Raw genomic sequence first — 123,506 nt, forward strand, 5'->3', positions numbered from 1 at the left:
CCGAAAAGAGACGTACCTGGCGGAGGTGAGAATGGGCAGCAGCGGTTTAAATTTGTCGGGGAGGGACCGTGTGTGGTTTAAATTTGTCCCCACCCGCGTGATTGTCTCAGAAGGTTGTTATCAAATAGTAGAGCTCGCCTTTGGTCTTCCCCCTGAGAGTCTTCAGGACGTCCTTGGGACAGAGGCGAGTCTAGGCATCGCCAGGAAGGGCAAGAGCGACTTGGAGTCCCCTCCCTGTGCTGGGTGACGATCTTGACCAACGCTGAGCAGCTAGTCAAAGCTTCCATCCTAGAGCACGGTCGGAGGCGTTTGCGCAGAGGCTCCAGCGACCGTGAGCCTGGGACCTGGAGGCTTGCAGGGTTTCCTAGTCTTGATCTGAGTTGTTCCCTTGTGCACACATTCCCTTTCCAAGAAAAATAGCTTAAAGAGTAAAATCCGACTCCCTCAAAGCCCGTCCCAGAGGTGAGCCTTGTTCCGCATCCAGGTTCCAGAGGGGTCCACAGGAGGCTGGAGGCCAGCAGCCTGGGGTCCAGGAGTCCACAGAGGGGTCCAAAGGAAGCCAGAGGCCAGCAGCCTTGGACATGAGAAATGTTAGGGGTCCCCAGTCTGACTTCCTCTGAACCCACTACATTTCATTCAGAAACCTGCACGGTGTTGCACGCCTGTAATTCCCGTGGCTCAGGAAGCTGAGGCAAGAGGATCCGGAGTTCAAAGCCAGCCTGAAGAAAAGCAAGGCACTAAACAACTCAGTGAGACCCTGTTTCTAAATAAAATACAAAATAGAGCCGGGGAGGTGGCTCAGTGGTGGAGTGCCCCTGACTTCAATCCCTGGTACCTACCCCCCAAAAGAAAAAGAAATGAAAGCCAGAATCCACCTGTGGAAAGCAAAGCCTTGACCCAGAATCCACTCAGCCCAGGAAACTAGGGGGGGTGGGGTGGGGGGGCAGTTACCTCATGCAAGACCTGAGCATCCTGCTATCTGTGGTTAATTTGGAAAAACAAGGGGGGGGGGGGGCTGTATCAAAGCTGATCGCCAGTGAGGGACTCCTGGGAGGCAGATGGACTAAATGGGCATGTGGTGGCGTGAAAACCTCTGTGTGTCCAGTTCCCTTATTTTCTAGATAAAACCCAGGACCAGAAAGCTGTGACTCAAGGGGAGGGGGGCATCACACAGGAGTGAATTGTCCCTGTGCCCAACCCTCATCCTCCAACCAAGGGGCCAGACACAGGGTGAACCAGCTGATTTACCAGTGTGACCACAGCTACCCCACTGGAGCTGGGGAGGGATTTCCACTCCCTTGCCTGAGTCCCCATCATCCCCACCCACTCCACCCCCCTGCACCCACACCTTTCACCCAGTACAGAATAAACTGCACTTTCCAGAACATGCCTTCCTGCTCAAATTCTCCATGCCTTTACTCCAGCTCTTCCCACTGCCAGAAATGCCCTTCCTCCCCTCATGTGACCTGTGTGACCTAATGAAACAGAGTGTCATCTGAGGGACCTTGGTTCACATCCTACTCTGGGTCTGAATTCTATGACTCTGAGAACAGCAGGTAGTTTCACCAGGAAAATGGCAGTAACTGTCCATCTCCTGGAGTGACCGGCCTAAGGCCAGCACTCAGGCACCGTTTGCTCAGGGCTCCTTCCAGTCTCATCTGGCACTCCCCCCTTCCACCCTCACATCCCTGCCCAGTGCCCTTTCCTCTGTCTCTCACCTGCAGCCACCCTATGTGGCTGTTACTGCCCTAGTTCGTCACCCCATCCCTGGGGTAGTGGCTCACTCCTGCTGGTCTCTGAACATCCCAATACCAGCACAGGGCCGTGACACAGCCTACCCTTTAGAAAGTATCGGTTGAGGTGAGGCCACCCCTGTGAAGGAGAACAACCTGGAAGGGACGTTTGCCATGGACAAGAGTAAGTACAAGACATACATGGGCCTCCTAGAGAGTAGGCCTCATACTAGAGAAGGAAGACAGCATCACCCCAGCACTGAGAGCCATACTGGGGGCTTCAGAAGGAGGAGTGGAGGACCACATGGTACCCAAGAGGCAGAACTTGCAATGCCCAAGGGCAGAGACTCTTCACAACATCATCTCCCAGTTGTGAGTACACCTTACCCCTCGTGCTCTTACAGGTCACTAAGTAAACAAGCAACTTAACAGAGGGTCTGAGTCCATTTTCCATTGCTATAACAAAAAACCTGAGGCTAGGTCATGAAGAAAGAAGAACTCACCATTGTGGTGGCTGAAAGCCCAAAATCAGTTCAGCCTTTGGTGAAGCCTTTCTGGTGTATCACAAGTTGGCAGATGGCATCATGATGGGAGTGAATGTACACAAGAGGTAGAGGTCACATGGGAAACAGAAATAAGAGGGATCCAGGGGCCAAGCTTGCTCTTGTTAACAACTTACTCTCTTGGGAACTCACTGGGGTCCCTTGAGTACTGCATTACTTTCTCCCAACGATGCTCCAAGAACACAGTCACTTCCCCCAAGGCCCCATCTCTTAAGGGTCCACCACCTCCCAGCATCACCAAGCTGGGGACCAAGCTTCCAGTACATGAGCTTTTGGGGGACACACTCAAGCCACATTCAAACCATAGCTGGCCCCAACAAATCCTTCAACCCTGAGAGAAATAAAGTCCTGCTGGAAGGATTAGCCCTAAATAGTCCACACAGGAGAGTGCTGTACATGTGCCTGTGTGTCTGTGTGTGCGTTTCCACGCACGTGACCATTGTGTGCATGTGGGAAGGAAAGAGAAAAACCCAGCATCACAAGCCCATCCCCGGTCTTCGTGGTGTCCTCAAGCCTCCTCCTCTGCTGGCTGTGCTTTTCATCTGCAAGCGTTGCTCCTTCTCCTTCAGATTCTTCCCCACCTGCTCCCATTTATAAAGGTGATTTCTTAAAACATGCATTTTTTGATGCATCATGAAAATTCGTTTCTCACCCACAAAGTCTTGGCACCAATTCCTAGAGAGGATAGTGCTGAAGGCAAACCGGCAAGTTCCCTGCCATCCTCTCTGCAGCCCTAATTTACAGCATTTGCGCTTTACTTTTGAACAGAGGAGTCCATTCATGAATAATGAATGACGAAGCGCACCACGGCCAAAGCCTTGATCGGGAAATGAGGCTCCTGAGTTGGAACCCAGTGCCCTGGTTGCTGCCCAGCAGAGGAAGGATCTGTCACCCAAGGCCTCTGTTCTCTCAAATGTCCCAAAGACCCAGAATGGTCGGAGGCTCAGATTGCCTGTCCTACTTCACAGAACCTAAAACCCAAGGCACTGTATTCATGATTCTGACTCTTCTTATAACCTTACACTCCCCAACTCCCTGATTTCCAGGGGCTCTAGCCCCAGAGAGATGAAGTCCAAGCTGACTTCCCAAGTCCTCCACAGTGTCACCCAGAGTGGCACTCAAGGCAGGTTGTTCAATGGGCCCAGGGCAGCAGGCATCTTTCCCCAGCCATCCATTTTCCCATAGTGACAGAAGCCTGGCTGATTCTGACAACAGGTGGCTTCTAAGCTGGTAGGGCTCCCTTTCCTGAGTGCCAGGCACACTCGCATGTCCATTCTGCAGCTTATGTGGCCCAGGCCCTTTGCTCAATGCTGGAGAGCCAGGCTTGCATGAGCTGGGTGCCTGGGGAGCTGAGGCCCAGCATTTTCTGCAGTTCTGTGCCTGTGCTCCCAAGAGGGTAGCTACTAGCTACAAGTGACCACTGGGCATTTGAAGTGTGGCAAGTGAAAACAAGGACCTGAATTTTTATTTCTACCTAATTTTAATTAATTTAAATGTAAATGGCCACATGAGTGCACCCCATGAATCACCTAAGACCTTTGGCCCCACAGAGAAGGGGCTCAGAAAACAACTGCAGTGTGACAAGGGGGAATCCCACCCTGAAAAGGGTCAGGATATTAAGAGGAGATGGCTAAGCTAAGGGAGCCAGGGATAGCTGCCTCTTCTCACTCATGTGCGGAAGCTAAAAAGCCATCTCATAGAAGAGAGTGGAGTAGTGGCCTCTAGAGACTGGAAAGGTAGGGTCGAGAGGAGATGGTCAGAGGTTAGGCGTGAGCATCCTAACACAGTTAACCAGGAGGGACTGGTTCTGGTGTTCCACATCAGTCAGGTAACCACAGCCTACAGCAATCTATGACATATTTAAAAATAACTAGAAAAGTTGGGCACAGTGGCGCACATCTATACTCCCAGTATCTCGGGAGGCTGAGGCAGGATGATAGCGAGTTCAAAGCCAGCCTCATCAGCACCCGTGTCTGGCAACTTCTGAGCTGGTTAGGACTCCCTTGCTTAGGTGCTAAGCAACTCAGTGAGACCCTATCTCTAAATAAAATACAAAATAGGGCTGGAGATGTGGCTCAGTGGCCAAGTGCCCCTGAGTTCAATCCCTGGTATCGCCCTCCAAAATAATAATAACTAGAAGAGTCTAAAGGATCTCAACATTTGGAAGTGATCAGTGTTTGAGGAGGTGCAAATGGTATTTACCCTGATTTTACTATTACACATTTTATTTATATGTGTGTATCTTAGATCATCATACAGCACCCTATAAATCCATAAAATATTATATGTCAGTTAAAAACATTTCAATTTTTTTTTTTTGGTACCGGGGAGTGAACTCAGGGTTACTCGACCACTGAGCCACATCCCCAGCCCTATTTTTGAATTTTATTTCGAGACAGGGTCTGACTGAGTAGCTTAGCGCCTCACTGTTGCTGAAGCTGGCTTTGAACTCAGGATTCTCCTGTCTCAGCCTCCAAAGCCGCTGTGATTGCAGGCGTTTGCCACCACACCCGGCTACAATTTCTTTCTTTCTTTCCTTCTTTCTTTCTTTTTTTTTTTTTTTTAAAGAAAATGGAACTACATCTTGAGGGATGGGGACGATTTGGGCAGGTAGACAGAAGAGGGGAAGGTCAGTATCATGAGTCCATCCAGGTGGGGAACCTGCAAGCTGTCCAGGATGGCTGCATACAGGAGTCCCCAGGACAGGAGAGGCAGCTGAAGGGAGGGTCCCCTGAGCCAGATGTGACAGGCTCTGGCTGTCCTCCTAAGGAACTTGGACTTGACACAGGTGCTGGTGAGAAGTTTGTCAGTTGTTAAGAGGTGTTTCATCTTGGAAAAAAAAAAATGATTCTGCAACACATTATTAAATATAGGTACATTATTATATTTTAGGCTGAGGAGCATTTTGAATTAAATTGAAGATGCAGTCAGTACAACCCAATAAGCTAAGAAGTAAATAAATTCCATTAGCTTTGTAACAATTCATTTCAGTATGAGCTCTTCAATGCAAACTTCTTCAAAAAACAACTCAAGGTGAAGATGTTTAATATATTTCTGAGACCTTCTAAAGCACTTTAGATGTGCTAATATCAAATCACAAAACCTTCTTGTCAATTAATTAAGACCCTAAACCCCGACCCCAGGCCTGGTTACAGTATTTCCCTTCAATTGTTTAAATTCTGTGTATTCTTTAAGATCCATAATTCAGATCTTTCATTAACTGAAACTAAATTAATGAGGGATTTGAACTAACCTTTCCCCTAAATCAATTGCTTAGACCAACATTCCACTTGTACATTAATTGCCTCCTTCCAACGTATTTGCTTTAGAAAATTAAAAGTGCATGGCAGGTGACCAAATTCTTTACTCGCAGTGATGAAGATCAGTCAGACGCAAATTCAAAAAGAACCACAGGCAGCTGCCAAAATGTAGTGAATGACAACTTGCGATTTTCTGTTATTTGGGAACAGCATATAAAGCTGAGCAAGGTCAAGTTTAGGACACACCGCCTTTGGGGCAAAATTGTTTTACTTTGAATGAAGGAAGGAAATCATGAGCCAGAATTTTAAATGTGCGTGTAACAAGAAATTTTTAAAGGGGTGCTGGGGAATTTGAAACTTTTGAGCTATTTTATTATCTTAATTATATAGACTCTACAGTAGGGACGAAGGCCCAAAATTCTATAAGCATGAAGAAGCATCCACCAGGCTTTTTCAGCAACATTTCAACATTTTTAACCCACTTGAGCAAGAAGGCTCACATTCTTTCCCTACAAACTTGCATTATTATTTTCTTACATACAGCCAAGTGTTTTCCCAACTCCTAAATGAATGGGAGCCATGAACATGTGGGGCTGGGAGAATCCAGAAACAGCGATGCTACACTGAGCCCCAGGGGAGCCGTCGCCCACAGCCGAGTTTCACGTTTCCTTTGGGTAACTCCAGACCCAGTCCACTGCTTGAGGGACTGCTCTGGGCTTTGGGTTCTTGCTTACCCAGTTCTACCCTCTTACCTAGTGTGCTTTTGTTTCCTTGGTCTGGCACATAGTAGGTGCACTGGGAACACTGATATTCCCCACCCAACTTGCTGGCTCTAGGGAACACTACGTGGAGCTCCTTGATACACAGCAGGGTGCAGGGACCTGTCCTGCCTGGGCATCCCTGCAGCCATGCCAAGCTAGAGGTCCTCAAACAGCACCTGCATCAGACACCCGCAGGGCTGCGTGAAGTACAGATGGCTGGGCTCCACCCCCTGAGTTTCCAGCTCCTTGGGTCTGCACCCAAGCCTGAGAGTGAGCATTCCAACTAGTTTCCAATGACACTGATGCTGCTGGCCCAGGGACCTCACTCTGGTTATAAATCACAAAACTGAATCACCTGTGTCCCCCTTCTGTCCCTGTCTACCTCAGGTTCACTCTAGTTGATATAATGGGAGAGAAGCAAGTGGACCCTACCTGAAGCCTCTGAGGTTCTCCCTAGAGACTCCAGAGTGGGGAGTCTTGAAGAGTGAGGCGGGGAGGGGTCAATATCGATGTATTAAGAAAAAACCCAGGAGGGACCGAGCTTCCATAGCCTCTGTAATGTGGCCAGGCGCAGGGGCGCAGGGGGGGCTTGGGAGGCTGAGACAGGAGGATCCCAGTTCAAAGCCAGCCTCAGCAAAAGCGAGGCACTGAGCAATTCAGTGAGACCCTGTAGAGGAAGGGCAGATTGGGGACAACCTGCTGCCTGCCATTTATTAAATCCAGGAGAACACAGGTTTCAATCAGGAAGAGGATGCAGTCAGAGTCCTGTGTTAGAAAGACCATCGGGGCCCAGTCGAAGCCGGTCTGAGGGATGGGAGCAAGGAGGGGAGCCCAGAGGAGATTCCAGGAGAGAGGAGGGACTGTGAGGTGTGGATTTGGCAGCTGGGATTACGGAAGGCAACAGAGACGAGGTGCCTCTCTGCCCTCGCCAGCTGCCTCTCCTCCCCTCAGTGGGAAGCACAGACCCTCCAAGGAGGAGATAAAGAATGCCCGTACTAGGGAGGCCAGCCTGGCCGTCCCGGGCCCCAGGAGCTCTCCCACCTCCCCCTCCTCACAGTTCTGCTCCTGGGGGGAGAAGGTGCAGCATGCCAGGGCCCTGGGCCCTCAGGCAGAGACAAGGGCGCTGTCCCCTTGCCAAGTTGGCTGGCCATCTTACTCAGCCAGGGACAAGATGCTTTTCCTAAGTCACACAAAGGTGTCCCATGGTTCAGGGCACCCTGAGAACTCTGCTCTAAATTGTGCAGGGTGACCTCAGAGAGGGCATCCTCCCCTCTGGCTCCCACAGTCCTCATCTGCCAGAGGAGGTGACAGAGGTTCCTGATGCTGGTCAGAATCTGTGGAATGTTTTAAAAGGGCCTATATCTGGGACTGGAACAAAGTTAAATTTGGTAGGTTATAGTGCTGAATCAATGTTGATTTTCTGGTTTTGATTATGTTACAACTGGTTGCATAAGAGAAAAATTTTTAAAGAAAAACCCACTGAGCTGGGCTGGCGCACTCCACTCTTATAATCCCTCCTGAGGCAGGAGGATCACAAGTTCAAGACCCTCCACAAGTTAGCATACCCTATTTCAGGGGGGAAAAAAAAGGCTAGGATTTTAGCTTAGTGGTAAAGCACCTTGGGGCTCAATCCCAGAGAGAGAGAGAGAGAGAGAGAGAGAGAGAGAGAGATGCCTTGAGCACGGAATCTACAAATACAGGAAGATGAGTAGGCTGCTTGGAGCTGATTGAGCAGAGATTTAGGGATAGAGTAGCTCAAGTTTCAGGGCTGATTTTTAAGAGAAAGAAAATGTTTTGAAATTGCAATAGTTGTGGATGTCTACGAATCTACCACAACCATTGATCTGTACACCTTCAATGGATGAATTATCTGTTATGTGAATTCTATATCAATAATGGTGTTTTAAGAAAAGACCCTGGAGGGACTGAGCATTCATAGTGTCTGTAATGTGGCCGGGCACAGTGGCACACGCCCGTAATCCTAGTGTCTCGGGAGGCTGAGACAGGAGGATCGTGAGTTCAAAGCCAGCCTCAGCAGAAGCGAGGCATTAAGCAACTCAGTGAGACCCTGTCTCTAAATAAAATACAAAATAGGGCTGGGGATGTGGCTCAGTGGTTGAGTGCCCCTGAGTTCAATTTCCCTGTACCCAAAAACAAAAACAAGAGAAGCCCCATCTACCCCGGGGCTCCAACTAGGAGCAGTGCTGAGAACTACAGACAGGCCATTTCTAGGCACTAATACCATGTGAATGCACCTTTAAGCCATTTCACTTACTCTATAGCCACAGCAATGACCTTAGAGGTCTGAAATTCCATGACACTAGCAATTTTGTTTAACTCTTAACCCTTATTCAGCCCATCTATGTCCAGATGGGTCACCACATTGTCCCCCCACTGCTGGCTGGACAAGCCACCTCTGGTGGTGGCTCTGTTCTCTGTGCCTTCAGCCACAGCCAGGTATAGCACAGAAAGAGCACAGTTTTGTCTTGATTTTCATTTACTTTCTTAAACATGATTTCAGTTTTGATGTGACTTTCAGCTGTCCGCTGTCTGCACTCCCGATGGCGGGTGGCGTGGCACCAGCAGAGCACTCTCCTGATGAATCACAGTGAGGTACTTTTCCACTCAGCCAGCTCTCCCTTCTCCATCCTTCAGGAGAGTTCTGTCACCTTGCATGGTGGAGACTGTGTCTCTCACCCCCACCTCCAGGGGGCAGTTTGTAGACGCTCATGCTGAGTTCAGTACATGGCACCTAGTTATGAAATCAATTCTCTTTTTCTTTAGGAAGCACAGTCACCACTTTGGGAAATCAGGCTCAAAAATGCACCCGCTTCCTCTCAGGAAGACCTGCAGCTCAGAAGGAGGAGAGAGAGAAATAACCCAAGACCCTAAGCTTCAGAAGACCAAGTTCAGGAAATCCTCCCTAAGGCCGAACTTCCCTGGTTTGAGATGCAAAAGGAAATCGGATCCCCAGGGTAATGCTTCTACACTGAGCAAAAAATGCAGAATACACTACCATGTGCACTCTGCTCCTGATTATTTAAGAAAATGATATTCAGACGCAACCCTGGAAGGAGATGAGGTTAACTGTGACGCATTCTGGGGGGAGGGGCGGTGGGTTGTCTTTTCTGCTTTTTATTTTCAGTACCATCAATATTAGGGAGAGGGGCAATTTAAACCAGAAGGAAGAAAAGGTAAAGAAAGGCATCTGTGGTCATGCAAGACTGTCTTGAGCATGTCCTCCTTGAAGCAGAGCTTCTCCATGAGGGCACACCCAGAAGGGCCCGGCCACCGTGGCCTCTCCTCTGTCCTGGGGCACTTCAGACTCAACCTGCACCACCTCTAAGCTCAGCACCTGGGCTGCTTCTGCTGGTTACCAACTTCCTCCCTCCATCTCCACCCTCTGTCAGCCACTGAGCTGGGTGTGCCCCCAGGAGCCTAGCACCAGTGATGCTCTTTCCAAAACAATTGAAACCTCTGAGGGGCTGCAGTTGTAGCTCAGTGATAGAGGGCTTGCCTCATATGTGTGAGGGTTAGGGTTTGATTCCTAGCACCACATATAAATAAGCAAATAAAATAAAGATCCATCAACAACTAAACAATATTTTTAAAAAAATAAGCAGGGTGAGATAGACAGTTATTTTCTAACATTTTTAAATGAGGATGTCTTTTCACGACCTTTAACACCTATACATCACAAATAAAAGAAAGTTTAAGTCTTCAGAAAAACTCTTTCGGTATCTGGACACTTGTATGTTGTACTTCCCCAATTCCACCTTTCCATTTCCTGGTACAAGGAAATAGCCTTAAACTCTCCATTGAGAGAGACAATTCCGAGAATACTTTTAAAGACAGTGTCTACTAGCTCTCACAACATAATTTGACAATAATGAGGGGAGTTCAGTATAGGCACACACATACACAAATAAGTCAATAGAATCAAAGGGAACCCAGACCAGACTGGTACATACCATGAGGCACCTGATTTAACAAAGGCATAGCTGTGATTCAATAGGGAAAGGAAAGTGGTGCTGGACCATCTGCTATTCATATGCAGAGACAGAACTTTGCTCCTGTACACACGGGACAGAAAAAGTAATTAAAAAGGGATCATAGATCCAAATTTGACAAACAAAAACAATAAAGGGAGGAGCTGGGGATGTGGCTCAGTGGCAGAGTGCTTGCCTAGCATGCACAAGGCCCTGGGTTCCATCCCCAACACTGCAGAAATAAATAAATAAATAGACAAGCGTGGTGGCACATGTGTGTAATCCCAGTGGCTCAAGAGGCTGAGACAGGAGGATCATAAGTTCAAAGCCGGCCTCAGCAACTCAGTGAGGCCCTGAGCAACTCATCAAGACCCTGTCTCTAAATAAAATACAAAAAAGGTCTGAGGAAGGCTGGGGCTATAGCTCAGTTGGTAGAGTGCTTGCCTAGCAAGAGTGAGGCACTGGGTTCGATCCTCAGCACCACACAAAAATGAAATAAAGGTATTGTGTCCATCTACTACAAAAAAAAAAATTAAAAAATGGGGGGTGGAGGGTGTGGTTCAGTGATTAAGCACCCCTGGGTTCAATCCCTGGTACATAAATAAATAGAGAAAAAAAGGCTCTGGACTTGACAGAAGAAGATATACAAATGGCCATTGACGTCAGAAAAATCCAAACTGAAGTAACCAGACACACCCACAAGAACAGCTACAATTGAAAAGACTGAGTCTGACAGTGATGGAATTCTAAGGGGCCTCTGAGATTTCTGCCCTCTGGTGGCCACGCCCCATACAGTTTCCCCCACACACACTGTGAGCAGGACCGGTGGCTCTGATGGATGTCACTTCTGAGACTCAATTACATTATATTCCAAAGATGGAGGGATTTTTGCAGATGCAATTAGGATCTCTAATCAGTTCAAGTTCATCAAAAGGGAAATATCCTGGGATGAAGAGAAGGAACTGCCCTGAGCTTAGAGAGATTTTCTGGCTGGCCTTGAAGAGGAAAATAGCCATGAATCTACAGATGTGCGGAAATGAATCTGGCCAACAATCCTATGAGCCCTAGCAAAAGTGCACCCCAAACTCCCTTGACCTCTCCATCCCCCACACCACCTGTCCTAAATCATCCACGGCTGATGATGGGGCAGGCACCAGATCAGGTCCCACAGACAGGCACCTTCTCTGCCAGTCCATGTCACTGCCTCTCTCAGCTCCCTGCACAGAGCCAGGCACAATATAAGAACTCAGCACATTTTACATTAATTGACTGAGACATGAGCGTTGAAGCTGGAATCCAAAACAAGGGTCCCTAAATCCAATTAAAGGCTCAGGTGACACTCTTGGGCTTTTACTCCCCCTCTCCATACATGGAGGGGTTTAGTTGCATGTGGCTATCTCAAGTGAAAGGATTTGTAAACTAAAGTTTTCTGTATATCCTCATCTGAATTTAAAGGAAACCTTGCTACTATTGATATTTTGCAATTTTGCTAGTGTCACCACGGAGTAGATTGCAGATATTCGTTGCCTGCCCTATAGGGCAGGATTCTATCAGGTTAAGCCATGTACAGTGGAGATTGTTTGTTCCTTCTTGACTTAATAAAATGCCAATTTCCTATGGTTCACCATACTACTCTCCTGATCCTTTGATGTCTAGCTTGACCATTTTCTCTGGCCAATGAAATGTGAGCTTTAGAGGCACTTCTGAGCAGTTTAAGAGTGACGGCATGTTGACCAGTGGACATTCATCCTCTGCCAGGATGACCAGACAATTCCCAGACAGAGGCTGCTTAATGTGTGTGGGTCCCAGGGTGAAAATGACAAAGGACAGAGCTATTGACAACCTACAATGAACATACAGCATGCAGGACCAACAAACCTCTGAGGTTTCTGTGGCGGCAGCACAATCCAGCCTGTTCCATCAATAGGCTGTCTTTTAGGTGTCCTGCAGTAGGCGTAACGTGAGTGCGCCTCACTTACTTTTTATATCCTAGACTCCAGCACAATTTTTTTGTCCATAGGAAGCCCTTGGAAAAAAAATATTGATTGGATTTAATTACGCACTGTGTTTTCTACTGGGCAAGAATCTGGCTGAGCACAACCACAGATGTTTGTGGCATTTATTAGTATCTGTTCTACCTTTAAGCTTAAGGACAAGAAGCAGCCGCAAGCCAAAGCTGAGTTATGTCAGCAAAAATCCCCAACAATTAAGCCACCCTGGAGTTGTTTCCACAACCATCAGAGTGAGGGAGTGAGCGCTAGCTCCCCTTCTTGGAGACCCTTTTGTCACTCTAAGCAGGACAAGGACACCAAACACAAGCCAGAGTAAGTTGGAGGTACCTAGAACTAGGTCATGAAGGGCCTTCATAGACCACGAGACTCGAAGCTATTGCTGAAAACTCTCAGAAGTGTCTGCGCAGGGGAGAGACAGAGCTGGTATTTTAAACATGGTGAGACCTTGTCGGCTAAAATTTAGGAAAAGGAGAAATAGATGGGATAGAAACTTTCTCAAAAATAATAAATTGCCAATCCCAACTAAAGACAAAACCTTAAACAAACCACTATCGATGGAGAAAAAGAAATATTGTCAACAAAACAAGAACCTCCTCTGGAAAAAATTCTTGAAGCCAAATAATTTCATGATTAAAGTCTTTGAAACTTCATGTGAACGGATAATGTTATGTTCTTTCAGCTGATATGGAGTATGGAAAAAACTTTTTTTAAAAAAACTTTCCAATTTATTTTACAAAGCAAGTTCATCCCAATATTAAAATCTGTCAGAGCTAGCATGCATCTCTCCTGCAAAAAAAGACCTACCAGCCCAAATCGTACATGGGTACAGGCACAGAACTACCCCAGAAAATATATACAGATCCATCCAGCTTTATGTTAGAGAATAAATATAAATGAAAGAATGGCATACTATTATAAGAGGTACTGATATATCTTATCTCATAAATTGCCAAGATGACTCTAAATAAAATTTCACATCCATCTCTGAGGGGAACTTTTGTTTTTGTGAACTAAAAAAATAAAGAACTTCCTTAACATAGTAAAGAATATCTCAAGTCAACAGCCAGCTCAAATAAAATATAAAACATAAAGAGACATTCCCGTAATTTCCAGAGTAAAGCAAGGATGCTCAGCACTGGGAGTTCTGACCAATTCTGTGAGAAATAACACAAATAAAAATTGGGAAGAAGGAGGTAAAAGGTTCATTTACTGTAGATGATACTATCATATTACTAAAATCATGTGGGAATCAACTGAAAAAGACTAGTAATTTTCTTTCTTTCTTCCTTCCTTCCTTCCTTCCTTCCTTTCTTTCTTTCTTTCGTGGTGTTGGGGATTGAACCCAGGGCCTTGTGCACACGAGGCAAGCACTCTATCATCTGAGCTATATCCCCAGCCCAAGACTAGTAATTTTTTAGTTTATGAATTTTTAGTTTAGGTGGTTAATTTGAAAAGTTACTTTATATAAGCATTAGCTTCCCTATAGACTAGCAATAAGTGGTTTTAAAAGAATCCAGTTAATGGAACTAAAAATATAAATTAGATATATAAAAATAAATAGAAAAAATATAAATATAAAGAATTAAATATAATAAAATGTAAATAAATATAACAAAAAATATTTTGTTAAAGAGGAATGAAACTACCTGGAAACTTAATAACAAAAACATAGAGGAGCTCTATGAATACAGTTACTGGAGGATCTAAAGACAGTGAGAAGACATAAAGATTCCAAGGTGGGAAAAATATTATATGTGTGGAACTTTTCAGTCCCTTGGTCTGAAGTTACGCACATTTGACTGCTCGCAGGCCCATCCTTGAAGACTGCAGGGCCTGACTCCAGCTCACAAGGGGTAGTGTTTGATGATCCCCAAGGGATTTCTGGCTCAGAAATGCTCCGCCCTTCCTCTGCAGCACAGACACCAGCTAAGCAATTCCTGGGGGTAGGGGGCTCACCCTGCCCAGGGCCAGTGGTCTGTCTGGAGGGGGACAGCTTCTTTCCCCAGGGCGCTGCCCCAATCCCTGCTCCCACTCCTCAGATTCACAGAACCCTTGAAGCAATGGTTGGCTGGTAAATATTCAGCAACCAGTCCTCAAAGGGGCAAAGGTTTATCATAATTTTTTCTGATATGAAGGATACTCAGCACGTGATTTACGAATGACAACATGTGGGTTAAGTCTGATCCCTCCCCGGTTTTGGACAACATGCAATGAAAAACATGGTTTTTTACATTTTTGATTGGTGGAAAAAGGAAGAACTGTATTTTATGACATGTAAAAATCATACGAAATTCCAATTTCAGTACCCACAAAGTTATGTTACACTACAGCCTGTTGTCCCTTTGTGCGTCGATGGTTGCTTTCGCTCAGTCATAGCAGAAACAATACTTGTGACAGAGACTGTGTGGCCTTTTACAGAAAATGTTTGCCAACCTTTCATCTAATCATCAAAACAAGCAATAAATATGCATGCCCTGGTTTGGAATCCTAATTTGTTTGGAATCGTGCATGCCCTGGTTTGGAATCCTAATATCCTAATGTGGTAGCACTCAGGCGGTAGCATTTGTCAATTTGCATGGCAAACTTTCACTGTGCCAATGTGTGACGTCATTGAATATGCAGTCAGGAAGAGAGGCACAGTAGCAGAAATGATAGATGCAGACAACCTCAAGAGCACACGAGGTAGCTCTGGGGATGTGGCTCAGAGGCAGAACAATGGCCTAGCATGCACATGGCCCAAGTTCAAACCCTAGCACTGCAAAAAGAAAGAAAACAAAGGGCACAGGAAATGATGGACTTGAGGATTTGTTACTGAGTCAGGAAATGGATAGGCAGGTAGAATTGGGGTCCCACCACCCCCGGTTAAACCCTGGGCTAGAGCTTGTTTGTTCTTGGCAGCCTGACCAGAGCCCCACTCATCTCAGATGCCCACAATCTGCAGTTGCCCCAGGCTTCCTGCACTACCCTAACAGGAGTCAACCCCAAAGAGCTGATATGAATTCAAGGAATCCTTATTTTAAAAAAAAGTACAGGAAAAAACTCACGTTAACAAATATATTAAACCATCCCATTATGGGAATAAGAAATCAAAATTGTACACCTTCAAATGAGTCCAAAAAAAGAGAACAAGAGAGACTTTCCAAGAAAGGTCAGTTTCTCTTATCAAAACAGCATAAAGGGGCTGGGGATGTGGCTCTGAAAGACCCACCGATTCCCTGTCCAAGAAAGACGCACGAGGCACTGGCTGCAAACGCAAGAGGTGATTTATTGATACACAGGCGCCTGCGGGTGCCCAGCGAAACCTCAGCCGGAGCTTTGGTGAACTGGCACACCGGGCTTTGGGGTACAGGATTTTTTATAGGGTCAAGGAGCAGGTTTCGCGCGTGCGGTAAGCAACAGGTTTCTTATTGGTTATTTTGAACCCAACATACAGGTTACCTAAAGGGTAAAGTTATTTTTCATTTTATGTTCCTGGAATTACACCATATGACAGTTACATATGAACATTCTGTTTTTTTTTCTATTCCTGCTTATTAGCCCCTGTTTAGTCAGGCATGCCCTGGAATCTATTCTTCTGCTCTTTCCCAACCATCCTGTTTTTCCCTTTTAATCGGTTACACTTAACTGATTTTCTGAAAAATACATCTGACGTCTGTGCAGGTGCGGAAGCAAGCCCTGGTGATTTATTACTGGGCCTAAAGTTATTGGGCTGGGGTCTTTCATTCCCCCCTTTTTCTTTATCATGGATAGAATCTTATATCCATTGTTCTGCTTGCTCAGGTTCTTGGATTAAGCTTGTGTGTGACCCTGTTTGTTGTTTAAGCAACTGGTACTGTTGAGTTAGAACCATAGTTTGGATTATAGAAAGTCTCTCTCTCATGAATTGCACCAATCTATTGAGTATGCAGGGTCCAAACGTTAGGATTATTAGCAGAATAACTAAAGGTCCCGCTATGGTGGATAGCAAAGTAGTTAACCATGGGGATTTGTTAAACCAGTGTTCAAACCATCCTTGTTGAGCCTCAAATTTTTTTTTTTTTTTTTTGGCCAGCCTTTCAGTGACCTTTTTCATAGTTTCCCGGACTACCCCTGTATGGTCAGCGTAAAAACAACATTGTTTCTTTAAAACCACACAGAGACCACCTTTTCTAAGGAATAACAGATCTAATCCCCTTCTATTTTGTAGTACGACTTCTGCGAGGGAAGAGAGAGATTTCTCTAAGACAGTGATAGACTTGGTCACTTGATATTAGACCCCCGATTTATCTAACTACACTGACTACCTAACTTTAAATCTGGCTTCATTTTTTTTTTTTTTTTTTAATTTGGGAACTCCTTACTGCTGTGAGGAAGGGGGACGAAGAGAATCTTTCTGGCTTCTTCAGGCTGAAAAGGGACGGCGTGGGGCAAGCAGTTTGGAGTCCCCCTTAAAAATATCGGGTCTATCGAGTGGTCCATGATGAAAGTCTAATTGAGAAGTAATAGGCTGGAGGGCCATTTGAGTGATGGGTGGTCTATAAGAGAAACAAGAACTTATTAGTACTGGAACCATATTGATGCAGTAATAAATGCCACAGCACAGAAATATGCCAATGAGTATAATGGCCAAGACAAAGATTAACAATGTTTTTTATCAGGCAGTACCAGGAACTAGGAGCTAGGATATTATTTCCACGAAAAAGTTGCTGAGAACATGGCTTCCATCTGAGCAGGTAAATCTTTAAGGATATTTGTCACATTGTCAGAAATGTCAGGGATGTCAACACAACAACTAACATGTAGGGTTACAGATGTCTTTTTCTTTAAGATATAGTTTAATAATTTAATGCCATCTGATCCTGCAAAATCCTTTTATTAGTATAACCTCTGTGTCTAATAGAGAAATTTTTAATTTTGCTACTTAGGGCTGGATAACCATATTAGCAAACATCAAGCCTACCTGCGTTGGCTAGAAATAAAGGCCTTAGACTAAAACTATTCTAGCAGTCCCTTTGACAGTTATCAGGCATTTCTGTCTAAGAATCTCTTTTGTAGCCTCCAGTCTACTTATTTATGGAAGTTATATTTAACTATTATTATCATTTAAGATGTCCAGGAACAGCTGTGCTTTGGCTTTGACTGTCTTTGCTAAGTGTTTAAGATGAAGCAAGTCAAACTGACTTTTGTTTCTACCTATTGTTTACAGTCAGCTGAGTTTCCCTGGGAGTCCTCGGGAACTTCATAGCAGCTTTTCAGTTCTGCTAGTGCCATTTGCGCTAGGATGGGTCCAGGCCTTGCTTGACCATATGGCTTCCCTCAGAAGCATCAGGGATGTCTCCCTTTTCTAATGACCCTCCTCTTTACAGCAAATGCACCGATTGGCTTTCTGTCCTCCACCGGTCTCATTAATCTCCCTGCTCAGGAGGTTATGTGGCCTAGAGTTGCTGAGCCCTTTGGAGAAGTCCCCTATTCCCTGATTCAGACTGACTCAGAGGGCAAGAGCCGAATATTGGTTTTCTTGGCCCTTTTAATTTAACTAATTTTAAAAACTTGATCTTAAACATCCAGCAAATAAGTTAACAGCCTTATATTAAGAGCACTGGGCTTTAATGTCTATCTCTCTATCCTGTAGGTGATAACTCCTTATCTTATGTTGACCCAGGTTGTGTTCTTAAAGCAATACCTCTTTAAAACATTAACAGGCAATCCTTAAACCATCTATAAGCAAACTACAAAACAAAACTAACTAGGGTAAAAACATATTTAGCTTATATAATAGCTACCTTGAATTTTGGCAGGGTTATACATCATAATTTCCTGTTTGAGATCCTAGTAATCTTGGCAAAAACCTACTTTTGGACACAACTTTAACTGTACTGAAATCTGGCTTACTTTTTTCATAGCCACTTTCACATGTAGTGAGATGGGACAGAGCCTTATTTCAAGTAAGGCAGGGCTCTTTATAAATCTCAAGTACTATAGTTCTGAAGCTGATCATTTTACAAAGTTTACATAAATTGTTGTTCAAGTTTACATGAACATTAGCTAACACAACATAATATCACACCTAAAACATGAATTAAAGGCTGAAAGCTTTTAACCTCTTGTAGAAAAGTAGTAATGTACTTTTGTGTTTTGCAATAAAACCTTCACATAGATTAGGCTCTTATTAACTTAAAAATACATGAATTGTATCTCAGAGTAGAAAGTAACATGGAACCGTACATATCTTATTGATAACAAGTTCAGTTATAGAACACAAATGATATAATTGAATCTCCAACATGTTTTTTTTTTTTTAAGCCTAAAATTACCATACAACTTTAGAACACCAGCTTGATATAATGTTCTTTTGAAGCTTCTACCTTACAGACTTGTATACCTGGAAGATATGAACACATTAATAACACCATAATTACATAAACCTCCTTTTGTTCACATTTTGAAACAATACTTGTAAACTTTTAAATTTAAGCAGAGTTAACATTTTATTAGGGCCTTTTTGAACACCTAGAGAAACTTATAAGCTTAATTTTGAGGACATCTTTACTTTTATCTGTTTACCCAATCTAAATTGAACCGTTTGAATCACGTGAATTAAAGATATTTGGATCTATTTTTAATTTTTTTTTTTTTATGAGCGCTCCTCATCTGTCAATTGTTATATCACTGTAGGATATATGGACATACACACATACAGACATACCGACATACAACACATAACAAGAGTGTGCACACATAACAATAATAAAGGCCTCGTAGCTTTTTGCAGATGAAATCTCCATTGCAATGTTTTTTTGTTTTTTTTTTTAAAAAAACTTTACTGATCAGAAAATCATTAACCTAGGTCTGCAGGATCAGAATCACGAGCTCAAAAAAAAATACAGAATCTAAGAAAAAAAACAAGAATCCTAAAAAAAGATGACTGGCCAGTAGTTAGTAAATACCATACAATTTACTTCTTGGTTTGGTCTAGTTTGAGTTCAGGTAAAAAGACACTTTTACCTTTTTTTTTTCCTTGGGCCTGAGCTCCAAGCTGCTTCTGTTTGCATATCAGTTTAAGCCCTGACCAAGGTCTGGAAGGAGCAGGGAAAAAAACTGCTATTTTGAGCAGACACTTTAGGCCTAAGACATTTTAACCTTAAGTTATATTTCCAGGTTTAGATGTTGAAAATTATGATACAAATTTAAGAAGCAATTTCCAAAATTTAAAATTTTATATCTTTTTACACTAGAAAAACTTGTTCACATAGAACTGGAAATAGGATCTCTACCATCAGAAGAAATTTCTTTAGTACCTCTAAGCCACTTTGCTTGTTTTGAAGTTTCTAAAGTAGCATTGAGTTACATTAAATTTGCCCACACACTACCATATATATCTGAAATTAAGCTTTGAAAATTTTTAAGACTATTACTATTTAATTATTTAATGTCATTTTTATGAGCCAGACCAACGTTTTAATTTCTTTTCAGGCTACCCAGTTCAAAATTGAAACTCTTTAAATTTTTTTTTTTATCCCAAGTATTTAAGTTTTCTAGCATGAACTATCTGAAATCAAATTAAACAATTGCTTAAACCCAACTTTTAACTGCAAGATAGTGCAATGCTTTAGAAACCCATTCAGATACCAGATTGTTACAATAAAAATTATTATTATTATTTTTTTTAGACACACATTTAACCTAGATTATCCCTAAGAAACAATCAGACAACCAGATAAGAAAATATCTCTCCAGGTTTTGAACTTTCATTTAATTATGACTCCCATCAATGGCACCATAGACTTTCCCATGAGTGGACCAGATGTTTTCACGTAGGGGCAACTATAGGTGTAAAATCAAGGGTCCCAGTGTGACTGGCTTTACTGCATTCAGTGTCCCTTCTTTTTAAGTAAACAGAGGTGGCCTAATCCTTAAGATGTAGATAAGGACCCAGGGAACTCCCCAGAGCTAAATGGCTCTGGCAGCTGCTGGGAGTCCCTTAATCCTATCTTTCACCCATAGGATCAGTTCCTCCAGTTTGGTTTGACCTTAGGCATTAGGCATTTTTTTTTTTTTTTCTAACTTTTTAGTAGCCAGCTCCCAAAAAGTCCATCCTCTGCTTGCAGTTGTTTCGAGTGCTAGGCTTCCCCAAGAGAGCAGAGTGGGGACTCCTTAAAAGTCCCCTTGAGAGTGTTAAAATTTGTGACTGAAAATTTGGTTCCCATCTCTAAAGCCAATTAACACTAATTTAATAATGAGGACAGGGCTTTGAGAAAAGTCAAAGCGAGATGTTAAAGTTGTTATAGATTGTCCCATGTTAGTCTTAGATGGAGTGAGAAAGTGCAAAGGCAAGAAGACAGACACAAATATCAGACTGGACACAGAGAACGCTGCGCGGCTCGAGCACAAACCGAACGTACCTGACGGATTAGGGAGAGGAGGGATACCGTCACCTCCGTCACCCACGAGTACAGTGTACTCTACAGAACATTGGAGGCCCCCCAAGATGGGCCTCCCTGAGCCCCTGGGACGTCTCCCAGGGTGGCAGGGGAGAAGTCAGAGTTCGTCAACTCCTTCTCAAGCTGCCCAGAATACAGAGCGATTACGCGTAATCGTACAGACGCTGCGCATGAACAGATAACAAGATAACAACCAGACAGAGAGAGACACAAAATGACACGAACTGGCCAGCTTACCTCCCAGTGGTTATCGGGTGTTCCTCGGGCAGGGATCCGGACGGGGTTACAGGAGTTCTCCTGGCTGGCTCGCCAAATGAAAGACCCACCGATTCCCTGTCCAAGAAAGACGCACGAGGCACTGGCTGCAAACGCAAGAGGTGATTTATTGATACACAGGCGCCTGCGGGTGCCCAGCGAAACCTCAGCCGGAGCTTTGGTGAACTGGCACACCGGGCTTTGGGGTACAGGATTTTTTATAGGGTCAAGGAGCAGGTTTCGCGCGTGCGGTAAGCAACAGGTTTCTTATTGGTTATTTTGAACCCAACATACAGGTTACCTAAAGGGTAAAGTTATTTTTCATTTTATGTTCCTGGAATTACACCATATGACAGTTACATATGAACATTCTGTTTTTTTTTCTATTCCTGCTTATTAGCCCCTGTTTAGTCAGGCATGCCCTGGAATCTATTCTTCTGCTCTTTCCCAACCATCCTGTTTTTCCCTTTTAATCGGTTACACTTAACTGATTTTCTGAAAAATACATCTGACGTCTGTGCAGGTGCGGAAGCAAGCCCTGGTGATTTATTACTGGGCCTAAAGTTATTGGGCTGGGGTCTTTCAGCTCAAGCGGTAGCGTGCTCACCTGGCATGCGTGCGGCCCAGGTTCGATCCTCAGCACCACATACAAACAAAGATGTTGTGTCCGCTGAAAACTGAAAAATAAATATTAAAAAAAATTTAAAAAAAAAACAGCATAAAAACCCCTAGACAGAGAGCCCCCAACGCAACCATGCCAACCATGCAGTGGGGGCTTTTCTTGCTTGCTCCTGATAAATCTGGTACTGAGTCTCTCCTCTGTCCTCTGTGTACTTCATTTTTCTGATTTGTGAGGTGAGAACCCTCCAGCCTCACACGAACCTGTGTTACATCACCTTTGTTCTGTGTGTGTGCCCACTCTGCCACTGTGGTCCTGGGTCAGCAGCTCTTCTTAGCACCCTTCTTCAGAATACAGATGCAGGCTGGGGATGTAGCTCAGTGATAGAAGCACTTGCCAAACATGCAGGAGGCCCTGGGCTCCATCCCCAGTACCCCTCTCCACAAATAATAATAATAACGATATTATTATTAATGATGCAGATTTATTCACAGTTCAAAGCACCGACCCTCTTGACCCTCTCATTTCCTCCTGTGTGAACAAAGCCCCTTCCCCCAACTGCAAACAATCTCCTGAGAGATCCCTAGTTGGGAGAATCATCTGTCTATAGAGTAATCAAACACCTATGGCTGTGATCTGAATGTCAGTGTCCCCTGGTGAGAAATATAAAGTCTCAGGGGCTAGGGATATAGCTCAGTTGGCCACCCTAATTCTGAAACTAGCCAATCATGTAGATTGTACCCCTGAATCCTCCAATTAGGGTAAAGGGCAGCGCTATATTAGGTACATAAACAGGTGACCTGTCCATCTAGTCAGCTAGCGGGTGTTTGATTTGTAGCGCCACCTTGTCATTTCTAACACCCTCCAAATCCACTTGGAATCCTAATATCCTAATGTGGTAGCACTCAGGCGGGCCTCATGACTGAGATAAGGGCATTCAGAAGAGAGGGTGGGGTAGCTGCTGCGCCCCTTCCAGCCCCCTCCAGCTGAGAACACAATAGCTACCCTCTCTAACGCCAAGCACGAGGCCTTACCAGACACAAGTCTGATGGTGACTTCATCTTAGACTCCCCAGATCCAGAACTGTGAGCAACGGATTTCTGTTGCTTAAGAATTACCCCATCTAAGGTATTTTGTTACAGCAGCCCAATATTACCAAAAGGCTACAACAGAACAGGATGGCAGTATCCCAAATAGGTACATTTGGCTGTGTATAGGTGTAGCTAAGAACAGGGGTGGGGGGTCTGCTTTACTGTGTGTGAATGAGAATAGTCAGTGGTCAGCAATCTGAAGTGCTGGGCCCCAACAGAGGTCCTGGTTCAAATGCAGAAACCAAACTTGCAGGCTCACTGGGCACATGAATGAGCACCAGCAAGGCCCATTCAGATGTAGAAGACCCTGAGGCTCACCCTGGGAACCCTCCAGCCAATGGTTTTGTCCCAGAGGTAGAAAACAGGAAGACTGGGGTAAACCCAAATGGAAGCTACAGGAAGGCAACAGCCTCAATACTTTTTCAGTGCCTGTTTTCTGGATTTTGATCAATGATTTTGGTGCTGTTTGCAATGCCTGTTTCATATAGATTTTGCTCCATGCTCTACCCAGACCCATATATAAGCTCCAAAGCTAGTGAAAAACCAGCCTCTACCTCTGAACAAAGCCTGTCCAAGGAAGGGACATGACCTTTGTCCTTGAAAAGACCCACAGAGCACTCCTAGGCACATTCCCACCCAGCTAAGTTGTTTATCTACAAATAACAGGAGAGATCTGCTGCACTAGGTGTCCCTGACTCAGTCAGGCTAGGTGGGGACCCATAGCAACCCCCTAGCAGCCACCAATCAGCATGAGACAGGGAAATACCTGGGATGCCAGATGACCTGTCCCAGTAGTTTATGGTGGTTGATAACGTGTTGGGAAACCATGTAGTTCAGCAGAAACACCCCTCTTGGCTTAAACCAATCAGTTCAAATGAATACCCCTTTTGTAGTAACCAATCACCCCTACCCAACTTGTTCCCTCCAGGGAATGTGCTAATCATGTTTTAGAGTTGTTATTTGATTTTCCCGCGGTGTGTGATGATTTGCTAAGAGTTGCTATGATGTATTTGGGGGTCCCTGCCTTCTCCAAAGAATGTATAAAACTGCTGCAAACCCTGGGCTCGGGGCCTCTCAGCGTCACCAGTTGCTGTGTGTGCGCGGAGGACCGAGCTAGCTCGCAATAAACACCTCTTTGCTGCTTACATTGATCTTGGGTCTCTGGTGGTCTTTTGGGGGTCCCAAATTCGAGCATAACACTAGCACACCAAAATGGGCTTTTCTGCTATCAGCCACCCCCACCCCTCCCCCAACCCACTCCACTTCCTCCCCCCACCCCCTCCCCCCCCACACGGCAGGATTTCTCTCTCTCTTCTTGCTTAAATAAACCCTGCTCCATTAACTCTTCCCTTCTGTGGATTTTATTCTTCAAAATTTGCAAGACAGAACCCAGAGGAAATTTGTGAAGCAGGGAATCTAGTCTCATATCAAAACTCTATAGTTTCAGTGTGTGGCCTGTGATGTCTGGCTGGTTTACAAAGACTGTGGAACACCCGTACACATACACAAAGAGCTAAAAAGGCTTGGGAGGGTAATCACCGAAATGTCAGCACAGGCCATTTCTTGGTGGTAAGATGACAGGTTATTTTATTTCTTGTTGGATGCTTACGTGAATGTCCCACAATAATGTGTTCAGTTAAAAATCAGGAAAAACAGACTGTTCTTTTTCAAACCAAACAAACTCTTGGTGTTGCAAAGGAAGAAAGCAAACAAAATGTAGTACAGTAATGGTCACAGATGCTGTGGTTCCTGAGGGTGCAGGGTCCCCAGGGAAGGGAAAGTCAGCAAGAGCTGGTGGGTCGGCTGAAGACATGTCACCAGGTGTCTGAGTCAGGGGAGGCAAAGGGTGCTCCAGCCAGAGGGGACTCATTTCCTCAGACTCAGCTCAACAGATTGTTCCTGGTGCTACAGGGCAATATGGAAGACGAGGAACTTTCCATCCTCTACAAAAAACTGCCCAGGGCCTTGGTCCCAAGGTTACTCAGGTCACCTGCAGCAAAACAAGTTTCTGAACATTTAATACCTGGAACTTTCACTTCCCAAAAAGGTGCTAGGCGTCATCCTAACAAAGCCTAGTATAGAAGTCAGTGTTTTCGCTTCAGGAGGCTCAGGGTTAGATCAGTGTTTAAGCACTTTCCTCAATTCCTGATAAAATTCTGTCTATATATGAAACTTGCTGGGAACAAAGGTTCTGGTGTCCTACCACTGGTCAGTCCACTAGAGCTGGGGAGACAGAGGATGGTGAAGGAAAGCAGGTTTATTCAAAGCCGGCCTGGAGGAAGATAGAGGAGAGCTTTCTGAGTAAGGGTGCAAACAGCTTCAAGGAGAGGAAGAAGCGGGACAGTGGGACAAAAGGCAGGAAGTCTGCAGTAGCCTTGCTCCAAAAAGCATTGCCACCTCCTCTGCCTCCCTCTCCAAGCCTCCTGTGGCTGCGCATTACTTCAAGGGGAACCTGGGCCTCCTGGGGCCAGCATCTCTGGTATTTTCTTTTCAGATGGACATGTTACATGCTGAGCTGGGGAGAGGCCCAGTGGTGGCTTTCTTTGGAATTTAGAATGTCATGGGAAAGAGATGGGTTATTAAAGCAAGAGAGAAAGATTAGGGAAGAGCTTGGGAGTGCAGGAAGAGAAGGAAATAACATGTAAGAAAAACATCTTCCCAAGGGAACTGGGAAAAATGCCCGATCAAACAGCTCTGTTCCATTGAGACTGTTGGATAAGGAACACTCTTCATTCCACCTGTTTAACTTGGTCAGAGCAGGTTCATGCAGGTAGCATTTTTTCAGTGGGGGTCCTTGCTTGAAGTGACACAATGATTTGATGATCATCTTCTCAGCTCTCCTAAGGATGCTGTGTAATAGTGCCATTCTAGATGCACAGGGGAAAAGTTAACTTGTTACATGCAATGGACACTTTAGGGCAAAGATCTCATTCTTTAATGGTCAGAAGCACCTTGAAGGCTGCCTAAAACAGACTGCTGGCTCCTTCCCAGAGATAATTCCACAGGACTGGGATGGGACCAATAATTGCATTTCCAGCAAGTTCCCAGGTGATATTAGTATTGCTGGTCTCAGGGAGCACACCAGAGAACCACTGTACTGGGGAACCAGCATTTAGTTTCTCTCACTGCAGGCTTTGAGGCAGCCATGGGGTGATTGTGAACTCCCTGAAATTCAGTGTAAATTTGAATACACAGGTAGGAAAGGGCATGACCATCTGCTGCTGCCGCTATAGTCAATCTGACCTACACATTACCTCCAGGGTGTTTGAATTTTGTTTTCCATTTCACCTAATTTGCCTTTGGGCCAATCTAATCAACCAAGAGCTGACTTGGGCTGTTTCCATTTTCTAATCTCTTTCAAGTTTTGTAGTCGTTTGCTTTAAAAGGGACTGCAGTGGAGAGAAGAAAGCTATTTAGTCAGCACAGCGTTTAAGAGCAAAAGCTAAAGTGAATTCTGGCTCCAGCCTACTGAACCAAAGGCACACAAGGAAAGAGGAGGATCAGGTGTCTGCAGGGAAAATGAGAGGGATTTCAGTGCCACAAGGAGAAAGTTGGATTTTGCTGACAATTGGAAGATGGGTGGATTAACAGGCAAGGATTGTGAGGAAAGTGGCGTTCCAGGCAGTCGAAACGGTGAGAATAACGGCAGGAAGGTGGGAAATCCAGGAAACAGTACAGGTACAGCTGCAGTGGAGTTGAGGACACAAGTAGATGCACTCTGTGATGAGGAGGTGAACACAGAAGGGCCATAAGTACCAGCAAAGTTTACAGTGTTCTCCTGGCATCATATGAATTTTCTTTTCTTCTTTTTTTGTAGTGCTAGGGATTAAACCTAGGGTCTTGTGTATGCTGGACATGTGCCGTATCCCTGGTCCTTTTATTTTTTATTTTTAAAAAGATTTATTTTTTGTAGTATGACACAATAACTTTATTTATTTATTTTCATGTGGTGCTGAGAATCGAACCCAGGCCCTCGCTCGTGCTAGACAAGCGCTCTACCACTGAGCCACAACCCCAGCCCTCCCTGGTCCTTTTAAAATTTCATCTTGAGACATGGTCTCGCTAAATTGCTGAAGCTGGCCTTAACTTGCAATCCTCCTGACGCCAACCTCTGTCATTGGGATTAACAGTTGTGTCCCAACCCCCCCAAACCTGACTGATGTGTCTCTCTTTAAATAAGAACGGTAGGGCTGGAATAGGGCTCAGTGGGCGAGTACTTGCCAGGCCTGTCTGAGGTACTAAGAACAACAACAAAAAGAAGATCTGTATATTTTGCTCAGCTTCATGCAAACACAGTAAAAATTTAGATAAAAGGTATACTTTTCTTGGAGTATAATTTATCAAACTGACCCTAGAAGAGATGACCTCAAAGAAAGGTCGAGGGAGTTCCTGGAGAGAAGGGGGACCTTGACTCAGGACCAGGGGTATTCTTGGCATTGAAGATAGAAAATTTCAGCATGTGCCAATCAGAGGCATAGACAGAAGTTTATTTAGTAAAGTAGTATTCAAGGTGATACCGCAGGTTACTGGTGACGAGTTCTGCTCCCCACATGTTGAAGTTTGAACATTAGAGGAGCACACCAAGGCAAGCACATAAAGCAGGGTTTATTTAAAAAGGGGTCACATAGACTTCTCCCAGGAGGAAGAAGGGGGCCATAGCATGTATCCTGGTATCTGCTCTTTTTAGATGTCTTAGGCTTCCTTTGTTCTCCTCCCTGCTCACATGACTAGGCATTTGACATTTGACAGGCCTAGGAAATAAATGCTCCGTGGGATGGCCAAAAGGTGGGAAACAGGTGGGCTGAAGGGGGAAGGACACAGGGGCCATTCCTGGGATAGGTTATCTTAGCAACAGGCTGGAGCAGGGGGAGGTTCATGATGAGGGTGGAGGAAGGGCTCTGAAGGAATTAACATTTCAATCCCTCAGGTCACAGTGTCCAATTTGGCAGACTTACTCTAAACTGGCCTCTTAGATCTGACCTGACTCGAGATTTACCTATCTATACCGACTGACTGCCTAGTTCTGGCTTCAGAGGGAGAATGGGGGTAAAGCAAGAAATACACATTTAAGGCATTTAAGGGAGAATGGGAGAGATGTGCATTTGGGGCGTTCCCAACTCTTGGGTTAAAGGAAACTTGGTGAGGGAGGGTATGGAAATGCAGATAGGGAAGGTAACGGTCAAGACAGTTTCTGGTGGTCTGGTCAATCTCTGGACCCTCAGGCTGACGTGGTATTATCATGACCTGATTATTGATCAGATAATGAAAGTCCCCTACACTATAGGTTCCTCGGAAGGGATACCATCTCTTCCTTTGTAGGATCTATTTACTGGGGGTTAATTAGACTTACATATTTTCCAGGAATCTGAGAGTGACAGGCCTGGAAGGTAGTAAGGCGTAGGCAGTGAAAGGCCTGGGAAAATGTGTAACTTCTGAATGAAAATACTTTTTTCCTAGTCCTTCCTTTATGTCTCCTTTCTACCCATTTCTTATCCTACCTATTTCTTATTCCTTCTATCCTACCACAGAACAGAAGATCTCAGCACATCTGCTTTCACAGAGAAAACGAGGAAGTTGTCAGAGACATCTGAGCTCCAGGTCCAGAAAGTTTTATAAGAAAATTCCACCAACTTTTTTTTTTTTTTAATATTTTTAGCTGTAGATGGGGACAATACCTTTATTTTTTACTTATTTATATGTGGTGCTGAGAATCGAACCCATTGCCTCACACATGCTAGGCAAGTGCTCTACCACTGAGCTACAACCCCAGCCCCAAATCCCACCAACTTTAAAGAATGGTTATTTCCAGTTTTTTTAAAGCTGTTGTGGAACAGCTTAAAAGAACACCTCCCAGGACTGAAGTTGTGGCTCAGCGATAGAGCACTTGCCTCTCAAGTGTGAGGCACTGGGTTTGATTCTAGCACTACATAAAAACAAAGGCATTGAGTCCACACACAACTTAAAAAAAAAATTTAAAAAAAGAACACCTCCCAAGTGTTTCCCATGAGGCTAGTGTAACACCACAAAACTTACCAAAAGCCAGGCAGGCTGGTGCAGGCTGTAATCCCAGCAGCCTGGGAGGCTGAGGCAGGAGGATTGAGTTCAAAGTCAACTTCGGCAATTTAGTGAGACCCTGTCTCAAAATCAAATATAAAAAAGGGCTAGGGATGTAGCTCAGTGGTTAAGCACAAGTTGGTTCAATTCCTGGTACCAAAACCAAAAAAGAAAAACCTACAAAGACAGGCTGGTGGCCCACGCCTATAATCCCAGTGGCGGGGGAGGCTGAGGAAGGAGTCCAAAACCAAGCTCAGTAAAAGGGAGGCGCTGAGCAAATCGGTAAGACCTTGTCCTTAAATAAAATACATAATAGGGCTGGGATGTGGCTCAGTCACTGAGTGCCCTTGAGTTCAACTTCTGGTGCCCCCCCCCAAAAAAATAAACCCCCAAACCAAAAAAAAAAAAAAAAAAAAAAATCTACAAAGATTAGATTTATACAAAATAAAAATAGACACATACCACATATTCATGCAAAAATCACCAATAAATAGCAAAAAGAATCAGGCAGTATATTTAAAAAATAGTAAGTATCAGGGAGGTGACACCCCTCTGTGACTCCACAGCTACGTAGGAGGCAGATGGAGGAGGATCACAAGCTCAAGGCCAGCCTGAGCAACTTAATAAGACTCTCTCAGAATAAAATAAAAAGGGATGTGGGTGTAGCTCAGTGGTAGGGAGCTTGCCTAGTATTCTGAGGGTCTAGGTTCAATTGCCAGTACCCCTCACACACACCAAAACAAAACAAACCTGACCAAATGGGATTTAGTCAAAAATTAATGATAAATATTGGAAAATGGATTAATATTTTTCACCAAATTCAACCAAAGAAGGAAAGAAAATTACTTCCATAGATACTGAAGATAGGATGTTATGGTCTTTTGTGAACTGAGGCAGCACAGAGTCCCCCTTCATGCCAATTCTCGAAATCAGGCCAGACAATTTCAGATGTGTCAGAGAGTGAACTAGAAGGGATGGGAAATGGGGAAAGGGACACTGAGCAACTAGGATTACAGACCTTCGCCACCACACCTGACTCTTTTACCTTGTTAGCTCAGTTTCTAGTTTTCAAACCAAAACACTTTCCATTACCCTACTGCCTCACTTCCTGTCACTCCTCAGACCTGACCCACTAAGATTCTCCACCTTAAAAACATAAACAGACAAAGGAGAGTGGGAAGGAAGGACAGCCTAAGTGACAACATGACCTAAGACCATGAGTGTGAAGCATGCATGGTTACTAAGAGTGGATGTCACCAGGACCAACGGCCCTCTATTTGCAAAACGCAGTAAGTTTCCATGGGAAATATGTTATAATCATATCACGAAGTTACCAAAAACAGGCAGGGAAAAAAAAAAAGGCCTGATGTGGGCAAGTTTCCAAATCACGGCAAGTTCCCCACATTCCCTGCCTCACCCTCACCCTTCCTCCTTCAGAAGCCTAGCATGAAAGGGTTAAGTACAGCAGTTTGGGAGAAAGAGGCAAAAATCTTCTAGAAAATTATTTCAATTTTATGCACCAGTTTGAACCCAATATTTACAAACTGTCACATCACATGGCTGTTATAAAGAAATACTTTTTCTCTCTGGGACTTTCTAAAGGCCCTTTCCCCAAAGTCTCTTCTCTTACCCACACTATCCTTTGCCTATCATCAGTCTATGGGTGTGCAGTTTTCCATGCTAGATTTTATCACTTATTATACTTTTGTTTCTTCAGGCCAATTCCTGTGGACGGCTTCATCACCTTATGCCTCCTGAATGCTGTGTGTCATACACTGAGGACATGGATTTGAACTAGACTTCAATGGGTCAAAAGCTTTCTCACACAGAAAAACACCTCACCCTTGCCCACACCAAAGTGATTATCTTCATGATCCATCTCTATATCTACTTCCTGTACAAGAATTTGGCATTTCAATCCCCAGCCCTATTTTGTATTTAGAGACAGATCTAAGTTGCTTAGAACCTCACTTTTGCTGAGGCTGGCTTTGAACTCTTAATCCTCCTGTCTCAGCCTCCCAAACTTTTGGGATTATAGCGCCACTGTGCCTGGTGATCTTTATTAATTCATGTCAGCATGAAATCTTTTAGGAAGGTTATGATCAGGAAACTTATCTATTATTCTTAAAAGTTCACTTGAGCTGGGTATGGTGGTACACACCTGAAATCCTAGTATCTCAGAGGCTTGATGCAGGAAACGTGGCAAGTTTGAGGCCAGCTTCAGCAAATAAGTGCGACCCTCAACAATTTGGTGAGACCTTATCTCAAAATCCAAAATAAAAAAGTCCAGGCAATGTAGCTCAGTGATAAAAGCACCCTGGATTCAATTCCCAGTGTATTAAAAAAAAAAAAAAAAGTTAAAGGAATGTATAAAGACAACTGTCATTTGAAACACTGTTGTGGCTGGGTGTGGTGGCACAAGCCTATAATCCCAGCAGCTCAGGAGGCTGAGGCAGGAGGATTGCAAATTCAAAGCTAACCTCAGCAATTTAGTGAAACTTTATCTCAAAATAAAAATAAAAGGGACTAGGGGTATGGCTCAGTGGTTAAGCACCCCTGGATTCCACCTCGAGGGGGAGGGAGGAAGGGAGGAAGAGAGAAAGGAAGGAAGGAGAAAAAAGAGAGGGAGGGAGGAAGATGGATGATTGATTATGGTCTTGGAAAATGTTGAAAATAAGACCGAATAAAATTTCAACTCATTATTAGTAACCAGAAATAATATAAACAAAGCAGTTTTCAAGACTCCTACTGTGACAAGAGTATCATAGGGGTCAGAAGCCTAAACTTTGGTACTTAAAGATTGCATTTTAATCCTAGTGTGACTCTGGACAAATGACTAAGTCTGTTTCCAAACCATAAAATAGAGGCATGTGACTATAAAAGGGTCAGAATGAGGGAATTGTTCTGTATCTTGATGGCATCAGTCTCAATATCCTGGTTATAATACTGTATTATTTCAGTTGTGAAAAACTGAGTAAGGTTTCTAATATTTCTTATAACTACATGTAAAGCTACAAGTATTTTATACAAAAAGTTTAATCCAAAATTCATTTGTAGCTGGGTATGGTGGCACATGCCTGTAGCCTGTAATCCCAGCAGATGGGGAGGCTGAGGCAGGAGGATCATGAGTTCAAAGCCAGCCTCAGCAAAAGGCGAGGCGCTAAGTAACTGAGTGAGATCCTGTCTCCAAATAAAAATACAAAATAGGATTGGGGATGTGGCTCATTGGTCAAGTTCAATCCCTGGTACCAAAAAAAAAAAAAAAAAAAAAAAAAAATTCACTTGTAGCTGGACATGGTGGTACCTACATGTAACCCCAGTGACTCAGAAGGTTCAGACAAGAGGATCACAAGTTTGAGGCCAGCCTCAGCAATTTAGCAAGACCCTGTTTGAAAATAGGGTCTTGGGGATGTAGTTTAGAAGTGACCCTTGGTTCAATTCCCAATACCCCCTTCTCCCCAAAAAGTCATTTGTAAATAGTGGCTTAAATTTGATATTAACTTCAAAACTATCCTAAGCAACCATCTATCTTCTCTAATTTTCTGTTTTGGGTAAAGAAAGTGAAACAGGTACCAAATTACTTTTAATTTTAGCAATGGGATAACCAGAAGGTGGAGCTATTATCCATGAATACACAATAGTAAAACACTATTCACATTTTATTTATTTAGGTACCAGGGGTTGAACCAAGTGGCCCTGAACCATTAAGCCACATCCCCAGACACACACATCCCACCCCCAACTTTTTTTTTTTTTAAGACAGGGTCTCACTAAGTTGCGGAGGCTGGTATCAAACTCTGAATCCTCCTCAGTCTCCCGAGTTGCTTGGATTACCACACGAGGCTAAATCTTTGCATTTTTGATACAAATATTTCCTATCTCAACAACTATTAGCGGGTTTATGTAGTTTCTTTTTAAATTTATTTTTTAGTTGTAGTTGGACACAGTGTCTTTATTTATTTATTTTATGTGGTGCTGAGGATCGAACCCAGGGCCTTGCAGGTGCTGGGCAAGCACTCTACTGCTGAGCCACAACCTCAGCTCTTCTTTATTTTTTCTAAGAGACAGGGTCTTGCTACCTTGTCCAGGCTGGTCTTGATCTCCTGGGCTCAAGTGATCCTCCTGCCCCAGCCTCCTGAGTAGCTAAGGTATGTATCACGGTGCCCAGGTGCCCAGCTGGTTGTAAATCCTTGAGCTGCAACCAAAAGTAAAAGGAAAGCTGAGGGAGGGCACTCCTTTCTGTCAAGGCAAAAAGGCTTAGCATTTTCCTTCTCATTTTGGGGTTTCTTTAAAAACATTTAAAATATTTTTTGAGGGAAGAAAATTAAGTTGCATGGGTTAATAAAATTACCAAGACAGATACAATTCTCTCGTTTTCTATAATGTAAAGGTGAGGTTTCAAAATACTTATACACTTGCCCAAGTGTGGCAGACCTGGAGCTGAATCCAGGCCCCAAGATTCCTAGTATAAGACAGCTGTTGTATGTAGACCAACAAGAGAAGTTCAGGTAAAAAGACACACTGAAGGCAAAAATGTAGTATTTTTGTTTTAACTGTGTATTGTTTGTTTGGGTACTGGAGACTGACTGAACTCAGGGGTGCTCTACTACTAAGTAAACCTACAGCCCTGCAAAATTGTTGAGGCTGATCTTGAATTTTAGATTCTCCTGTCTCCCGAGTCATTGGGATTACAGGCATGCACCACTTTGTTGGGCTGTTGGTTTAATTTTAATAGTCACATTAGTCTTAAGTAGATCTTTTTAAAAAATGGACAAACTATGTCTATGAATAAGCAAAATTATGTATTCAGCCAGGCACAGTGGCACACACCTGTTAATCCCAGTGGCTTGGGAAGCTGAGGCAGGAGGATTGCAAGTTCAAAGCCAGCCTTAGCAATTTAGTGAGATCTTGTTTCAATAAAAAAAAAAAGGAAAAACAGACTGGGGATGTGGCTCAGTGGTTAAGCACCTTGGGTTCAATCCCTGGTACCAAAAAGAAAAACAATAATAAAAAACTATCTGCAAGAGAGCTACTTATTACAGGAACATAAGAAGCATCAAGAAACCACAAACAAAAGGGTAAACATAAAGCATCTGTGATCCAGAGGGGAAAACAGCACCAGATGCTGGCAGGCCAGTAGCTTTCAATGAGGTGGCTTCCGAGATAAATGTGCTAGAAATTATTTTCAAGTTATAACTGTCTCTCATGGCTGGACATGAACAAGGGAACATGGGCTAAGCATGCAATGATACCTTTTAAAATATATATATTTTTAGTTGTAGATCAACACAATACCTTTATTTTATTTATTTTTATGTGATGCTGAGGATCAAATCCAGTGCCTCAAATGCACAAGGTAAGCGCTTTACCACTGAGCTACAACCCCAGCCTGCAATGGCACTTTGAATTAAAAAAAAAAAAAAAATCTTAATCTTTTAGAAAAATAAGTGTACAGATAGTTAATAAAAAAATCAAACTCAGATAAAGTCTTGGAAACAAAGCTTTCCCCAAATAGTATCAGTATTAAATATTCCCCTTTCTGAAAGCACTGAAAATGCTATGTATAGAGATGTCAAGTGGGTTTCTACCAAATGAAATATAGAAATGTCCATGGATTTCCAAAAAATGAAACACTGATCAAACCTCAAGTTCCTTGCATTCTAGGGCCAACGTGGTCCCAACGTGGGAAGGGCGAGTGGGAATGCACACTAAGCTACTCAGCAGCTGCTCAGTGGGTTTTTCACCAAATCATTTAAATAAATGAAGAGATCTGAGGGCCTATGAAGAAGAAAGCATTTCAGAGAACAAGTGGCCTTAGGAAAATGAGAGCGAGACCAAAGAGCAGAACACTAAATGAATCTGTCTGGAGAGGAGAGATGAACTCCTGGAGGGCACCAGGAGCCAACCCACATGACTCTAGCCAAGGTACAGATCCTAACAGTTCTTTGTCCCATGGGCAAATCCTCTCCTTCCTGGTGGCACAGGTTTGGACTGATTGATCTTTAAGATATAACTCAGCTTTTGTAAAAAAGAGCACACATCAAAATGTTTAATGCCTGCCCCGAGCAATGACAGGATGAGGGTGGTACAGAGGAGTCTAAGAGGACATGAATAGGTGAGAGGAGATACTGGCTCAAAGTCATTTTGGGCAGCATCTCGGAGGACAGGATTATGAAGATACAGGAGAAAAGCAGCAGAATTTAACAATGAACTAGACATAAAGAATAAAATAAAACATCTAAGATTATTGAAGGTTTCTTTATACAGAGAACATTCCAGAATTGCAAGTGAAGAATTTGTATTTTAAAGTACATAGTACTTTAAAGTGTACAGTTCAATACATTCTCTTCATGCCTTGTCCTCACTTATTGAAGGAGGACTTGAGCTTTACCTGTACATCACAAACCACACAGGGAGGGCTCTGGGTGCAGTGCTCACCACAGCTGTCAAGAAACATGTATTATCAAAAGGGAAAGCTTGGCCTGGCATAGTGGCACACACAACTCAGGAGGAGGAGAGTTAAAGCCAGCCTCAGCAACTTAGCAAGGCCCTAAGCAACTCAGTGAGACCCTGTCTCTAAATAAAATACAAAAAAGGGCTGGGGATGTGGTTCAGTGGTTGAGTGTCCGAGTTCAATCCCCAGTGCCCCAAACAAACAAACAAACAAAAAAAAAACAGGGAAAAGTTGCGAGAAGCAGCAGCCCATGGAGTTTTTTATGAGGGTACCTCAATGTCCCACCTGGGAATCAAAAGGCCTCTGCATCAAGCCTAGGCTCACACCATCTAACCAATAAGCAAGCATGATAAGCAACCCTGATTGTCTGATTCTATGCTTGCAAACTCCCCCACCCCCCAAAACCCTGACATCTTTCCTTGTATAACTTCACATGAAGCTATGCCTTTAAAATTCACAGACCTGAAGTTTCTTAATTTTTCAAAGATTAGCAAATAATTACTATCCTTAAATATGTAAATTTAAGTCGATTACCAAAAACATTTTGTACTTGCCCTGTTTACTTGTTCATAGGAGAGCTGAAGCAAATGGAATGAGAAATAAATTAGAATGAATTCTGAGCAGTTTATTCTCAAGTCATTACAGTGTTCAACCAGTTCAACATATAAAGATAAAAGACGTAACAGTAAACATTGGGAGGCACACATTCCCATTCTGAAAGAAGACAGGTTACACACACAGGAAAAAAAAAATGCAGCAAATATTAGGGTATTCAAAGTAATTTTTGGACACTTCAGATGTGACATATTTACAAGAAAAGTGTAAGTTTTAAAATAATTAAATAATTTCCATAGACTTATAAAAGAATTGAGATAAATACTAGGAGACCCTGACAATCACAAGAACATTTTCCTATGCTATTGAACAAGGGTAGTTCTATAAAAAGTCCCAAAATAGAGCTAATATTTGCCACCATTAAATATATCAAATTACCAATACCAAAATATGCTAAAAGGAACATGCAATGTGGAAGCTGTACCAAAGAAAACAGCATCAAGCTCTTGAATATTGCAAAGTTCTATACAAGTTTTCTTAGGTGCATCCATGAAACAAAACTTCTTTCAAAAGAGCCATTAAAATGGGTAGGTCAGCAGAAAAAGTGTAATTATTTAAAACCTTTTTATTCTATCCTTTTCAAATGTAGGTGCAAAAGAGAAAAATCTAAATATAACTTTAAAAAATATTAGCTTATGAATAAAAAAAGGTGAGTGGTGCATTCTTATGCATTTGGATTTTTTAAAAATATTTTTTCAAATTGCAGATGAACACAATACCTTTATTTATTTATTTGTTTTTATGTGGCACCGAGGATCAAACCCAGTGCCTCCCATGTGCTAGGCAAGCACTCTACCACTGAGCCACAACCTCAGCCCCTGCATTTGGATTTTTTAACTCATACTCTATTAATTCTAGTATTATGTATCTTAAGCTCTGGACCTTATCACACTAGTAGAAAATTTTCCTTCCTCTCAGACAAGAAGTCATCTTAGAAAATAAAAAGGAGAAATGGTGATATGTATGAATTCAAAACAAAACAGTACTGGAAAATGGTAAAATATAAAAATAGCAGCATGTGTAATTCAAGACTGTGTTCTTAAAGCAAATGTTTAAGACTGAACTGCAAAATGGCGCTTTCTCAAACTAGTCTATTGCAACAATAGAATTCTTTAGAGAGGTGCTGATATTTTTGACATCCCCATGATTAAGTGTATACTTAAAATTGTTTTTTAAAACATGTATATTGCACAGGTAAGTATAATACCAGCATTCTGGTATCTCTAACATAAAATGCTATATTATTTAACATATTAAGCTATGCTACTAAAAGTTTTATCTCAATGTTTAAAGCCAATCATGTAGGAATTTTGAGCATATTAATCTCAACATATTCTTAAACAAGATGGAAAAACACAGGCACTTGAATACAGGTTATTAGTAACAAAAAAGTAGAGGCCACAATTTCATGACTAAGGGCAGTTACGTTGTCACATATAAAGTTGAAGTCTTTCACCAATCCAAATATGGAGATGAGAAATATTTACAAAATTTTGTTAAGAAAATCAGGTATCTCCAATACTTCCAACCTAATGATCGTCACTGAACAAAAGCACTGACAGCTGCAAGTCCTAAGCTTTTTCAAACAAATATTTAAAATATAGTTTGAATTCTAATTCCCCCCCCTTTCTCCAGCCTAATACAACCCCCCATCCCCACCAAGGGTCTAAATCATATCTTCTGTGCAAAATTTAACACTCATCTCAAGATCCAGGGCATCAAAAATGGTTATGATTTCAAAATAGTCTACATTGCAGTATAAATTTTGCAGCACCACAGACATCATGAGCTTAAGAATCTTAGTCTGGCAATATTTCATTCAATAATATTAACCAATAATGATGTTTAAATATCAACATTTAATAGGAATCATAGTAGCATTTTTTAAATGACCAAAATCATTAATAAGCATTTTCAATGTTTATAAGTCGTTAAACATTTAAACTGTCAAAGTCACTAGGAAAAAAAATACCACACACACATTTTTACCACCCAAAGGAGAATACACAAAGCTTCAGATAGTTGATACGAAGACGATCAGGTTTTTTCCTTCTTTCTGAAAAAAATGACATTTCACTTGGCTACTCCCTAGATTCTTGGTTTACCAGCTTTCAAAGAGTACATCTAAGAGGCAGTATAATATATGCATTAAAACCCACTTCCCCCTTTATCATCTTTGGCTAGAAGCCTCATGAAGGACACTGAGGATGGATGGTGGTAGGCCCCTGCATGCTTCCATCTTACACATCACTGACTGGAAGGCTTGCATCATCCAAGTCCACGGGGTCACCATCTTTTTCCTGAGGGCCATTTTTACTTTGAGGTTTTAGCAGAGCTTGTTCAGTCACTTTGGAAGCTGGTTCTCTTGTAGAGATAGTCTGGACCTTGAAGTTCCCTGGCCTGACCTTGGCAAGAGATTCGTAAAATCCTCGCTTCTCCATGGTAAAGCTTGAGACCAGAGAGTTGCTGCGAGAGGCTGTGGAATGTGAGGTGGCTGCTGCTGCGGCACCGGCAGGACGGACAGTGTGTTTGGACTCTGAAGGACTGTGGGAATGCTCCTAGAAAGACGAGTAATGGTCAGACACCGTCAATCATTGACAATAAGGTTAGTAATTCAGCGTAAGACTCGATTCTCTGAAAAACACACATACACGCACACACAGCAGAAGCATAAGCCATGCAGGATAAATGCGCAAGTTCTTTCCCAAAGCAAATGCATTTTTAAAGGTGAGTTTAAAGCAATGACAGCCAACAACCATTTCTATTAAGAACCTAGTTCTGTCACCAAAGCTGAATTTGGCAGCTAATGACACTTTGAAGACTTAGCCAGCCTAAACCAGGATAGTGTTCCAACTGCAACTGAACTGTATTTAGAGGAAGCCTACCAGCTTTACCTTTTATTTAAGAGTATATTCTCAATTGACAATGGGAATTATCCCGTGTATTTTAAAAGATAAAAATACAAAGTCGTAAATTTCTCTGATAATCAGGAATCAAGATTTTTCAAATATTCTATCTTAACAATCTGATAAAATTTAGTTTGATTCCCTAAATTTCATTGCAACCAATAAGAACACGGTCTTTTTATCTAATTTCATGTATTTAGTTTTGAATGTTATATATTCATATGGTTTAAGATTTTAAAGGTAAGAAAGAGCATATAGTCATTTTTAAACTGGTGAAGTAATATCAATTATGAATTTTAAAATGCTTCTAACTAGATCAAATCAGAATATACCTTTAAACTTGACCATTCTAAGTGCATTGTGCCATATACTTCCTAGTATATTCTGTTCATTTATGATACCAGTGGCTTTGAAAACAAAGTACTACAAATTACAAAAACACAACAGAGTTCTATTACATGGCTGAATTTCACTAGATTTAAAATGCCATGCAAATTAGTTTATCCAATGTATATGCATGCAAGGCTTGTATATATTATTGGAACAAAGGTAAATTTCAAGTGCTGCAGTATAAAATATCTCAAAAAACATAAAATATAGAAATTCTTGTAGCAATTCAGTAAGTGAATTTTTAGAACCTAGCTTAATATCTCTTTACATTATTTAAGTTGTATTTTTTAAATCTTTTTAATAAATTATACATTCAGGGCTGGGGCTGTGGCTCAGAGGTAGAGCGCTTGCCCAGAATGCATGAGGCACTCACTGGGTTGGATCCTCAGCACCACATGAAAATAAAATAAAGATATTATGTCCACCTATAACTAAAAAATAAACATTTTTTAAAAATACACATTCAACCTGATGACTGCAGTGAAAGTTTGTGTTAGTGTTGACAAAGTCAGTCATGACAACTGCAAAAGGCAGTTTAGTGAACTCAACTTTCTAAGATCAGCTGTTAAGTAGTGAGTCAGGCCCTCCACTAAGAAGGCACGTTTGCGTGAGAGCCCACATACGTGCTGCATTCACCAGTTCTTGATGTATACCTCTGTATACAAGGGTTCGACAGCCTTCTGGCCTGCCGCATCTGGAACACAGTGCAAAGCTAAGATTAGAGTTAACCTATACGTGGGAGAGGGAGGAAAAGAGAAAGTTGTGCTGACAGTGACAGCTAGATAGTTCACCTGCCCCCACCACAAAGCACAAAACACAAGCACCCTTCTCCAGCTTCTCCTCTTCCCAACAGACATTGTTTTTGCAGAGAATCTCAGAGTTGACTACTGAAAAGGTCACATAAAATGAAGGTAGTTACAAAATTAACACCCACAAAAGTGACTTCTCAGACATTCCAAAAAGGATATAACTAGAATTTGCTGATCTGTAATTATCACCACCAGGACATTAAAAGACAACACTTCCAGGAAAAGTATTAAAAGTACAGATTACATATAATGAATCTAGATAATAAAAGCTATATATTACATACTAGACTACATTCTACCCTTGACAATGCAACACTTTAAGACACTACATTTTTTATTTCTCAGTAGAATTTGTATTTTCAGATGAGAGATCGGTGGCCAAAGTATTCCAAAGGAAAATACGTCTTATTATATAATTGAACAAGATATATAAAAGACATTACTACTTCTGAGTAGAATGTTTAGTTATTTCAATTTTATTATCATGCTACCACAAAGATAATTATGGTAGCTTTCTGAAGCAGGCTTTTATTTATTTATTTTTGGGGTACCAGGGATTGAACTCAGGGGCAATCGACCACTGAGCCACAACTCCAGCCCTATTTTGTATTTTATTAGAGAGAGGGTCTCACTGAGTTGCTTAGCACCTTGCCGTTGCTGAGGCTGGCTTTGAACTCATGATCCTCCTGTCTCAGCCTCCCAAGCCACTGAGGTTACAGGCATGCACCATTGCACGCAGCTTGAAGCAGGCTTTTAAATTAACCTGCTACAAAATAAACAAACATGAAATAGAAAATACTGAATGGGAGAACTAAACTATATTTAAGGTTCCAGCTTGGTCAGGAGTCTTATGGCATGCTAAGCCAAAAAATTAACCCCCAAAACAAAAAACCAAAAATGAAACAAAATGTTAACTGATATTAGAAAAGTAAAGAATAAATTGACTTTCACAAAACTGTGTAATGCCGGAACTAAAGGTGCCTTTCATGATTAGGCCACATTCCACACTAAGAGTCTTTCAAATTATACCAAATCTAGACCTAATGACAAGTTAAGAATTGCTAAAACAAAGCAAGGAAATGTCTATTCTTTCATTGCCCTGCTTGTGCATTTAACACAATACAATGCACAGAAAGTTAAGTATATGTAACACTACAAGGAAGCATTAAATTAGAAATGCATTATTCTTCGCAAGTCTAATTGGTCTAAAAGTTAACATGCAAATAAATCTAAAAAAAAAGAAAGAAAGAAACCAAAGGGATTAGGGGGAGAGGAAGGAAAACAATTCGACTGGGTGCGGGGACCTGTGGGACTGTCACCCCAGAGAGCAGGAAACCTACAGAAGATGCTGATCTGCCAGGTCCCCGCTGTGCTACAATGGCGCCAGAGACTGCTTTAATCCAACTGTGCATCTCTTCAGGGCTATCAGCCTAAAGGAAATAAAGGATTCGGTTAATTTTTCCTCAATATGTACCTTCTACTTCCATAAATCCAACATATTTATTTTGGTAACTTGTACTGCCACCTACAAAATCATTATCTAAGACAATGGTTTCCCAAAATTTTGGAAACAAACAAACAAAAAATATATATATATCTAATATATGTATGTTATAGGTGAACACAATACCTTTATTTTATTTATTTATTTTTATGTGTGCTGAGGATCAAACCCAGTGCCTCACACATGCTAGGCAAGGACTCTACCACTGAGCTGAGCTATAACGGGAGCCCTTGGAAACACTTTTTGGGTGGGGGGGCGGGTACTGGAGATTCAATCCATGGACACTTAACTAGAAGCCACATCCCCAGCCCTTTTTAATATTTTATTAGAGACAGGATCTTGCTGAGTTGCTTAAGTCCTTGCTAAGGCTGGTTTTGAACTCTCTCTTTTTTTTTTTTTTTTTTTTATAGAGTGAGAGAGGGAGGGAGGGAGAGAGAGAGAGAGAATTTTTTTTTTAATATTTATTTTTTAGTTCTCGGCGGACACAACATCTTTGTTTGTATGTGGTGCTGAGGATCGAACCCGGGCCGCACGCATGCCAGGCGAGCGCGCTACCGCTTGAGCCACATCCCCAGCCCTGGTTTTGAACTCTCAATCCTCCTGCCTCAGCCTCCCGAGCCACTGGGATTACAAGTATGTGTCACTGTGCCTGGCAGAAATACTTTTTTAAACCAGGTTTTGCTGGGTAAGTTACTATACCAAGACATAAGTTGAGAACTAATATTCTGAGATCAGACACATCTAAAAGGGTCCATAATGAATACTTCTGGAAATAAAATAATAAAAGGAAGAAGTCAAAGAAAGCCCTTCTTATTTTGTTCTTTCAATATGTACATAGCTGTCATTTAAAAAAAAATTTTGACATCATTTTACATATTATTTTTCTAGAAATAATTTTTAGTAGTACTATTTAGAAGTCATATTCCAAAATGCCATATTCCTTGATAAGTACTTAGCAGTCATATTCCAAAATGCCATATTCCTTGATAAGTACTTAGCTTACTTAAGTTGGCAACAGTGGCGCACAACTATAATTTCAATACTTTGAGATACCTGAAAAACACTTAGTTATTGGGATTATAGACATAGTACCACCACACCTGGCTAACAAATATTCTATTAAAAACCTTTCTATGGGTCTGGGGATGTGGCTCAAGCGGGTAGCGCGCTCGCCTGGCATGCGTGCGGCCGGGTTCGATCCTCAGCACCACATACAAACAAAGATGTTGTGTCCACCGAAAAACTAAAAAATAAATATTAACAACAAATTCTCTCTCTCTCTTTAAAAAAAACAAAACACCTTTCTAGGAGGCAGGCGTGGTTGCACACGCCTGTAATCCCAGTGGCTCGGGAGGCTGATAGAGGATTGCAAGTTCAAAGCCAGCCTCAGCAAAAAAAGTGAGGCACTAAGCAACTCAGTGAGACCCTGTCTTTAAATAAAACACAAAAAAGACTCGGGATGTGGCTCAGTGGTTAAGCACCCCTGGTACCAAAAAAAAAAAAAAAAACCTTCTAGGGCTAGAAGTATAGTGCTTGCCTAGCATGGAAGCCACTGGGTTCGATTCTCAGCACCACATATAAATAAATAAGTATATAAATAAATAAATAATCTATGATTTTCAAGTACCTTACCTGTACGTAGAAAGTTCGAGACGTTGTTACAATTTCAAACAGGTTGTCCCTCATCATTATATCACTGTTACCAAAAAAAAAAAAAAAAAAGTTGTATTTAAATAGCAGTTGTTGGGCAGTTTTGTTTTTTTTTTACCTGTTTATAATCTGTGCCAAGTATGTGTCAACAATTATATATCACAGGTAAAACTGATTTACAAAAATCAGTTTTTAATTCAAACCATTTATTTTGGGTATTTTTGCAAAAATTTTTACACATATAATTTTAATAAAGCATCTAACTATGAAGAAATGAATTTTTTTAATTATTTTTTTAGTCATACATGAAGAAATGAATTTAATATACCAATTTGTCAAATCTGATGGCATAATTATAAGTTGCTCATATTAATTTTTTCCTTTCTCATTAATAAGCTATTCCTGAACTTTTAGTTTTTAAAAAATAAACAAGATATTTCAATACTTTTGAGATTTTTTGTGGGGGAGGGGACCATTGATTGAACTCGGGGATGCTTGACCACTAAGCCACATCCCCAGCCCTATTTTGTATTTTATTTAGAAACAGGGTCTCACTGAGTTGCTAAGCACCTTATCTTTGCTGAGGGTGGCTTTAAATTTGTGATTTTCAGGCCTCAGCCTTCCAAACCGCTGGGATTGGAGCCACTGGGATTACAGGACTGGGCCACTCCAATACGCTGGAGAATTTCGAAAACTTTAGCAAATTCCAACTATAAAAAGTTAAAGATAAGCCAGGTGCAGTGGCACAAGCTTGTAATCCCAATGTGGGAAGCTGAGGCAGGAGGAACTCGCATTCACAACCAGCCTTAGAAATGGCAAGGCGCAGGCTGGGGTTGTGGCTCAGTTGTAGAGCGCTTGCCTAGCATGTGTGAGCCACTGGGTTCAATTCTCAGCACCACATACAAATAGCTGAATAAATAAAGGCCCATCAACAAGTTAAAACATATTTTTTAAAGAAAGAAATGGCAAGGTACTAAAGCAATTCAGTGAGACCCTATCTCTACTTGAGTAGATAAGGAAGGAGGACTGAAAATTCAAGGCAACTTGGGTAGAAAGAGACCATCGAAAATAGAAAATAAAAGGGCTGGGATATAATTATGTAGTACAGAGCCCTGGGTTCAATTCCAATCCTCCTCCCCCTGAGGGGGAAAAAAAAAAAAAAAGAACCCGCTAGAATAGAAATAAACATAACCTGCAAGCACGTCAATGAAGCCAAGGCAGTCCTCTGTCTTAATAAGCTATGCCAGTGTCAAGTCTGAGCACTTCCTTACCTTTGCTTACACTCTTGAACTTTATGAACCTCTTTAAGTGGTATTACGCGGAGAGGTTCCTTTTCCTGGCAAAAAAGCAAACAACAGGTGTATGACATTTATCTTTATCATCCCTCCGAGGCTTAGTTGTCTTATTTGGAGATTTGTTTATTTTCATGTGGAGATCTATGTGAAAATTATGGTTCTTTAAGCCCATCTAAGATATAACTATACCTTTTTAAACCACCGAGCATCAGAACAGCTCAAATTCTCTACCCTTCTATGTGTGTTGTTTGAAACAAAGCTTCCAGGCTTAATGAGTATCACTTATTAAAAGCCATGAACCAGCAGAGTTGGTCTTGGAAGGCCCACTGTGTATAGTAAGTGAAGCATGCTACCTCCTCTTTTGGAATGTCACTTTGACATATAAGGCACCTGAGCAGTGAACATTCAGTTTGATGTAAATCTATCATTTTACATATGTCACTTTTATATAAATACATTATTTTAATATGTACCATTTCTTGGAGTGCCAGGGCATCTACCAGACTTTTATATGTGTTACCTCACACTTTCCACAATCCTATATACACATGCTACTATTCACCTGAGAAAACTAAGGATTAGGCATGCTACTAAAACTAAATATAAAAATATAAATGTAAGATAACTGGTTTCTAGTAGGATAATATTGATACTATACATTCCATTAAAATACTATATCCATATTTCACTGAATATGCTACCATGAGATTAAGACATAACATTATTTTATGTAGCACCAAGAAATCAAATTTTCAAAGTTTTTTACAAAAGTTTTATTTTGAAATAATTTGAGACTACAGGAGACTTACAAAAATAGTACCAAGAATTTCTACATACCTTACACCTCATTTCTAAGATATTAATATTTTCCACTTGCTTCAACACTGTGCATGTGTGTATGAATACATATGTTGAGTATACTTTCCTGAAATGTTTGAAGTTATAGATATGATACACTTTTCTAAATACTTCAGTGTATTTTCTTTTTCTTTTTTGTATCTGGGACTGAACCCCTAGGCACACAACCCCTGAGCAATATCCCAGTCCTTTTATTTTGTTTTGGTTTTTTTGTTTGTTTCTTTTGGGTACGGGGGATTGAACTCAGGGGCACTCAAGTCACATCCCCAGCCCATTTTTTGTATTTTATTTAGAGACAGGGTCTTACTGAGTTGATTAGTGCCTTGCCATTGCTGAGGCTGGCTTTGAACTTGCAATACTCCTGCCTCAGCCTCCCGAGCTGCTGGGATTACAGGTATGTGCCACCGTGCCCAGCTGTCTCTGTTTAAACATTGAAGAAATCATGAATTTACACAAAAGTTGAAAAGCTAGCACACATACACAAAAAGTTTTTCCTAAGTCATTTCAGAGTTAGCTGCTGACTTGGCTTTCACACTACCTCTGAGTACTTTGGTGCTCATTTTCTATAAAGACATCTTCTTACATAATCACATTATAGCCAATAAGTCAGGACACTGTCCCAAAATGTATTTTTTTTTCCCCCGGTCCAGGGATTGAACTCAAGGGCACTGGACCATTGAGCCACCTCCTCAACCCTATTTTGTATTTTATTTAAAAACAGGATCTTACTGAGTTGTTTAGTACCTTGCTTTTGCTGAGGCTGGCTTTGAACTCTCCAGCCTCCTGCCTCAGCCTCCTAAGCCACTGGGATTACATATGTGTGTAATCACACCCAGCCTCAAATGTCTTTTATTAGAGCAAACGCACTCTATTCAGAATCAGACTACATCTGCGCCATCTCACTTTTCCTTCCCTTAGTATGAACAGTTCCTCCTCCTTTCCTTGACTTTTATAATCTTGACATTCGTAAAACTAAAAAGAGTTATTCTGTAGAATGTTCTTCATTTGGGTGTGTCTGGTGTTTTTTCATGATTAGATTCAAATTATGCATATTTGGCAAGAATATCATAGAAGTAAAGCTGGGTCCTTCTCATACCATCCTGTCGGATGATAAGTGATTTTAATTTTCTTATTTAAAAAGTTCATTTGAATCATTTACCTGTCTGATTAAAGGGTTTTCTGCCAGTTTTTTTCACCATAAATTTGTTCTTTTCCCATAAATAAGTATTCTGAAAATGTAAATATCACATTCCTTACTATACATACAAATCATTTACCATTCAACCATTTATTTATATATATATGGATTCCTACTTTATCCAGTGAGCTATAACCTGTTATCCTCATTATTCATTTTGATGCTCTCATTGTCCCAAATTTGGTGAGAAGGAATGTTTTCAAAGTGGCTCATGGGATGAGCACTGAATATATAATAGAAAGGACTAGGGATATGGCTCTGTGGTAGAATGCTCTGGTTTTTGGTTTCTTTCTTTCTTTATTTAAGGTGGGGGGGAAGGGAAGGAAGTGGCTTTTGGGTCTTTTTACCTGTCTTTATCATTCTACAAGTACTTCCTTTTTAGTTGTAAATGGACAGCATGACTTTATTTTGTTTATTTTTATGTGGTGCTAAGGATTGAGCCCAGGGCCTCACACTTGCTAAACAATGCTCTGTCAACCCTGAGCTACAGCCCCAGCCCCTGAGTACTTGCTTTCTGATACAAGACATTCCATGCTCACCTTCCATTTATTTCTCTTATCCCACTCTATAATCTGCTATTTCTCTTTGGAAACCATTTCTGAAATGATACTTTTCTTGGGACACAGAGCTAGGGAATGCATTACACACACACACACAATACATTTAAATCCACATCTATCTCAGTGTGCTAAGTTATGCCAGATTTATCCAATTCCAATCTAGGACCAAAATTTTGTCATTTTTCTTATTTGTCCTTCCTTGGTTTGACAGAAACTTGGCTTCCTTTATCTTTAATATATTTCCCCATTTTATCCTTTTATGTTTGTAACCATTCTCCCATCTCGGCCACCATCTTCTTCCCCATGAGGATGACACTTTCCTCTCCCTACTCCATGCTGGGCTATCCCTGAAAGAGGACAAACTCATCCTGTGTGATTGCTGACTGCCCACACCAAGCTATGCTGACTACTCCCTCTTTTCTACAGCCACAAAAGCTTCCTAGAAGAGCTGATAGCTGAGATGACACTTAAAATAGTCTCTTCCTACTTTCTAGAGCACCACTGCCATATATAGTAGTCACTAGTTTTGTGTAACTATGTCAATTTTAATTAATGAAAATGAAATAAATTCAGTTTTCATTTTAAAGTAAAATGAAGTCAATTCCTCAGCTCAGTAGGCACATTTCTAGCACACAAAAGCCACAGGCAGCCACTGGTATGGACAACACAGATATCAAACACTCCCAGCTGTGCAGAAGGTTCTACAGGAATAGTGCTTTTCTGGTGCCTTCATTCAAATAAAGAGCCTGGTTCCCCTCAACAAGAAGAGGTACAGAATTGCATTAATTTATGCAACCATCAATTGCAGGATTCAGGTCAGCTGACAACATTTTAAATAAGGATATCATTCAAACATGTGAGAAAGGGAATCTCAATTTCTGATTCTACCTTCAGATAGGAGAGAAACACCTTACATAAAACAACTTAAGAGTTGATCTGAAAAGATAAAGAAAATATCAGGAGAAGGCAGAAATACAAGGTGTTGTTAGCCTGCAGGGACAACCCTTCAGGAGGACATCTGTAGACAATTAAGTTTAGATCTTTCACGGTGGAAAATCTCTTTGATGATATGACATTTTCATTTAAGATGCATTTAAGAAATATACCATTGGGCCGGGGTTGTGGCTTAGTGGTAGACCACTCACCCCAGGCCCTGGGTTTGATCCTCAGCACCACATAAAATAGATAGATAGATAGATAGATAAAGGTGTTGTGTCCATGTACAACTAAAAAATTAATATTTAATAAAAAAGGGGGTCTGGAGTTGTGGCTCAGTGGTAGAGCGCTTGCCTGGTATGTGAGAGGCCCTGGGTTCAACCCTCAGCAACGCATATAAATAATAATAATTTTTTAAAAAGGTCCACTGACAACTAAAAAAGAAAAAAAGAAAGAAATATACCATTAACCAACAGTTTCACAGTAGAGTAAACTGAACTTTAGGTGCTTCTCAAAACTAGAAGCAGCTTATTCTAAAAATAGAGAACGCACAAAACCATACACCACCACACTGTAACACTTCTCAAGCATTTTTAGATGCAACATTTATGATGCAGCAACATACCAGTTCAGATTTAAAGTAGCCTATTGTGTTTTCATCCAATTGAAAGTATCTTCTCTTCCAGTTTTTCATCTACCAGAAATAAACACAGATATAAGATTTATTTCCAAGAATGTCAAATGTTAATCACTACTTACTCATTCCACTATAAACCCCCAATGAGAAATGCTAAGGAGTAAAACACCTCACTACCTTCCCCCAGTGAGGCAATATATGAAACACTGGCTCTCTTTTGCTACCCAGGACTTGAACTTCTGGTTCAACTTTTGGTGTCTAGATTTCAGCTTTTATTAATGATTTTATGATATTTTATATTTTTAATGCTCTAAAAGAGGCACTTTTATTTCCTCGTCATCCCCACAAAGTAAACAGCAAGCACAGGAAATGTTATTAAACCACTGGGTTTCTCTATCTATAAATAAACAAAGAAACCATCTATAAGTATTTTACATGTAGTAGCAAAGCAATAAATACTTAATTCATGAAATAGTTAATGATAAACACATATTTATATATATTTAAATACTTTTACAATTATTTTTATTAATGGGTATACTGAAATGTCTCTAAATGATATTTTGGACTTGGGCGTAAATCAAAAAGGAATCCCTCATTAACACACAACAGAGCATCACGGCCTGGTGACGATTCTGATTCTACCCCTAGACACTCTATAGGGAGAGACCTTCAATCATCACCTTCATTTCCCTGCACCTAGAGGAAGTCAAACAGAGCTGGAAGAACTTTCCCTGGGCTGACCTAGGGGAATCAGTGTTGCCAGAAAGGGATGAGCAATCAAACAGAATTGCCAAGAGAGTTGCTGGTTTGTTTTTTCCACCTCTTCTATTTTCAAATTGTAAAGTTTATTTTCTCATGCAATTCTGAAAATTTAGCCCACACAGAAAGAATAAATTAAAGAAAAGCATTTTGAATCCTTAGAAATACTGGTAAGTTTATACTTTCTACTTTCTATTGGCTGCCACTTTGCACTAGAGCTCTTTCCCTCACCCATTCTAGAGGATAGAGAGTATCAACAGAAAAACTTTGCAAAATAAATTTAAACTGTTAAAGGCTCATTTAAACTGAAGGTTAATGGTAATAGGCCTTAATTTACCCAACAACCCTTAGACCAAGGAAATACTACCATTACATTTCAAACATAGAACAACCCCTGCTCTAGGTCCTAATGCCCTTCCCAGTATGCTAGTCTCTACTTTCATAAAATAATGCAAACATTCTAAATGTTAACTTGCAAGTTTTCTAGTACATTCACATTTTCATAATCTCACACATTTTATTAAGTTACTCACCACTGCTCCTTGTTTTACACAATATCCAGCTTTGATAACGGCACTGTCAGGAGGTGGTTTTGGAGTAAAGCAAGGAAGATGGCTTTGTGATCGTTTCAAATTATTTCTGTCAACACTCTCGCCACATTCATTTACTTCTTCTTTCTAAAATGGAAGAAAAGAAACAAATTTTCTTGCATGTTTGACTTCAAAGCATACTTTCATTTCATATTGTTATCCTAGTAGAAAATCTTCGTATCTACTGTAATGCAGTAGGAACACAGATTTTGAAGAGAGGAATTTTCTAATTAACCCAGGATACCTAATCATATAATCATAATTTACCTTTTATTGATTAAAACACAAATTTCCACTTCTGTGAGTCTACAAAGTCTTACTAATGCTTCTTTGGGGGACAGGTAACTCATATATATATATATATATATATACACACACACATATACATATACATATATATACATATATATATACATATACATATATATACATATATATATATACATATATATATATATTTTTTAACTTGTTGATAGACCTTTATTTCATTCATTTATTTATATGTGGTGCTGAGAATAGAACCCAAAACCTCACACATGCTAGGCAAACACTCTACCACTGAGCTACAACCCAGCCCTATAATGTCTTATTTTGAAATAATTATACAAATTCTTGATAGGAAGTTTATCCCCCTCACCAAAAATGTACAAGACATCCTCTGACCCTACAACCAGATTCCCCCAATAAGAAAAGTGTATAACTATAGATTACATAACTAAAACCCAGAACAGACACTGGTACACCTATAAACCTTATTCAGAGCTTACCAGTTCCATAGGTACTCATTTGTCTGTGTGCACATATAGTTCTACTCAATTTGATCACATGTGTAGATCTGTGTAACCACACCACAATCAAGATAAAGAAGGCTTTACCCCTTTAGAGATCCCACCCCAATCCTTTCGTCATTTATCTGTTCTCTTTGTCTGTAATCTGACACTTTGAGAATATAAGTGAAATCAGGCAGAAGGTATTCTTTGAAATTGATTTTTTTTTCCACTCAGCATAATTCTCTGGAGATTCATCCAGGTCATTCCTTATATCAGTAGTTCAACTCTTTTTGCTGCTGCATTCTATAGTATAAATGTACTGTACCAGTTTTTTAACTTTTACCCATTTACCCATTAAATAGCATGTTCTCCTAGCTATTAGGAGAATTAGGAATAAAGGTACTATAAACATTTATGTAAAGCTTTTTATCTGAACATAATAATCCATATCTTTAGGATAAATGGTTAGGATTATGTTGTAGTTTGAATCTGCAATACTTTCCACCCCAAAGGCTCGTGTGTTGAAGGCTTGGTCCCCAACACAGCAGTATTCAGAGGCAGGACCTTCAGGAAGGTGATTGGATGATGAGGGTTCTAACCACTTCAGTGGACGAAGCCATGGAAAGATTCATAATCTGATGGCATTACTGGGAGGCGGTAGAAATTGCAAGAGGTGGGGCCTAGCTGGAGGAAGTGGGCCACTAAGGGCACTCCCTGGAAGGGTATATCTTGTCCTAGGTTCTTTCTTTGCTCTCTCTGCTACCCACCTCCCATGAGGTACGCAGCTCTGCCCCACCATGCCCTCTCTGCCATGATGCTCTGCCTCACTGCAGGCCCACAGCAACAGAGTTGGCTGACCATAGACTAAAATTTCTGAAACTGTGAGCCAAATTAAATCTTTCCTTCTTAAAGTTGTTTTTCCTAGATATTTTGTCACAATGACAAAAAGCTGACTAATACAGAGTACAAATGCTGGGTTGGAGAGCAACTGTTAATTTATTTGTATAGTAATAAAACAGCAAAATCTGCCAAACTCTTTTTTGAGAATGTCTGAACTATTTTACGTTCCCACCAAAAGTGGATGAAAGACTGTTTTTTTTTCCCTTCATCCTTGTTAGCATTTGTCTTGTCACCAGTTTATTTCAGTTACTCTGATAGGTATGATAGGTATGATATTGTGGTCTTACTATTTCCCTACTGACTATTGATGAACATCTTCAAGTGCTTATCATATGTGATTTCATCTTTTGGTGAAATGTCTGTCATGAATTTTGTCCACTTTCTAATTGGATTTTGTTGTTGTTGGGTTTAATTGCTGAGAGTTCTTCACATGTAGTTCTAGATACAAGCTCTTTACTGGCTATGTGGTTTGCAAATGTTTCCTCCCAGTCTGAGGCTTTTCCTTTCATCCTCTGAACAAGGTCTCTCACAGGGCAAATTATTTTTAATTTTGATGAGGTGCAATTTATCAATTTTTTCCTTCTGCAGATTATACTTTTGATGTCAAGTCTAAAAATTCTATTTAGTCCTAGATCTTGAAGATTTTCTACAATATTCTTTTTCTAAAAGTATAGTTTTATATGTAAGCCCAGTGTTTTTAACCTCTAACTATACCAGGATTTCATGTTTCTCAGAGCACTGGCTTCTTGTTTGTTTCAACATCTAACAATTTAAAATCCCACAAATAAGCCAAAGGTATATTCAAAAACTCCTAAAATTCAAGAAAAACCTACATCTAAATTGTATACGTACCTTAAGGCTTTTCAACCTGTTCTACATTTAGACAGGTGGACAATACTACTTATATACTTAACTCACTGCTTTCATAAAACTTATTGAATAAATTCATCATGCAAATGAGATTTAACATTTTCCTGATACTATATTACCTAAATGCTTTATAATGAGTAAATACTACTTTATTATTTTATAAACTATTGGTAAATACTAAAGCAATAAAATTCTTTATTATAGAGTGTTTAAAAAATGGCACCCCCCTCAGAACCCAAATTGAAACAGCCGGAGATACAAACTGCTACAATATCTAAATAAAACTAAAGAGAGTCTTGGCCCTACTGTCAGTGCAAGTCACAATACAGGTGAAAGCAGCTTAGTCTAGCTGTGTATTCACCAGAAGTTTAACAAGTTAAAATCATTACTTTTAGAAAAAAGTAAATACAGATGCAATCCTATTGTATCTTTTTATCCAACTTTGGTAAAAACTGTAAGCTTCTACTAGAACAAGGAGTTTTATTAATTAATATCCTTTGCCAAGTATAAAGAAAACATTGAACAGCTAATTAATTAATGGTATGATTTTTCTTTCCACTAATCACTGTCCCCTGCCAAAGATCTAAAAAATATGGTGTATAATATAATTTGATTTAAAAGGTTTATAAATGTTAGTTTAAGTTCAAGAGATATGAAGCTAATGAAAATGCACGAACACTGGCAATAATAATTACTTTAAAATTTCTGGTTTCTCAATTACTAGTAATTAAATTTGCATTATAAATTAATTCCCTAAATAGCAAAATAAGAAATATAAGCTCATAAAAAGTAATAATTTCATTAAAAAATGCCTACAAATTTATATTTTTCTTAGTACCCAAGTGAGGCTAGCATGTCAATTCTTTTGGGATACAATAAAATCAGTATTCAAGAACTCTCTTTAGTTCACTTAGTACAGGTTTTAGGAAAACAGGTTTTAAAAACTGTACATTTTTGCAAATTCTTTGAATCAGCAATTTTATTTCCAAGAACTTATCTTTTAGAAAATACCAATAATGTCTCTAAAGTTTAAGAATGTTCATCATGGCACTATATATAAAAGAAGAAAGAAAAGTGAAAAAGAACTCCATTTGTCCACAATAGAGTATTTGTAAAATTATGGTAAATTCATGGCAGAACTACTATGAGTCAATAAAAATGATATTGAAAGCTGGGCACAGTGGTGGGTTGCTTATAATCCCAGTGACTCAGGAGGCTGAGGTAAGAGGATAGCAAATTCAAGGTCAGCCTCAGCAACTTTACAAGACCTGGTCTCAAAATAAAATTTTGAAATAAAGGACTGAGGTTACAGCTCAGTGGTAGGGCACCCCTGGGTTCAATCACCAATACTGGGGGGAGGGGGGAGCAGAGTAACTGTAGATGATTTGGAACATGTTCATGATAAAACTGGAAAATATCTAATATATAATTCACATCTCCATTTATGGGGAGGAGTACACAGAAGGCTCAGAAAAAACATGAAATTTATGTATTTTAATCTGTGATTTCCATTTTTCTTAGTAATAAACATATACTTTGGAATTAAGAAACACAAAAATAAGAGTTTCCTACAGTATTGAGTATTGAATTCGTTTAGTAAAGATGCACACTGTTTTGGTTTTGATGACAATATAAAAATCAATAGAATAACAAGACCCTCATACAATAGAAGATTTATTTATTACCTGAGTTGGAGTAATGATGGGTACACCACCAACAATATCAGTTCTGTAAGACACTTGCTTCTTCCCACATTCACCCTGGCGACTTGGATTATCTGAATTAGGCTGTGAGTCTGATTGCTTTGGTACCTGAAACAAAGTTAGTTTGTAATCAGTGTTTTATATGAAACATTCAAAGAATTTCCAATTGTTCATTTATATATAATTGACAAATACATCTGAGTGTATAGGCACACACATGTGAGTACCAATCCCATAGGTTGTCACATTAATTTTCTGATCTAGTAATGCTTTACAATACAGCCATCAAATACTGAGTGCTAACTTGGCACAGGTACTGCTTGATCCATTTCTTCATACTCCTTCTGTGAACCCTATGCAAAGAAGCAGTATCTCCATTTGAGAAGTAAGAAACAGAGACCCAGAGGCATTAGGGAACAGGCTCAGACCCTGGTTGTATTAGATCTAGCCAAGTCTGTTTAACTCTCTTCCAAACCATCATGGACCCTGCTCAATAGAGAACTTTACATGGATTGTAGATCTTTGCCGCCACCCTCCCTTTCCTCCATTTCTACTTAGGATTCCCGCAAGGTCTGGGGGTTAGAGATCGTGGCACAGTCATCTTTAATGGCTTCAAGACACAATCTATTTCTAAACACATAAGTATTCAATAAAGGCTGAAAAACTGACTCAATAAACACATTTAAAATCAGCAGGAAAAAAGAACGAAATTCCTAAGATAGAAAAAAAACCAAGGTATTCAAAATAACACAACACTTATTAGGGATTTAAAGATGAGATTCCAATTCTGAAATCAATGATAAATCACTCATAGTATAAACAAATAATAACTGTGATAACAGGAGAATCTCATACATGTATGCCTAACTGATGTGGAATCATATTTAGCATATACTTTAGCTTTTATTTGTGGCCCAACTAGGGACCACAAATAAAATACTCAGCTAATCAATATTTTTGTCTATAGACTGTTAAACATGGTATGAACTTTTTTTTTTTTTTTCTGGGAATTGAACACTGGGCACCACATCCCCACCTTTAATCCTCCTGCTTCAGCCCTCTGGAAACTGCTGGGATTATATGTATACACCACCACGCCCAGCTTATGGTCTGAATTTGAATGATAAATTTTTAAGGCTATGAATAAAATGTAGTAAAACCTACAACATCAATTATGATACTTAACATAATGTAAAGGACATTTGGGGATCTTGCAGTCTTTTAGAAACATTATAATAAATACTACTGAAAATCACAAAACTAGTGGCATAAAAACATTTAAGATTAAATGTTACATAGTTAATCTCTTGGTCACATAGTTAATCTGTTAACAAAGTCCCAAGAGAACTAAAGGACACTCCATTCATGCTGTATCCAAAGTCCCTAATCATGCAGTAGTATGATCCCAAGGTAGGGTGGATTCTCACAAACTGAAATGTGCTCAAGGTATCACCCAGGAACATTATTGACAAATTCAGATCCTCAGGCTTTATATCCAGAAATTCTGATTTAAAAAAAAAATCTAGAGTGCAATCCCAAAAAAAATATATTGTAAGAGAAAACACTAAGTGTTTTTGAGGGATGTGTTTCACAAACCATAGTTCAAGAAAACACTGTTCCAAAACCTGTGTTCTTTTTATATGATGCCACTCTCATTAGGTTTATAGAAAAGCAGCTTTTTTGCAAAATAATTAGCAAACACAGACCATGCCTGTGAGAGAGGATGTTGAGCTGTAGCAGACCACACAAACTTGGACATAACTGTTTACGGATATAAATGATTTGTCTCATAGGTGACCTTTAAAACTCCTTCACCTCTCCCTTCCACCCTGCCTCCCTGGTGATGCTTCCACTCAGTCTTTGGGCCCAATCCTTCAGCTTCTGATGTGAACTTATATTACAATGCCAGTCACTGGCAGAAACAAAGGAGAAAAAGAGAAACAGTAAAGGAAGATCAGAAAGTGAATCCTGGATACCTCAAGTTCTATACATTTTAGACTGCTTAAAAGGCACCACAGGAGTACACAGAATTTTAGCTGCCAACGAAAAATAGAACATCATGCCCTAGAACAACCTGCTGAGGAAACATACACTTTTCTAATAAACAGCATCATGTATCTAAATGATTTTGACAGTGAAAACGTCGCCTTTCATCTTACTAAAAAACAAAAACACCATAAAGAGAATTTGAAACCAGAGAGAAAATGATCTCTTTAACTACATTAGATGAGATGTGCTGTCAAGAGGAGACTTATAAAAAAAGTAGTAGCTTCTCCTTTTTACAAGAAGTTGAGAGTTCAGCTGTATATGGTAATTTCCTAAGAAAAATCTTTAGTGTAACTCAAAAATCTACTGAAATTTATATTAGGTTTTCCATTTTTCTTCCAAAATTATAGTATATTAAAAATCCTCAGCTGGGCACAGTGGCACACACCTGTAATACAGCAGCTCAGGAGGCTGAGGCAAGAGGATCATTTGAGTTCAAAATCAGCCTCAGCAAAAGCAAGGCACTGAGGCAACTCAGTGAGACTTTGCCTCTAAATAAAATACAAAATATGGCTGGGGATATGGCTCAGTGGTTGAGTGCCCCTGAGTTCAATCCCTGGTACCCTCCCCACAAAATCCTTCCTTATGCTGTTAAACCAACTGCTTCCAATTTGTCCCTATAATAAAATCAAAAGTTAAACATAGCATAACTCCAATGTTCAAGTCTAATAATTAACTCAGAATTGCATTTTGTAACAAAAACTACCTAACTTATAGTTACCTTATTATCTTAAGAACAATACAAGCCAAATATCCATAAATATATGTAACTCCCTTAAAAATTATAGGTACTTAGGCTTTGGAAAGTGGCCCAGTAGTACTGTACTTGCCTTAAATACACAAAACCCTAGAATCAACCCTCAATGTATCTCTCTCTCTCTCTCTCACACACACACACACACAATTAATTAAATACATTTTCAATTAATTTTTTTTTTAATTTAGGTACTCTGAATGAAAAGTTAGTCTAAATTCAGCCATTAAGCTAAATTTTCAAGAACCCTAAGCCACAAGTTTCCAAATAAGTCAACTGTTAATGAGAATCAGAAACGTGGTCTCACAGGGGAGGGTGAGAGCAAGTGTCAGACACTAAGCAGGTCTGGTCCGACTATTGCGTTTCCCTGCTTTCTTTCTTTTTTTAAAAACATGATTGTTTTTCATGTGAGATTTGGATGCATTTTAGCATGTATTTCCTTATGAATCTAATGTTAAAAATTCCAATAGTAGGAAAAGAAAAGGTAAAAATAATTTGGGGCTGGGGATGTGGCTCAAGCAGTAGCGCGCTCGCCTGGCATGTGTGTGGCCCGGGTTCGATCCTCAGCACCGCATACAAACAAAGATGTTGTTGTGTCCTCCAACAACTAAAAAAACAATAAATATTAAAAAAAAAAAAAGAAAAGGTAAAAATAATTAGAGAGTAAAGAGATGAATAAAACAGACTTTGTTATTTATGACGGAAATAAATGGAAATGCTATTTATTTCTTAGAGTTAAAGGGAAGGTTGATGTTCAATTTACTAATTAAACAGTACTTGAAGCTAAAACCTGAAAGGTTCAGACACAAATTCCTGGACCTCCCCAGCCATATTTTGTATTTTATTTAGAGGCAGTGCTCTCCACCTGACATGCCAGTTAAAAATATTACTTTAAAACAGAAGGCCCAGCTAACACTCTTGGGCACATATACCGTTTTGTTAGAACCAAAGTCTTATACTCAGTTCACACTTCAACTTGCTCTCAGTGGCCATTAAAAAAAAAAAAAAAAAGTCAAATTTGAGTTTGTAACACAACCGAAAAGATTAATTTTTACATTAAAATTGACTTTTAAATTAAATCTATAGTAGAGCTGAGCATGGTGGCACACACCTGTACTCCCAGGTTTAGCTACTTGGGAGGCCAAGGAAGGCAGGAGGATCAAAATTTGCCTTGGCAACTTAACTCAGGAACGCTCAACTACTGAGCCACATCCCCAGCCATGTTTTGTGTTTTATTTAGAGACAGGGTCTCACTCAGCTGCTTAGCACCTTGCCACTGCTGAGGCTGACTGAACTTTCAGTCTTCCTGCCTCAGACTCCCAATCTGCTGGAATTATAGGTGTGTGCCACCTTACCCAGCTGAGTCAAGGATTTCTATATTTCCTAAATGTGAATCATAAAAACCATTACTAACAAATTTACCTCAAAAATTAAAAATTTTAGGGGATGTACCAAGGAATGAAATTGATCAAATTATGTTATGTACATGTACAAATGTTACAATGAATCTGAATATTATGCACAATTATAAAACATCAATAAAAAAACTAAAAATTTCAACATGAAATAAAGCTGCAAAACCACAAAAGCTAATTAAAAATCCACATTTTAAAACATTAAAAAGATGGATGCTTATTACTGTAAATTGTAAAAAAAATAATTCAGGAAAGATACCACATATTGTCTTTTTTTTTTTTTAGTTATAGGTGGACACAATATCTTTATTTAATTTTTATGTGGTGCCGAGGATCGAATCCAGTGTCCCATGCAGGCTAGGCAAGCACTCTCCTCTGAGCCACAACCCCAGCCCCTTGTCTTTATTTTTCAAGTAGAGAGTATCTACTGAGGTAAAAATGATCAATGAAAACTTTTTAAGAATATATACTTCTGGGACTGGGGTTGTTGCTCAGTGGTAGAGTGCTCGCCTAGAACTTGTGAGGCACTGGGTTCAAACCTCAGCACCACATAAAAATGAAATAAAGATATTGTGACCACATACAACTAAAAAATAAATATTTTAAAAATATATACATACTTTTGAATCAGTTCAAAATATTCCTTTCCTAAAACTGCAAACCCAAAATAACTTCATGTACAAATCAGATACGATATGTGGGCGTTTTCCATCATGTGGTAACCGACTGTTCTGAAGACAAAAAATTCAATCCACCTGTGAAAACAGCTTTAGCTACAGTAACTCCTTCTGCTGCAATGTAAATGTGGGATCATTCATTTTAGAAGGAAACTAACAAGTGACTAACAAGCTGACTTTTTGGATTTTTGTTCTTTAAGAGCAAGTTGTTTAGAGCCAGTAAATAACCTCACAATTAAAACACCCTTTAGGGGCTGAGGTTGTGGCTCAGCGGTAGAGCACTTGCTTGGCATGTGCAAGGCACTGGGTTCGATCCTCAGCACCACATAAAATAAATTAATAAAAGAAAGGTATTGTGTCCAACTACAACTTAAAAAAACAAACAAACAAAAAAACACTCTTCAGCTGACACAATCCTCACAGGAACTCCTTCCCAAGCCTTTCCAGGCAGCCTACAATGTGTTTCTCTGTTAGTGTAGAAGGTGCAGCAAGGCTCAGTCAGGAGTACACCCTATGCTCCTGCTCATCAGCATCAGTAGTAAAATAAAACATCAGGATAGGCTCTTGTTCAGTGCACTTCAGAGCTAGCTAAGCTCCAAAACCTGATAGACCATCCCCGGGCTCCCAGTCCCACAGTTCACCAGTTCTGAAACCTGTACAAGTCACTCAATCTTTCTAAGCCTCGGTTTTTAGGTAAAACCTTCAGTTCAACGCCTGTCATAGTATAAATAATCAATAAATATTAATGTTCAACAGAAAAAAAAAAAGCTCATGTCAGAAGCAAAGAGGGTGTAGGAGTAGAGGAAGGTCCAAAGAGTACCAAGCTCTGGAACTCAAGGAAAAGGCACAGGAGAGGTTAGAAAGCTAGTGCCTAAGGTCAACTCCTTAGGGCCACCTGGGCAGAACCATCCAGCTGCCACAATCTTCCCACCGGATCCCTATATTGTACCTCATTTCTTAGCCTTCATTTCCCTTTGTTTTGCTCCCATCTTCAACTCCTGCCCTATCAGGGCTTAGGCCTATTACCATCACCTGGGTACTTACCCGGCAGAAAGCCTCTTCTACTCTGGAAGAAAAAATAACATGCCCTCAAGATAGAACTCTACATGCTACATGTATTTCCCCCAGCAACATAAGAAGTGGTTAAAATCTCCAATAATATATATCCTTATTGGTACATAATGGGTGAAATGCATTTGTGGGCTGATGAAATGTCTGATGGTCACAGGTACAAGAGAACTATTTCACATTCTGAACATCTGTCTTTTAAACAAAGCTCAAGTATGTGACCTGACAGAAAGCTGGGGACATTTGGTAGGTACATTTTCAAAATGTTAAGATTACTTCCAGACACTCAAAATTGTTAAAAAAAAAAAAAAAATCCAAATACTTACTGTGATTTTTATAGCTTTGTTCAACACATTTACCCATTCTACTAGATCTTGCTGATCGTTGGCTTGTAGGAAATATTTTCTCATTCCTGCATTCATAACTGTTGGAAGGTAAAATAAACATAAAATATTGTACTTGTTACCTCTAAACTTGTTCACAGCAGCTAAAAAATCTTGCTAGATTCAACACTTTGAGACTTTCTTGGATTTGACAAAATATATTTGCCTATATAAAATAACCCAATTACATAGGGAAAATTCTTTGATGGGCACATTTTTCATTAAATGGATATACCACAATACAGTGCGTCAATCCCCCAGCAATAGACACTCAGGATATCTCCAATTTTTGAAATTAGATAAAATATCAAAACAAAACATCAGCACTAAAAAACACAAAATCATGGCATTTGCAGGGAAATGGATGGCATTAGAGCAGATTATGCTAAGTGAAGCTAGCCAATCCCTAAAAAACAAATGCAGAATGTCTTCTTTGATATAAGGGGGGGCGACTCAAAACACAGCAGGGAGGAAGAGCATGAGAAGAAGATTACCATTAAATAGGGATGAGAGGTGCGTGGGAATGGGAGAGAGAAGGGGAATTGCACGGAAGATGGTAGGAGACCTTCATTGTTATGCAAAATTACATATAAGATGGTGTGGGGGGGGAAGAAAAAAGAGAGAGAAACGTGTCACAGTAGATTGGGTAGAAAGAGGGGAGGGAAGGGGGGGATAGGAAGGGCAGCACAATACAATAGACACTATATGGCCCTATGTATAAACATAGCTGTATAACCAATGTGATCCTGTAATCTGTACACGTGGAAAAATAAGATTAAGATTACGTACCCCATTTGAATCAAATGTATGATATGTCAAGATCATTGTAATGTTTTGAGCAACTAATAAAAAAATTTTAAAAAAAACCCCATCATATCTTTCTCCGTATTTGGACTAGTATTTCTATGAGATTTCTTGACACAGACTTGCTGGTCACAGGGAATTCACTTAAATTTTTTAATAGGTATTAGTTATTGTCTTGTAAAAAGGCTGAATCCATTTATACTTACTTATTCCTTTCACTTATTCCTCCTCACCAGAACTGGTCATTAGTACCTGTGCTAGTTACAGACCTACTGTTTTCAGCCCCAGGGCTATGTAACATTAGGGCTGAAGTCTGCACAAAGTACTTCCTAGGCTTCCTTGCAAACTAGGGTCATGTTCTGCCCATGGGAGGTACTAGTAGAAGCCTGAAAGGTGTAGGGAGGAGGATGAGAGTGGATACTCTTGACTACTCTGCTCCTGACCTCCCACCAACAGCAGCATACAACTAGCTACTGTTCCAGGACCTTCTGGTGCTCCCTACACCATCCTGGCAGGGTGCCCTCAGGCACCTCAGGAGCCCTGGCAGCTCCCTAGTGGTTGCTTCTCCAAATCCTAGATGATAGTCTACCTTTTCATTTTTGTCTCTCTGGTCCTGGGGTAGACTGCTTCACACATTTTCTAATTTGTGGGTGACTTCAACATTCCCTTTATGTTCTTTCAACATTTAAGTAACCAATTACCTATAATAATTTAAATCCCCTGAGACTTATGTTTTCTTGACTGGACTTTGATAGAGAAATCTTTGAAACCTAATCAGTGGATAATTATACCTTGTTTATATTTGAATTTCTTTAATTATTGTGACAAATTACTTTGGCACATTTATTAGTCATCTGTACTTGTTCCATGAGTTTTACTCATATTTCTCCTGAGTTGTTTGTTTATCATCCACCCTTTCTGTTTCATGAAGTACTTCCCCTAGTCTGTCATTTTGACTTTTCACTTTGTTCATGGTATTTTTTGATCAAACAGAAATATTCTACCAATTTTTTCCTTTAATGCCTCTACATTTCATGTATTTAGAGAACTTCCCTTACTTAGAATTAGAAAAATAAAGACTGGGATCCAAATTAGAATAAGATATACTCCAAGTTTGCATAAATGTCAAAATAGTCTCTAGTGTCATGTATAACTAAAAAGAACAAATTAAAATTAAAATTAAAAAAAAAAAGATTAGAAAAATAAAGACCTTCATTTTTCAAGCCCTTAGGAGTTTTCTTTACATTTAAATTTTTCATATATTTGGAGCCTCTAATGCAATTTACATATACATAGGGACTGGGACTATTTATAAAGCAAAGCACATCTGCATATATAGCTGGCTACAAAGATAGTTTCTGAATTAAAGCTATTTATTATATAAAATGTGGATTTATATTTAAAAACATAAATATTATTACAGAAGCTAAAGCATGTGAATAGCTACACTGTTGCAATGTGTTACATTGCATGTGAATAGCTACACTGTTGTTAAAATATAAAAATAACTTTCAAAAGTCTGCACCAAAACTTGAAATGATGTACTAGCATCCAGCTGAATAAGACTAAGGAAGAAATGAAAACCCTCAAGGGAAAAAAAGTTACCAACACACAAGATTTTGAAATTGGGACTGGAACCAAATCAGAGCTTCCTTGATTAAGGTGAGGGTCTCAGAAAGGAAATAAAAATGTTCATGAAGTGCCACTGAACAACTAGTCTGGAAACTAAATATTAACACACTGTAAATTGTTTCTTTATATTCTTCTAAAGACTGGAGAAATGATAAATACCATAAAGAAAATTTTAAGATAAACTAGTGAGTTACATATGTTTAGCAAGAACATCATATATGTCAATATACAACTTGTGTTTTTTAACTCTCAGCTGTCAATACAGTATGCTTTCAGACTCTTTCACAGCTTGGGCTGAGACTCAGCCCTCACAATGGTTTCTCCCAGCTCAGTGTTGTTTGGGCATCCACTCAGAATACTGAGAGTTTGAAAATCTCAACAGTAATTAATATACTACACCTGGTACAATGTCAGTGTTTAATACACACATTTCTGAATGAATAACATTTCTAGAAAAACCTCTTCTAAGAGAAGGAAGGGAGGCTGCTAAATCTCTTAAAAGACTTCTGGCACACCTTGAAGTCTGAATAAAAACTCACATACTTTTATTATATCACAGCAAGAGAGGCACAGTGATCTGCTGTAGAAAAAATAAATAAATCAGAGCCTGGAAATCAGTCAGACCTGACTGGCTGATGCTCTTACAAGCAGAATCATCCCATAAACATCATTTGACTGCTAAGCCCTATTTTCTACATCTGTGAAACAGAAATGCCAACTACCCCTTCCTTGAGAGGTAGAGATGATACATGCAAAAACCTAGCATAGTGCCTGGGACAGAATATTATTCTCCATCATCATCCTCGGAGATTTCACGAACTATGGAAATATTGTGGAAAATATAAAGCAAATTACTGAAAAGCGGTATATTTGCAATATCAGAGGCAAGAGGAAACAGGGAAAGAGACTCTGAATTAAAAAAAAACAAAAAAACTAGGACATCTCTATGTTGTCATCTTTTTAAGCTCAATGAACAATGAATGTGCCCAAGGCTTGAGTGCTTCCTGCCTTTTCCCTGGACAACTTTATTCCAAATCTTTACCATCCAAATAAATAAATGAAATAAAAACTAAAGCATAAACATTAGCTTAACTGCAAACACAAATCATCTCACAACCCAGCACTGACTATGGCTCAACTGTGGTTACATATTAAGTGATGATAAAACACGTTATCTCATTCTTTGTCAGGTTCCCCTAATCTATTCTTTTTCTGCCCTCTTCTCTCTTAGATGCTGGACTTCCTTGAGAGTGTGTCTAATTTTCTTAATTCTCTCCTCTTACCTCTTTACCTTTGTCCTACCTTTAGATTTTTTTTTTATTTTTCACGTGAGTTTGGCATTGTCTCATGTCTCTTTTCCTATTTGATAATTCTCCTTAAATATTAAGTAATTCTGGGCTGTCTATTCATGTTTTAAAAAGAAGTGTTAAAAAGACTGACTAGAACCCAACTACTATGTATAACTATAAAGGTATCTAAAATAATAATAATAATAATATGGGAAGAACTTTTTTGGGAAAAAAAAAACCCGTGTGAACTCTCTTGGATTATGGGGCTGCTGACTCTTCTAAGAAAATTTCCAGGTCTAGAGTCAGGGTAGGGAAGGACCCAAAATGGTTAGCTCTTCATTGGCCTCTTCCTCTAAGCTGCCTAGGTACCTGTTATTCCTCTATCTTCCTTCTATCTTTATACAGTGAGGTTCACACATGTCTATTAGAGGTTTGAGTATTTCTTGTCCTCACTGTTCTGGAGCAATTTGTGAGATTAGGTTGCAACTTGAAATGGAAATTGTGGTTCATTTTAGAAGCCAGTGTCTGTCTCTCTCTCTCTCTTTCTCTCTCTCTGAAAGTAAGCATTTTATGACTCATTTCTCTACTGCAATAGAAGACTAATAATAAACTAACTATAGAGAGACCAGTAAGTGATTAATCTTAATCTTTGATTCCAAATAAATCATCTATTTTAAATATCCCAAAATTATGAATGTCAAATTTATTACTTTATACTATTCCTTCAAACTCTAAGTTTAAAATTTTACAAATAAAGATTTGTCAAAAAGTATATTCTTTAAATATTCTAAAATACAAAATTCTTACTTGACTTGCCCCCAATAGCCATCATTTGTAAGGCTCCTAGGCATGTTCTTATTTAATAACCAATAGTATAATTTGTAGTAAATACGTTATTTTTTTTTTTAGGGGGTTGACTGGGGATTAAACCATTAAGCCACATCCCCAGCCCTATTTGTATTTTATTTAGAAACATAGTCTCACTGATTTGCTTAGGGCCTCACCTTTTGCTGAAGCTGGTTTTGCACTTGCAATCCTCCTGCCTCAGCCTACTGAGCTGCTGGGATTACAGGCCTGCACCACCATGCAATAGCTTCATAGCTACTTTTCCAACTGCTGTATTCCATCCTGCTACTATCATATTTTCTTATTGGATATATGATTACCATCAGATGCTATTCCTAATTTATGGCCTGCCAAAGAAAGTTGCCCTTTGCAAGTAAGAGAGAGCAAAGAATTGTAACATTAACTCTGCCTCCCAAAGTAACTTTTTTTACAACAATGTAAATAGTCTCTCTTTATGTCAGCTGGCCATTCCTAATTTCTGTCTCTCCCACTACCAGTGTCCACTAGGATATTCTCTGAGAGAATATTAATTCTCCCAGCTTCAACCATCTCCCTCTCCAGTTCTCCATTCATGGTTTGTTTGTTTTTTGGTGGTGCTTACCCCTAGACCTTCTCCATTCTTAATCTTCCAGTTTTAGCCAGTTATCAGTTATTGCCACCAGAAGATTTCCACTTGAAAGTTCCCTCACCCCTTCAACCTCCTACAAAACATTTTGCCTTGTCGCATCAGCTCTCCTCAATTCCTTTTTTTTTCTTTTCTTTTTGGGGGTACTAGGAATTAAACTCAGGGGCACTCAACCACTAAGCCACATCCCCAGCCCTATCTTCAATTTTATTTAGAGACAGGGTCTCACTGAGTTGCTTAGCTTCTTGTCGTTGCTGAGGCTGGCTTTGCTTGTGATCCTCCTGTCTCAGCCTCCCAAGTTGCTGGGATTATAGTCGTGCGCCACAATGCCTGGCTCCCTCATTTTTTTTTTTTTAGAGAGAGAATTTTTTTTAATATTTATTTTTTAGTTTTTGGCCAACACAACATCTTTGTTTGTATGTGATGCTGAGGATCGAACCCGGGCCACACGCATGCCAGGCGAGCGCGCTACCGCTTGAGCCACATCCCCAGCCCCCTCATTTCTTAACATAAACTTCCTTGCTATTTCTCTCTTCCCTTCAGCTCCCGTACATCCAGCATCCAAGTTTTGGGGACTTCAAATGTTTTTCCAACCTTCCTCTTTCTCCCATTGGTACCATGGTAATTCAGGCCCTTAAGTACAGCAATTTAAATGCGACTGAACCAATATGCATCAAGGCTCTCCCAAACCAAGCTACTTCACCTATGGGTTGCTTCCATATGCTCTTCACTTTCTCTCTTCCTTTTTTCCTTTTTTTTTAAAAATCTTATTATTTAAAAAAATTTTTTTTCTTTAGTTGTACATGGACACAATGACTTTATTTTATTTATTTATATGTGGTCACTTGTCAACCCACCCCATGCAGACTTATGCCTGCCTTTTTACTCCAGCCTCTCACGACTGCCCCCAGCTTCACCAAGTGCTCAGCCCCCACACACCATATTCTACCTGGCACACCTCTGCCGATGTGGTCCTCCTACCTTTCTCCCCAATGTAAAGGATGATCAGGAGTTTACTTGGCCTCAAACTCAGCACTTCATCCAGTGTGGTTCCCCTGACTCCTGAGGTCCCCTATGAAGGTGTGGAGTTCTTTCTTGGTTCTTCCTTTAATAGACTATACCCCCCTTTATGTATTTTGATAAATGTAATGATAATAACCTAACATTGTGTCTGCATGTGAGACAACCAGCCTCTGAGAGCCTTAGAGGCAGCAACTGCTCCTGTTCACCTCATCATCCCAATGTAAGCACAGTGTCTGCCACAAACAAGGTAGTCACTAAATATCTGCTCAACAAGGCAATCTAATAACCTCAACTACTCCTGCCTCCAAACTATAAATTTCTCCTAACTGACAAACTCAAGACCAAATCTTTTTCATTATTTACGTGTTTAATAATATGGAATAATACTAGGTATAAAATTAAAAATTACCTAAAATCTCACTGAAGGTGATTATTATAAACGTCAAGATAACATGGGTGCAGGGAGGAGGCTGTGACTAGGATAGGGCACAGAAAGAAGCTTTGGGTTTGGGGATTGGGACAAAGTTTTATTGACTTACCTGGATGGTGACTGCAAGGAAATTTGTCTTAAAATAACTCTTTAAGCCACAGGTTTACTCTCTGTGTTTTCTGTGACTGTTTTCTTTTACTCTGATGGAATTAATTATATCAATCTAATTTAAAGTAAGTAACATAAAATATGGCTACTTACCAAAACAGAACTCAGCCTTTGGCCTTAGCTTAGTTGCATCGCTAACCTAACAAGAAAGAGAGAGATGCGTTATTCAATTCTTCAACACTACTCTAACCAAACTCAAATATCATATAAATTCTCACATGTATACTTTCCCAACAATGATGAACACTTATCATATAAATCTGAAATTAAACTTCAAAGGCAACTGAAAAACAGCAGCAAATTAAGTATAGAATCTGAGTTTCACATTTAATGTTTAAAACAAATGGTACTTCCATGCTTTCTTTGAAAAACCTTGTTTTTTTCTTTGAAGGAAATATGAAGAAGTTGAAAGTAAAACAGTAGGCTTTGTCACACACATAAATATTTTTCATTTAACATCATCTTTAAAACTCCCTCAATGAATAATCTATAAGCTCTGAATTGTTCTCAAATGTCATGTTTCAAAATCAGCTGTGAACTCTAAGTGAAATGGGGGTGGGCAAGGGGAAGACTGTGTATTTGAAGTCCCCAAATTCAGAAGGCATTAATATGCTATGAGAAATTAACAAGGTACTTAATCCCCACTTTTACAGGAGAATAGAGGGTAATGGGGCCACCTACTTAAATGTAGCACAAGGTTCCTTTTAGAAAGTGAAGCAACTAGCTACACCTGGTTGCTGCTATCCCCAAATAAGAAGCTCTCAGAATCCCATGCATGACTATCACTGTGCTGTTGCCGAGAGGAAGAACTCATAATTGTGGCATCTATTTTGTACCTTCAAAAGGAATTCTGATCCCAACTACAAATTCACAGCTGCGTCACACTGAACTTTGTTCCGGGAATAAATTCTGGGTAAATAAGTTGAAATGTCTAAACTAAAGTACAAACTGTAAATCTCAAACTTCAGTAAGCTGTAGGACAGACAGAAAGTCAGAACTGCACAGAGAAGAGGTTGTTGTTACTGTTGTTGTTGTTAATATTATTATTTTAGTACCAGGGATTGAACTCAGGGGCACTCAACCACTGAGCCACATCCCTCTATTTTGTATATTATTTAGACACAGGGTCTCATTGAGTTGCTTAGCACCTCACTTTTGCTGAGGCTGGCTTTGAACTTGTGATCCTTCTGCCTCAGCCTCTTTGTTGTCTGAAGGCTAATAAATATGTTTTGTCGGGGCTGGAGTTATGGCTCAGTGGTAGAGCACTTGTCTGGCATGTGTGAGGCCCTGGGTCTGATCCTCAGCACCGCATATAAATGAATAAATAAATAGAATAAAAGATCCATTTACAATTAAAAAATATTTTTTAAGAAAAATATGTTTTTTCAATGAGAATGAGTAGCTTTATTGTAATGCTGATGAAGTCTTTTATTTAAAAAAGTATCTGTCTTCTGAACAGAGGCCCATCTATAATCAATATTCTATTGAAATGATCCATCTTTGCCAATAATCACAGTATGTGTATCAGTGTACATTATTTAACAGCACTGTGTGATACCTTTCGCATCTCATACTTTACCAACAAACTTCTTATGGCTTTTGTGTAAAACAAAACAATCACACGACTAGCACCTCCATGTCTCTTTCTAAAACACTAATTAAAGAAAAGGAAAACAGCTATCTGATCAATATAAAATCTCTATTTTTGAAAATAATAGAAAAATAGTACTATAAGAGCACCAGAAAAACAAATAAAAAAGAAAACAGAAACTAATAGAAACAAAGTAAAAAGAAGGAATAAAAATCATCCTTTCAACTTGAAGATAGTCCACATTTTCCTCAAAATAAAACATAAACATAATGTCAAAAACAAAGGAGCTGGGGCCCCTACAGTCTCTGGTCGGAGTCACAGGGACACTAAGCCTGCTACCTGGACATTTGCTGACCATGGTCTCCTGGTGGTACTTTTTGCTGCCGCCAAAGCGGCCCTGTCTCAGGAATGCAACCTTCCTAGGACCGGGATATTGCAGGCAACGAGGATCTTTCATACTGGGCAGTCACATCTTGCCCCTCTACCACCTCTTCCTGGATATGGAGGAAAAGTTCATCTTGGGCTGATCCCTGAGGAATTCTTCCAGTTTCTTTATCCTAAAACTGGAGTAACAGGACCCTCCATGCTTGGAACTGGGCTTATCTTATACTTTATATCCAGAGAAATAGATGTGATTATTACCCCAGAGACCTTCTCTCCCATATCAATAGTGGGGTTACTCGACTATGTAATTAAAAAATATGGTGCCTCTACTGGAGAATTTATTGATAATGAACAAAAAATTGCCCAACTAGAAGAGTTGAAGAAGGCTTCCATCAAACATATCCAGGAGAATTTTCCAATTGAGTTGGAGAAGTCAAAGCAGGCACTGGTTCAGAAGCACCACTATCTTTTTGATGTCCAGGGGAATAACATTGCTATGGCCTTGGAGGGAGGTAAAGAATTGCCTGGATTATCATATCTCTGTGCAGAATATGATGCATCGAAAGGAACAGGAACACATGATAAACTGGGTGGAGAAGCTTGTGTACAAGAGCATCTCTGCACAGCAGGAAAATGAAGCGACTGCCAAGTGCATTACAGATCTCCAGCTGCTTGAAAGAAGGCTCAAGCAAAGCAGGTTATGTAAATGTATCTGTCCCCGTTGAGACAGCTATACACAACTGACTGGGTAAATGAAAACTATTCTATGTGACAAAATCTTTCTCTACTGCTATCTACTGAAATTACAGTTTATTTTTTCTAAAAAAGAAAAGTTCAAGTTTCTTTTAGTGAGACAGCTAAATCTGTTGGCCAAATATTTCTCATCATTATTCTGCATTTTGAGTTGTTCTTTGATTGCTTTTTAAAAAGTGGTTTGCTTTTATTAAAACATATTGCCTGGTGAAAGATTACCAAGTTACAATTTAAATTTAAAATTAATCCATTATCTTGCAATAAAGTAATGATTAAAACAAAATTAAAAAGAACAAAGGAGCTAGATACGGTGGCTATTGAGGCAGGACGATCTCAAGTTCCAGGCCAGATTCATCAATGTAGCGAGGCCCTGCCTCAAAATAAAATTTTATTTATTTATTTTTTTTTTTTAAAAAAACATTTTATTTACATTTTTTAGTTTTCGGCAGACACAACATCTTTGTTTGTATGTGGTGCTGAAGATCGAACCCGGGGCGCACCCATGCCAGGCGAGCGTGCTATTGCTTGAGCCACATCCCCAGCCCCAAAATAAAATTTTAAAAAGGCTCTGGATATGGTAGAGCACCCCTGAGCTCCCTAGCACTACAAGAAAACAAAATAGCAACAAAAAACAACCACACATTTAGAAAACTCTTCTCCAGATCTTCTCAAAATAGTTAACTGATTTTTCTCATTCTGATGTTCAAGCATCTGACCACAAACATTAGTATTAACTTTTGTAATTCATCACATCCTGAAGATTGAATTTATTTTCTTCCCAATTTTGTCAATTTAAGGATCTTCCTACCTGTAGTAATCAGGTACTGTTTTCAGCGTGATATACCCTTTAAATGAATAGAAACTGCTGCTTTTGTTCACACTTGCACTAGGAGGAATTTTAGTTCACATATGAAAGTAAAACAAAGTATAAAGATTACCTTTGAAATATAGGTAAGTTTAATGGCTCCAACACGTGATGATCCAGAAGGAAGGTTCTAGAAACAAATTATTAATATATAATTAATAGCCAACATTATACATTTATTTATAATATAATGTTTCATATATTCTAAAGCTAAGAAATTAGAGTTGTTAAGGTCACATTTTAGAAATCAGCTTTTCTCTGTTATGTATCACAAGGTTTGATACTAAGACAGAAACTTGGATAACAAAGTGGCAACTCCTCTGTTCCATTTGTATGCAGTCTGTAACTGAAAGTCTGTTTTTATCATTGTAGTCAAACTAATGTTCTTTTTCATAAGCTTAAAAAGCCACAAAAAAGGATAAGACATTGAAAACATAAACAAATAAAACTATAAGAAATTTTAGAAAACTACACATAATACTGTTTTATTAAAACTTCTTTATCAAATGTATATCCTGAAAAAAAAATGCTGGATTTTTCTCTCATTTAAATGGCTTAGTGTTTGTCATACCACATTTAATCTATATGGATGACTTTTTTTCAAAATATTGATTCTCCCTAAATCATACGTAGGGAATGTTGAGACAAATGAGGATAAATGAATTTATAGTGTTGAAACCAATGAAGAAGGCTGGTGAGCAGATACATAATCAAAATTATGCTTTAATCAATGCACCGTGAAATATAATAACTAGGTAGTTTATAAAAGAGGAAGATGGAGGTAGCAAAACTAAAAAAAACGAACCTGGGAAAAAGTAATGAAGAATATAAATGAAAAGAATGATATAAGATTTTAAAAGTAAAACTAAATCCTGACTTTGAAAACCATCTCTGCTAAAAATGAAACAGGATCAACTTTTCTCCTGACTTTATAATAACGCACATTAAGAAAAAAATCTAAAGGGGCTGGGTTTTGGCTCAGTGGTAGAGTGCTCACCTCACATGTGCGAGGCCCTGGGTTCAATCCTCAGCACCACGTAAAAATAAATAAATACAATAAAATAAAGGTATTGTGTCCAACTGCAACAAAAAAATTATTAAAAAACAAATCTACAGCTTATTCCAATGAATAGTTAGGAAGTACCTTCATCAGATAAGCTTATTGGAAGCTTAGACATTTCAGTGTTAAGGTTCCCAAACTTGAGCTGGTTATTGTTGATAGCTACAGTCTTTTCAAAATATTTACTCTTATGTAGAGTAAAACTGCATTATGTTCTGCTTTGAACTGTATATGATGTCCAAACTTTCAAATATAAATCAATAAATATGTATATAAAACAAAATTATAGTTTTTAATGTTAAGTTTTTAAAAGTTTAGTCATAGTCTAATATTTTATACTTAGGTTGTTTTTTTAAAAAAATTTTGGATAAGGAAATGTATGTCTTCAAGAATCACTCATATTAAAGTGAATTTTTTTAAACAGTTACCCTTTAATTCAAAATAACTTTTTTTGTTTTAAATCTTCCATAAGTCTATTGTTTTAACTCACTGGACAGAGCTCTAAGCCTTTGGGTAAGAAAGTGAGAAATCAAAGTATGAAACATAGGATCACGGAATAAACAGTAGCACAGTAGAGGGAAATATCAGTGGAATATTTAAAAATACATCTATGGACTAGAAGGACTGTTGTAAAGTTCAAATAGAAAAAAAAAAAACAGGTTTCAAAATGTATTACTTGACAATGAAAAAGAAATAATAAACTAATAAGACATCTAAGATACAAAGGGAAACAAGCCATTTGTTAGTTACGAGCTCCTAAACTCATTTTGCCAAATACTTTTTAAGGTTTCTTCAAATTCACTTCCTAGCAGTTACTTAATTATTTAATTCTCCACTATTATCAACATCCACAACAGAACACAGAAAGCCCCCAACTGATACCTAGTAATACATTAGCATTGATTTGTTTAAACCAATGATTAGTGGAAGCACTTAAGAGAGGAATTGGCTCTCTAAAGACAGTTGCAAACAGATTTTCTTTACCAGAGTTATTATAATCAGTATAACCATGTCTCGTACTTCCACAAAAACAATAAAACTGAATCATTTGCAATTGATATTTTTCAGTAATTCAAAATGACTAAAAACTGGAATTTAATATGATTTAACTAATGTAATAATCTTAACAAGATGTTTTGCTAAAGTTTCCATAAAAAAATTATGTCTTTTTTTTAAATTAGTTACACATGACAGTACAATGATCTTGACATATCATACATTTGAATCAGATGGGGTATAATTTCTCATTTTTCTGAGTGTACAGGTTGCAGAATCACATTGGTCATGCAAAAAATTATGTCTTAATCATTACATTTAGGTGACACAAAATGTTATTAATAGCAGGTCAAGATTTTAAGGATTCTCTTAAGCTGGAAAGAAGACAAAAAATTAATAAGAATTAAAAAAAATTAAATTCTGCAAATAGCCAGAAAAATCACTGAACTAATTACAAGAGAGACAAAAAAGTTGACGTGAGAGCCTGGATATGTAGCACAGAGGTAGAACCTGTGGTTAGCATGCACAAGGCCCTGGGTTCAGTCCCCAGTAACACCCTCACTCCCCAAAATTCATGTGACAAAGACCCTGCTGAAACCCTCAATAGATACCCCCCACTGCCAAAGAGATAAACTGTTGTCCAAATGTGCCATGGGTCCTCTTGCCTTGACTGCTTTGTCCACAGCACTCTGAGCCCTGGAATAAACTACTTGTTATCACCTCTTGACCAAAATCATATCCAACATTCTAGGTTAATTTTGATGTTACCACATATAAGTTGCACAGACCTTGCAAAGAGAGAGGTCTATCAGGGAGAGAACACAGGCTAAACTATGTGATGGCTCTGGAGAAGAACCAGGAGCTGGAATCTGGCAAGCAGCAATTATAGGGAGTCAAGGAGTTCTCAGTTTCTACCTGGGGAAAAGAAGTTTATGAGGGGACCATGCCCCAGATAAAGAACTGCGGTCCTAAAAGGGAGGAATCTGATCTACACTTTTTTTAAAAAAAAAAAAGCAAAGATGAACTTTTGATTTTTGCTGACCTATTATTCCTCCCACTGATTCTAGCCAAGTAAATAAAGGTAATAAGTTGTGACTACACATCAGGTGGCTAACTCCAAAGAAAGGTGGTTACACCCAGAGGTAAGGCAATAAAACAGGGTGTCAATAAGCTCTACAAAGATAGTAGTAGCAAACAGTTCCCAGCAAAATATGTCTAATACAAAGTCACTACTCAAAAAATATCAAGTGAATTAAAAGTGAAAGGCTGCCTATAAATAAAGACTTAAAACTTAGATAACAGAAAACTGGAGAGCAAAAGTGAGATTAATGGTTAGATGATGCAAAGAACTAGATTTTGACTCACAGAAAAAAATAATAAACACTGTCTCAAATATAATTACTTTTTAGTAATGTGTGTTTCAAATATCTAAAACCCACTGGGCAAGACATTTGCTAGGGATTCACCCCTGCTTTGCATATATTTTCTTGTAGCATACATTTCTGTTTTTAACTTTTGTATCAAGTTTTATTTGAAATAGAGTCCCACAAATAAATTTTAAAATTACTCACAGATGATTTCTATTTTTAAGTCTCTCACATAATTTGAAACTGGGATCCTAATTTTTAATTTGTGATCTTTATCCCAATGACTTGCAAAGCAACAATAAAATTTAAATATATTTCAGTTCACATATGGCATTACAATGACTGACAGTCAAGTCTTACACTATAAAAGAACTATATATGATTTTGGTTTTTTTTAGTGCTGAGTAATATTCCATTGTGTATAAATGCCACATTTTTTTTATCCATTCATCTATTGAAGGGCATCTAGGTTGGTTCCACAGTTTGTGAATTGTGCTGCTATGAATATTGATGTAGCTGTATCTCTATAGTATGCTCTTTTTAGGTCTTTTGGATATAGTCCGAGAAGGGGAATAGCTGGGTCAAATGGTGGTTCATTCCCAGCTTTCCAAGGAATCTTCATTCTGCTTTCCAAATTGGCTGAACCAATTTGCAGTCCCACCAGCAATGTACAAGTGTACCTATTTCCCCACATCCTCGCCAGCACTTGTATTGTTTGACTTCATAATGGCTGCCATTCTTACTGGAGTGAGATGATACCTTAGAGTGGTTTTAATTTGCATTTCTCTGATTGCTAGAGATGGTGAGCATTTTTTCGTGTAATTGTTGATTGATTGTATATCCTCCATACCCCATTTGAATCAAATGTATGATATGTCATGATCATTGTATTGTCTTGAGCAACTGAAAAAAAAAAAAAAAAGAAGTAATAGTTTGGGCTGAGGCTGGGGCTCAGTGTTAGAGTGCTTGCCTAGCATGTGTGAGGCACTGGGTTCAATCCTCAGCACCACATTAAAATAATAATAATAATAATTATCATCATCATCCCTATCCTACATACAACATCTCAACCAAATGAGTTAAAAATTTTCTACCAGAACTATGTACACCCCTTTTAACATTCAGAGTTAAAAAGGGTTTTATATCTCATCTATACATACTATTTTTTCAAAGGAATAAGATTTTAGATAGGTGGAAAAGCATTTGTGGTAGTTAAGACGTGAATATAAACAAGGTAGATATACAAGCTGAAAACATATTTGCAGAAGCCTAATCCCAGGTGTGGTTCCTACTCAGTGCCACAGATAGACTGAGTCCTCTTTGTAGGTCACAATTATGCAGTAATTTTGGTTCACAGAATTTTATATTAAATTATTTGAATGTATACAAACCTAAATTTAAAAATCTGTACATATTTATTATTATACCTGTATTTTTGGTAACAGGGATTATTGTTTTGTTGTTGTTGTTGTTTTTCCTCTTTCTGGTCCCAGGATTGAACTCAGGGGGCACTTAATCACTGAGTCACATCCCCAGCCCATTTTATTTTTTATTTTAGGATAGGGTCTCGCTAAGTTGCTTAGGGTCTCATTAAGTTACAGAGGCTGGCTTTGAATTTGCAATCCTCCTGCTTAGCCTTCCAAGTTTCTGGAACATATATCATTTTGATGTATTAAGACTGGTAAAGGGCTGGGACTATAATTCAGTGGCAGAGTGCTTGCCTAGCATGCGTGAGGCAGCACATAAAAAACCAACAAATAAATAAAGACATTCTGTCCATCTACAACTACAAAAATTTGTTTTTAAAAGATTGATAAATATTGCTAATTTAAATTTTAAATTACACATATGCTTAAAGGACAGAAATTTCCAGGAAAGTAACTGTTAAACTAGAATATGTAACTTTTCAACTTTTTAAATAAATAGCAAGATTAAAAAAAAAAAAAAAAAAATCCCACTGGAGGTAACACTTCTCTCCCAAGAAGGATATACACATACAAACACACACACACAATTTTTATCAAATGATGTAGTTTTACCTTCTGAAACTCAAACAAGACAATAAGGGTCATAGGTACAGATAAGACAGAGAGTGTAATAATAAACATAGTATTACCTAAAAAGACAAATCCTAAAGCCTATACAGCACGTCAAATCATGTAATAAATAAACTTTACTATGCTTTTTAAAGGTAATCTTTGGATTTTACACACCTGTGGATTATCCATGTACCATACAAAACTATCTTCTCTGGTATCCAGTATGAAGTACCTTCGAAGAAATTTCCCACTGTTTTCATTTTCTTCAATGTCTAGAAAACCACAGATGCGATTCTGACGATCCACATAAGGCATTTCTGGGCTTGAACATTACCCTGTAAAATAAAACATTAACAGTAAGCTCCCTAGAAAAAAGAAAAGAATTTTGCAACAGGAAGCAAGATTAAATCTGTGCTATGATGCAGTCGTTTAATAAGAAGCCTACTCTTCTCAATGTTAGGCGAAACCAGTTAATAAGAATTTATGCCAACATCTAAAGCATGAAAATACATCACTTTAGAAAATAAATTTATGTTCACATTGATAGGGACAAAGAAGAGTTGTGTACCCCTTAGCTGAATAAGTTACTTACTTTTACCCTAAAATAAACTCAAGTGAGTCAAAAATTAGCTTTCCATATTTTAATTTCCTAGCAAGAAAATCTACCTTTTGGATTGTTTTAGAATATTTAAATTTGTAAGACAACAGTAATAATAGCTAATGTTTATAGACCACTTACTCTAGTATAGGTTCTGTGCAATGTTCCTTTCTATGCATTATCTTAATCTTCATAACAACCCTAAGTGTAGGCATCACCAATCCATTTCACAAATAAAGACGTCAACATTGACAGTAAGTAACTGCCCTGGATTACAGAACTAGTAGGAAAAGAATCAAAACTCAAACCCAGATTCCTGGACTCCAGAGCTCCTTTCTTAAACTCTACACCACCCTATCTCTCTAAAACTCTATGAAGTGAACATGTAATAACAACAAAAAATGTTTTATCTAAATCTGAATTACTCGGTCCCTTTATATCCCACTACCAAAGACAGAAATTCAGAACACACAGGAACATATTAAATTGCACCACAGGGACCCAATCAGCAACACTGAGATCCAATCCAAAGCCAGGTTGGGACACTAAAAGACAGACTACCCAGTTTCTTGAGCAAATAAATTACCACAGGGGAAAAAAAGGGAGAGAGAAAAAGAGGAGGTACAGGTTAAAAGAAACTTAAGAAGTATAACATATTCTGGTTCTAAAGTATTGAAACTTTTGTTGTAAACCAGGATCTGGGTAAACAGTGACGTTTCCAACCATTTTTGATCTAGAAACTATAGATGTATAATCTTCCTGACATGAAGCTTAGTCCACTCTGCAGATAGCTGTTCCTATACTGGCAGAGCCAGCAACACTATACGTTTTGGCAGACTGAATTTGTATAATTAGTTCTTCATTTAAAGGCTCAAGGTAAATTAACTAGAATATTTAAATTTGTAAGACAACAGAAGATTCAATAACAATGCAGTTTGATATACGTACTGTATATCATTATTTTATATGTAGAGAAATAGTGAAACACATCAAAAAGTTTCAAATAAAGTTGTCCATTAAATGTGTGTTATCAATGGAAGGTTTTTGTTTTACCCAGGGCCTTATATATGCTGGGCTAGCATGCTTTATCCACATACATAGCTACACCCCAGCTAATAAAGTTTTATTCAGCCATTTAAAAAAAAAGGAGGGCTGGGGATATAGTAGAGCGCTTGCCTCACATGTACACGTCCCTGGGTTCAATCCCCAGCACCACACAGACACACACACAAATGAAATTATGTCATTTTAAGAAAATAGATGGGATGTGAAAACATTATGGTGAGTGAAATAAGTCAAACTCAGAAGGTCAAGGGTCATATGTTTCTCTTGTAACATATGACCTAAGCCCCAGGCGGGGGAGGGAGTCCGCAGAGAGGAAAAAGAAAAAAAAAAAAAAGATGTAGGGGAAGGGATCTCATGAAAAATCAAAGGGAGATCAGCAGAGTAGAGGAAAGGGACCCTAGGGAAGGAGGAGGGAAAGAAAACGGGAAACATCAGGAAATGACACTGGTCAGATTATATTGACTATGTGTATGAATAAATACATAAAAACAACCAATAAGTACAATAATGCACCAAAAAAAATGTAGAGAAAAAAAGTGTGTTATAAATCTAGCACTTACAAAGAAATAATCTTTTTACTCAAGTTTTCCAAATCTAAAATCTAATCAAAGCTTAAAAAATTAATACTCTATACTAAACATACACTACAGTAAAAACTATCAACTTTGTGGTACTGCCATGAGCACAGGCATAGACCAATGATATAAAACCGAGAGCCCAGAAATAACCCAGATACTATTGCTGAATGATTTTCAGCACAGATGCTAGCACCATTCAAGGGGAATGAACAGCCTTTCAACCAATAGTGCTGATGTAACTGAACATCCACAGGTATAAGAATGAAGCTGAACCCCTACCTCATACCACACCAAAACTAACACAAAATGCATTAACAATCTAAAATAAAGGGGTAAATCTTTTTAATCTTGGATGTGGCAATGAATTCTTAGATGAACCCTAAGAGTATGAACAACAAAAGAAAAAATAAGATAAACTGGACTTCATCAATTAAAAATTTTTGTGCATCAAAGGATATCAATAGCTGGGTGTGGTGGACACCTGTAATACTAGGAGGCAGGAGGATCATAAATTCAAAGCCAGCCTCAGCAACTTAATAGAGCCCTAAGCAACTTAGTGAGATCCTGTCTCAAAATAAAATATAAAAAGGTTGGGGGATGTGGCTCAGTGGTTAAGTGTTTCTGGGTTCAATCCCAGATTGGGGGGGGGGGGGGCGTTCATTCATATTATATATTTTGAAGAGACAATCTATAGGGAGCAACTATCTTCAAATTATATATCTAATAAGGATCTAGCATTCAAACTATATAAATAATTCTTATAACTCAATAACAAAAAAAACTAATTTAAAAATGGACAAAGACTTGAGATATTTCTCAAGAAGAAATAAAAATGGCCAATCATAACACAAAAAGATGCACAATTTAATTAGCCATTAGGGAAATGCTAACCAAAACCACAATGAGATACCACTTCATACCCACTAGAATGGCTATAATTAAGACAGGAAAATAGCATGTTGGCAAGGACATGGAGAAATTGAAACTCTCCATTACTGGTATAAATGTAAAATGGTACAACAGCTGTGTGAAATAGCTTGGCAGTTCTTCAAAGGTTAAACATAAAATTACATAAGACCTAGCGATTCCACTCCAGACATACTCAGGACTGAAAATCAGTACTAAACACTTGAACATGAATGATTCATAGCAGCACAACTCATAATGGCCAAAAGGGGAAACAACCCAAACAGCCACCAACAAGTGAATGGATAAATAAAATAGGGTATGTATCTACAATGGAATATTATTCAGACAGAACAGGAGAAAGGAATTAAGGTACTGATATATGTCACAGTCTGGATGAACCTCTAAACGCTAAGTGAAAGAAGCCAGCAACAAACAGCTACACATTGTACAACTCATTTACATGAAAGATCTAGAAAAGATACATCCAAAGAGACAGAAAGCAGACTGGTGATTGCCAGGTGGGGGGTGGGGGGGAGAGGGAAGTATAAGTAATACGTATGAAAGTGTTTTGACACTTTTTGATTAAGATGGTGGTTTGCATAAATCTGACAATGTATTAAATGCCAGCAAATGAAAACACTAACATGCTTGTCTTATGTTAATTTCACCTCAATTTATAAAAGTAAACTTACAGGATATCTTATTACCCCAATGAATTTTACCTTACTTATTTTGAAAAAGTAGACCAGATAAATTACCTATGTAAAAACAACTTATATGCAAAATGAGACTAACTTTAAGACCCCCATGTTGTGTAAAAGCCAACTATTCCACAGAGAAGCTGTGTAGCGAGAAGTGGCCAGCCCACACCCAACTGTCCTGGTCATGCCAGCAGAGCAATGCCAGAGGCTGGCTCTGGTGATCATCCAGCCTAGTCAAGCTGCAGAGGACTGGAGTGCCGGCTGCCGTGGGACAGCAACTGCATGAGGGAGCCGGGGAAGAAACTGCCCAAGTGAGCTGGGTCAATTCAAAGAACAGTGGAAGACAATGAATTGTTCTTAGAAGACAGACAGACAGAGACAGACAGACACACACACACTCACACACACGTGTGCACGCGCGCGCCAAAAAAAAAAAGAAAACAATCTTACCCATTATCTAAAATGCTTTGGTCCAGAAGCATTTCAAGTTTCAGAGTTTTTAGAATTTTGGGATTTTTGCATAGACTTTACCAGTTGAGCATTCCTAATAAAAAAATTTGCTATCTGTAATGCTCCACGATCTGAAACAGTTTTGTTTTTGTATGATACTAGAGATTAAATGCAGAGCCTCACACATGCTAGGCAAGTACTCTACCACTGAGCTACATCTCCAACCCTTTTTTATTTTGAGACAGGATCTCAATAAATTGCCCAGAAGGCCTGGAATTTATGATCCTCCTACCTCAGACTCCAGAGTAGCTGGGATTACAGACATATACCACATGCCCAGTGGAGATCTGAAACTTTTTGAGTGCCAACATAACATTCAAATGGTTTGGGATGTCAAAGCATTTCAGATTTGTGAATTGGAAATGAGAAACCGGCATAAAACATTCAAGGAATTGTATTATTATTATTTTTTTTTTTATTTTTTTTTTTAGAGAGAGAATTTTTTAATATTTAGTTTTTAGTTCTCGGCGGACACAACATCTTTGTTGGTATGTGGTGCTGAGGATCGAACCTGGGCCGCACGCATGCCAGGCGAGCGCGCTACCGCTTGAGCCACATCCCCAGCCCCATGTATTATTATTATAACCTGCTGGATTTTTTTTTTTCTTTTTGGTACTGGGGATTGAACCCAGGGGTGCTTTATCACTAAGCTACCCCCCCAGTCCTTTTCAGTTCTGTAATCTTGAGACAGAGTCTTGTGAAGTTGCTGAGGGTCTCACTAAATTGCTGAGACTAGCCTCGAATTTGTGGTTTTAGGATTACAGGTATATACCACCATACAACATTCTGGATTTTTGTTAGTTTTTAATGCTATAGATCGAATTATCACCTGGACAGCTATTGAAAATTAAGATGATGTACATTTAAGTAAACCACAGATGAAAGAAAAAAAAATTGAGAGAAATCCAAAAATCTTTTTAACTGAATGAAAATGAAAAAGAAAAAGGTCAAACTGTGTGGGATGCAATTAAAGAAGTGTTTTAGAGGAAAATTTACAGCTTTAAAATGCTCTTATCAGAAAAAAGGCTCTAAAATCAATGATGTTAAGTGCCACCTTAATTGGTTACAAAAAGGGCTAAAAAAGAACAGTTAAAATTTGACAAAATAGAATATCATGCTAAGTGAAATAAGTCAATCCTAAAAAACCAAAGCCCGAATATTCTCTGATAAGTGAATGCTGATCCATAACTGGGGGGAGAGGGGTAGGAAAAATGGAGGAACTTTGATGGGGCAGAGGAGGGGGGCGGGTGAGGAGGGTGTATGGAAACAGGAAAGATGGTGGAATGAGATGACATCATTACCCTGGGTACAAGTATCACTGCACATATGGTGTGACACTACATAGTGTACAACCAAAGAAATGAAAAGTAGTGTTCCATGAATCAAAATGCATTCTGCTGTCATATAGACCTAATTAAACATTAACAAAATAGCCTGGTGTGGTGGCACACCCCTGTAATCCCAACGGCCTGGGAGGCTGAGGCACTGAGCAACTCAATGAGACCCTATCTCTAAATAAAATACAAAATTGGGCTAGGGATGTGACTCAGTATTTAAGTGTCCCTGAATTCATTCAATCTCTGGTACCAAAAGAAAATTTAACAAAATAAAAAAGAAATGATAGGGCTGGGGATGTGGCTCAAGCGGTAGCGCGCTCGCCTGGCGTGCGTGCGGCCTGGGTTCGATCCTCAGCACCAAATACCAACAAAGACGTGTCCGCCGAAAACTAAAAAATAAATATTAAAAAAAAAAAGAAATGATAAATATTAGAAAAGAAATTAATGAGGGCTAGGGTTGTGGCCCAGTGGTAGAGTTCTCACCTAGCATGCTTGAGGCACTGAGTTCAATCCTCAGAACCACATAAATGTAAAATAAAGATACTGTGTCCACTTAAAACTAAAATTAAAAAATAAAAATTAAAAAAAAGAAATTAATGAAATAGAAAACAAACAATAGCCAGGCGTGGTGGCGCATGCCTATAATCCCAGCAGCTCGGGAGACTGAGACAAGAGGATCACAAGTTCAAAGCCAGCCTCAGCAATGGCAAGGCACTAAGCAACTCAGTGATACCCTATCTCTAAATAAAATATAAAATTGGGTTGGGAATGTGGCTCAGAGGTTGAATGGCCTTGAGTTCAATTCCCAGTGCCAAAAAAAAAGAAAACAAACAATAAAGTAAGTTAACTAGAACCAAAAATGGTTCTTTTGAAAAAACAAACCAACAAAACTGATAAATCAAATACTTGGGAATTAATCTAACAAAAGAGTTGAAAGACCTACACAATGAAAACTACAAAACACCAAAGAAAGACAATGAAGACCTTAGAAGATGGAAAAATCTCCCATGTTCTTGGAAAGAAAAAATTAATATTGTCAAAATGGCCATACTACCAAAAGCGTTATATAGATTTAATGCAAGTCCAATTAAAATCCCAATAACATTCCTCATAGAAATAGAAAAAGCAATCATTTGGAAAAATAAGAGACCCAGAATAGCCAAAGCAATCCTTAGCAAGAAGAGCAAAGCAGGATGCATCATAACACAAGACCTTAAACTATACTACAGAGCTATGGTAACAAAAACGGCATGGTATCGGCATTAAAATAGACAAGTAGACCACTGGTACAGAATAGAAGACACAGAAACAAAACCCACATAAATACAGTTATCTCATACTAGACAAAGGCATCAAAAACATACATTGGTGAAAAGATAGCCTCTTCAACAAATGGTGCTAGGAAAACTGGAAGTCCATATGCAGCAAAATGAAATTAAACCACTCTCTCTCACCATGCACAAAACTCAACTCAAAGTGGACCAAGGACCTAGGAATTAGACCAAGAGACCCTGAACCTAATAGAAGAAAAAGATCCTGACTTCCTTAACCAGACTCCTAAAGCACAAGAAATCAAATCAAGAATGTATGGGATGTAGTCACGCTAAAAAGCTTCTTCTCAGCAAAGGAAACAATCAATAATGTGAAAAGAGAGCCCACAGAGTGGGAGAACATCTTTACTATAAACACATCAGATAGAGCACTAATTTACAGGATATATAAAGAACTCAAAAACTCAGCATCAAAAAATAAATAACCCAATCAATAAATGGGCTAGTGAACTGAACAGACACTTCTCAGAAGATATACAACTGATAAACAAATATATGAAAAAATGTTCAAATTCTCTAATTAGAGAAATGCAAATCAAAACGATTTCATCTTACTCCAGTCGGAATGGCAATTATCAAGAATACAAGCAAGAGTAAGTCTTTGCAAGAATGTGGGAAAAAGGTACACTCATACATTGCTGGTGGCACTGCAAAGTGCTGCAACTCTATGGAAAGCAGTAAGGAGATTCCTCAGAAAACTTGGAATGGAACCACCATTTAACCCAGCTATCCCACTCCTCAGTTTACATCCAAAGGACTTAAAACCAGCATGCTGTAGTGACACAGCCATATCAGTGTTCACAGCAGCTCAATTCACAATAACTAAACTGTGGAAACAACCTAGATGCCCTTCAACAGGTGAATGGATAAAGAAACTGTGGTATATATACACAACGGAATATTACTCAGCATTAAAAGAGAATAAAATTATGGTATCTGCAGGTAAATAAATGGAGTTAGAGAATATTACGCTAAGCGAAGTAAGCCAATTCCCAAAAAAACAAAGGCCAATGTTCTGATAAGTGGATGCTAATCCATAATGGGGGGGAGAGGTGGAGGAACTTTGAGTGGGCAAAGAGGAGGGAGGGAGGGAAAAATTGGGGGTATGGGAACAGGAAAAATGGTGAAGTAAAATAAACATCATTATCCTAGGTACAAGAGTAATATACATATTGTGTACATATGGTGCGACTCTACATCGTGTACAACCAGAGAAATGAAAAGTTGTCCTCTATTTGTGTACAATGAATCAAAATGCATTCTGCTGTCATGTATAACTAATTGAACAAATAAAAATAAATAAATAATTTTTTTAAAAAAATGTATGAATCTACAGCTATGTGGACCAAGTGAAAAAGAGAGCAAAAGCCAATATTAGGAGTTAGGCACAGTGGTGCACACCTGTAATTCCAGCAACTCAGGAGGGGGAGCAGGAGGATGGCAAGTTTGAGGCCAGACTCAGCAACTTAATAAGACTCTCAGTAACTTAGTGATAGACTGACTCAAAATAAAAAATAACAAGAATTGGGATGTAGCACAGTGGTAAAACACCCCTGGGTTAAATCCCCAGCACCCCCCGCCACACACACACACACACACACACACACACACACACACACACACACAAAGCTATAGTCTAAAAACTATAAAACTTCCAGAAGAAAATACATAATAGGGCTGGGGTTGTGGCTCAACGGTAGAACGCTTGCCTAGCACATGCAAGGCCCTGGGTTCGATCCTCAGCACCACATAAAAATAAATAAATAAGGGTATTGTCTACAACTAAATAAATGTTAAAAATATATATATATATATATATATATATATATATATATATATATATATATATATATATATATATATATAAGTCTTCATGGCCTCTGGGATAGACAAAGATTTCTTAGATAAGATATAAAAAGCCTAAACCACCTAACTGATGCATTGAATTTAATCAAAATTTAAAATGTCTGCTCTTAGCCACTTGCCTGTAATCCCAGTGGCTCAGGAGGCTAAGGCAGGAGGATCATGAGTTCAAAGCCAGCCTCAGCAATTCAGCGAGGTGCTAAGCAATTCAGTGAGACCCTGCCTCTAATAAAATACAAAATAGTGCTAGGAATGGCTCGGTGGTTAAGTGCCCCTGGGTTCAATCCCCAGTACCCAACCTCCCCCCAAAAAAGTCTGCTCTTCCATTGAGTCGCAAGTTTTCAATTCTGCAAATATTTCAACAAAATTGATACAGATGCATTAAAATAGGCTGGAAATCATAATCCAGAGCTTATATATCCTTTTAATGTATGTTCACAAACACGTATGTCCAAATGCTCATTTATCTATTACCTTTCTTCAAAAGAATAGATCTCTTGGGGGCTGGGGTTGTGGCTCAGTGGTTGAGCACTTGCCTAGCATGTGTGAGGCACTGTTTGATTCTCAGCACCACATATAAATAAATAAAATAAAGGTCCATCGACAAATAAAAAATATTTTTAAAAAAGAATAGATCTCCCAAGCCATAATTATTTTGTAAATAGCAAATGTGCTGCTCAGTTTAAGTTTTTACAGGTGTTCCCACATCTGGCATGATGGGTGATGCATTAATCCCCAGCAACTGGGATTAAAAAAACATAAAAACAAGCCACAAAATGGGATCCAGGACAGGCAGGTAATTATTACAATTCAGTAAGGCAGACAATCAAACAGGAAAATAGGCAAAAGACTCAACAGGTATTTGAACGAAGAAGACACACAAATAGTAAATAAGCATCAAAAAAAGGGATGTTCATCATCATTAGTCTACAAGTTATTACCAAAAAAAAAAAACTATGAGATACTACAATGTACTTACTAGAATGGCTGAAACAAAGACAAAAAATGTGACAATACCAAATGTTATCAAAAATGTGGAACAAATGAGCTCTCATACATTCCTGGTGGGAATGTACAACTCTGGAAATCAGTTTAGCAGCAGTTTCTTATAATGTTAAACAAATCCTTATAATACAGCACAGCAATTCCCTTCCTAGTATTTTTGTTCATGTAAACTTTTAGAGCATTATTCATAATTGGCAAAATCCAGAAACAACCCAAATGTCCTTTAACTGGTGAGTAAATAATTAACAATGGTATATTCAGTACAATGGAATACAACTTAGCAATACAAAGGAATTAACTATTAATATATAAAACAGATGAGTCTCAAACGTATTTTGCTAAGTTAAAGAAGTCAGGAGAACAGATCCCTGGGTAGAAGAAGTTCATTTCAGAAGGTAATTCTGGAGGTGGGAGAGCTGATCTACATCTTAATTGTGGTGAGATACAAGACTATGAATGTCTTAAAACTATTAAGCCTAAATACCACATTTGCATGACCTTAATCACATGCAGAGTAAAAAGACAAGAGGCTGGTGAAATAGCTCAATAGGTAGAGTGCATGCCTTGCAGGGTTCAATCCCCAGCACCACAAAAGAAAAAAAAAAAAAAACCCTGCAGTGATGGAAAGCAGATCAGAATTGCTCGGACTTGGAACAGAGGGAAGAATTGACAACAAAGGACAGGAGGAAAATATTATTTTCTTTTTTTGATTGCTAATGGTTATGCATCTGTATGTAAATGCCAAAACTCACAGAACTAGACCCATTTTAAAAATGGGTAAAATTTATTGTTTATATTTATATTTATAAAATTTATATTATAAATAAATAATCCTGAGTTTAAATTTAAAAAAATATACACACTTACCAGAACAAATAAAACTATACAGACTGATAACAAAATGTCATCAAAGATGTAGAACATCCAGTTTATACCCTGCAGATGGGAATGTAAAATGGTACAACCACTTTAGAGAAAGTTTTCTCAATAAAACCAAACATACCTATCCTATAATCCAGTCATTCTATTCCTACCTGTTTACCCAAGAGAAAGAAAAACATATGCACACAAAGACTGACAAAAGTTTAGAGTGACTATTCATAAATCCTAAACTAGAAATAACCCAGACTGTGCATCAACAGGTGAACAGATAAATAAAATGAGTAATATCTATGTAATTGAAGACTGCTCTACAGTAAAAAGGAATTACTGGGCTGGGGATGTGGCTCAAGCGGTAGGCAGCGTGCTCGCCTGGCATGCGTGGGGCGCTGGGTTCCATCCTCAGCATCATCCCTAGTCCTTTTTCACTTTTGAGACAGGGTCTTGCTAAGTTGCTGAGTCTGACTTTAAAACTCCTGACCCTCCTTCCTCAGCTTCCTTGGTTTCTGGAGTTACAGTGATGTACATGGCTAAACTGTACATTTTAAATAGACAGCTGTATATAACTTCAAAAAGCAGCAATAAAAAAATCCAGAAGAAATAAAAACTCATTTCATTGATAAATGACTACAAGTAACTTTTCAAAAGCTTCTGCTTGTCAAAAACTTGATAAGTGAAATCAAAGTAAAAAATATTTGTACTTATTTATCACAATGTGCTCATCTCCCTAACATATAAAGAGTTTACAAAAAATGGTCAAAGAAAATATATCAAAAGTATGATAGGAAAAAAAATGAGTAAAAGACTTGAACAGACAATGCCTTTAAAAATGGCCTTCGGGATGGGGATGTGGCTCAAGCGGCCTGGCATGCGCGGGACGCTGGGTTCGATCCTCAGTACCACATAAAAATAAAAAAAGATGTTGTGTCCACCGAAAACTGAAAAATAAATATTAAAAAAAATTCTCTCTCTCTCTCTTAAAAAAAAAAAAAAAAATGACCTTTAGGGCTTGGGTTGTGGCTCAGTGGTAGAGCTCTTGCCTAGCATGCATGAGGCACTGGGTTTGATCCCCAGCAACACATAAAAATAAAAACAAATAAAATAAAGGTATTGGGTCCATCTACAACCCTAAAAACACTTTCTTAAAAAATGGCCTTTAAATATACGAAAAGATGTTTAACACCATGCATAAGAGAAATCTAAGAAAAAAAAAAAAAAAACCAGAAATGTGGCATTACCACTAACATTACAAAAAGAAGGGGACTTCCTATACTTCCTCACAGAAGAGTATGACACCATTCATGAACACTTTGGGGGGAAAAAACAAAAACATTCTGAATCTAATCCTCTAAATCCAACTCTACTATATAGGAAACACAGAAGGCAGTGAAATCAGAGCATGAGAAACTACACCACAGGGATTCAAATGATAAAAATCTATCCTATCAGAAATTTCTTAGGACAACTAGTTTCTTCAATATTAAATGAAAAAGCAATAGGAGAGGCCGGGCACGGGGCACATCCTGTAATGCCAGTGGCTCAGGACACAGTGGAGGCAGCAAGATTGTGAGTTCAAAGCCAGCCTCAGCAATTTAGCAAGGTGCTAAGCAACTCGGTGAAACCCTGTCTCTAATAAAATACAAAATAGGGCTGGGGATGTGGCTCAGTTGGTCAAGTGCCCCTGAGTTCAATACCCAGTATCTCCCCCCCCCCGCCCAAAAAAAAAAAAAAAAAAACAGCAGTAAGGAAGAAAGGAACTGGTCAGACCCTACAAACCAGAAAAAGACTTTGAAAGAAGATTAAACCTATTATAAAATATGTACCTTATTTAAATCCTATTTAAGAAATGTGGGGAATTTGAATAATGTCTAATGATATTAAAAAAAGATATTTATGTGGTGATAATAGTATTATTGCTGTTATAAAATGGGTTATCATTTAGAGATGTCTATTGATACAGAGACAAAATGTGTCTGGGATTTGCTTCCAAATAATTGTGGAGACGGGAACAAATGGAGAAGGAAGCCTAGGCTGAGGGCTGTTTGGGCTAAATGATGATGCATAAGGACAATTTATATTACTCTTGTCTACTTTTTGTGGATGTTCACAATTCTCCACAATAGTAAAGTTTAGAAATATCTAAACCTGTGGTGCATGTCTATAATCCCAGCAACTCTGGATGCTGAGGCAGGGGAATCACAATTTCAAGGCTAGCCTCAGCAATTTAGCAAGATCCTAAGCAACTTAGCGAGCCCCTACCTTAAAATAAAAATTAAAATTAAAAAAAATGGGCTGGGTTTGATCCCCAGTACAAAAGTAATAATAATAATAAAAATAAAAACTTTCTAAAACAAGAAATATCTAGGGCTGGGATTATAGCTCGGCAGCAGAGCACTCGTTCGAGGTGCCCAGTTCAACCCTCAGCACCCTGTAAAAATAAAAAAACAAAATAAAGGTATTGTGTCCAACTACAACTAAAAAATATCTCCCCAAAAAAAGAAAGAAATATTTACTATACAACCAGAGACATGAAAAATTATGCTCTGTATGTGTAATATGAATTTAAATGCATTCTGCTGTCATGTATAACAAATTAGAATTTTAAAAAGTTTAAAAAAATACATTAAAAAAAGAAATATCTGAACTACATAGAAATATGATTTTCATTTATCACATGGGCAAAAATTCCAAAGTCTGGGATGGGGTTGTGGCTCAGTGGTAAAGCATTTGCCTAGCATGTGTGAGGCCTTGGGTTCGATCCCCAGGCACCACATAAACTAAATAAACAAAATAAAGCATTTTGTCCATCTACAACTAAAAATATTTTTTTAAAAATTCTAAAGTCTTGGGCTGCGGATGTGGCTCAAGCGGTAGCGCGCTCTCCTGGCATGCGTGCGGCCCGGGTTCGATCCTCAGCACCACATACAAAGATGTTGTGTCCGCCGAAAACTAAAAAATAAATATTAAAAAAATTCTAAAAAAAAAAAGGAACTAAGATTTTCACAGCAAACAAAAAAGTACAAACACAAAACAAAAGGAAAACCTCTGTACAATGTATCTGAATTACTACAAACTACAAACTCATGATCTTTCAAAGTACAACAGTAATAAAAAAAAAAAAAAAATCACCACTTTTCAATCCCAGTTTATTCATTAATTTAAGCAAAAATCTTTAATAAACACTATAACCACCAGATGAGACACTGTTAGGGAACAGAATATTATTAAAGCCTTAAAGTCCCACCCCAGTTTTCTTACTGAAGTATTAAAGAGGAAAATGCATCTTTACAATGGAAAAGCTTTTGGAACCCTACCACCTTTACTAAACAATTTAGAATCAAATCTACCTAAAAGGTACGTCCTAATAGATAATACTTCTCTCTCAGTAGAATACACCTTATGTGATTCCCTTGATAGGAAATACCCAGAATGGGCAAACCCTTGAGGACAGAAAGTAGATTAATGGCTGTCTAGGGATGGGGGATAAGAGGGAAATGAGCTGACTAGGGATGGAAGGTCCAAGGGTGATAAAAATATTCTAAAATTGATTGTAGTGCAAATACACTAGAAACCACTGAATTCTGCACTTTAAATGGGTGAATTAAATAATGTGAACAATTTCTCAATAAAGCTATTTTTTAAAAAATGAAACAACTGTAATTGTCTTTATTCTAAAGAATATCAGGAATCCTAATGGACGCTTCGTCTTCCAGACCTCTCTGTATGTTGGAATGTCTCAGGGAGACTGTGGACCTCTTTCTATTTACATTGTCACTCAGTGAGCTCACTTAGTTTCACAGGTCTAAAGAGTGAGGATTTCAGATTGGTACCTCCAGCCCTGAATACTCTGTTGACCAGATAATTCTGTTGTTCAGCCAAAGTTAAGAAGCATTATTTCAATAGGACCCCATCCTACTCAAAGTAAAAGCCAAAGCCTTATAAAAGCTATAGGCGTCACTTCCCAGCTCACCCCATCCCACCCCCATCCCATCCCCACCCGGTTGCTCACTCATCTGGCTACTGGAGCACCAAACAAGATGCCCCATTCAGGAACTTTTAACTCAACTATGGCTCTTTAATGAAGCATTCCCTAAGACCTTATCTAAAATTGGAAATCTTCCAAACTGACCTGCCTCTTCCCATCTCCCCTCTCCTTCCTGCTTACTCTTCTCCTTAGCATTTGTCAATAAGTAACAACTGATATACTTCGCCATTTATTTGCCTGTTTCTCCACACTGGAATACAAGCTCCATGAGAGCAAGAATTTTTTTCTTTTAAATGTTATTCATGTCTATTTCTCTAATACCTAAAACAGCAGCTGGCACATGGAAGACACTCAAAAACTATTTGCTGAATGAAGTATTAAATAAGCCCATAATTACTACATCAAATATTGATGCTTTCAGATAGAAAGTTACTTTTTCCTCATCATATAAAAAATCACTTAGCAGATTTAACTGGTTTATTTAGCTAACAGAAGGAGAAAAGTTACAATACTGTATTTCTGTTTGGATTTATATTCCTAGGAAAGCCAGCATATGGCAGGAATAATTAAAATTGGATTATTAACCCCTGAATTTGTCCTTCAGCTTTACTTAGGCTCTTAGGTGTAGGGATATCTTACAAGAGTCATAAATTAAGATATACACAAGTTAACACTTTACCAGTCAGGATCCAGGAAGTAAAACAAAAAAACAAACCAAAAAAAATCAAAAAGAGAGAAATAAAAGAAAAGGAAAAACTGAATTCTGCACAGTGAGACATTCTTAGGCCTACAGGACTTCATACTGTTTGTTAGATGCCGAGTGGACCTAGTCCCGTTGCCCTAAAATCTGGGGGAAAAAAAAAAAGCTGAGAAGATAGTCATTCCCTCCTTATCCATAGGGATTAGGTGGATGCTAAAGTCCCTTATATAAAATTACATAGTATTTGCACATAACTTATGTACATCCTCCCTGTACTATAAAGCATACCCAGGATATTTATAGTATAATATTTAATACAACATAAGTGCTATGTAAAGAGTTGTGACTATATTGTTTGTTAGGGAATAATGACAAGAAAAAAGTCTCTCTACATGTTTAGTAAAAATGCAATTTTTTTTCTCGAATATTTTTTAACTGTGGTTGGTTGAATCTGTGAAAAGAGAATGGATTATACAAACATCAAGGATCAAGGCACACTGGTACAGCCTATAATTCCAGCAACTCAGGAGGCTGTGGTAGGAAGACGGCAAGTTCAAGGCCATCCTCATCAACTTAGTGAGACTGTCTCAAAATAAAAAGGACTGAGGATGTAGCTCAGTGGTAAAGCACTCTTGGGTTCCATCTCCAGTACCAAAAAAAAAAAAGATCAAATCTCTGTGGTGTTTTGGCCCCCTCATCTCCCTACACACAAACACCTCAGGGCCCTGGCACCCTAACCACCACCTGCCCTCTATGGAAGCAAGTGGCAGAGGAGAGGAAAGAATTAGATATCTTCCAAGTGTTCAGAGAGAACACAGGAGTCATAAGGTGGTGTTCACCCAAAAACAGGTGGAGGCCTCCAAGAAAAATCACTCACTAAGATCAAAGTTCCCAGAAGGAGGAGAGACTGGCATCTCATCCTCCATTTCAGTGTCTAAATATTGGGTAGATTGAGTGACTGCCTGCCTATTTGAACAGGGGAACAAGGAGAATGGATGGGAAGTAGAAGGATACAGAAAAAGGGCACTACTTATGCAGTCTATAAGACATCATACGGCATCAGAGGAAGTGAGTTTTCAGCGGGATTAGGGGGAAATGCAAAAGCACTTATACTTGAGCAGTCTTGCCATTATCAAAAAATCTGCAGAGCAAAAAGATCCTCACCCAAACTCACCCACACTCCACATTCACAGGAATAGACAAGTGGTGTGTGGGTTGGAAAAGGTTTAGCTACAGAGAATTTCATACCCAGGAACTATGTGCAGTAGGGAGTCTCCTGGCAAGAGTTCACCAAAAATGTCAGTGTGGTTGTTCACCAGTGGATATCAATGGCCTGCCATCGTTAATCAAGAGACCTTTAGACCCAACAAAGTTTCATATCTCAGCTGGGTGTGACGGCACATATCTATAATTCCAGCGACTTGGGAGGCTGAGGCAGGAGGATGACTAGTCTGAGACCAAGCTGGGCAATTGAGTGAGACCATCTCAAAAAATAAAATGGTCTGAGGACCATCTCAGAGGTAGAATGCTCCTGAGATCAATTCCTAGTACGTGTCCACACACACACACACACACACACACACAAATAAAGGAGGTGGAGGGATTAGGAGAAACTGGTAAGAAATACTTGCCTTTTTCCATTTCTCTTCTGAGTAATTCCTGTCCAAGTAGATGTCTTAAGAGAAAAGAGGCACCCTAGAGCATACCACAATCCCCCCTTCCCCAAGTGCTGCCGCAGCCAGACCCTGAGTAAGGGAGGAAAGGAGTTCTAAACTGAACATGAGATTGAAGGTTTAAACTAGAATAGACTGGAGCTTTTAATAGCTGTAAATGATAGAAAAGCTATCATTTACCCATGATGTCATGAGGCAGAGGGAGGAGGGAGAAGAAGATCCTACAAAGCACAGTTGAAAGCAGTGAATGGTGAAAGTTAAAACTGTCTTTTTGTTTGCACCAGTTTTGGACTGCTCAGTACCTCGATGACACACGAATGGGAAGGAACACATGCCGTGGGAATTCTCAAGAGTGATTTACTGTACTGCGTAATAACTACGCTAGAAGCTCTCTGAAACTGCTCAACTCTACTGTCTGTTCTTCAAGAAGAGGTTAAATGAATCCAGAATCTAGAACTCAATGGTTAAAAACTATAAAAAACATACGATGCCTAAAGATTTAGTAAAACCCTAACTTTTGGGAGAATAAAGAGCTATAAGATGGACAAGTCTGACAGAGCTGCATTTGGGAATAATATTTTATTCTAAACCATATTCAATTAAAAATCCTAAATGACTCTAATTCTCTTACACTGAACAAAAATTTCAGTTCAAAGAAAGTTTAACATAAAAATCCCCCAAAACAGTATCTTTCTGAAGCAAAGCTATTCAACTAGTCAAAAAGGCTATTCTAAAATAAACAGTAAACAAATGTTTGCTTAAATATCTTCTAGGAATTACAAATGCACATCGTACGAACAAGGAAAAAATATTACTTCAACAGTTTTACTACTCATTAATTTTAAGATACTGGGAAAGGCGGGAAACATTTTACATTTTCAGAGGGCCTTTTTCCTTAAAAATACTTGCTAAAGCTTTTTAAAAAGTGACTTTGCTTCAGCAAATACCAATGTGAACTTTATTTTCACATAAAAACATCCCATATGTATGTTTTTAAAATTATATAAACATTACAGACAAGCACTGGAAGCTACCAAAAGCCCCTGCTCCATGAAGTTCTTTCTGACGCCATGTCAGTAAGTTTCTAAAGGATGGGTATTCACAAATGGTCAAAAAAATCTCTAAAACTAAATTTTAATATTTATATTCTGAATCCACTTATTGCAGACCTGAAATTAGGCTTAAAAAAATCTTGAAATTTAAAAATTACATTTTAATATTACCAAAAGTACACTGCTCAAGCATGTTTTAAAAAATTTGTGTATTACCTCAGCTCACAGTTCTGGCACAAGGGAGAAGTACTTAAGGCAGTTACTGTTATAGTATTCAAAATTTTCTATCTACTAAATTAGATAATTTTTTATCTAATAAAAACAAAATGTAGCTATTGTCACATCTGAATAATTAGTACATTCTATTGACAAAACTATCTTCCTCATTCTTTTTTTTTCCTTAAATATCTTTTTAGTTGTAGATGGACACAATATCTTTATTTTTATGTGGAGCTGAGGATCAAACCCTGTGCCTCACATGTGAGAGGCAGACACTCTACCACTTGGCTACAGCCCCAGCCCCAATCTCCCTCATTCTTAAATGACAGACTTATTTATACAAAAATAAGAGTAACTAACATTAAGCAAAAAACATCAATGTAAAATTCAACTTAAATTATGCTTATAAATTCTGCTTAAATTTCACTCTGGGTTACAAATTATACAGGCAAATAAACTGTGGGATTTGGAGTATGACTATGAATAACAATTAAAAACTTTCAGGCTCAGGCAATAATGTCAATTTTTAAAAAGCTCTAGCAAGTATTTTTAAGGAAAAAGGCCCTCTGAAAATGTAAAATGTTTCCGCCTTTCCCAAGTATCTTCCTGGGAATCTTCAATAACATTACATCCCAGAGATTATCAACCAACATTTGAATAATGCCCACAATGACTTTTTAAAGAACAAACCCAATGCTATTCTTAACAACCTTAAATGCTTCTAAAAAGGTCCTTCCGGCTTATGAACTCATGGCAGTTTCCTCACAATTGTATACTTATCCTGTTCCACTGTCTTTCCTAGTTTAAGACAAACTCAAATTTACTATCACCTCTTTCTATTTTCTTACATCGCTAAATCTGGAAAGAAAAAAAGACAAAAACCTGCTCCCCACCCCCACACCCCAACTAAAACAAAACTACAAATTAACAAGATAAAGTGAGATGAAAGCAACACGTTTGTCACATCTTAGTGATGCAGAAGTTTTCCTCTGCTTAGCCCAAAAGACAAATCCACAGCCATATACCTTGATGCAGTTTACTCTCAAGAGAAACCTGTCAATGGATACGTTGTCCATTTTATAGCACTATAAAATAAATTAACTGCCATTCTGCCAAATTTAATACTCCTGTTTAAGTGTATCAGTAGTCTAAAACGTAATGTCTCTTAGGAAGATTTTGACCAGATCAGGTATATTCACACAAACTTATTTGCGGAAATATTTTTTGCCTCAAGTGTGTCAATATGAAAAAAACTGAAGTATGAAAAGTGACAGGTATCTTAGGATAAGTCTTAATATTTCTGAAATAATGGTTCAAGTTCTTCAGATTCCAAAGGAAAATAGTTTTACAAAATTGTGAATTTTTTTTTCTCCGAAGTTTTTCTCTGAATCACATACCACTCACCCAAATTTTGCAGCAAATTCTTTTAATGGCATTAAACACAGAAAGTATGTGCGCTGGGTACTCGGCGGGAAATAATGCAGATCGCTCAGTAGTTCCAAGATGAAAGACAATGGTAGAAACCTCAGAGTGTGCTACTTGTTCCAGTCATTAAACACACAGGAAATAAGATTTTCTTGTTAGAAAACTAATTTGCAAAGGGCAGTGACTTACTTAAGGCAAAGAAAATCTTATTAAAGCAAACAGCCATCAACAGCAAAGTAAAGAAACCAGTTTTTACAGAGGACTCGAAGGAGAAAATGGCACAAACTGCCTGAACAAGGGCTCCTTAAACCTGCTCTCGGACCTGCCCCCAACAGAGCAATCGAGTTTGGGAACTGCCACCCGCCCTCGACGCTCGGCCGGGCGGCGCAGCCCACCTAGAACCCACAAAGGCTGCCAACACCTGGAGAGCAGAGCAGGACCGCTTTCGTTAAGACACTACTTTCCCCTAGGCTCGTCCACCCGGAGGTCAATAGAAAGCATCGGAAACAAACCACAAACCCCGCGGGGCCGCCCGTCGGCGGCGGCGGCTGCAGGCTGGCGTCAAAGCCCCCAGACCCGGCTCCGGGTCGCCTCCCTGGTCCCACCTGCGTGACCTTGGGCAAACCAGTCGGTTCTCCCACTGGCCGTCTGCACCCCTGCAGCGCGAGGGCAAGTCACCCCGCCTGCGCGACGCCCGCCGGGGCGACCCCGAAGGGAAGGCGCAGTCGATGCCCGGATGAGGATGCCCAGCGCCGTCGGCCGGGCGCGACCTGGAGCCGCGCCACTCGACAGGCGCCGCCGCCGGGAATCCCCGGACAGCTGCCGGGCGCTGCTCGGAGACAGGGAGGGAGGGGCCGCCGCGCTTCCCGGCGAGGGCACCGAAGGCTCCGCGGCCCCCGCCCTGCCCGCCCGCCCGGCGCCGCCCGCAGCCCGCGCGCAGGTGAGCCGGCCCCGCGGCCTCGTCAGGTGCACGGCGCGCGGGAGGGGGCGCGGCCCCGCGCTCACCGGCCCGCCAGCCCCGCGGCGGACGCCCGGCCGCCTCCCGCTCGCCGCCGCCTCGCTCCGCATCCGGCCTCGTCTCCCTCCTCGCCCGCCCCGGCGCGGCCGCGCTCCACACGCCCCACCTTACCGCGGCCTTGGCCCGGAGCACCCGCGCCGCCGCGGCCCCGGTTCCTACAGGCACCCAGAGGCCGGCAGCGGCGCCCACGACGGCCCGCCCGCGCACTGCGCACGCGCGGCCGCGTCGCCTTAGCCCCCAGACGGCGGCTGAGATTCCGGAGCGGGCACTCCCAGTGCGCGAGAACTCCAAGTCCCGGCAGGCCCCGCGCGCGCCCAGCGGCGTGGCGAGCCGGGCGTCGGACGTCTTCCTGGTTCCAGGGCGCGTTCCGGGGCGCGCCGGGGCGGGGCGCGCGCGGAGTGCGGGCCCCTGCGCCGCCGTGCATCCTGGGATGCGTAGTTCTCAAGGACCTCGAGGCTAGGCTTGGAGGTGGAACTCCGGGTTCTCTGATGTCATCGCCCGGAGCTGCGAGGCGCAAGGATCTTTAAAATGAAGCTTCGTTCGCTTGCAGATAAATTTGTTTGCAAACCGTCGCACAGTCAGTACGGAAGGCATTAATTCACAGACTGCAGTGTGATTTGGAGAAAAGTGCTTTCTACCTCTGAGCACAATTTTTCCCTCTTAACCACTTCTTTCTCCTTTAGAAATGCACCTCCACCTCCTAATTAGAATGCTGTTAATAGTATAGGTGGCTACGCGAAACTTAAAGAATTAGTCGAAATTCTTTAAGGGCGGATGTCTTCTCAAATGTTTATAACATATTTGTTGAGCACCTACCATGTGCCAGGTACCGTTCTCAGGGATCCTGCGGTAGGTAAGGGGAGCTAGTCCAGAAGCCAGCAAGATCATTAAAGATTTTAATGCGGTGAAGAGCCGGACAAACTGCAAAGGTAGTGTCAGAAAGGGTGGTCAGGGAAAAATCTCTGAGGAAGTGATATTTGAGCCAAAATCTGAAGAATGAGAATCTTTCAAAGATACTAAGAGTTAGAGAAGAATTACATACTATAATTTTCTCGGTACATAGCACACACTAGACTCTGAATAATTTTGTGTTTGTTTCTTCTCCGTGCACAACCTTAGATCACATTCTTCCCCCTCCAAATGTTTTTTCAAAACCTTTCAGAACATCCTTTCTATGTGAAGATGGTGCAGGAGACAATGTCCTGAGGTAGGACATACTGTTCTCAGAGTTGGATAAACTGACGAAGGTGAGCACACCTTGCAAACTGCATGGAATGTTCCAGTGCTGGCTCTCAGATTTCCTCCTCAGCTGCCTTTCCTCCCAGATGATTATTCTGTCGTCTTCCCAGAAATCTTTTTACCCATGCAACCTTAATGACACTTGTCTCTCCTTGGGGCCTCATTTCCTCATCTGAATAATGGTTGAAAGGGTTTGGCCTCACCAGAGTCTATGAGCAGACTGTTTTCTTTGATCCACACAATGAGTTTGGTTTGGTTTAACTAAATGTGTGGCTGATATTTAAAAATAAGAGTTTTCACTTAAAAATCCAGATGTCACCTGATTCCTCCAGGCATTTGAACTGGGTGGGCTTTCCTGGCTTGAAGATCTGGAAGAAGTCTCTAGCTTTTTAGCTCTAGAATCCTAGAAGATTCCAGATGGGATATTTGAGACATACTTAACAGATTTTTTTAATCTGAAAACCCTAACCCTGAAATCAGACCACTGAGGCAGAGAGCCTCCAACTCCCTCTGGATGCAGAGGGAATAATTCTCCTAATTGTTTCTACCATTTGACATCATCAACTGAGAAGTATAATATTGCTCCTTTGCTCTTTTTTTTTGTAAGAAACCCCAAATATAGCCTAGCAGCTCAAGAGGCTGAGGCAGATGGAGGTGAGTTCAAAGCCAACCTCAGCAAAAGTGAGGTGCTAAGCAACTCAGTGAGACCCTATCTCTAAATACAGTACAAAACAGGGCTGGGGATGTGGCTCAGTGGCTGAATACTCCTGAATTCAATCCCTAGTACTACCCCTTCAAAAAAAGAAACCCCAAATATTGTTTGACTTTCAGCACCAAATCTGTATACAATGAGGGAAGCCAGAGAAATGAATGACTCCGTTTGCCCAAAACCACACAGCAAGGTAATCCCAGGGCTGCTTTGAGGCAGAACTTGACAGCTCCTGATCAGCCAGTAAGTACAGAGACTGAGGAAAGGAAGAAGAAGGAAACAAACAACAACAACAAAAAAGCTGTCTCTGCTTTTCTTCATCTTTTTTTTTTTTTTTGGATGGAGAGGTTTTTGTTACATAACAGTGCTTTCAGTGTTACTTAAAAGAAAGAAATGTGGAATATTTCCCTATTGAAATTACAGTCTGAAAGCAAACCAAGAAACTAAAGACACACCAAAGGCACTGAGGCAGGATGGAATATTCCATCGATCTTTGTTATCAGAAGGAAAAGGACAAACTCTGAATTCAAGGACCAGCAGTTTACCTTTAGAACATCACTGTCATTGTCATCATGGTGCTTTGCACATATAAAGTACTTGAGTGTTTCACTAGAAAACATCTCTTCATCCCTTTCCTCATGCTTAGCATGGGCCCTGGGTCCTCCCTAAAGACATCAGCCCCTTTAAGAAGGCATTTACTTTATACAAAATTTCAGGGAAGGTCACTGAGCTCTGGCTGCCTCTCTAACACAGTATTTGACTTCCCCACTCCTGTGCACATATTGTATCTCATTTCTCCACTTTATTTTTACATATGTATGTATAATATATATCTTACATATTTATATATATATATTTCATTTATCTTGTTTATTTTCTGCCTGTCCTAGAATGTAGTCTCCACGTGGACAGAGATCTTCTCTATTCTGGTCAAACCTTAATGCCTCAAACAGGTACATCTGCCGAACGATGAATGCCACAAACTCGCTTTATGGATGGAGTTAAACAGGAGGAGCAATTCCAGAAGTCAAGCCCTTACAAGAAATCAGAACTAAAATAAACAAGAATAAACATGAACAGAACGCTCTCTGAACCCAGCTTTGTTCTTTTGTGTCCCCTCCAAAAATGGAGTAGCAGAGAGTTAAAAATAAGCTCTTCCCTATTTTTTAGTGTAAAATGGAACCAGACCCTGCGGGGGTCAGAGCGTTGCTTCTGTGACTGGAGCCAGGAGGCTTCCCGACCACCAACAACCTAGTGACAGGGAGGACGGTCCTAGGTTAATTACCCAGGGCAGGCCAAGTTAAGGGACCTGCTCAGACTACAGATGAGATGACTGGAGTGTCCTACGGCCAATTCTTACTTCCCAGAGCTGACCACAGTCCTCCTTCAGGAAAGAGCATGAAGGACTGCCCATATTTCTTGCTTACAGATGTCAAGAATAGGATTTCTGAAGGGCTGGCTCTGAGAAGTCTGCAGGGTGGCTGGGTCTGGCCTGAGCTCCAAACCCACAAAGGGAAAAAAGTGGGACTTGGGGGAGGTGATGCCTCCAAGACTTGTGGAGGGCAGAACCAGGTCTTTCTGACCCTCAGATCATCCAGCAATAAGAAGCCTAACCCTAAACATCTGGACAAATGTGATAGTAAATGTCCTGGTAGTATTGGGGTCCTGAAGCTCCCCAGAAGTCCTATGATCTGTGTTGTGCTGACCACATATGGCATTCTGGGATACTGGTAAACCCTAAAATTGAGGAGCAGGATTGCCCACTATCATCCAAACACGTACACTCTTGCACCCATGTGTCATTCGGACTTGAAGAGCAAGGTTTTCTGAAGTCAAGGCTATCATCCAGAGCCCCAGCTAGGTGGCTAATTGCTGTGTTGAACTGCAGAACATTCTAGAAGCTGAGGGAGACTGGGGATGAGCCCATCTTGGCTTCACAAGCTCTTTGGCTTATGGAAAGAGGAGCTCACACCCTGCCCTGACCTGTCCTGCTCCTTTAGTCAAAGGCCACTGGCTTCTTTCTTCTATCTCCATTCGCCAGAGGAGGTTATTGATGTTCCACAACAAGAACAAATGCCCCCAGAGTCCCTAAAGGCTGGCTGCAACCTGTGCTTTGACCCCCCCCAAGGAAGAAAAGCACAGAATCACAGCTTCCGGGGCCACCGTGGGCTCCGACCCAGGGTATTTCATTGGGCTCTAACATTTCTTCATCTGTAAAGTAGATGACAATAGCTCCTGCTTCTCAGCCTGGCCAGGTAAAACGGCAGCAGTTAGTGCTTAGCTCAGTTCCTGAGCCTGCCTTGCCAAGGCTGGCTGAGGCAGTAGGAAAGTTCTAGATTCACACCTCCCCCACAGTGCTGGGGATTGAACCCAGGGCCTTGTGCATGTGAAGCAAGCACTCTACCAACTGAGCTCTATCCCCAGCCCTAGGACTTATTTGATTGATTACGTATCAGGATGACTGAGATGGGATTACAGTGTAGGATCTTGGGGAATTTAACATGGGTGGGTCTGATGTTGGGGAAGGAGAAGAGCCTGCCTTGGAGGGACCCAAGATGCCAGGGCAGGACTGTGATGGTTTCAATCCTCCCTGGCTCCCTCCGAAACACTTCACTTTCACCTAAAGGCTCCCCGGACTCCAGTACTGAAAAGTAAATACATAAATAAAAATAAAAGCTCCAGGTTGCTCCCCTCCCCCACAACAACAGCAGAGGCAGCTCTAAAAATAGCTTGCCTCCACTGACCCCCTGGCGTGTAAATACATCTTTGTTCCAGGCTGGCATTTAATAACTGTACTTTATGGTGAAACAAAAGCTGTAATCAGAGCCCAACAATGGAAGCTGCAGTCAGCACAGAACAACACTCAGAATTCCCAGGGTGATCTCCCATCTGCAGCTGTGAGAACCAGAAGTTGGCAGCACGATTCCATTCACAATTATTCACCAGTCCACTGTGGCTCCTTTCCATCACAGCTTTCTTGCCCTCTTAGCAGGCTCTTGAGGGGTGAGCAGAGATGCCAAGCCTGGGCCCCCACCCAGAGCAGGTGTACAGCTCTGCAAGGGCTGGCTCTGAGAAGTCTGCAGGGTGGCTGGGGACAAAGCCAGGCTGCCCTGTGCTGGAGACTGCAGCAGGCAGCTCTGCACCAGCACTTCATGCAAGACTTCCTTCAGGTAAAAGAGTGCCTTGCACCTGCTTCCTCCTGGGACCCTGCAGTCTGCACATTCCAGGACCAGGTCCCAGCTGCCTTGTGCACCAGGCCCTGCAGCTTGGAGAAGCAAGGTGTTCAAGAGAGATCATGCTAGGGGCCTGAAGCCCTGCTGGGCAGTCGTCACTGGGGATGCTTTACAAGAGTTCACTCAGAATCCCTGCTCTCGGGAACTGGCTTCTATTTTTCTTCTTCTTTTTGTTTTGAGACTTAACTTAAAGTCTTAAAAGTCTACAACTCTGTGTGCATGTGTGTGTGATGCTGAGGGTTGAACCCAGGGATCTATACTGAGCTACATTTCCAGTCCTTTCTGGGCTTTTTTTTTTTTTTTTTTTTTTTTTGATGGTGCTGGGAATTGAACCCAGGGCCTTGTGCATGCTAAGCAATCACTCTACCAACTGAGCTATATCCCCAGCCCCTCCTTTCTGTTTTGAGACAGGGCCTCACTAAATTTCTGGGACTGGCCTGCAACATGTGATCCTTTTGCCCCAGTCTCCCAGGTAGCTGGGTTTATAGGCATGTGTCACCGTGCCCAGCTTAAAGTCCTCAAATTTTAAGTATAAAGCTCAATAAACTGTGTATCCACCACTCAGAGCAAGATATATTTTTAACACCTCACAAGATTCCTATGCCAACCAAAGTTCACCCTGTTCTGATTTCTATCATCCTAAGTTAGTTTTGCCTGTTCTCGAACTTCCTATAATAACATAGTAGGTTATATACTTTTGGGGTCCTAACTTCTTTTATTCAACATTATATCTGTGAAACGGATCTAGGTCAGTGTGTGTTGTATTGTAGGTAATATTCCATTGTGTAAAAAAAGCACAATTGATCTGCTTTCCCGTGGGTGGATGTTGGAGTTTCCGGTGAGGGGCTGTTATGAATAAAGTTGCTTGGAGCATTCTGTGGACCACTTTGGTGGATGTTGGTATTCTTTTCCCTTGCATATCAAGTGGTGTTCCTGGGTCAGAGGATAAGAGTACACTTAACTTTATAAACATACTGCTGCCCGGAGTGCTACACCAATTCCACTCCCCCCAGCAGAGAGTTCCAGGGGCTCTGTCTTCTCACCAAACTTTCACTCTAGCCCTTCTGATGGACATGTAATGGAATCTCATTGCAGCATCTGTTCAAAAGCTCTTCGGTTGATTCTAATGCACAGCCAGGGCTGAGGGTCAAGGATCTTATCCACCTTGGTTGGTAGATAAGGAAACTGAAGCTAAGAGGAAGAAAGAGCCCAAGTCAAGCACAGGGCTCCCCACTCCAGGTCCAGGCTCTTCCCATGAACTTCCCCTGGGTGCTTGCTTGGGATTTAGGCCTCCTTGTCAGAATGAGAATAGGGCTGGGCTGGCAGCTAGGTGGGCCTACCATGTCTGCCCACTGCCAGGCTGAAGGAATTGGTGAAGCTCCTCAGGCTGGCTCCGGGGAGGCTGGAGTGCTCTGTAGCTCTATGACCTGAGGGGCAGAGGAAGCTCCAAGCTGTTCTTAGTCCCTGAAGAAGCCAGGGACTAAGGCTTCAGAGGCCCTAAAAGCCACCTCCCTTGTGAATTCTCAGTGCAGTCCTGCTGTGTTCCCCTCTTCCAGTCACACGAAAAGTAACCTGCTCACCTCCTGAGACTCCTTCCTGTCCTCTGGCCCCATATCCACCAAATGCCAGGTGCTGCCACTCCTGCCTCCTAACCATCTTTCAATCTCTCTGCCTTCTCTGTCTTACTCCTAATCTGGTTCAGGCCCAACCGTCAGCGCCTGGACTCTCCACCAGCCTCCCTCCAGAGCACACACAAACCTGATAGAGCCACTGTCCTGCTTAAAAGTCTTCCAGGACCAGGAGGGCGCCACACACACACCTATGATCCCAGCGACCTGGGAGGCTGTCAGGAATATCCCAAGTTCAAGGCCAGCCTGGGCAATTTACCAAGACCATGCCTCAGAGTAATTTAAAGGGAAAAGCTCAGTGGACAAGCACTTGTCTAGGCCTGAGGCCCTGGGTTCCATTCCCAGTGCAGTGTGGAGAGCAGGGAAGCAGCCTTCCATGGCTCCCAGTTGCCTCAGGTAAGATCTGAACTCCTTGGCACAACCTTGCCCTGGCCTCAGAGCCTTCTTAGGCTCCTCCAGTGGCCGGGGGTTCTCACATCCAGACCACTCTAGCCCTTAGTGTGTGAAGATAGCTTTACTGAGTATCATTGAGATGCAGTAACATGTAAAGAGCACAATTTGATAAGTTTGATCTATGAATACACCTGTGAAGACATCACCGGAAGATAAGGAACATTTCACCCCCAAAGTGTCCTTCCTCTACCCTTTTATCATTCTTTCCTCCTGCCTCTCCCAACCCAACTGTCAGCACTGGCCTGTTTTCTGTTACTATAGATTCATTTGCATTTTCTGGAATTTTGTATAAATGGAGTTGCATAGTTAGTGCTCTTCTGTGTGTGGCTTCTTTTGGTAAGCCTATTTTTGAGACCCATCCATGTGGTGTTTATCAATCATTTAGTCTTTTTCACTACTGAGTACTATTCCACTGTATGGGTACACCACGATTTATTTTTCCATTCACCTGTTGATGGACATTCAGGTCATTTCCTCTCATCTTTTTTCCTGTGGCTTCCTCTGCCCAGAATGGCTTTTCCCTTCATCCCTAATCTCTCATGAATAAAAATCTGTCTACTATTCAAAATTGATCATTTTCTGAGTTTTCAGGGGGTAGTGGCCTCTTTCCTCTGTGACCCCACTGCTCCCCACCTTTAACTCAGGGGTGTCTGTAACCTATGATAGAGGATCCTGATTTCCTCACAGTGGCAGCCGTGTCTTGACTAGAGCCTCAGCCCTGAGTGCAAGGCCCAGGAGGCATGGTGGCCTGTGTCCCGGAGCTTTCTTTCCTTTACTGGACAAATGGTCCCTCTGCTGACCTCAGGCTGTGAAGACGGGCTTGGTCTGTGGTAAGTGCTCAGCGAGAAGCTTTGATGGTGGTGTCTGCCCATCCTGGTCCGTCGTCCCTGCCTCCTGACAAGGAGCGACTTCCTCTGGAAGCTCTCCTGCTTGTCCCCAAGTGCCCTGCTGTCCTCCGTCCCGGTGCCCACATGCCGCTGCCAGACTGTTTGTTTTGGATGCAGGAGGCTGGCCAGGGAGCGGCGGGCCTGCCCATGCGGTTCCTGAAACAAGAGTGGCTCACTGAGTCATTGCTGGGAGAAGCCAGCGCCGAGCATCCACAGGGACACGTCCAGGCAGAGCCACAGGACAGAGGACGGGAGACAGGCCCAGGGCGTGGACTTCATCCTGGGACAGTGGAGAGGGATATTGAGGGACTCTAAGAGAAAGACAGGACAGAATTGGGGGCCGGGGGCACAGGGGTCGAGGAGGCCTCTGGACCTGGGCTTCTCTCTGGATGTAAAAGGCCCACCTACCTTCCAGCCAGACTGCCCTTTGCCCAGTCCAGGTGTCCAGCAACACCAGGCCCCCGAGCGCCCTGGGCACTCCGTCTCACTGCAACATCCCCGCCTTTAAGCCTGGGTTGGCTTTACCTCCTCCAGAAAGCCTTCTCTGGCCCCAAGCACGTGATCATCTCTCCCTACCCACCAAACCCAGGCCTTTCCACATACCCAGGGGACAGAACTACTTGGAACTTGTTGCCCTATGCAGCTGATTCTTTTATTTATTTATTTATTTATTGGTAACAGGGATTGAGCTGAGCCACATCCCCAGCCCTTTTTTTTTGTATTTTATTTAGAGACAGGATCTTGCTGAGTTGCTTAGCATCTTGCTAAGTTACTAAGGCTGGCTTTGAACTCACGATCCTCCTGCCTCAGCCTCTCTAGCTGCTGGGATTACTATCGTGTGCCACTGTGCCCAACTTCTATGCAGTTAGTTCTGAGAGCACACAATGCCATGGAAAGAACAAAACATTTGTGGTCAAAAGATCTGAGTTCAAGTTCAGATTCTATCCTATTTTATTCTATTCTATCCTATCAGTAGCTGTGTGGCCTGCAGTATCTCACACAACCTCTCTGAGCCACACTTCCCTTATTTGCTCAGGAGGGCTATTCCAGCATCTCCTGGGATGGTGGTATGAATCAAGGGAAAGCAAGGACTTCATAGTGACATTACACCAAAGCTGGAAAAGGCATGGTGTGGCTGTAGTGCCAGGAGATCCAGGGTAGAAGCCTGGCTTGGTACCCTGCTGGCTGATTGTCTCTGGACAGGTCATCCAGTCTCTCTGGGTTTGTTTTCCCCTGTAGGTGGGAAGCCTGAAGGTCAAGCATGTGAAGAGCACAGTCCTGCAGAGTGTTACTGCCCCTCCCTTTTCACTGCCAAAAGACCGGGCCTTGGACTTGGGAGTGCACTTCTATGTTGATTGCCTCAACCTTGAAAAAGAAATGTGTGGGTTCCTTCTGACCGTTTCTGATGGAGACTCTGCTGTCCTTCCAATGTGCTGGGTTTTGTTTGCTGGTTGTTTTCTGTTGGGGTCTGTTGCGTGTGTCTCCACCCACCCCCCAACCCAGCAGTCCATCTCCTCTCTCCGCTGCCTTTGGAGGGTGTTTTACTTGTCTTGATTTCAGGAATTGGCGAGGATGATATTAGGCATGGATGACTCTGGATGTATCCCACTTAGGGTCCACCTGGCTTTTCAACATGTAGGTTTATATCTCTTGACACTCCCAGCCATGGTTTCTCTGAACGCCCCCAGTTGCACCTCTTTCCTTCACACTGGGCCTCCAGTCACAGAGTTTTTTCATACAGTCCCATGAGTACCTTAGGCTTCGTTCCTTTTTATTTTTCCATTTATTTTCTCCCTTTTCTTCAGATTGGGTAGTCTGGATCTTCAAGGTCATGATTCTTTGTTCTTTTTATTTTCCTATTGAGTCCATCCAGTGAGGGTTTTTTATTATTATTATTATTCATTTTGGTTATTGTGTTTTTCAGCTCTAAAAATTTCATTTGGTTCTTCTTTGGTGCTTCTATTTATTTACTGAGATTTCTGTTTCTGTGCCGAGAACGTATTCACTGACGTCAAGCGTTTTTGCAATTGCTTATGTACGATGGCCTTTTTAGGATGGCTGCTTCAGCGACTTTGTCAGGGGATTCTAATCAGTGTCATCTCAGTGCAGTCTGTTGTCTTTTTCATTCAAGTGGAGATCTTCTTGGTTCTTGGCATGGTGAGTGATTTTTAAAAAGTTGAAACCTAAGCCAGGCACAGTGAGTGGCCCATGCCTGTCATCCCGGGGAGGCTGAGGCAGGAGGATCGAGAGTTCAACACCAGCCTCAGCAACTGTGAGGCGCTAAGCAACTCAGTGAGACCCTGTCTCTAAGTTAAATTCGAAATAGGGCTGGGGATGTGGCTCAGTGGTCGAGGGTCCCTGAGTTCAATTCCCAGTACCAAAAAAAAAAAAAAAATTGAAACCTAGACATTTGGGTGTAGTGCTGTGAGAATCTAGATCTTACTTAACTCTTGTGTTTTACCAGGAATTCTTTAACACTACCCTAGCAGGTAGGAAAATGCTGCCTTTTACTACTAGGTGAAGATGGACTTCTGGGCTCTCCGCTTGACCTCCCCTGCCACTGGTCGGGGCACTCCTTGTTATTGCTGGGCAGACGTGGATGTTCTAGCACACTCTGCGAGGCCACAGAGACACCAGCCTGGCTGTGAAGGGCAAGGGAGCTCGTTTTTCTCTGCAGATTGCCTCCACTGACACTGGGTGGGGGTGGCCTTGTGACTGCTGCTCCGTAGTTCAAGTTCTAATTCCCACTGGCCGTCCTCTGCACCACCCCACTTAGGAGAGTGACCTCATAATCCCGGCATGGCAGTGGAAGTCCAGGCTCCTTGGACAGATTCCACCAAAACACGCGGTGAGAGGGCAGGGAGACTTGTGATTGCACGTCTTATCTCCCCACCGGCCTGCTGACAGCACCCCAGGGTGTGGGGCGGGGGTGAGTGTAGAGTCAGACTCTGGGTTCCAGCCCCACGAGGGACAAGTGCGGCGCTCGCTCGGCTGGAGTTGAGTGGCTGCACTCTGGAGCTGGGCTGGGTTGCTCTTTCCAAGCTCCTTTAATCAGAGGGAGCAGGGCTTCCTGAGAACTCTCTTTGTCTGCACCCACTGGTGTTGTTTCCAGGTTACAAGCTTTTGCACTGTGTTTTCTAGAACATAGGAGGCAAAACGAAAGCCAGGCAACCCACTATCAAGTCTTGACCTCTCTCTGCCTGACACAGTCTTCTTACACTTGTTTCAGAGTTATTATCTAGAGCGTTTAGTTGTGCCCAGTGGATAGCAAGGCTCTTTGTTTTGTTTTTGTTGTTATTGTTTTTTTCGGGGGAGGAGTACCAGGTATTGAACTCAGGGCCCTTGACCACTAAACCACATCCCAGCCCTATTTTGCATTTTATCTAGAGGCAGGGTCTCATCGAGTTGCTTAGCACCTTACTTTTGCTGAGGCTGGCTTTGAACTCACGATCCTCCTACCTCTGCCTCCCGTAATGCAGAGATTACAGGCGTGTGCCACCACGCCCAGCTATGTTCTGTTTTTTTCTTTTTAATATTTATTTATTTATTTTTAGTTGTAGGTGGACAAGATCTTTACTTCATTTTTATGTGGTGCTAGGCAAGCACTCTACCACTGAGCCACAACCCCAGGCCTATGTTCTGTTTTTAAACTCAACAGCATGAACTGTATATCTTTTTCCATGTCAATGTAAGTCCACATATGAAGTTCAGTTAAATGCATATCCCCTAATTTGCTTGATTAGTACCTATTAATGGCCAGTGTGATTTTTTTCTGAATAATCTCCCAAAACAATCACATTTATATATGTTTGTGTGCTTTATTCTAATAATAAATTGCACTTTGTAGAATACCAGGCAGCGGGTAAGCAAATTTTGAAGACTTTCAATTTTTTAGAAAGCCTGTGGGTTTAGATGCAAAGGACCCATATCCCCACCTTTGCCAGCTCTGGGTCTTGGGCCCATAGGGCTTCTGAAGATCAGGTTAGCCCTGTAGCTACGCCTCCCTCTTTTCCCTTCAACCCCCGCTTGCTTCTCATGGGTCCAGTGTACACCCAGGCTGGCTGGAGACTTGGCCTCCTGGCACAAATGCCAACCTGCACTCCGTGGGGTGGCCGCTTAGTTGCTTTGCTTGCCACGGAGACAGTTGAGGGAAGGAGAAGGAAGGATCTGCAGAGTGCTGGAGTCCAGAGGCTCCCCGCCCCTCCCCAGAGTCTGTGCCTGTCCAATCCCAGTCCTTCTCAGGGCGTAGCAGGGGTGGGATCTCTGCCTGCTCTTCCTCAGAGCCTGAAGAGCAAGATGCAAGGATCCTGACTTCCTGAACTTCCAGTTCTCACCACACTAGCGACTTACTGATGAGAATTCAGTCTAGTTTTTAAAAATGTGAGATTCTGTTGTGTTTTGAATGTGGTTTGTCCCCACCCAAACTCATGTTGAGGCCTAGTCCCAGTGGGATGGTGCTGAGAAAGAGACACGTAGGAGACATCTGGGGCCATCCAGGAGGGACTGACTTTGTTCTTGGGAAAATGGATTCATTTTTGCCAGAGTGGGTTATTATAAAGGGGGTCAGCTCCTTTGTCCCATTTGTCCTCTGGGAAGTAAGAAGATGACAAGGCCTTCCCAGTCTCCAGAACCGCAGCAAAAATAAAACTTTGCTCTTTATAAATTATCCAGTCTCAGGTGTTCTGTTCTAACAACAGAGAATGGGCTAAAACAAATATTATATAAAAGACCTTTTAAAATATATAATTTTATGCACCCCTAGGGGACTAAGTTAATCATAGTTATTTAAGATTCTCCCTGTGTGTGGGCTGGGTGGGGCTCAGTAGTAGAGTACTTGCCTAGCATGTGTGAGGCTCTGGGTTTGATCTCAGGCACAACAACAAACAACAATTCTGCCTTTGCTATGCCTTCTGATGTCTATCAGCATTCTCTGATGATAAACTTCTGCCTGTAACTTAAGGTCCTCTCTGCTCTTCACTTCAGTGAAGCCTGCTGGGTCCTGAGGAGAAATGGTAGATTCTCAGAGAAAACTTTTCATGTGCTAAAAAACATTCCAGTTTTGACGGACATCTCTGACACACACCGAGATGGAGAAACCCCTCCCTCTTTAACCTTGAGCAACATGTTTCAGATCCTAAATATTTAATTCCCTTTTGCAAACCTCCTCAGAATTCCTTCCCCGAAACCAACCTGGAGCTGTGTTCTACAATCCCCAAGGGGCCTTGGGGGAATCAGTGTGACATCAGGTCCAGGGGAGCAAGGCCCCACTCATGGCTAAGCTATTGGGCCTTTGTATTCCGTCTCATCCTCCAAAGTTTTGCTCCAGGTCCTCGAGTTCCCCTCCCTCCCCAGGGCAACGTGGGCATGTCATGACAAGTAAATGGCACCTGTTGTCCTGCCTTGGCTTGCTACCAGTGAAAGGGCCAGCCATGTATCCTGGCTCTTGATCGACGAGCTCTTACTAGTACAGGAGGCTTCTCCGTATTGCAGACCTCCATCTAATCAAGCACTCAAGCCACAGACCCTCAGGCCTCCTGCTGCCTCCTGGCTGCAAAGTGATGGGTGCCAATCCAGAGACCCCAGGGCCCGTGGGTGAGACCTTTGCTTGAGCAGCAAGGGAGGCCCAGGGCCCGTCCCCCAGGAGGGGTTCAGTTTACACATGGAGGATGACACCATGCTCACCTGCCTCTTCCTTCTGAAGAGCATTCACCCTCTGGCCTCACTAAGATGCCGCTCTAAAGTATCCTCAGTACTGCGCCGGGGTCATTTCCTCAGTGGCTGAGAACCTCCTGCCTCTGAAGCCTCGAGACACATTGTGCACACATTCTACCTCCTCGGTTGCGATTATTTCCGCCCACATCTTATCTCTGCCACTAGGCTGTGAACGATTTAGGGGAGAGAATCCAACCCCTCCCACCTCCTCCACCTCCTCTACACACATCTAACACTGAGGTGCACGTGGCAAGACAGAAGCTAGGGACAGAGCTAGCGGCCCACAGATACACAGCCAGACGAGACAGATCCTTCCGTAAGATGAGCGAACACCCCAGACCTCTAGAAGCATTAGTGTCTTAACCCAGAAGAAGGGATTTCCAATGGCTGGATTCCCGGACTCCCGGGCCAGGAGCAGAGGCTGCAGGTGATTAGGCCAAAGGCTTTTCCTGCAGTGTCCCCAGCAATACCTGCCCTATCCAGGGATATTCTCTTCCCATGTATCCCTTTCCATTTTCCCTAGGAAGCGTGTGCTCTCACACCACTGGCTCTTCCTTCGGGAAGAGAAGCTAAAGGATCCTTGAATTCACCAAGAAGGCCTTTTAAATACATCAACCAATCCAGGCCCATCAGGAAGATGATGGCTCTTTGCCCCTGTAATGAGTGAGGTGAGGCCAGGATGAATTTAAACGCTGATCATGGCCTGGCGCTTCTTATTATCTCCTCAATCCCAAGGAAGTCATGGACCTTCCAAGGCTCCTGACTGTTCTCACAGTATCTCTGCTGCAGATAGAAGGGTAGAAGGGTAGAAGACGTAGCTGGGAAATGGAGCACGGGCCCCATGGGGCAAAACAGAAGTCAGGTGTCTTGGGGAGTGTGCTAAGAGCTCAGCCCCGGGCTCCCAGCATGCCACAGCTCCCAGGGGGCTGGGACACCCACTCGCTCCAGGGCTCCTGCAGCAGACCCTTCTGTCCAGCCGCCAGGTGCGTCACTGCCCACCTAGGCATCTGGGGTTCTTTTTTTTTTCCTTTCTTCTTTCCCCTCTCCTCTCTCTCTCTTTATTTTTATATTTTTTTCTGCAATGCTTGGGATTGAACCCAGGGCCTCAATATGAACAAACACTTTACCACTGAGTCCCGCCCTCCCCCCGAACTGGGCTCTGATGCTCTGAGGGCCTGTCCCTGGCACCGAGAGAACCCTGGGCCAAATGCTCCTTTTCCTTTCATTTGCCTCCTGGAATCTCATGTTCCGATGGCCTCCCCTTGTCATATCTGGGTTGGGTCAGTTCATCTCCGGAGCTGAAGGTGAGATGACTTGGGAAGAAAAAAAAGCATCCTGAGCTCTTCCTCCCGCCCTGGGGATTGCCAGAATTCATGAGATGTGGTGGTCCGAGGGACTCTTTAGCAGACACCTGCTGTGTGCCTGGCACGGGGTGCAATGGCCCAGGGGGCACTAGAGAACTGGTGGCTCTTTAGAGCAGTCTATAAACTGAAGGGGTGGTGGGGAGACCCCTGGAACCGAGAGAGAGATCGTCAGACCTCCCTCCTTCCCATGCGCTTCCCTAGGAAGCCACAGACCTATCTGGAGAGCATGCCAGGGTGGGATCCTACCTGTCTCCACACCAGGAGTTGGTTCTCAAACGTGAGCCAGGGACCAGCCTCAGCATCACTGGCTGCTTTGCTGAGTGCAGATTCTGTGACTTGCCCAGACCTCCCTGGTGAGTCACAGTGGCTGGGGCTGGGAGCAGGCAGCGTGTTGGAACAAGCCCCAGATGATTCTGATACTCACTCCAGTGCAAGCAGCTGGACTCTCAGTGTGTGTGTGGCTGAATCCTTGCTCTCACAGTTTCACTGCCCAGAGTTTGCCTTTGACTCCCGGGAATGCTGTGCCAGGGAATCTTTCTCTGGTAAACCATGAAATCCCCTCCTCTGCCCAGGGAGATGGCATGGTGCTGCAGGTAGGAACTCTGAAGGCGAGTGGCCACGTTCCGGCCCCAGCTCTGCCCTCGCCAGCTGCACCGCGTTGGTGGAGCACTCGGGCCCTTGGAGGCCAGTTGCTTTATCCGTGAAGTGATGACCACCTAGGAGGGCAGCTGGAGGTGATCCTGGAGATCCTGCCCTCCAGCAAACACTCAAGGCCATCCCAACTGCCAGTACCATCTTGTAAATTAACGGGAGTCACAACTTTGAAATCATGCTATACGGATTCATCCTGAGGCTCAGAGCTCACATGGCAGTAAAGATTCCACTCATGTGGGTGGCCTCCCTGCTGGGATACTGGGAGGGACAGGGTGACACCCACAGTCCCCAAATCCTGCTTCCAGCCTTCCCTCAACACATCAGTGTGGCTTCCCGCCTTTCTGGGCAACTCTGGACAACCCAACAAGGCCCCTCTGTCTCCTGCCAGAGAGATGGTGGCGTTGGTGACCCTCCTTTTGTTGGAGGGAGTTAGCTTTTGTCCTATAGCAAGACTAGAGTGGACAGTAAACTCTTAGAGCTTTCTTTTCCTGAGAAAAACGCTGGCTGTAGATTCATATACCAAAGCATAAAGGAACACTTGAGGACTGCAACCCTGAACAAACAAACAGTCTGTGCACCAACCCGTGCCATGCGCTTAGTGTGGCTGAGGACTGGTACCAGGGCCTGGGCATTTTTTCCCTTTTCAATGAGATCTTTACAAAAATGGAGAGCAAGCATTTAGGGACACTCGTTGCTTTTGTGTGTGTGTGTGGGGGGGGGGTGGCTGGGGATTGAACCCAGGGCCTTGTGCATGGGAGGCAAGCACTCTACCTACAACATTTTGATGTTGCCATGGGTAAATGCATGATCAGTGAGTCTGTATTTTGGAAGCCTGTTTTTCTGCTCATATTTCATAGAAGTGTCAGTCTGAGATGGATTATGGAGGGAGGATTGGTTACTACCGTGCCCAAGCATTGCTTCTAAAGGCTGCGAGAGGCTCAGAGATCGAGAACCTTGGGGACTCGAAGGACAGGAGGGACAACCTTGTGTAAGGAAGATGGTCTCTGTCTCTCTGCCTCTCCTCCCCACCCTCAGGACTACCAGTTTGGAAGTTCTTGAGTGACTCAGGACACACCATTCTAAGAAAGGTGTTTAGAGGAAAACTTACAGACATGCTAAGATCTTTGGGGGGATTTTCCCAAGCACTGGGCAACCAGGAGGCTTCACCTGTGTTGAGCATTCCCAGGGCAGAGCGAGGGTGGAGAATGCCATCTGTGCAGATGCCACAAGGCAAGGCCAAGTGTGGGAAGGTAGGAAGAGGCCGAAGGGGAGCTCAGCACCCTGGGAGCAGAAGGCTGTCCTCTGGCAGGTGAGCCGGGTGGGTCTCCCATGCTTCCCAGTGACCCCCTCAGACCACCACGATGAAAAATCCTTTTACAAACTTCCTATGCCGCTTCTTTCCTGTGCCTCTTGGCCAGTTTTGGAGATTTTCCAGCCCCGTGAGCCGTGGACATAGAGATCATCTGCATGTGTCTTTCGAGTCCTGACCCTCCGTCCTCCACCCCCAGTCATCAGGCTGTGGGCAGTGCTGACTATTCGGCGGTCATCCGAGTGCTGGTGTGTGGTCCCCAGGGCAGACTTTCTGCAGGCAAGCAGGAGAGCCCGCTGTGCACGGGAGCCACAGGGGACAAGTCAGCTAGGAGAAAGCCCAATCCAGAGAGTGGCAAGCAGCAGGAGAAAATCGGAGAGGACAGAGACAGAGTGTAATGGGCAGGCTGGTGGCACCTAGCCCCCCAGCACGGCTCCTCGTGTGACAGTGCCACAGTCTGGCTGGGCACAAATGCCGCAGTCTGGCTGGGCACACAATCACGAGCCACCACACAGCTTGTAGATTCAAACAGCAACTCTTTATTCCCGAACTCACACCAGCCGTCTACAATCACGTTCTGGGGAAGTCCACGTTCTCTGCCCAAATCCACCTCCACTGGGCTTCTATCTCCAAAATATACTGTCTGAATCCCGTGAGAACTCAAGGGGAACTCAGGCAGCAGGATACGCCCTATTCCCGGGAGGAATAATCTTAAACCTTAAACCTGGAACCTAAACTGGGAACGCCTTAAACACGATTATCTTAAAACCGGGAACACCCTAATCTGCCTTGGTCCTTGAGCAAGGTCACCTACATTCAATGTCGCTGCAACATGTCAGCAACATGGGGTACGCTGGCAAGGAAATTGTCATACCTACTTGGCTAATGGCTCCCAGCATCTCCCCCCTTCTGATTAATTAAACAACAAGCAATGTGGCTTAAGGACCGTGTCTGGTAGGTTGTCCAATTCAACATATGGTTCTTACCCGTCATCGGAAAACTGACCTTTAGGCGTCAGCCTCCTGTCTTAGGTTGATACCACTGCAATTGAATCATACCCGTCACTGACTACCGGTCCAGCATACAGCCATACTTGTGGATAGGTCTATGCACCAGTGGGGGGGTGAGGTTCTTTGCCTCACCTCTGTTGGCCCCCAAATTTGGCCTTGGTGCCAGTGGGGGAGTGAGGTTAATGTGGCTTATGGACCGTGCCTGGTAGGTTGTCCAATTCAACATATGGTTCTTACCCGTCATCGGAAAACTGACCTTTAGGCGTCAGCCTCCTGTCTTAGGTTGATACCACTGCAATTGGATCATACCCGTCACTGACTACCGGTCCAGCATAAGCCATTGGCCCCCAAATTTTAGACCATCACTAGCAGAAGGGAGGAGGATACAGAAATGCCACGACATCAAGCCAATTGACGGCTCCTTGGGAAAAAATTGCATCACTGGTGACACCATCAGCAAAGATATGTCAGCACTACCACAATTAACATGGGGTGCGCTGGCAAGGAAATAAAAATTGCATCACTAGTGACACCATCAGCAAAGATATGCCAGCATTAACACAATTCGCTGCACCAAACGATAGTTACATAGTCCAGGCAAGTTCTGCAAGCAGTTCAAAGCAGAGGAATCTATCAATATGTCCATTTCCTCCCAAAATCCGTTTCCTCCCAAAGTAAGTTGACTCTTTGATTGAGCATTACTTGTTGAGTTCTTCACCGGCACTGGGATGGAGATAGGAATTCTGGCAATGATGCTAAAGAGACATTATCCTGAAAAGAATTATTAAATATAATGAAAAGGAAAGGTGAAAGTAAACAAACAGATCTGTTAACCTACTTTAAAAACAATCCTTAACAGCCTTTTACCTAATTTAAACTAGTAAACAAACAGATCTGTTAACCACCTTTAAAAACAATCCTTAACAGCTGTTTACCTAATTTAAATTAAACCATTTAAATCACGTGAATAAAAAAAATAATAATAATTCGGATCCATTTTTTCATGAGCGCTCCTCATATAAGAAATATGGACATACGCACATACAGACATACAACACAAAACACAAGAGTGTACATAAACGTACAACACATAAGAAAATAGTAAAGGCCTTGTAGCTTTACCTAGGTGAAATCTCCATTGCAATGTTTAAAAACTCCACAGTCAAAAAATAAAACTGATCAGAAAAACATTAACCTAGGTTTGTATGAGCTCAAAAAATAAAAATAGAACCTTATGATGTGGAAAAATGCAATAATAAAATAGCTATTGAAAAAAGCATCCTGGTTAATCACTGTCACAGATGTAAGAATGGCCAAGCTGGAGTTCTGGATATCAGCTGTTATGGATTTGAGTCAAATCATCTTCTTTTCAATCTGTAGAGACTGTTTTAGTTAATCTTTCTGGAATCCAAATGGGCTGCTGTTCTCCCTGTGGAAAAACACAAACAGACCCCCGACTCCAGACAATCACTGGGTCAGGACCTTTCCATTGTCCTGTTAGAATATCTTTCCAAAGTACTTTAGGCTTATGTACATTTTTTGGATACATATGCCTTTCTGCAGCACTAAGTCCTGATGAATCCAAATTTAAAAAGTTTAGAGTAAAAAGCGTTATTTTAAGTTTATCTTTGGGGGATATATACCCCTTTCCAATTCCCTCTTTTTGCTTTAATAAGTATGTTTTAATAGTTTGATGAGCTCTTTCAACTATGCCTTGTCCCTGTGGATTGTATGGGATTCCTGTTATATGAGTAATACCAAATGATGAGCAAAATTGTTTAAAAGAGGTAGAGGTATAGCCAGGACCATTATCGGTTTTTAACTGTTTAGGAACACCCACAGTGGCAAAATTTTGTAAGCAATGAGCTATAACATCTTTAGTTTTTTCTCCGGCATGAAGGGAGCCCATCAAAAATCCAGAAGAAGTATCGACTGTAACGTGTAAATATTTTAATTTTCCAAATTCTGGCAAGTGTGTGACGTCCATCTGCCAAATATGGTTAGGTATCAGTCCTCTAGGATTGACTCCAAGATTAACTTGTGGTAAAAATGTCACACAATTTTGACATTGTTTTATTATATGTCTGGCTTGTTCCTTAGTTATTTTAAAACGCTTTTGTAAAGTATTAGCATTAACATGAAACCTTTTATGAAAATTTGTAGCTTCTTCAAATGTAGAGAAAATATGTATGTCATGTGTAGTTTTATCTGCTAAATCATTGCCTAAACTAAGGGCTCCAGGCAATCCTGTATGTGCCCTAATATGTCCTATGAAGAATGGATCTTTTCTGTCCCAGATTAGACTTTGTATAGTGGAAAACAAAGAGAAAACAGTAGAAGAAGGGGAAATCCTACCAGCATCTTCAAGAGATACTATAGCATTAACTACATACTGACTATCAGAAAATAAATTAAATACAGAATCTTTAAACATCAAAAAAGCTTGTAAAACTGCATTAAGCTCTACCTTTTGAGCTGATTGTTTCGGTACTAAAAATGTAAAAGTTCGATCTGGGGTAACTACTGCTGCTGTACCATTATTAGACCCATCAGTGAAAATATTTGGAGCATTCATGATAGGTGTTTTTCTTGTCATTTTAGGAAAAACTACAGGATGCTTAGACCAAAAAGACAACAAAGGATTAGATGGTAAATGATTATCAAATGAAACATTAGATTTACACATGATTATTGCCCAAGTATTTAACTCATTAGCTAACTCATCAATTTGATCCATAGTATATGGAGTAATAATTTTATTGGGAGAAATTCCAAACACTCCCTTTGCTGCTTTTATTCCTTTGAGTATTAATTGTCCTACAGCCTCAGGATACCTAGTAAGAATAGTGTTAGGAGAATAAGATAAATGTATCCACAATAATGGACCGTCTTGCCAAAATACTCCTGTAGGAATATTTTTTGTTGGTAGTACAATAAATAATAAAGGCAAACTTATATCAATTCTATCCAAATGCATATTTTCCATATATGTTTCAATAATTTTTAATGCCTTTCTTGCTTTAGGAGTTAACATGCGGGGTGAATTTGGATCTGATGGACCTTTTAGAATATCAAATAAAGGTCCCAACTCTCCTGTTGGTATACCTAGATAAGGCCTTATCCAATTTATGTCTCCCAATAACTTTTGAAAGTCGTTAAGTGATTTGAGTTGATCTACTCGTATTTGAATTTTTGGTGGACGGACCATGGTTGAGGATAATAGAACTCCTAAATAATTAATTGGAAAATTTAATTGTACTTTATCTATTGCTATCTCTAGATTATAATTTTTTAATAAGTTTGTAAGTGTGGCATAACATTCCAGCAATATGTTTTTATCTTTATGTGCCAATAATACATCATCCATATAGTGAAATATTTGTAGTTCAGGATTTTGATTTCTAAGTGGCTGGATTGCTTTGTTAACATATATTTGACACATAGTTGGACTGTTAGCCATCCCTTGAGGGAGTACTTTCCATTCATATCTCTGATCAGGACCTTCATGATTTAATGCAGGGATAGTAAATGCAAAACGTGGACTATCCTTGGGATGAATTAGAATTGAAAAAAAACAATCTTTAATATCTATAGCTAAAACATGCCAGGTTTTTGGCAAAGCAGACAATTGAGGAATCCCTGATTGAGCAGGTCCCATAATAACCATCTCATTATTAATGGCTCTTAAATCTTGCAATAATCTCCATTTACCAGATTTCTTTTTGATGACAAAAATGGGAGTATTATGGGGAGATATGGAAGGTTGTATATGTCCTTCTGCTAATTGTTGTTTGACCAGATCATGGGCTACTTGTGTCTTTTCTTTAGTCAGGGGCCACTGAGGAACCCACACTGGTCTTTCTGATTTCCAAGTAATTTTGATTGTCTCAGTGGCCCTTTCTGAAAATCCAACCCATGTCTGTCTGTTCCTTGATCTATTTGTACTGGTGCTGCTATACCTTGCCCTTGTTTTCCTAATCTTTTTTCTTTCCTAAAGCCTTGTCTAGCCCTAGTAGTGGGCGAATTAGGATTGATGTTATTTGTTAATGTCAAACCTAATTGATCTAGGACATCTCGTCCCCATAAATTTATAGGAAGATGATCCAATACATATGGCTGTATAGTTCCTTCACATCCTTCAGGATCCTTCCAATCTAATATCATAGAACTTCTATGGGGATTAGTCGCCACTCCTAGGCCTCGAAGCGTTTGAGTGGCTTGTTGTAATGGCCAATGTTTTGGCCATTCTTGACGAGAGATAATGCTAAGGTCAGCTCCTGTGTCCAGTAGCCCATTAAACTCATGACCTTGAATATTTAGTTTTAGCATTGGGCGAGAATCTAAATTTAAAGACAACATAGCCCAATCTACACCTGTGGAGCCTAATCCCCTGGAACCTCTTTCTACACTATGACTAGGAAATTTATTATGTAGGCTGGGTATTATTAACAACTGTGCTATTCTATCTCCAGGTGAAATTACTGATATACCTCTTGGAGAACTAGCTATAATTTTTATTTCACCTACATAATCGGGATCAATTACCCCAGGACTTATCATAAGTCCTTTTAATGTAGATGAACTACGTCCCAGTAATAAGCCTACTGTTCCTTGGGGAAGAGGTCCTTTTACTCCTGTGGGAATGATTTGAACTCCCATCTCTGGAGTTAATACTGCTCTGGCAGAGGCGCAGATGTCCAACCCTGCGCTCCCTCGGGTTTGTCTGATGAGGGATTTAATGGACAATGTGTCCTGGGCACTACCCTGATGGTGTTGCTGGGATCCTCCACTGCCCCGTATATTTGTGGTTGTGGGCCCCGGAGCATTGGGCCCCCCTGTCCGTTTTTTGGCAATGGAGCCTGATGCCTTTCTCCACGATATCTTGGATAAATACCTGGTCTTTGTCCGTTTTTTGATAAGGGAGTACCTTCTATGGTGGTTTGAGAACGGCATTCATTAGCCCAATGTCTCCCTCTACGGCATCGTGGGCAAATACCCGGTATTCTATTCCTTTGATACCTACTTTTGTTAAACCCTCCTCCTATGGGGCAATTCCTTTTAAAATGTCCTGTTTGTTCACAATCATAGCATGTTTTTGGCCTGGCATCTAAAGCCTGTTGTACTGCAGCTGCCAAGACTTGCCCTTGTTCATTAATATCTCTACATAATTTAATATATGTGTTTAAATCTTCATGTCTCCATGGTCTAATAACCTCTCTGCAGCAACGATTTGCTTGGTCATAAGCCAGTTGTTTTATTAATGGCATTGCTTGTTCTGTATCCCCAAAAATTTTGGCAGCCGTTTGAATTAGCCTATCTACAAAGTCAGCGTAAGGTTCATTAGCTCTCTGTATTACCTTAGATAGCTGACCTTGTAAATCTCCATGTCCTTGTAAAGTCTTCCATGCCCTAACTGCGTCTGCAGCAATTTGTGCATATATAGCAGGATCATATTCAATTTGTTGCCGTTGACCCTCATAAGGTCCTTTTCCTAACAACATATCTAGATTTCTTTGAGGGTAACCGGCTGCTGCATTTCGCCTAGCTGTCTCCGTGCAAAATTCCTCATTGGCAACCTTACATAACAAATATTGTCCTCCATTTAGTACAGATTTACACATGCTAGCCCAATCTGCTGGCGTCATGTCCAAGTTAGTAATGGACTCGACCATGCTTACCGTGAAGGGAGCTTGGGGGCCATAGGTTGTTACAGCCTCCTTTAACTGCTTCACTGTTTTAAAATCTAATGCACGGTGAATTCGCTGCCCTCCAGCCTGCTCAAGTACAGGGCATGCTAATCTTTGAGGTCCTGTCTCAGGATCCCATTTATCAACTACGGGGTTTGAGGGCCACTCAGCTGTCTCCATCGGTGGGGCTGTTGGTTGAATTACGCCCTCTTGTGATAAAACGGAGTTAGTAACAGCCTCCTGTTGTGGCCTTTTTCCTAACAACCCCTTTTCCTTTAAATTTTCTTCCTCTGTCTGACTAGCTCGAGAGACCTTCTCTTTTGCTTGATCTAAAATGTCTTTCTCCATGGTCTGAACCTCTAACAATTTACTTAACATCTTTTCGGTTTGTTTTTTACTAATTTCTAATCTACTATAAAGATAACGCAACCCAATAAGATAGCACAAAACAAAGCCGAAACTGAATGAAACAAAAACGGAATAAAAAATCATTGTATCAATTTTCTCTTCCTCAGGGCCGACAAACTTCAAACCTTTAGTCAACCATTTTTTCCAGTTTGCCTGAGAAATTTCTAGGGATAGGCAGCTTGAAACAAAAACAAGATAAATCAAAACAATAACACATTGTTTTTTGAATTGGTCACCCATTCTTTCGCTCTTCCTCAGGGGCGAGCAATTTCACTTACCTCTAAACTTCAGAAGTTCCCCGTAGGGGCCACCAAATGCCACAGTCTGGCTGGGCACAAATGCCGCAGTCTGGCTGGGCACACAATCACGAGCCACCACACAGCTTGTAGATTCAAACAGCAACTCTTTATTCCCGAACTCACACCAGCCGTCTACAATCACGTTCTGGGGAAGTCCACGTTCTCTGCCCAAATCCACCTCCACTGGGCTTCTATCTCCAAAATATACTGTCTGAATCCCGTGAGAACTCAAGGGGAACTCAGGCAGCAGGATACGCCCTATTCCCGGGAGGAATAATCTTAAACCTTAAACCTGGAACCTAAACTGGGAACACCTTAAACACGATTATCTTAAAACCGGGAACACCCTAATCTGCCTTGGTCCTTGAGCAAGGTCACCTACATTCAATGTCGCTGCAACATGTCAGCAACATGGGGTACGCTGGCAAGGAAATTGTCATACCTACTTGGCTAATGGCTCCCAGCATGACAGCTCTTCAGATGCACACGAAAAATGTGATACAGAGGAAGAGTGTTTAGAACCGGAAAGCGTTCTTCCCAGAGAACCAAACATCGGCGCTTGAGAAAAGCCATGCTTTGCAAAGTGTGAGGCATGGTCACATCTGGCCATGACCCCAGGTCAGAGATCTGCTAGGAACAGTGTCCTGGAGAAAAACTGGTGGACGCCCAAGGGCAGGCCCAGCCCGAGCCTGAGGGTGCCGAGGCCTCACCAGTGGGCGGGCACCCACTCGTGTTCGTCTGTGTTTACTCTGCTGTGGGAACCCCATTAGTTCCGGGGCTTCAGGGGAACTTTGTGTCCTTGGCTCAAACCTCTTGGTGATGCCTGCTGCCTGCAGGGTGGCGTTTCTCCATGGCCACTGGGGCAGTGACTGAGGGTGAGGTCTGCCAGAGGCCTTGAGATGTAGCTCTCAGGGTGCCAAAATAAGCAGGCAGGGTCTACCAGGCTGTAGCCATGTGATGTTGTGTTCAGGAAGAGGACAAATGCCCCTGCCCACTTCCATGTCCCACCATGTCACCTAGACCCCAAAGCAGCACAGCTTGTACTCCTGAGGTTATCAGAATCCCTTGGAAAACAGTTCCCTCAGCTCCATGGAGCTGCCTCACTGGACTGGGGCTCCAATCTGGTGACAAGGCAGGGTTAGATAGCCAACACCATCCTGTCACACAGCCACTCACAGCCCTTCTTGCGGATGTGTGCATGCAAATCAACACCTGCAGGCTGACACCTCTCTGGCTCAACAGGTACACCCACCCCTTTGTCCTCTCTATATTACTGGCTCTGGCTATGTGACAGCAAAACCTTCCATTTCACATCAGTGTACAAATCAGCCTGTATTAGTTGTCTGCAACTGCTATAACAAATTACCACAAACTTGGTGGCTTAAAACAATACACATGTATCCTCTTACAATTCACAATTTTGGAAATCAGAAGTGCAAAATCAATTACTTTTTTCTTTTCTTTCTTCTTCTTTTTTTTTTATACTAGGGATTAAACCCAGGGCCTCACACATGCTAGGCAAGTGCTCACCACTGAGCTATACCCGAGTCCCAAAATCAGTTTCACTAAGCTAAACTTAAGGTGTCAGAAGGGCTGGTTCCTGCTGAAGACTCTAGGGGAGAATATGTTCCTTGGCTCTTGTACTCCCCAGCTGGTGACCCCATCACTGCAATATGATTCTGCCTCC

The 123,506-nt window shown here is 40.9% G+C and overlaps 1 protein-coding gene, 1 long non-coding RNA gene, 1 other non-coding gene and 1 pseudogene across 8 annotated transcripts; 2 read left to right on the top strand and 2 right to left on the bottom strand.

The window, feature by feature from the left end:
* Positions 1-15,563: 15,563 nt before the first annotated feature.
* Positions 15,564-21,575, bottom strand: LOC139705401 (uncharacterized). 2 transcript variants are annotated; one of them, XR_011707279.1, is made up of 3 exons: positions 20,976-21,575; positions 18,612-18,679; positions 15,564-16,832 (listed from the first exon to the last, which is right to left on the bottom strand). It is a non-coding gene; the product is annotated as an uncharacterized lncRNA (long non-coding RNA). The 2 variants fall into 2 exon arrangements; XR_011707278.1 differs by lacking the exon at positions 18,612-18,679.
* Positions 21,576-35,815: 14,240 nt separating this feature from the next.
* Plekha1 (pleckstrin homology domain containing A1) lies at positions 35,816-97,481 on the bottom strand. Of its 5 annotated transcripts, none has more exons than XM_027930294.3 (13): positions 97,339-97,481; positions 76,554-76,714; positions 70,991-71,047; positions 67,418-67,463; positions 60,451-60,548; positions 54,147-54,272; positions 49,865-50,008; positions 48,558-48,626; positions 44,357-44,421; positions 43,068-43,131; positions 41,272-41,361; positions 39,746-39,816; positions 38,080-38,384 (listed from the first exon to the last, which is right to left on the bottom strand). In XM_027930294.3, the coding sequence occupies exons 2-13, from the start codon at positions 76,692-76,694 to the stop codon at positions 38,171-38,173; spliced, it is 1,185 nt and encodes a 394-aa protein (XP_027786095.1). In that variant the 5' UTR covers positions 76,695-76,714; positions 97,339-97,481; the 3' UTR covers positions 38,080-38,170. The 5 variants fall into 5 exon arrangements, with proteins under 5 accessions (XP_027786093.1, XP_071466941.1, XP_027786094.1 ...); XM_027930295.3 differs by having other exon boundaries at positions 39,776-39,816; positions 97,339-97,480; XM_027930292.2 differs by lacking the exon at positions 39,746-39,816 and having other exon boundaries at positions 35,816-38,384; positions 97,339-97,477.
* LOC114088499 (ATP synthase F(0) complex subunit B1, mitochondrial pseudogene) lies at positions 69,272-70,024 on the top strand (annotated as a pseudogene).
* On the top strand, positions 88,166-88,237 carry Trnaa-agc (transfer RNA alanine (anticodon AGC)). Its single transcript has one exon. It is a non-coding gene; the product is annotated as a tRNA-Ala (tRNA).
* Positions 97,482-123,506: the final 26,025 nt, after the last annotated feature.

Source organism: Marmota flaviventris, chromosome 4, assembly GCF_047511675.1.
Source record: "Marmota flaviventris isolate mMarFla1 chromosome 4, mMarFla1.hap1, whole genome shotgun sequence".
Taxonomy (NCBI): Eukaryota; Metazoa; Chordata; class Mammalia; order Rodentia; family Sciuridae; genus Marmota; species Marmota flaviventris.

What these genes read in the sequence shown, in the direction of transcription:
- Plekha1 (XM_027930292.2), bottom strand. Translation starts at nt 76,694, where the DNA reads ATGCCTTATGTGGATCGTCAGAATCGCATCTGTGGTTTTCTAGACATT. An exon ending in GGTACATGGATAATCCACAG is followed by an intron (nt 71,048 to 76,553) that starts GTGTGTAAAATC and finishes ATTTGTTTCTAG; the next exon opens with AACCTTCCTTCTGGATCATC. An exon ending in GTGTAAAACAAGGAGCAGTG is followed by an intron (nt 48,627 to 49,864) that starts GTGAGTAACTTA and finishes TATTTCTGGTAG; the next exon opens with ATGAAAAACTGGAAGAGAAG.